The 144,179-nt window shown below is 38.4% G+C and overlaps 1 protein-coding gene across 1 annotated transcript; it reads left to right on the forward strand.

The window, feature by feature from the left end:
* The first annotated feature begins 3,924 nt into the window (after window positions 1-3,924).
* gfra2b (GDNF family receptor alpha 2b) lies at window positions 3,925-117,563 on the forward strand. Its single transcript, XM_056253247.1, has 9 exons — window positions 3,925-4,903; window positions 6,923-7,237; window positions 30,627-30,704; window positions 59,611-59,995; window positions 103,511-103,620; window positions 104,543-104,683; window positions 104,892-105,079; window positions 115,503-115,553; window positions 116,154-117,563. Exons 1-9 carry the CDS (start codon window positions 4,852-4,854, stop codon window positions 116,304-116,306), a joined length of 1,473 nt encoding a protein of 490 aa, XP_056109222.1. The 5' UTR covers window positions 3,925-4,851; the 3' UTR covers window positions 116,307-117,563.
* Window positions 117,564-144,179: the final 26,616 nt, after the last annotated feature.

Here is a 144,179-nt window from a genome sequence, read left to right on the forward strand (position 1 = left end):
CTTTTTGCATTCTTATCTATGACGTACAGACAAACAAAAGCAAGTCGCCTACAGCATGTAGATTTAATGACGCTCTCCATTTCAGCCGGAACTCAGATGAGGTTTTAGCAAAACACAATGAAGACATCATTAAAATACACTACATGGATTCAAATGACTCAACTCATTGAGAATCTCGCATTTTGAGCACATAGATTGGCTCAGTCCGCATAATCTACGATGGCAAAGATGGTGGCTCATGCCTTTGTGTGTGAAATATGAAAACGGGACATGATTATTGCATCAGATAATAGTGACCAAAACACGACCAGTTACTCTTTTTCAGGATAGCGGAATGATGAGACCACTATGCGTGCCAGTTTGATCCTGCAGAGCGAATGCTGATGGGGAGATTGAGAGACAAGCCAAAAAATATCAAATGCACATAAACGACAACAGCACAACAGCCTGCCGGGATAATGATATTCTATCCTCCTCTGCAGTAAAAGCCTGCCTCGTTCAGGCTTATTTGAATACCTCCATCAGTTTTACACAGAACATCGAGCTACTGTATATCATAAATATTGATAGGACTGGGAGACAACAAATCTGCAATCAGCATTTAGCTGTTAAAAAGCAGGAAATCCTACACTATCGCTTAAAGCACAAAACAGCCGTTTCCCATTAGAGTAAACTCATTCGAAGTGTTTTACAGACGCTTGCACTCAGGTGAGAGGAATACATGGGTATGCAGCGGCCCCTTTTAAGCACCATTGGAGCAAACAGAGCAGATAGGATGAAATGTACATTACTGATGACTGCATTAGATAACTACATCAAAACGTCTCGGCTTTGTTCAGGATTCTGAAGGACCTTGAAGGGTTCTGCGCAACGAGAAGCGAGACAATTATTTTCTTTCTCATAATGGGCTTGTCAAAGGCTGCTTTCTGCTCGCTAAGAGGGACCGTCGTCTTTTATGTCGACTGCCTGTTTCCTCTCTCTACTTTAAAAAGGCTTAGGGGGAAAACCTGCACGATGACATGTTGACAAAGTAGCCATGTTTCTCTTCCCTGACTGTCGATTTCAAAAAAGCTATAACTGTATCATTCCGAATTGCAGAGCAATGCAACCGATGACGGGGCAAATATCAAGCTACTTGAAGTGCATGAATATGCTTTTACCAGGCAGAAAAATGTCCTGTTAAAGCCAATTTCTCTTCTGAAACAAGCCATTTGCACATGTTAGTACTTACTTTAATTATTTATATTATTCAGAGCTATATTCAGTTTATACAGTTACAAGATTTTGTAAGAGGGACTATGAATGCAAAAAAAAACTTCTTTTTTGTTTCCAGAGGAAATTGGAGACGAATTAGCATGTACTTACTTGGAGTGATATATCTGATTAAGCTTTTGAATTTAATGCCTTTATGCTTCATACTAAACAGTTTGTTTATGACAGGCAATGTGCATTTACAGATTTACATTAAAAATGTATCTCTGTTTATATGGTTAATTAACTCAACTCATTTAGACACGCCATTATATAAATGGCATTTTCCTCTTGTTTTCATTTAGACATACAAATTTGTTCAAACATAAGCTAGAGTTTTCTTAGGTCAATGAATTAGTAACAAATAGACCAATCAACCATGAATAAATAAATAAATATATAGGGTCACTCTGAAGCGTGTCTACTTGAATGACATTTTTGAAGATTTTTTTTATTATTTCAAAGGTTTTGCATATATAATTGCTATTAGGGATTAGTTGCTATGTGTCACACTTTTGATTCCAAGATACACTCACCAGCCACTTTATAAGGTACACCTGTTCAACTAATCATGAACGCAAATAACTAATCAGCCAATCACATGGCGGCAACTCAATGCATTAAAAGTCCCCCTGTATTCTACAATTTATCCCTTAAAGGGACAATGTGTAGGAATTTCTCCCATCTAGCGGTGAAAATGTATTTTGCATTCAAACGAATTGTGCTCTCTATAGAGAATAGAGAGTCTCTCCGCAATGACGATAGATTGAAGCACGCGTTCGAGTGAAGACTGTGCGCGAGACACAATAGAACACTGTATCCGCGTCACTGATAGCAGCGGCAACAAGCTCATCAGCTTGATTTAAAAAGAACACATTTCAGTGCTAGAATGCCTATTATTTGACAAACGAATGAAATGAATGCCCTGCTAGTTAACTGAAGATGTTCTATTTATTTGTATTAGGTACATCCGCACCGCGAGTGGTTTCAAAAAGTAGTGGGGACAATATCGACCCTGGCAAAAACCCATATTGCTCCGCAACGTGTCAACAATGATGCTTTGGCCAGGTGGTATTTGTAGCATGGGGGGCGGGACGCTTTACATTCCAGAGAGCATTTGATTGGACAGAAGATGTGATGAGAAGTCCGCGGTGACGTCAAAAAAATCTGTGATCCATTTTAACGGAAGTGAGGGACTAAGTTTTGAATGCTTATATCTCCTAAATGCGAATTTTGTCATTGGTTTGGACCACACTTATTCATGACCTTAAGCCTATATTCATACTAAAAGCTAAAAAACTAAAATTTTGTTTTCATAGGGCCTTTAAAACTGCAGTGAACCAAAGACAGTCTCAAAAACGCAGTTTGAAATCACTGGTGTTTCTGACGTCACAAACTACCTTGTAACCACGTCAACGTGTGATCGTAAAACAAGTGGATCTCTGAGCTGGTGTGAGTGAGTGGAGGCGGAGCTAATTTGCATATTCATAGAACCATGTATACTAAATGAGGCAAGGGTGTAGATTTACATTCAAGCTAAGGCATGAAGATTTTTTTTTTCAAGGAAAACCGTTTAAATACATAATTTTGGTGATCAAAGATGAGTTTTAAGGGAATGTTTCCAGCACCTTGTTGAAGAATTAAGGCAGTTCTGAAGGAAAAAAAGGGTCCAACCTGATACAAGCAAGGTGTAGCTAATACACACACACATATATATATATATACACTGTATATATTTAACATAACTAGAACACGTGCAAAACCAAGCAATCTGTAAATGCAACCTGCTATGGTTTGCGTTTGTTTCTTTCTTGTTAATTTCATTATCATGCACAACTATTGTTTATTTTGTTAATTGTTTTGTTTGTATTTAAGCTTCTTTTTTTTTTCTTTTTTTTTTTGGTTCTCGTCAGGTTAACATGGTTGTTCTGTTTTTCAAGTATAGAGTTTTTGTTTTGAGTCATTGTTAATCAAATCTAGCTGATGCGAATCCTCCTCATCTCCTCAACATCACATGATATAGATATAGGTTAGTTGTCACATTAGAAACCTGCCAAATAATGTGTATTATAGCCTAAGGTTTTTAGCTTTTAAACACGTATGAAATAAGAACACTTCTTGAGACAGCAAAATGTTATACAAAAATATAATTGTTTTGGTGAACAAATACTTTATAATTATAATATAATTAAATATTATTTAATCAACACAATGTTACAACCTGCCCTAAAAATGTGATAACTTGCTTTAATCTGAGATGTATAGTGATTGTGGTTTGTATTGTCTTCATCCAAAATATGGTGATATTGTTATTTTAATGTTTAAACCCATAATATAAAACCCCCGCTCGAGAAAACACGTTTTTGTTATTCGATAATTTGCCCCTGTGACAAGTAGCCCCTGTCTCCATTACACTGCCACTACTTTAGCTCACATTACACACTAACCACTGGAAATGTAATTCGCAGCAAATCCCATTCTATATAATAGTGCTCACTTAAAAATGGCAAATTCTCCTCGATTAACTTATTTGGCTTAATATAATATTTAAATTGTTTTTTTTTTAAATGACAATTGTAAATGTGAGGGAAGTAGGCTAAGCTAATCCAATGATGGAGGAGGAGAAAAAATCCAAACAAGAGTGCCAACAAGTCATATTTGTGTAGTACAAGGTCGTCTCAGACATGATGTGCTGTGGTGCGTCGATGCCCTTGTGCACTCAGCCAGTGCGCAGCGGTCAGATTCATGCGGTGATATGTTTTCATTGCGTCCTCTCTGACGTGAAGAGCGACAGAGCCCCGAGGGTCGGAGATGTAACTTCAGTTTCGTAGGAGAAAGCGTTTGCATGCGCCACAGAAACCAGAAAATAAGTGGAACTGGAAGTGCCCTTTTTCCTGTTTGTTTTCTTCATTATCACCGACTCGGAAAAACTAAGGCAGTTCTAAAGCCACAGGCACGCTGGTGGACACATAAGGATTTTCTGATGAAAGTCAAGGTTGTCCAGCTTAGTCGAGGTTAACCAGCGAGGAAGATTCATTGCTTCTCACAGGAGTCCGGAGAGATTTTTAGTTCACGCAAACAACCAACTTCAGTTTGAACGTGCTTAAAACATGCGTTTGTACGATGCAGGAATGACCGGTCATACGACAGACAAAACCGACTTATTTGGCGTTCGAAGTTTTGTCGTTTGTATCATAACATCTATGAAATAAAAGTTTTTAAAGAGTATCTTACGTTTGTATAGTCAAGTGTTGTTCACATTTGGAAACGCGGACTAAAACGCTGGCTCGTGCTACCTTTTCTTCCCAAACAAGAGGAATGCTTCGACGCTCTTGTGGAAAGGATATGTTGAACAGTTTCATCAAATAAACGTCAATTAGTTTGTTTTTTTTACTCACTTACTTCTCAAAAGTCCCAAAAGGAAATATCCAAGTCCTGGAATTGTAAGGTTTAAACTAATTCTGACGCTTTTTTAACCAGCGACTGATTGTTGGAAATGAACCTGAGGTTTGAAAAGGACGTCCGTTAAATAACCGTTGGATCTGTCTGCGAACATTAACGGGATCTGGGATCGTAATAGGTACGAAACTGGTACTTCGAATGGGATCTATCATGATTTCACTGAATATTCTGAGCGTCCTGTTTTTACTGGGTAAGTACATCTAATGTTTCATAAATGACACAAGAGACAAAAAAGTAATAACCCGAGAGAATGAACGAATGATGAAAACCCACGCAGACATTTATCATATTGAGAGAGTGTAATATGGTTTAACTGCCTGAGTAAAGTAGGCATATGACGGTTTACAGTTTACAGAATAAACTCACTCTTCTTAATGCTGGCAGCCTTTTATACTTATAGTCTCATATAGGCTACAACATAGATCAGTCAGAGGAAAGATCAAAATTAAATTAACTGTGTAATACTAGAGAGGCTCTGCCATCCCGATAATGTTGCAACGCAATGCTTATATATTACGATGCAGAAACGCGTTTCCCAACTAGTAGATTGCTCGTTAACTTTGGGGCATTGTTACGGGAGCTGTCGGGTCCAAAGGCGCTGAACTAAGACCATGTCAAAACTTAATAGCGAAAATGAAAATAGTGAAAATGCTGACGCTGAAACACAAACGATTCTGATTTTATTTAAAGGTTGCTTCGGTAATACTTGTTTCGAATATAGGCTATTAATGTGAACTTTAGACATTAATAAAAGCTGTGCGAACGCTTGTTTGTTTATTTATTCACTTATTTGTTTGTCGGTTTATTTATTTACTTAACGTTATTTGTTTGTTGGTTCGTTTATTCATTTAGGCTATCTAATACATTTTTTTTGTTTGTTTTTTTGGTCCAGGGTTCATATTAGGATCGGGGAGTGGGGTCGGGATACATAGGCTAAATAAAAAGCACATAGCCTGAATACTTTTCAATGAAAAAAAAAGCAATCCCAAAATTACGTTTTTACCTGCCGCCAAATAATTATTTTTAAACATTTAATCGCGTTTGCTTGTAACCATAGCAACAGTACGCTGTTCAAGCACTTTCAGTTTGGATTGGTGGTCTACCAAACAGTACCCTGGAGAAATACAAATAGCCTACATAAATAGGCTATTGTACATAATTTATTAAACATTCATCTCAGCTATCTGTAACCAAAACAGCAATTCAAAAAATTGCGTTGAAGATAGGACCACAACACTTACGCAAAACGAACCTCATTGTGTCTCATTAATTATCATTAGTTGTATTTATGCTTTAAAGTAAGCCTACATAAAGCTGTGTCTTGTTGTCCGACCTCGTCGTATTACACATTATACTAGAATACATTACAGCTAAATTTAGGCCTAGCGTGTGGGATTCGCAGAGGTTGTAAATTATCCAAATATTTTTTTAGGTATGCATTTGTCTCTAATAACCTGTAAACGTTTTTTTCTTTTACGTGCTAATTAAATAATGATGCTTTTGGGGGGGAAAGCACAGAGATTGGCATGTACTGTGTGCGTGCTAAAGAGGAACTGTCCATGGTGCTGAACACACGGGAAGTGGAGGGGCAGAGAAAACCACTTATATAATAAAAACTTTTATACACCTAGGATTTTTTACATCTACATATTCAGGTTGCATTGTCATAAATTGTACATTTTAAATGTTTTCTTCTTAAATATAGACCTTATGTGCCAGCTAAACAAGTGTGCAGCCACTTAAAAAAAAAAAATATTGTGGTTCATTCTAAATCCGTAAGATCTTACCTTCATGCTGTGGAAATACAAACCGGAAAACAGAATATAATGAGCACAGCGCTGAACAGGGGCGGGGCTACATAGGGTCTATAGGACCCATCAAACTCATTTTCTTCAACAGACACACCCACATCACATGATTTCATAACAGCACATGGCAAAAGAGCAGAGTCATGCTTTTTTTTTTTTCTTTGAAAGTAAGATGGATTGTGTTTGACATGAGTCGACAGGAGTCGCTTTACTTAGGGTTTAATACTTTTCACTTGCAACCTCAAAGTCACTGTGGGGGAAAAATGGTTGGGACTCTATTTTCACGACAACTGAATAAATATGACTAGTTTTGTTATTTTCCAAATTAAGTCATTAAAAAACAAATAAATAAAAAACTTATTTCACACCACAGTCTAATAACGCCCATGCCCTTCCCACAGATGAGGTGGTACTTTCCATGGCCAGCCATTCTGCCTTGTCAGGGCTGGGAACTCATGGCTGGAGAGCCCCCATGGACTGCCTGAGGGCCAGTGAGTTGTGCAACCAAAACTCACAGTGCAGCTCACGCTTTCGCATCATGCGCCAGTGCCTGGTAGGTCGTGACAGGAGTACCATGCTGGCCAACAGGGAGTGTCAAGCCGCCCTTGAGGTGCTGCAGGACAGCCCCCTGTATGACTGCCGCTGCAAGAGGGGCATGAAGAGGGAGCTACAATGTCTGCAGAGCTACTGGAGTATTCATATGGGTCTCAATGAAGGTAAGTTTTTGATCCTAAAGTACTTTTCTATCCCATCCCACAGAGACAGCTATACATAAGCCATATTAGTAGGTTGATTTCTGTGAAAAGTGTGGCGCTGTTTGTTTAATGGGATACTCCACCTAAAAATGAAAATTCTGTCATCATTTACTCACCCTCAAGTTGTTGCAAACCTGTACGAGTTTCTTTCTTCTAACACAAAGGAAGATATTTTGAAGAACGATTGGAACTTTGGCACCATTGACTTCCATAGTATTTTTTTTTTCTACTATGGAAGTCAATGGTGCCAAACAACTGTTTGGTTCCAATCGTTCTTCAAAATATCTTCCTTTGTGTTCAGCAGAAGAAAGAAACTCATACAGGTTTGCAACAACTTGAGGGTGAATAAATGATGACAGAATTTTCATTTTTGGGTGGAGTATCCCTTTAAGCATCCCGATTGGCCCAAAACAATGGCTCAACCAATGGGGTGAGTTTGGGGGCTGGACTATCCCTTTGGTGACACACTTCGGCTTTAAAGGGACAGCTTACCAAAAATTTAACATTTGGTCATTTACTCACCCTCATGTCGTTCAAAACAGGGTTATCCTAGACTAAAACTACAACAATTAAAAACATTTTTTAAAATTAAAACAAATTTGAAATAAAACATAAATATTAGAATACAAACTTTAAGTTGTAAAAAAGTTACTAATTGGAAATAAAAACTAAAATGGAACTAAAACGAAAACGGAAAAAAATAAATAAACAGTAATATTTAAGAAATTACTTAAATATCAAAACACACAACAAAATTACAATTTTTTTAATTAAAACAAAAAATAAAAAAATAAACTAATTAAAAATATGAATAAAATATATTACAATATATAAACCGTGCTGAAATAACACTGCTGTGAAACACAAATGATGCTATTTTGAAGAATGTTTTTGTCCATACAATGAAAGTCAATGGGGTCCAAAAGAAAAGTTGGATCCCATTGACTTTCTCTTTATGAACTTCTTTTGTGTGCAGCAGAAGAAAGAAAATCATACAGGTTTACAATGGCATGAGAGTGAATAAATTATGCCCGGATTTTCATTTTGGGTGAACTGTACCTTTAAGTGACATTTGACGTTTAAAAAAATAGTGCATCAAATTGGTCATGGTAGAACCCTGTAAACAAATCACTATGAATTGCTCTTCCAAGTGCTGCATTATAGGTGATTTGTTTTTTTATTTGGCGCAAGGGAGAACTGTAGCGTAGATATAGGATGGCGTCGATGTGCGGAACTGACAATTAGCCAGATTTCACAGTAAGTCAACGCGTACCTGCTCTCTTTACAGTCAGTCCATCACGGAAGCATTCAGACTTCTGAGATGGCAGTTAGCGTTTGCCTTTGGGAGTGTTGGGGAATCATTATAGGATTTAAGCAGTGCAAATCGGCCTGAATTATAACCCATCTGCTTTGGCAGTTGCTGCGGGAGCCACAACAAATAGGGTCCTATTGATGCGAGTAATCAGAGAGCCTTTTAAAGCAACTGCCCCTCTCAAGTCTGGCATTTCAATGAGGCATTGTGGACTGCTGGGCCTGCTTACTGCCTGCTGAGGTAAGGAGGAAAATAAAATAAAAATCACACAGCTTCCTTTCATCAGAAGCTGTGTACAAACAGATTAGCTACTGCAGAAAGTTAATGCCATGCAAATGTGCCACATTCCAACCGTCACATTAGAGGAAACGGAGAATAATAAGTGATGCAACAGACATGTTAGCATAGATGAATGTGCTCATACAGAGTATTAACAATTAGCAAGAACTTGTTTGGGTGTTCCAGAAGTTTATACGCAATACTTACATAAATGCCCTCAGTTCCCAAACAAATAATTTTTTCTTTGGGATTTTCTCTATTGATGTCGCTCCAACACTTGAAAATGGCTGGACCCAGTTTCGTGTCCTACTTTGGACAGCACCAGCCCTCATTATGATGTTTTTTTTCTTCTTGTGACTTTGCTCTTCAATCTACTACAGCCATTTCATTGAGCTCTAGAAAATTACAAGTTGCTCTGAATCTGAACCCTGAGGAACCATGCAGCAATGATTGCACCTTGACAGAACTCAATCAAATCCACCGACGCTACACAATTGGCCCAACGAGCACACCCAATAATCACCCAAACTAAGAGTGGCCCCATCAAAGGTTCATCTTTCTGCCATTCTGGTTTGAATGGAATGGATTTTCTGTTTCTTTGGAAACAGGCCTTCATTAAACAAAACAAAACAGGTCAAATCTTGGTCACACTGCGTTAGGATGTAGAAAGAAAGAGTAGAAAAGAGGAACAGAAAGCATGGGCACAATATTTACTACCGGTAAAAATGTTGTCTCTTAAAGGGGTCATATAATGCCATTTTTGTACAAGCTAATATGATTCTTTAGGGTCTAAATTAAAACTTTGTAATATACTTTAATTAAAAATTCTCATTAGTATTGTAAGAAAACACTTATTTTACCTGGTCAAAAACAGCTCTGTTTTCAGCACGCCGTTTCAGTGCATATGACTTTAAATGATCATGAGCTGTGCTCACTCCGCCCCTCTGTTCTGTGCATACACCGTTTGTAACACATTGTTCAGTATAAACGTGGGATTATGAATTATATTGAGAACGTCGTACATAGAAAACATGCCGTAATGTACCCTGAGTGTAAACCTTAGCCGCATTCATCGTGAAGCGTGCAGCTAGCGATTTGCAAAGATATAAATATTAATATAAAGTTTAATAAAACGTTACACTCACTTCAGTTCTTCTGGAGATTCAGCAGGAACACGAATATCTGGTACCGATCCTTTATTCATGGCAGCTTCTTTCTTTATTCGAGCAGCTTCTTAGGAAATCCAGCTTTATACTGATCCTCGTTTATAAAGCAGTCTGCTGAGAAATGATTCGCGCAAACATGAGAGCATTGACGTTGCTCGTGGGGAATATTCCCTTCGAAAACAAACTCAGCCACTGCGTCTTCAGCGGTTCGGATTTGGGAACATTAAAATGACTGCTGTGTTCGTTATTACACCCAAGAACAGAACACCACAATCGCTTAGACGCCATTCTGCTCATAGACAGTGCTCCAGCATATCAACAATGACCGCGCCGGTCCGCGCAGACTATGATTGACAGCTCTCACGAGCGAGGGCGGGTCTGTGTTGAAACTCCTGTGCTGACTCCTGTCAATCAACAATCGTGGGAGGGGCGTCCGTTTTATTGACGTCACAAAAACGAACGGCTCAATTTGAGGCAGGGGAAAACATATAAGGAGATTAAAACAAAAACACTGGATGGATTTTTATCATTATATGATGGTTGTGTATATACAGGCACTGCCAACACACATTTCAGTACAATCAACTTGTAAAAGTGCATGTACCATTATATGACCCCTTTAAGAAGTCTCTTACACTCACCAAGGCTGCATTCATTTGATCAAAACCGTAAAACAGTAATATTGTGAAATGTTATTACAATTTAAAAGAACCTGTCTTTTAATATACTACAAAATGTAATGTATTCCTGTGATGGCAATGCTGAATAATAAGGATCACTACTTCAAACTTCAGTCACATGATCCTTCAGAAATCTTGATGCTAAAGAAAACATTTCTTACTATTATCAAGGATCATGTGACACTGATGACTGGAGTAATGATGGCAGCTGAACATTCATTTTTACCATCACAAGAATAAATTGCATTTTAAAATAGAAAACAGTCATTTTAAATTGTAATAGAATTTCGCAAAATTCCAGTTTTACTTTATTTATGATTAAATCAGCGAGAGTATGAAACTTTCAAAAACATTTAACATTTAGTGTTACATTTTTAATTCTAATCTTTTGACCGGTAGTGTTCACTCTTTTAAATAAAGGTTCCAAATGGACACGTGTTTTTTCAGCAATGCCATAGAAGACCCATTTTTGGTTCCCCAAATAACCTTTCAGTGAACAGTTCTTAAAAGAACCAATTTTTTTCTAAGCGTGAAGAATATTTTAATAATCTGAACAAGTTTTGCTAGAATAAAGAACCGTTTGTGCAATGGAATGGTTCCATGGATGTTAAATGTGGAACCATATGCCAATAAATAATCTTTATTTTCAAGAGCATAGGAGAGATACAGGAGCTGAAGTCATGGCGAGACCGTGAGACGTTTGAGGGTTTGCCAAAGAAATCAGGAAGCCAGAGTTCTCCCTAAAACGACTCAGCGCTCTGTTGGAGCATAACCCCTTTGCCTCTATCGCTCTTTTGCCAAGTCAAAGCCCTCGCAGCGTGGGCAATAGTCGGTCTGATCCATAACACAGACAGGCATGTTGTGGCATTCAGAAAATCACCAACAGACACTGCCAACTAGGATGCTTGCCGTCTGCTCCAGATTTAGAAACACAGGACTGGTTGTGCTTTACAATTTACATGAAGCTCTCCGTCTGAACTAAAATCTCCCATTGACCGGGATTTATGAAACCTGCTGGATTTGTGAGGCCAAACATCAGGTGGAGAGAGCAGAGCACTTAAACAAGATGGTGTAGCTGAAAACATTGTATTCTAAGCCATGGTGTCGTGGTGAGCCTAAAACAATATTTTTTACTTGTTAATGCAGATAACAAACTAAATATTTGCTATTTGGATTTGTTGAAGTACATTTTAGCTGGAGGAACACTAATGAATACATTAATAAGAAACATTTAGGTGATTATTTCAAAGCGTAATGATTGCTTTGTGCTAATGGAAAGATAATGGCTGTTATAATTATTCTAAATTATTTGATAATTATGCATATTTGTTCTTTTTATGGGAAAGCACTGCATTTTCGGTACTGCACTTTTTAATATAAAGTAAAAGAGTGAACAGTTGTTTCTGTCTGATAAAAACATTACTTTTGCCTAATATAATAATAATAATAATGATAATAAAACAGTTAGAACAGTAAATATACATATCTGTATTTGTATATGTACACCACGTGCATAAAAATACATTACGGTTTTAAGATAAAAAAAAGAAATAAAAATTTTATTTAGCAAGGATGCATTTAATTGAAGTAAAGACTTTTCCATTGTATTAAATACAAATCTATTTCACATAAATGCTGTTCTTTTGAACTTACTTTTCGCAATCCTAAAAAACTATTTCCAACATTCATATTAATAAGAAATATTTATTTAACATCAAATCAGCATATTAGACTGATTTCTGAAGGATCATGTGACACTGAAGACTGGAGTAAATTCAGTTATGCAAGGAATTAAATTACATATGGGAATAAATAACATAAATATGTTATTATATATACATAAAATATCTACAATTGTAACAATATTTCACAATATTACTGTTTTTACTGTATTTCTGATCAAATAAAAGTAGCATTAGTGAGGATAAGAGACTTCTTACTGACAATGTACATATCTGTATCTAAATATAAATTGCACTACATCATAGTTTGCAGTAAAGTAGGTTTCATAAGAGCACAGTGTAATACAGAATGTAATCTACACCAAACCTAGTTATTCCCCCATCTGGCTTGCTTTTTTGACAATTTTTTGCTTACATGCAGTTTGCCCGGATCTCTGTCATTGAATACTAGGGGCAATTATGTAATTACAGTCAAAATATGTGGCCTATGACCTCAGCCTGAGCCCATGCTAATTTTTATCATAGCTGTCCATGTTAATTAGGAGATTAAATTAGGAGACTAGACTTTAAATAAAACAGCTCAGAATGTCCCCTGGCATAGCCAAGTCTGCAAGTACATATGAAATACAAGACTCAAAATTAGACTTCATACAAGCCAATATAAGCAGAATAGCAGACTGTTACAATGTATAAATTCTACTTTGGAAGTATTTAGAAATATTTAGGATGAAAACTCAATCAAATAACTATATTTTACAGTAAAAATATAGATTATTATGGAAAAGGTTTTGAAAGAATTACAATTTCATTCATAGCGTTTATAGTTATCTATTTTCAAACTAGTGAGAATATGAACAGCTGTTCTTGTTACATTTATGTCATTGAATATGATGCGATGAACCCTGCTTTATGCTGTTATCACCTTTTCAGATCAGAAATACAGCAGATAATGGGCTAAAACATTACCTGTTATCACTACACTGACATACAAAAATAATACTAACGCAGCATTCATAATCCAATCAAATGCCCATTGATATAATCAAGTCCCACCCTACATTTTTTCCTCATTAAATATCCTGTGTCAGATTACTGAAGTAAATGGGTTCCTGTTAACTAAACATCCAGTCCCACATGCGTTCCATTAGTGTCTGCATTCACAAGTACTTCAGCTCATAATTACATTGGTAATCAAAATATTGACATTTTGTCATAATGTCCCAGTAAAGCACTAATTTTTGTAACATTCTCTGTGAATGATAATGATACATGAGCGACCCCGTTTCAGCAGTCAATAAGTCAACAAATAAATATATATATATATATATAAATAGGCCATCATTATGAATTTTCCAGCTTTACTTATGCTGATTCTGTAATTACATTCCTTCAGCTTATCAGAAGATTAGTATTAACCAAGCGGCGTTTTAGGAGCTAAATTGATTGAAGATAATTAGCAAAGTACGCCAGATAGTCCAGGATATCATTGCAATGGAGGTGCAGGTTTTAAACAGCATGCTTAATCAAATATCAGTGTAGTCCTGCCTCTCTCAAAGCTTTAATTAAACAAGCATGTTGATATGAGGATGGGAAAAGGGCAAAATTCATTAGCTATTGTGCACCTGACAAATCGTGAAGCAAAACTGGGCCCTCTGTTGCCAAGTCATTTGGTATTTGTGGATTAATGAATCTGCTTAGACTCCACAACAGATTTACTTTGTTCCATAGAGGCAATGTATCAGGCAATTGTTCTTTGTTTGCTAATTGCATCCTTTGATTCCCACCAGGCACAACATGGGGGAAACGTAAGCCCTACCTCCTCATGAAAATAAGATAATAACTGTCTCCAGACTCTTTGGAGATATTTTCATAATAAATCTTACCATAACAAACCATTTCTCATCGAGCCAACCTTGAGCATTTTACTTTGCATTGAATATTCATTTACTCACCCCTATGCAAAATTAAATGTGCAAAATGAAATAACTTTAAGTGTCAATTGTTGTGACCCTCAATACTTTACAAAACCATAAGACATGATAAAAACAACATAATAAAAGATTGTTGATCAAATGACAGGGAGGTAATAAATTGGGTGCTCGTCCGGGATTTGAAACGAGCATCCCTCGCACCCCAAAGCGAGAATCATACTTCAAGACCTAATTCAATTCAGCCATACGAAGCGTGACTTCTTTTACAAATTCATTTTTAAACAAAATTGTCATGAAAATGTTCCTCCTTGGACAAAGTTTCTCCTCATTTGCTGATATGAAAGTTTTGCTATGAGATTAAGTCTGAGTATGAAACTCACAAATGTTCTTCAGTATCAATCAGCCTTCGGAAGTTTAGTAAAGAGTTTTGTATGTTCAGTTATCCGAACATACTAAAATGTAAGTGCATACCGTACATTATGCTTGAATGCAAATGATTTTGCTTCGGCATTGCAAGTCATCCTTTATTTATTTGTTCAAGCAGGGAATGTGTGTGGTATAAATGATTTTAAAAGAAGCAAATTCAAAAGCATCCCCTAAAGCCCCCGTTTTGCACAGCATTGTTGTTGTTCTGATAACTGCTGACTGGTTTGGTTCATATCTGAGGGTGGCAAGAGAAAAGAAATGCAGTGACAGAGCCATGCTAAGCTAGACTGAACCAGTTCTGATAGTGATAATAATAGATCAGGCTCATATAAGCACAAACACTTAAACTCAACACCACAGAGACCCCACTTTGCTGTTTGTGACAGACACCCTTCTCTCACTGAATACACCCACCTGAGAATGTATAAGCTGGTTAGATTGTTTCAGTCCATAAATACGAGTCAGCCTAAATGTAACTGTCTTTTTTGCATAAAATCGAATCGCACTGAGCAGTAATTATTCATTGCAAGGTTTTAAAAGCTCGAAATGTTTTATTCAATCAGGTCCTGGTGCTTCTCAATAATGGATCTGACTAATGGATCCTTATTCTAAAAAATCGTAGCAGCGAAACTTTTTTTTTTTAAATGCCATGAGGGAGTATAATAGAATCGTGTTGCTTATAATAAGTTACAGCATCACACATGTATATTTTGAAAGTACATCACAAACTGCAGTTTACTTAAGAGCTTTTAATACACAGATGAGTTAGTGTAAGAACTGATGCACTAAATGTTCCAGAATACAAATATGGGACCACTTGACCATAAATGTCAGTAAGTCTCAACACATGTATAAAATAGTTACGCTCCTATTAATTTTGACTTTTCATCTATGCATCAGTATTTGTGAGATTTATTCCATAACATTTTCGAGGGAAATTGTTTTATTTTTTTCCTCTCATGAATTCATTTGAAATCAATTTAAAAAGGCATACATTTAATTATAATATTTATTGGCATTAATCAAATGTAATCAATTTAATCAAATCTATTAAATCAAAATAATTAAATAAAATATATTACAATTTCCTAAAAAAAAGATTTCAAAGTAAATCATTAATAGAAAATATATATGGAAAAAGAAACACATTTCTGGTCTGGTGTTGATGAAGGGGTTTTTGAGCCTTACGGATCAGGCTGTGGTTGGAGAAAACAGTTCTACACATCTTCACAGTTCAAGTTTTATGCGAGTGGAGGATAAATACAGCTGATGAGAGGATTTTTCAATGCCGTTACATCTCTGCCCCTATGAGGAGAAGACATAGGCTGTTAAAATCCAGAGATGGGGACAGTCTTTATCTGAAAGTCGTGCTCCCCGATTGAGTCTGAAATATGCCATTGAAGATGTTTCTCCAACAAAGGCCCCAGCTTACAAGAAGAAAGCACCAAGTGCATTTTTTACGGTGGAGAGGTTAATTAGAAATTATGCCAACTTTATTGTCTGAGGTAATTCAAATTGGTGGTACAAAGACAGTGCAAGTTTTAATCAAGTTGGGTAGCCTTTTTGATTCATGTCTGGTGACTTGTATCTATCCAAGCCAACTTAATATTCAGCTCGGTTACTATGAAAACCCACAGCCCTTGTTGAATCCTTTCTTTCCGTTGTAATGAACCTTTAATGCAATGGAAAGTTTCCGTGGATGTTAAAGTTCTCTTACGAGAGGTTCTCTCGTATTGCGTAAGTTTAGCTTACGCTACGGGAAAGATTCATCTTCTCGAGATATTGAAGCCAAAAAAGTTATCCTTAATTTTGTATTCATTGTCAACGCAGTGCAGCAGCTAGCAGACCTAGAGCAGGCCATCTCGCGTGCTCATTGGCTGCCCTGCGGGCAACTGCTGCAGCCTACCAGTGAGCCCGGCATGACGTCACGCCCAATGAAGTGCGCCCGCACCTTCATAGCGTCATAGCCTGCCAGAATGGGCGTGGCTTAGCGTATAAAAGTAGGGGCTGTAGGCTGACTTTCCTGATTTTTCGTCTCTTCAGCGAGCTCTTCGCATCGCTGGATCTGAGAGAAGCCACCACCGCCGTCGAACAGCGAACAGCCAGCTTAGGACAGCGCTGAGGAAGCCGGCCATCTTCGCCACCTTCAGCCATCCTTTCGAGCTACGCTATCCGGCGACGTATCCTTTTTACCTTGCAAAACCTATTCCTAAAAGAGCGCGAGTGTCTTTTTAAAGATGCCTCGCACTTCCTGCGGCTCGTGTAGGGCCCCGCTCAGTGTCGGAGACCGCCATGTAATCTGCGCTCTCTGCCTGGGCCTGGAGCCCTCTCGAGCTCTCTGCATGACCCGGACAGGCATCAACATACGCGACGTACTGGATGCGTGGTAAGAGCAGAAATTTTTATAAAGTTCTGCTCGACCAGCAAGCACGCGGCTAGCTCTCTTTACGCTACAAGAGAGCTACCCCGCCCTCGTGTCCCCGTTCGCACGTCATGCAGAGCCCTCTCGAGCTCTCTGCATGACCCAGTCGGGCATCATCTGTGTCACATGTAGGTCCCGTGCCCACATACAAATACTGTTCCCAGTTCTGCTCGACCAACGAGCACGCGGCTAGCTCTCTTTACGTTACAAGAGAGCTACCCCGCCCTCGTGTCCCCGTTCGCAGCGTCATGTAGAGCCCTGTCGAGCTCTCTGCATGACCCGGACGGGCTTGCGCGCCGCCGTCAAAATGTCTCGCCCTGTCAGTCCCCTTAGATAAGGCTACTGCAGCGGTGTATTTGGCAGCCAACGAGCCGGTAATGCAACCCGCTCGCCTGCATACATCCGCCGTTCTCGCGGCGACCCAGAGAAATCTCAAGTGAGTATAATGTCTGGTTATCCGGCTCACGCCGTTGGTGTCTTGAGTGTAGAAAAGGTGCCCACATCTCGGTGTTCACCCTTACTCACAAACACGATACCCCCCGTGTCTCCCGCAGAGCCCACTCTCATAAAGCTGGCAAATGCCGCTCGAGTGCTAGATGTAGGTAACGTGCCCACAACTCTGTGCTCACGCCTATTTTTCTGCCCGCTCTGTCACACGGCCAGAACAGCCTCATAAATGTCAGGTTAAGAATGTAAGTTACGTGCCCGCTCACGAGCGCTCACGCTTACTAACAGACACATCGCCTCCGAAAAGACGCGCGTGTCCCGCTGCGGCCAGACCGCCGTCAAAGTTTATTTCCCTGTCAGTCCCCTTCAAACAGGCTACTGCAGTGGTTCATTTAGCAGCCAACGAGCCGGTTTGTTCACCCTCTCGCTTGCACACAAACGCCGTTTTCACGGCGACCCAGAGAAATCTCAAAAAGAGTATAATGTCTGGTCCGGCTCACGCCGTCGGTGTTTTAAGTGTAGTGAAGGTGCCCACACCCCAGTGTTCACCCCTACACACAAGCACTTCAAATCTCGTGTCACTCACAGAGCACACTCTCATAAAGCGCAGAAAAGCCGCTCGAGTGTTGAATGTAAGAAATGTGTCCACAGGTCTGTGCCCACTATCTGCCCACTCTGTTACACGATCAAAAATGCAGGTTATGAATGTAAGTCTCATGCCCGCCAGAGTGTTCACGCTTACTAACACAAACCTCCCCCCAGGCGGCACCCGCGCGTTTAAGTGTCATCACAAAACGCAGGGCATTACGATCGGGGCGTCAAATACACTTGTAAGTCTCGTGCCCGCCCAAACGCGCTCACGCTTACAGGAAGCTTTTCCGCCCAGAGCACTGTTCGCGCGTCAAGCAGTGAAAAGAAAATGTTCCCCATCCCTTATGATTGGGACATCTCACATAAATCAGCCAGTTTCGGCTTTCAGCGAGCAGCCATTGCCCAGAACCGAGAGCGCGCGCGCTGCGCTTTCGGCTCCGGTTCAGTTTCACAAGCCCGCAAATGGCGGCGATCTGAACCCGGAACCCCCTGGCGGCTCACATAGCTGCGTGGGAAACTATCCCAGGGATTTCAGAATGGGTGCTGAGCACAATAAAGCAGGGCTATACACTTCAATTAATTCGCCGTCCCCCGCGCTTTCGAGCCCGGCCTGCGACGATAGTGAATGCGGAAGTAGCACACCTACTTCACGCAGAAATAGCAAAGCTGCTGTGCAAAGGGGCTATAGAAGAGGTATTTCAGCTGGGCCTACTGCGCATGCGCCCGCTCCAACGCTGGTTGAATGCTCGCGCGTCCCGCCGAGCTTGGGTTTCTGGCGGCCAGAAAATCAGAGTGACTCAGACCTGCATAGCGGCTCTGCAGCCCTGGTTAGTAGCCGACTGGTACCAGCAGGGAGTGATGATGGGAACCATCTCTTATCGGGAAGTCATTTCGACAGATGCGTCCAACTCGGGTTGGGGCGCACTGTTCGAGGGCAGACCGGTCTTCGGCCAGTGGTCAGACCAAGAGAAGTGTTTTCACATAAACTGTCTGGAAATGATAGCGGTCGAGAACGCGCTGAAGCGCTTCGTCCCGTTCATACAGGACCAACATGTTCTTGTCCACTCGGACAACATGTCTGTGGTATCCTATGTAAACCGTAAGGGCGGTGTCAGATCCAGAAATCTCTGCGGCGTATGTGCCTGGCCATTTGAACGACGGCCCAGACAAACTGTCCAGGGACAATGTTCCCCCAGGGGAATGGTCCCTGCACCCCCAAACAGTCCAGAAACTGTGGCGCCTGTTTGGCAGAGCGGAAGTCGACCTATTTGTGTCAAAAGACAACGCTCAATGCCCGATGTTCTTCTCGAAGGACGAGGACGCGCTGGCCCAGGTTTGGCCCAGTCTCCCGCTATATGCTTTCCCTCCGGTCTCTCTGTTACCACAGGTGATCAAGAGAATCAGGGAAACGCGCCACTCGGTGCTCCTCATAGCCCCGCGTTGGGAGAATCAGATTTGGTTCCCGGCACTAGCACGACTGTCACATACAGCTCTGTGGCCGATTCCGGTGAGGGCAGATCTCCTCTCTCAGGCTCGTGGTGCGATCTGGCATCCCCATCCAGAGCGCTGGTCTCTCCACGCATGGTTGATCAACGGGTACTCATTGCCCTGCCAGAAGGAGTGATAAACACGATCACGCAGTCTAGAGCTCCTTCCACGAGAAGGCTCTTCGCGTCTAAATGGTCGGTGTTCTCCGGATGGTGCACCGACAGAGGTCTGGACCCACGGACATGCGGGGTGGCCTATCTGCTCACCTTCCTACAAGAGCTGTTGGATAAGGGGAGGTCCCCATCCACGCTCAAAGTATACATGGCGGCCATGGCAGCGTTCGCAGAATCGGCGCACGGCCAGTCACTGGGAAGACATGAGTTGGTCATCCGCTTCCTTAGAGGAGCTAGAAGGATGAACCCGCCGCGCCCCCCGTCGGTTCCTATGTGGGATCTTTCATTGGTCCTCGAGGCCCTGAAAGCCTTTCCCTTTGAACCACTAGACTCCGTGGGGTTGAAATATCTATCACTGAAACCGTCTTTCTGACTGCACTGTCGTCAGTAAAACGTGTGGGGGACCTGCATGCGCTGTCTGTCAGCGCGTCGTGTCTTGAGTTCGGGCCGAATGACTAAAGTCATCCTCAGACCTAGACATGGCTATGCTCCTAAAGTGATGGGCACTCCATTCAAAGCGCAAGTTATTTCGCTGTCAGCTCTGCCAGCATCTGACAGCGAAAGTGATGTGAATCTCCTCTGCCCTGTCAGGGCGCTGAGATTTTACATTACGCGCTCCGCCTCCTTCAGGCGTTCAGAACAGCTTTTTGTTTCGTTTGGTGGGCGCACCAAGGGTCTCGCCTCCTCGAAACAGAGCCTGTCCAGATGGATAGTAGACGCTATAGCAGCTGCTTACGCGTCAAAAGGTCTGCAATGCCCTCTGGGCATCAGGCTCATTCCACGAGAGGCGTGGCCTCGTCATGGGCGTGGTCCAGTGGGATTTCTATCCATGACATACAGTATGTGTAGCGGTGGGCTGGGGCTCCCCGTCTACCTTTGTCAGGTTTTATAACCTAGAAGTTCCTGCCTTGCGGGCTAAACTTTTGTCAGTTGAAAGAGATGTGTATTCTGCCCAGATCTTCCTGCTCAGATCACTCTCACGTGACTCAGCTCTCCTGGTTGAGCTGCACTATGTAGGGTATGTGCCATGTGCCTATACAGACCGGCACCACTTATGGGGTTCCCCTGAAAGTTCGGGGTCTCATGGTGGATGCTTGGCGCACACGGCGTTGACAAAGTGTTCCCGTAGCGTAAGCTAAACTTACGCAATACGAGAGAACCTCTCATAAGAGAACGATACTCGGTTACTAACGTAACCTCGGTTCTCTCTAGAGAGGGAACGAGTATTGCGTAACCGGCCGTGCTCGCGCCACGAGCGACTTCGCTTCAGTCGACGAAAAACCAGGGAAGTCAGCCTACAGCCCCTACTTTTATACGCTAAGCCACGCCCATTCTGGCGGGCTGTGACGCTATGAAGGCGCGGGCGCCCTTCATTGGGCGTGACGTCACGCCGGGCTCACTGGTAGGCTGCAGCAGTTGCCCGCAGGGCAGCCAATGAGCACGCGAGATGGCCTGCTCTAGGTCTGCTAGCTGCTGCACTACGTTGACAATGAATACAAAATTAAGGATAATTTTTTTGGCTTCAATATCTCGAGAAGATTAATCATTCCCGTAGCGTAAGCTAAACTTACGCAATACTCGTTCCCTCTCTAGAGAGAACCGAGGTTAGGTTAGTAACCGAGTATCGTTTTTTCATAGAACAACCAATGCAAGTAAAGAACCTTTTTTTAAGAGTGTACGGAGTAGGGGTGGGCGGTATGACCAAAATTCTATTTCACGGTATGACTAATTTTATTTCACGGTAACGATATATTTCACGATATAGTTATTTATATATGTAGTTATTCTCGAAAAATCGACAAAAAGGGCTCTGTATAATAAATAAACCCAAATACTTTAGAAATGAAAAGTACTTCACATTGTTTTCTCTTTCTCTTATTTGGTAAATTATTTCTTTGGTAAACTATTTAAATAGCTAAATATAAACAAAACACACTCATCAACTTTTAGATGAACTGATCCCAACTGATTGATATTAAATACAACTCATAGGTGCAATTAAACTTTAAATAAAGTGTTTCTGAATTATTTTTCAATCTCATTTCCTTTTAATTTTGTAGGATAGTAATACTAGTTATGTTTAAATGTGTTCCCCGGTACATTTTTGCCATGTCTGCTTAGGCAACACGTTTTTAAGGGGCGTTTTTAAGGGGCTTGTTTTGCTCTTTTTGTGATATCTGGCAACCCGTCACCCTGCGCTTTAATCAATAGAAGTTCAGAAGTGACTAGAAGGAGAGCAGCAGTTTGAAAACCGAACAGCAGCTATTGTTAGTGTTGACAAAGTAGCCTAGTTTAAATGATACACACCTTGTAACTGCGTCATTATTTGACCATAGCCCGGTGAACACAGCGCTCCCTCAGTGCGTGCAGCACGCGCGCCTCTTCTGTATCAGTAAAATGCGATCGGTTAATTTGAGTGTCAAGTTGTGATCACGTATCGAATCAAAGGAAGATTTTATCAGCTGGTTCGGTGACCAATTGTTTGGAGTTAGAAATATATAACTCGCGATGCATATTTAGTAATTTTGCCTCAGATAGGCTACAGGATTATACATTCACTTTAACAAGCAGGTTGTTCATTACCACGGGCAGCAAACTGTTTGCGTGTTTAAAAACTATACATAAGAGACGGAAAGATAACTATACATTATTTAAGGTTATTTCAATTCGTTACGATATTGATATATTGTCACGACACACACACAGGGAAACAGTAGATCCAGTAGCAGTATGTTTATTGGGTAATCCATACACGTAATCCAGTCCAGGCAAGGGTCAAACACTGTATAAGCAATCCAAGAACAAAACAACAAGAACGAGAAACGAGCAGAACAAACCTCAGAAGTGTGGGGACATAAATGCAAGGACTCCGTGACACACACTGAAACAGACAGGGTTATATACACAGGGAATTGTTAATGATAATGTGGAAATGGCTGAGTACAATGATCAGTGATGAGAGACAGCTGAGTGCAATGAAAAGACAAGGATCATGGGGGATGTAGTTCAAGAGTGTGATGGACACCGTGGGGAAGGAGGACATCTAGTGGTGACCCAAGGAACATAAACCAGACACTGTGACATAACCCCCCCTCTACGGAGCGGCTACCAGACGCTCCAAGACGTGACAGACAAACAAGGTTCCAGGCGGGAGGTGGACTGGTGGAGGATCAGGGGGAGGGATGGGGGGCCAGGTCCATGGAGGGAAACGGGGACAGGGAGTGACAGTTCATCTGGCGGCCAGGGCGGAGACGACAGTCCCTCGAGTGGCCAGGGCGGAGACTTTCCCTCGGGCGGCCAGGGCGGAGACTTTCCCTCGGGCGGCCAGGGCGGAGACTTTCCCTCGGGCGGCCAGGGCGGAGACTTTCCCTCGGGCGGCCAGGGCGGAGACTTTCCCTCGGGCGGCCAGGGCGGAGACTTTCCCTCGGGCGGCCAGGGCGGAGACTTTCCCTTGGGCGGCCAGGGCGGAGACTTTCCTTCGGGCGGCCAGGGCGGAGCAGGCTGTGAAGACGGCCAGGGCGGAGACCTCCCCTCGGGCAGAGACGACAGTCCATCTGGCGGGCAGAGTGGAGACTTATCCTCGGGCGGCCAGGGCGAAGCAGACCCTTCGGGCGGCCACGGCGGAGAGGACCCTTCGGGCGACCCCGGCTCAGGAACAGCAACGGGCACAGGCTCAGGAACAGACACGGGCACCGGCTCAGGAACAGAAACGGGCACCGGCTCAGGAACAGACACGGGCACCGGCTCAGGAACCGACACGGGCACCGGCTCAGGAACCGACACGGGCACCGGCTCAGGAACAGACACGGGCACCGGCTCAGGAACAGACACGGGCACCGGCTCAGGAACAGACACGGGCACCGGCTCAGGAACAGACACGGGCACCGGCTCAGGAACAGACACGGGCACCGGCTCAGGAACAGACACGGGCACCGGCTCAGGAACAGACACCGGCTCCGGAACAGACACCGGCTCCGGCTCAGGAACAGACACTGGCTCAGGAACAGCGACAAGAACTGTAACAGTCACAAGAACAGACACAAACACAGAAACAAACACTGGCTCTGACGCTGGAACAGGCACTGGCTCTGGAACAGACATTGGCTCCAGCTCTGGAATAGGCACTGGCTCTGCCTCTGGCTCATGAACGGGCACTGGCTCTGCCTCCGGCTCTGGAACAGCAGACCTTGGCTCCGGCCCTGGAACAGACACTGGCTCTGGCCCTGGAACAGACACTGGCTCCGGCCCTGGAACAGACACTGGCTCCGGCCCTGGAACAGACACTGGCTCCGGCCCTGGAACAGACACTGGCTCCGGCCCCGGAACAGCAGACACGGGCATGTCCAGGATCCGAGACAGACGCTCCAGATAGTCCAGGTCCATGAAGGCAGACGGAACGTGAACAGTCTCTGACTGGGCAGACGTGACGTGAACAGTCTCTGGCTGGGCAGACGGAACGTGAACAGTCTCTGGCTGGGCAGACGTGAATTCTTTCCCCCTTTTCCGTCCGCGACGACGTGATGTTGGCTCTGTGCTGTCCCTCACTGGCCCAGGGTCAAAGGAGGGCCAGGGTGGAGAGTGGTGTTGAACTTCTCTACCACCTCCTCCTCCTCTGTGACCTCCCCGGGTCCCACGAAAGATGACTAGGCGGGTTCCTTCAAAATAATCTCTCCTCTCCCGCTCAGTGGCTGGGGAAGAGAACTTTGAAGACATACCGCTGGATCTAGGTGTGACGGAGTCCTTCTGTCACGACACACACACAGGGAAACAGTAGATCCAGTAGCAGTATGTTTATTGGGTAATCCATACACGTAATCCAGTCCAGGCAAGGGTCAAACACTGTATAAGCAATCCAAGAACAAAACAACAAGAACGAGAAACGAGCAGAACAAACCTCAGAAGTGTGGGGACATAAATGCAAGGACTCCGTGACACACACTGAAACAGACAGGGTTATATACACAGGGAATTGTTAATGATAATGTGGAAATGGCTGAGTACAATGATCAGTGATGAGAGACAGCTGAGTGCAATGAAAAGACAAGGATCATGGGGGATGTAGTTCAAGAGTGTGATGGACACCGTGGGGAAGGAGGACATCTAGTGGTGACCCAAGGAACATAAACCAGACACTGTGACATATATGAACTGTTGTCCAGCTTTCCCCGTTGCGAGCGTGCACTCCTCTAATCTGTAGCCTGGGTTCTGCACTGCTCTAGTTAACTGCTGCGCCTTTCCCCCCGAAAATATCACGTTAACAACAACAACCCTTTAGAAAATGTAATTCCTTTGTTGATCCTCTTGATCTGCTTTCTCCGTGTTTCTTTTTACAATTCTCTGTGTTTCAGTTATCGCGCACGTTGCACGCGAGTTAACCACGCCCACTTATTTGCATGTCGCAAAAAAATCTGTTACGGTTGACATTTTCTACCGCGGTAACGATATATACCGTCATACCACCCAGCCCTAGTACTGAGCAGTTCTCGATTTATAGGACTGTTCAAAACATCAAATGTAGTTATATTTTTAGGTCTGATGCCTTTGACGTCATAGCTTAGGACAGTAACCTAGGTTTGGGATCGTAAGAACTGACGGTTTTGCCGTCAGCCAATCATGGCATAATTTTAATGTGCCTACTAAGTAGATTTTGATGAATGAAGGCCGTTTTATCTCTTTATTCAATTCAATTTAGTGAATTTATTATAAACTCCTCATTAGTGCCATAAAAAGCAGAGTAAAATCCTAAAAGGTCATTGTGGCATCTGTTAGGAGTTAGTAAACAATAAAGCACACGAGACAAGAGTAGCGAACTTCATCCATCTTGTTCACTCATCACTTCCATTCTCTCACACATTACATCATTACACAACAGTTCAGACTTCCTTTACAAAATAGTAGTTACAATACAATTCAAGCATGAACACAACAGTCATTTCTACGGCAGTTTGGACATTTGAAATCTTTCCAGCATCCAAAAGCGAGTCTAATTTCGGTATCTTGGGAACGCTTTCCATCTGTTAAACTCTTCAAGTCACAGCATTTTTCACAGTGCAGTGGACAAAGTCAGCGGCAAGGACGATGTCAGTGTATGTTTGTGTTCTCTGCATTGTTAAATCTGCTTACTAGAGTAACTCCCGGCCAATAACTGCTCTTTTGCATTTATCATGTCAGCATCTGCTCTCTAATGCCCTGCTGAAAACTCTCCGAAGGATCAAGTTTTGAAGATTACACTCACCTAATTTATGCTAAATACATGCCTAGTACACTCCACAAATGTGACGGGGGGACAAATGCCTCTATCCCGAGATTTATGTGTCCACTTATTTTATGCTACAAGCAGTTCCCCTCTGGAACTTTTGCAATATTTTCCCCAAGCAGGCACTGCAGGGCTGGTATGGCAGAGATTAAGGCTGTTTGTGCAGGATTAACTCATTGAGGAACAGAACATAAAGGTGGCCACACAGCAGCAGAGCTGGAGGAGGATAGCAGAGAGCTACAGTGACACAGCAGATAAATTCTTGATCCAGGATGATCCCATAAAAGAATTCCCAGCCAGAGGTACATTTGGGGTGGACACAAAGACACTGCGTAGACCAAAAGGCCCTCTGAGCTCATTGGGCTGGGAATAGGGAAGCTCAGGCTGGGCTGATGATGTTAAGAACCATCATAGGGTGACGGTAGCACACATGGCTTCAGTGTGGAGCTAACCGGCACATGGCACCCAAACCTACCCAATGCATACCACCGAGTCATTATTTACATCTGGATCTCTGACTGTGACCTTCATCTTCATCTATCTTTGAAAAAATTAAAATTAAAATCTACTGGCAAACGGTAACTGACGGTAATGGTAACTGAAACTGTTTGGTTACCAAATTTTTTTTTTTATATCTTCTTTTACATTCTACAGCAGAAAGAAAGTTATACAAGCTTGGAATGGCATGAGGATGAGGAAATGATGACATAATTCACATTTCTAGGCGAACAACCTCTTTAATGATAGGCTATAATTAGGATTGGGACATGACTCAGGAAAGAAACTTTTTTTTTTTTCCATATGAGCATAATATCCATAAATGTGTTTGGAGAATTAGTGGTAACTGCCAACAAAAACTGGGGCCGGATTCACACAACATTCTTAAGAATACAATTCCTCTTAACTGCTAATTTCTTCTTATTTTCTAACCTAAGAACCTTTTATAAGAATGTTCTTATCTTTTTTCTTTAGCTCGTTCTTAAGACAGATTTCAAGTATTCATATTCCTGAAAAGAATGGCTCTCATTCACCAAGCATGTGTACGCACAAATGTGTGGGTGAAATCTGCGAATGTTTTCACAAACAAATGATGATTCACCAAGAACTTTCATATTGAAATGTATTCTTAATTTACGGCAAAAATGTAGGACCAACTGAAACCACACGTCCGCAAAAAGCACGTACACTGCAGCCTTATAATCATGTTAAAAAGTTATATCTCATCTTAAATATTGTTTAATTTCATCATAATATATATATTTATATTATATATATTTCATCTATATGCTTCATCATAAATATATATATTTATATATTTCATCATAAACAGTCAAAGAGTGAGAAAAGCTACGTTATAGCTTGCACGTGGCCGCTCATTAAGAATACTCCAAATTCACTTACATTAGAACAAGATTAAGAACAAATTCATGTGCATTAGCACGTGTTGTGAATTAGGCGGAGATTTTTTTGTGAGAAGTTCTCCTGTGCATACAAATACGAAATCCACACAATTATTATTGAATGAGACCCAATGTTCTTAAAAATCATTGTAAATACCTTCTTAAAGTTGGGATAACCTCCAACTTGTCTTAAATACGCAAAAGTTGGCCAATTATTGGTTTGTTTCAAATATTAAGCATTACCACATAACACTTGCTACATATACACATTACTGGTACAATGAATGTGGACGAGTACTCTGAAGAGACACAAATAAATAATTTGTGAGTATAGTCTACTTGAAGCGTTCACTCGAGCTAGAACTAGACACAGGACACATTCTCTCTGGAGAAAGTGCATGAAAGACTGATGTGCAAATGAATGGGTAGAAAGACTGCTGCATCTTGAGACAGGCTCTTTTAAAATAACTATTTTAACTTGACAGCGCATTAAAAATACGACTCTGAGTGATTAACTCCCGTCAAGCCAGTTCCAACAAAAATAGTCTGCACGAGTATTATGATATCTATGGTTACCTGCAGCAGTGGACAAAGTTTTTCAGCAGTTTTTCATTCGATGAGTCTTTAGCAATTTTCTTTTTCATTTTCTTCTTAAAGACCCCCTGTGGTGAAAATCAAGTTTTTAATGTTGTTTTTATGTCAATGTGGTGTTTTTAAGATGCTTTAAGACAAACCATATGCAAATTCATAAGTCAACACCATTGCTGAGTATGTTCTCCTTAAAATTGCAGTGATCTAAAGACAGTCTCAAAACATGGTATAAAATCGCAGGTGTTTTGGTGTGAGAGACCCGGGTTCGAATCCACTGTGAGACACCAATGTGTCCCTGAGCAAGACACTTAACCCCTAGTTGCTCCAGAGGCGTGCGACCTCTGAAATATAGCAATTGTAAGTCGCTTTGGATAAAAGCGTCAGCTAAATGAATAAATGTAAAAAATGTAAATGTATACGTCACAAACTACCTTGTAACCAATCACGTGACTGTGCCGGCGGGCTTTAGTAGTCATTAACTCTGTTCTGAAGTAGGGGACATAGAGTCTCAAGAGAAGCAAGGTTATCCCGGTTTATTTTTCTGTTGATATGAAAAACCGGGTACATTTAGCAATATAGCGGGTGAATGTATAGGATGTATTACGATGTTATGAAGAACTATATGCCTTTCTCCACTGACGTTCTGATTTGTTCAAAGTGTTTGTAAGGATACATATTTTTAGAAGGCAGCTGCCTGACTCTGAGATGGCACATGGGCACATGATTCATGTAACATTAGCAATAAATTGTTAGCTGTTGATAATGTAGTCAAGCCAAAGGCTAATCATATTAATTACTGTTATGTGTCCGACATTGTAGAGAGCGATGCATAAAAACACATTACCATTCTGATATATCGACTTGTAGACAAGCCTGTATAATTCGCTTTTCCACTTCTTCTTCTGAATCAGTTCCTGGTTCAAACATATATGGCTAAATTAAACCAGCCATTAAAGGAGTAGTTCACTTTTAAAAAAACTTTTGCTGATAATTTACTCACCCCCATGTCATCCAAGATGTCCATGTCTTTCTATCTTCAGTCGAAAAGAAATTAATGTTTTTGATGAAAACATTCCAGGATTTTTCTCCATATAATGGACTTCAATGGTAGCCAAACGGTTCAAGATCTAAATGACCGTTTCAGTTCAGCTTCAAAGGGCTTTAAACGATACCAGACGATGAATAAGGGTCTTATCTAGAGAAACAATCTGTCATTTCAAAAATAAATAAAAAAGTTAAAGTTTTATAGGCACAAATGCTCGCCTTGCGAACTCTCCTGTTCGAACTCGTATATCAAAATGAACGAATCTTTTTTCGAGTCATTGACTCGTTCATCAAAATGAACGAGTTCGAACAGGAGAGTTCGCAAGGCGAGCATTTGTGCCTATAAAACTTTAACTTTTTTATTTATTTTTGAAATGACCGATCGTTTCGCTAGATAAGACCCTTATTCATCGTCTGGTATCGTTTAAAGCCCTTTGAAGCTGCACTGAAACGGTCATTTAGACCTTGATCCGTTTGGTGCCCAGCAAAGTGCATTATATGGAGAAAAATCCTGGAATGTTTTCATCAAAAACATTAATTTCTTTTTGACTGAAGAAAGAAAGACATGGACATCTTGAATGACATGGGGGTGAGTAAATTATCAGCAAAAGTTTTTTTAAAAGTGAACTAATCCTTTAATGCAGCTATTGTGCAGTGTTTACTACAGTACAGTTGACCGAGTATTCATGGACCCACGTATACTAAATGAAGCAAGGGTGTAGAGTTACACAAGTTATTAAGGCATGAATAAAACAAAATTCACAAGAAAAAAACATTTAACTATGTCATTTTGGTGATCAAAGATGAGTTTTAAGGGATAAAATGATTAAGAAATGTTTTTGATATTTCTTAAGAAAATGTTTGAGAAGTTCTTCAAGAATTGCCCCTCTTAGAATTTAGCTTGAGAATTTTCTTAACTTCTTCCTTAAGAAGATTTTTGTGAATACAGCCCCTGGATCTCAAAGGAAAATGTCAAGGAGCTGGACAGCTGGAAGTCTTCATTTGAGAGCTTCCCATCAGTCTGTTGAAGGTCTAGTGTCACAGCTTTCATTGTTATATTGGCACCTCTACTGGGACCAGTTAGCAGATTTGTTGCACTTCTTTGTGGGCTACAGCTCAAGGCCCTGGATTAGAAAACAGCCGATTTTCTGGACACAGCCGATGGAATGCAACACCAGGGAGCTAATTTGTGATTGTTGGCCAATACAAATCTGGACAAAAGACTGCTGAGCTGTAATTGTTGAGAGAGAGTGTACTAGAATTTATAAGAGTCTAGCCATTTGAAAGTACAATTTTAAAGAATTAAGAATTTGTATCTATCCAATTCTTGCTAGATATAGATGTATTCCTAAAAATACCAATTAATTAACCTGTATGGTGTGTCCTAACAAGAATATTATATTCTTGTAAAGCCCAAATAATGTTAATATCTAATATTTCTATGCTTTTTATTATTTTCAAGGTGAAGAACTGTATGAGACCTCCCCATATGAACCAATGCATCTCTCTGATGAGTTTCGACTTGCATCCATTATTTCTGGTAAGTTAAGATATCTTATGAGCTTTTCAATGTTGTTCAGTGGTGAAAGAAAGCCCAGTTTCTCTGTTCAAGGTTAGCGCTGTCCTTTATGTTCATACACGTTCTCGGACTCTTTCTCAGACGATTTAACCCTCTGGGGTCCAAGGTGTTTTGGGCTCCTTGAGATGTTTTGACATGCTCTGACATTTCTGCTTTTTTCAGTTGCTTATAAACATATTAATGGCACAGGTGAAATTACACTCTATTTAGCACACACAGGACTACCATAATATGTGAGCAACATGTATGTACAAGTTTGTATTTTTGAGAGAATATTGTTTATGCGTGGTTATTGAAAAAACTAAAAAATAAAGTTTTTGAAATAAGGACACAAAAAACATACTAAATATGTGTCCACAAGATTTTTGACTAATGGACGTTGTCGCCTAGAGTTTTTGCTTCAAAATGATCTGAAAATCATCCTTCCTAATCATTCACATAAAACAATAGATTGTTTTAAATTGTGAAAAACATTTTTTTGTTTGCCAAGGCAATATGCGGATGGGCGGAACGGCCCAACCCCTATCATGAATAATTAAGTGGTTCTCAGACAGTGACCCTGCATAATAATGAGCCTTTCATTCAGGGGTGTCACACAAGAAAGAATGCAAGGACAATATATATATATATATATATATATATATATATTGTCATTGCATTCTTTCTTGTATATATATATATATACACACACACACACACACACACACATATATATATATATATATATATATATATACAAACAATCAAAATATAAATGAAAGCCAAAAGCACATTTTTGTCATACCTGGAAACAAATCCTGGTCAAATGCTATATGGGCCATTCTACAGAATTGGTTCAAAGTTACAGTTGGAAACATCTTGAAAAGAAAATAGTCTTTTTCCATAAATGTCTTATAAAGTTTTATTTTTTAAAGTAGACCAATACAATAAAAATAAACCAGTCGCATTTCAAGTCGTTCGCGAAATGACCGCCAGGTGGCGCAAAGGGACATTTATCAAAACGTAAGTGGGGCTAATGTCAATTAACAGTAAGGATGCAATTCCACAAGTTATGGTAATTTGCAAATAAGCCTACAACAAACATTTATTTTTAAACAAATATTTTTAAATATGCAACATGCACGTTTAAACAACAAACAATACAATCTGAACCAGCGCTCCTGTATTGAGACATGCAGCGCGTTTCAGTTACGATCCTGGTTCCAGTGGCCTTAATACATTCACGGCTTTTTAAAATGTCAAAAAGCGTTTTGAGATGGTTTTGAATGAAATATTGAAGTTTATTTTTAGGGTATTTTGGCACACCACGCCGAGTGGCTATGCATTATTCTAAAATCTGGCTTTATTCTGGCATGTTGAATTAGAGTTTGACAAACGCGGCGGCGCGTTCATTTGAATTTATTTTTCTCATAACAGCTAAAAGAACTTACTGCGTAATTGTTGGTCATATATAGATAAGATATCATCTTTTAAAACGGTAAAAGGTCTACTTTTATTCATGTAGGCTAAAGTAGGCCTACACTCACTGGCTAACGAGAAAACGTTTTCTCGCTCATGTGAGAAACAAATGTTTGGGCATCTCTCAGTGAGAAAATGCATAGCCGAGCGGTATCCCGATCAAACATGGTCTACTGTAAATTTTATATTTATTAATCTAGAGAGATTTGTCTAGCTCTAAAACTCTGTTACACCATACAGTTTTTGCTTATATTTATAAAATAAAATTACCATGCATTTCCATTTTACACTAAGGAACAATAGTATCCAACAGAACGACTTTGCATCTGTAATAATAGGCTACCAATCGTAATTTCAAAAGCAGTTCTGTTCTGTAAAAAAGTAATTTTATATATATAGCTAGCCTATATATAGGCTATATATATATATATATATATATATATTTTTTTTTATTAGGCCTATTATTATTATTTTTTGATTCCCTACAACCTAGAGTTTTTAAAAACATGGTTTTAAGTAAAGTGTGATTTGCCAGGGGGGACGGGGATTTCCTTCTGGTCTAAACATCCCTGCTTCTGCTGAATTATTTGAATCCCCACACCCCTCCCTCCACAGTAATCAATGCTATAGGCTACTTCACCAATAGACCATATCAAATATAAAATAGAGATATGCAACAGGCACGTTTAAACGACAAACAATAAAATCAAAACCAGCGTTTCAGTTGTTCATTAGTTCAAGTGGCCTTAATGCATGCACGGCTTTTAAAATTTCACAAAGCGTTTTGAGATTATTTTGAATGAAATATTGAAGTTTATAATTAAGTGTTTTGGCACACCACGCCGAGTGGCCCTATGCATTTTTCTAAAGTCGGGTTTTATTCTGGCATGGTGAGTTAGTGTTCGACAAACGCGGCGCGTTCATTTAGATTAATTTATTTTTCTCATTATTACAGCTAAAATAACTTAATAGGCGACTCCGTAATTTTTTGGTCATACAGATAAGAGTAGAGTAGCTTACATCGTTCAAAACTGTAAACTTGTATTCATATTAGGCTAACGACAAAAACAGTAGGCTATATCTGTCGTCTCTGTCTCCGGGAACTGCGCGTCACAAAAATGAACCGAAAGCCACTTCAGCTCAGTCACTATAAGAAATCGGCTATGTCTAAAGCCTTTAAATGTCTAAATATTCAGGCTAATAAATATTATCTGATTATGTAATCCATATGAAAACGAGAGGTACAGAGGATCTACTCAAACATACTTGTAAGCGCTTCCCAATGAGAAAATGACAAGGGTGAAAATCTCGCTCTAATTAAATGTAGGCTAAATCGCCCTGAATTAAAATGTAAAAACAGATCAAATAATGTATTTGTCGAAATGTTGCGATATTGTTTCATTTAAGTTCATAATTATTCTATACATGTTATTTAATTTAGCAGCATTCCCACGTAGCACCGTGGTTCGATATTTATTTGAATAATAAAAAATAAATAAAAAAACTTAATTCACAAATTGCATGCCTAAGGATCCAAAGATCCCTGTAGAATTTAATATTGAGTTGAACATTTTGTTCATGACAACAAATTAACATGCGTTTTTTCAGATTATATTTAGTTTTGCTTGGAAAAAGCTGGCCCAAGCCAGTTTTATTTCATCAATTATTGAAATAATGAAATATTTAGTAATAAACTTTTATGACAGAAATATCACTAGGCTACATGTAACTTAAATCATTTAATTCCTTCATTATCAACACTGTCTAGAATAGCGATTTAAGTGTGAATTGCGACTTCTCTTTGTGTTAAGTCAGCCTCAGACTCCGATAGCCGGTGGGGGGTTGGAGGGACAGTTCAGTGTATCGTGCGCGCAGGACAATAGGCCTGTTAATGTTCCTCTTTCATATGGAGAGTGTCGGATAACGCAGCAACATATACAGTATTATCAGCTGATGTGTTTTTACCCTGTCCCTGAAATGCTTAATTTAGAGAGAGACCCGGCGCGCGCAGCGAGGGAGACTAAATAGACTTGTTAAAAAGAAATTCAGCGCGAGAGAGGCAAAGAAAAACGCATGTTTTTAATTTAATTATGTTTCTTTGGACAATTTTCGTTTTGTACTGTTTTAATTGTTTAACATAGCTGTCATTTCTTTGGCAATACAAATTTAAAATGTCGTAAGAATAAGATTAGCCTAGTGTTTCTTATTTTGCATCGCAAAAGAAATAAACTCCAAACCCGATGCAACCCTGTTTTAAATTAAAAAAAAAACTGTCCCGACACTTTATTTAAACCTTGAAATGTTCGAACTTGGTTTCAAACTTAAGTAATTTTAGTGTTCTTTTACATTACACAATAATTTAGCAGACTAAAGACGAGCTTCTTCATTTTCATTTTCTGATGCAATCGGCTGACAATCTTCCTTCATCAGTTTTTGTCGTTTGTGCAGCGGCTGCGGTTCTAAAGGAATGTAGCAAATTTACGTTGTAATGATAATTAAACAAAACTCTTGACTTTAAATAAGTAAACAGTTAGCTATTTAAGCATCAAGGTGGTCAAATATAAACGCTGTCGGCCAACATCGGTTAACAACATATATGCCACATTGAGATTCGATCTCGGGTCGCTTGAAGCTCCTTGAAGCTCATGTTATTGCGTTGATCACTGAGCTACCGTCTGTACACTGTTAAAACTAATGTCTTATGCTCTTGTAAAGCCTCATTGATGTAGCCTAAATGTTTTATTGCAATGTTTTATGTTTTCATTATTTATTCAATTTCATTTCAGTAGCCTAATTTCAGTATTGTGATTATGAATTATTTTAACTACGTTTCACTTGTTGAATTCATCTGCTACCAGCTTTCAATCGCTCTAAATGAGCCGAAGATTACGCATTAGAGAGAATAAACGAACACTTTTCAGAGTCTATGATTGTAGCGCCTCTTAGCGGTAAAAGGCAGCAAATACACCCCACATTTTACCGCCGCGGTGGAACGGCTGATGTGGGCATTGTCATGGCTTGCCTCAACATTTGCGTTTGAATAGCGCGCGTCCTCCGTGGGCGTGTCAGATTAACGCGTAATGAAGTGTAATGAGCTGGGAAAAAAAATACTGAAATCACTCTCTTTTCATACAGATTACATAAACTGAGAATATTTGTTTTTTATATAAATTACTTCATTGAAAAGAAGAGAATTCAAGCTTCATAAAGAAAAATCTCTCGTGCCTGTATGACAAGTATTTGCAGAGTTATAGTTAATCTTAGGACGCGTTTCAGAATGGACTGCACTGACAGAGAGAACGCAGAACGCGCATCATGTTTATTTTTCTTTATTTGGCGAAAAGCACAACACTTTGTTTTTATTGTGAGGTTCCACAAAAAAAATACAAACTTAACAGGATCGAATGATGTATAACACTTATATGTAAGATCAAAATCAACAAAGTATTTTGAGTCTCTTTTGCACTGATAAGGAAAAAAGTGAGCTGGTATCGCCGGCAAGACCGCCGACCCCAGAGAGTTAAGTGTGATCAATTGATTTCTATAGACATTCAGTTTGCAGTGTGATGTTATATTAGCACAACCGGCATGATCAAAATCTCCAGTTTTATCCAGTCAACAGTGAAAAGAACGATTGCTTACATATCAGCGTGTCAGTGTCCATTGTCCACACTGTCAAGTCTTTTCTGGATCAAAATTGTGAATTTGAAATGATTGAAAAGGACTGTGACACTATAGCAAGGCTCAAGGATAGCTACTGTCTTTTAGTTAGCAAAAGTTAGATTTTTGTTCCTAACTCATATTGAAATATGTTCCGAACTCATATTATTGTCATAAATATAACATTTAAAATGGGGGGTAATGTATATCATGGCCACGAATTAAAAATTTGTTCCCACTAGGGCTGCACCATGTATCGAAAAATTATCATCATCGCGATAATGGTATATGCGATATCCGTATCGCAGAGAGGTGCGATAAATTAGCCTACTTTATTTAATTTCAGACATTCCAGGAAGTTCCGGGAGTCTCTCGCATATTGATAGCGGCTCCCTGATGCCCTCAAATTAGTTAAAATCTCCCGGAATCTAGAGCGAGCGAACAAGAGCGCGCATGCGAGACAGAACACGTATACTGTGCTCCAACCGTGTCGTGTAGTGCACTCACGGCAGTGAGGGAGAGAGCGAGAGACCTTGCGTGTGTGTGCCTCATAAGACAGAGAACATCCTGATTGGCCTGTACGTCTGAAATATGGCAATATTTTGGCTTCAATATAGAGAAGAAGTGTCACAAATGCAGGTACTGTGTAAGGGGCCGTTCACATATCGCGTCTAAAACGCCTGGAAAGTGCGGCCGCGCCGCTCTCCTTCTTTCCACAAGCACTTGCGTCTGTCGTTGCTATGCAACCATGAACTGCGCTGAGGGCTTTCCATGATGACGAGGAAGTATCAGCAAAGGATTCATTGATTTCTAGCCCTTGTATTAGCTTTACTTCTAGATATATTTATGGAGATGAGAAATAAAAACCCGCCCTGTACAGCTATGATCAGCTGTTTGGGCCGAGCTTTCGATGTTGTTACGGAAAGGCCGAAGCTGATTGTTGGTTTTTGTCTCATGACCTGCGGTGAGCTTGCGGCATTCTGAAAAGTTGAGATGTTCTCATCTCATTGCGGCATAGGCGGGCATGGAAAAATGTGCTTCCATTTTGAGCGCGCCTGCATTTGAAATAACGAATTTGCATGCGCAAAAAACGCGATATGTGAACATAAGTGACGGTGTCAATAAGTCGTGCGGAAAAATTGTGGCCACGTCGAGAGGAAACTAATCTTCACAGTCATCTCATCTGAAACGCACCCTCAGGGCTATGAAGACTTCAAAAAGTGTAAGCCCACATCTACCAAAACTGCTAACGAAATGCCACGTAACAATAACAGAGTCTCAAAGACAACCATTATTAAAATTTTGCAAGTGTAACTCCTTTTGAAAAAAAAAACTGAGATATTCTTCTGAAGATTAGAAGAATATATTTTAGCCTACCTGTTTATTTTAGTCTGATCATTACATATAAATGATTTTTTTAAAAAGCTTAATAAAAATAGCATTTCTCTAGGGAAATTTTATATCGCAAGAAATATCGTTATCGCGATACTCAACAACATCGCATATCGCATATTTTCCCAGTATCGTGCAGCCCTAATTCCCCACCACAACTTACATATACGTCGACACATTTTACTAATTTGTTCCTTAATTTTACGTAAATTATGCGCACAATATAATAATTAGTTCCCTCGTTTATAGTAAACATGGCCACAGTGTAAAAATTCGTTCCCTTGTTTTAGTTAAATCAAAATGAGGGAACAAATAAGTTCAATGTGGCCACAAATTACTAAAACGAGGGAACAAATAATAAGTAGTGTGACCAAATTCTTAATTCATGGCCACCATATATATATATACAGGTCCTTCTCAAAAAATTAGCATATTGTGATAAAGTTCATTATTTTCCATAATGTATATAATGTATAATGTAATGATACAAATTAAACGTTCATATATTTTAGATTCATTGCACACCAACTGAAATATTTCAGGTCTTTTATTGTTTTAATACTGATGATTTTGGCATACAGCTCATGAAAACCCCAAATTCCTGTCTAAAAAAATTAGCATATTTCATCCGACCAATAAAAGAAGTGTTTTTAATACAAAAAAACAAGTCTACCTTCAAATAATTATGTTCAGTTATGCACTCAATAGACAATACTTGGTCGGGAATCCTTTTGCAGAAATGACTGCTTCAATGCGGCGTGGCATGGAGGCAATCAGCCTGTGGCACTGCTGAGGTGTTATGGAGGCCCAGGATGCTTCGATAGCGGCCTTAAGCTCATCCAGAGTGTTGGGTCTTGCGTCTCTCAACTTTCTCTTCACAACATCCCACAGATTCTCTATGGGGTTCAGGTCAGGAGAGCTGGCAGGCCAATTGAGCACAGTAATACCATGGTCAGTAAACCATTTACCAGTGGTTTTGGCACTGTGAGCAGGTGCCAGGTCGTGCTGAAAAATGAAATCTTCATCTCCATAAAGCTTTTCAGCAGATGGAAGCATGAAGTGCTCCAAAATCTCCTGATAGCTAGCTGCATTGACCCTGCCCTTGATAAAACACAGTGCACCAACACCAGCAGCTGACATGGCACCCCAGACCATCACTGACTGTGGGTACTTGACACTGGACTTCAGGCATTTTGGCATTTCCTTCTCCCCAGTCTTCCTCCAGACTCTGGCACCTTGATTTCCGAATGACATGCAAAACTGAGCAACAGTCCAGTGCTGCTTCTCTGTAGCCCAGGTCATGCGCTTCTGCCGCTGTTTCTGGTTCAAAAGTGGCTTGACCTGGAGAATGCGGCACCTGTAGCCCATTTCCTGCACACGCCTGTGCACGGTGGCTCTGGATGTTTCTACTCCAGACTCAGTTCACTGCTTCCGCAGGTCCCCCAAGCTCTGGAATCGGTCCTTCTCCACAATCTTCCTCAGGGTCCGGTCACCTCTTCTCGTTGTGCAGCGTTTTTTGCCACACTTTTTCCTTCCCACAGACTTCCCACTGAGGTGCCTTTATACAGCACTCTAGGAACAGCCTATTTGTTCAAAAATTTCTTTCTGCCTTACCCTCTTGCTTGAGGGTGTCAATGATGGCCTTCTGGACAGCAGTCAGGTCGGCAGTCTTACCCATGATTGCGTTTTTGAGTAATGAAACAGGCTGGGAGTTTTTAAAAGCCTCAGGAATCTTTTACAGGTGTTTAGAGTTAATTAGTTGATTCAGATGATTAGGTTAATAGCTCCTTTAGAGACCCTTTTCATGATATGCAATTTTTTGGAGACAGGAATTTTGGGTTTTCATGAGCTGTATGCCAAAATCATCAGTATTAAAACAATAAAAGACCTGAAATATTACAGTTGGTCTGAATGAATCTAAAATATATGAAAGTTTAATTTTTATCATTACATTATGGAAAATAATGAACTTTATCACAGTATGCTAATTTTTTTAGAAGGACCTATATATATATATTCCATGTGCAGGACTCTAACTAAAACTGAAATAAATAAAAATTAAACCTAAAAAGCATTTTTTTTTTAAACTAGTAAAACGACTAAAGCACATTAAGAAATGACTAAAATAAATAATAAAATAATAAAATTAACATGAAAAATAAAAAATAAAAACCTAATTACAAAATAATGACGCTAAAACAACACTGCAGTGGTTGAACAACTGTCTTTCAAGTACATGAATGTGTTTAGGCATTAATTACAATGAAAAAATGCATAAATTAATTATTTGCAAGATTAATTATTTGTATTTAATTTTTGACAGCCACAGTATTTCTATTTATAGTCGTAATTTCTGTTTTATAGGTTTATTAAAGCTCCAGCCAGAACTTATTATACTGTAAATGACTCAATATGAAAGTCTCAAAATAAAACACTCCAAATCAGTTCAAAATCTCTACATAAACATGTTCTTTACTTCATAAAAAAATAAGGATAAATACTACCCAGTTTAACATGCTTTTGATTAAAGTGATCACTTTTCTTTAACAATAACATTCTTTATAAAAACATATTTCTAAGTAATTAAAAACACACACACAAACAGTATTCAAACACTTTCCGACAAACGGATGTATTCTTAGTAAGGAAAATTCTGTGCTATACAGTAATTACACAGCAGTCGCCATCTATCACTAAAGCACAGCCTCAATTCATCTTTAACAATGTAAATGGGACTATGTGTATTAGTCATGATGGCCATTCAAGAAGACCACCGACGAGAACGAAATTACTCTGTTTTAATCATAATTGCAGCCTTGAGAACGGGCATTGAATAGCAACTTCTATGATTCATACGTTTTACCTCTTTATTATTCATTGTCGCCTCCATATGGATTACATTTTCTTACAAACCAGCCACACGATGACATGCTGGGGCTGTTGGGATATGGTTTGTTGGGAGGCAGCAACCAGTTTAGGTGAAAAGGTAAACAGAGAATATAGAAAATAAAACGCATGCTGCAGTCTCGCTGATGGCTTTTTACAAAAGCTATCACCACACAGCCACTAAAAAAAAACCTATTTTTGTTTCCAAGTCCTTATGTGACTGTTTACGTTTCTCATATTTTCAATCACAGCAGAGGTAATCTGTAGCCTTATATAAGAGCGACTACGATGCCATCTGAAAAACCATCTCTGCGGGCTGCAGGTGCTTTAGAACCACATCCAGGCACATGATGGCAACATATGCAATCATATCGAGAATTATTTGGTATGTCAGAGACATTTAAGGTAGTAAATGCACTAGGAGGAAGTGTTATATTTTCATATGTTATAGGCAAGGACATATTTTGTGAGAAGTGTGGCAGTTTCAATTATTTCTGCAGAATTTGTCTTACACCTGTTTTGCTGTGCTGTCGTTTTATATTACCACACAATAAATGCACATGACCAAATGTAAATCTAAAACCTTGTTTCAGAGTTTCAGAGTCAATTATTTGAATACCTATACTATTTTGGGAGCTTCTTCGACAGTTAACATTTGTTTGATAAATATTCTGTGATGGAAATTACATTTTAAAGTGCCTCTATTTTACCTTTGATGCAGTGTGTACTATAGCTGTTTGCGAATGTAAATGGCTTGCAAAGTTTTAAAGATCAAACTGCACTACAAATAAAGTTATTTTATCCTAACACCCATGCATTCGAAAAGAGTCTCAGCTGTCGAAACGAGTCATCAGCAATTCCAGTCTCACTTCCTTTTACACACTTACCAATGTAACAAATGTGCATAATGTCAGCCTATGGTCTTCACTGGCTGCCGATGAACAACGTGTACTTAGACCCACCCTCAAACATTGAAATTGGAGGCCGGGAAAAGTTTGGTTTGTGTTGTCGACATGTTGAGAAGACGCTGTTTTCAGCGCTGTAAATACACTTTGTGAGCACTTCAAAAGGATGAGGACTCGCGCTCGAATTGATATGTAAAAACCGACGGCATCGTTCCCCTTCGTATCACTAGGCGCGTTTCCATTACAGATTTGCGCAAAACATTTGCGATTTTTTCTAAATGTCGACAAAAAACTATTGCGAAATGACGACGTTTCCATTAACCGATGTTATGCGACTAAAACTAAAATTTTTTCCTCTCACGATTAAGTCATTCCAAAAATCATGCCGACGGATGTTAATAGGTTTACGCATTTCCCAGCCACTGCACTGGCCATTATTATTAATCGAAGGAGACGTAGGCCTATATGTGTTATCCAAGCATTAAAGGAGAACTCCGGCGCAAAATGAACCTTTGGTCTAATAAAACATTGGTACCTAGTAGGGATGAGTCGCGATCTTCGAATAGTCGAATAGTCGAACTGCGTTCGAAATTCGATCATAAAATTGCTTATTCGAATATCGTTACATTTTCGCGCAATTCCAATGTGACATAATTGACGGCGCGCCTACTGTCACAGATCGCGCAGCAGGGTATTTTCCTGTCAGGGGACACAAGGTGCCACTAACATGAATGAAACCCCCTCCTGCGCGATCTAGGATACCAGTGTTTTATACATAGTGTAAACAATCAACAGAAGAAGAGCATTGTCGTGACCGTTAACTCTGCGCCCAGCAGAGGTGGATAGACTAACCTTTACTGTCTATGGTAGTAACCGTCTATGGTAGTAACAAAGTTGGCAACATTTACTTCACTACGTTGGGCGACGTTCCTCTCGTTACTTTATTTTAATGCAATACATCATGTTGTTAAATGCGTAGTTTATTCCAAGCGCGCTGTGTCTTTTTTATGGGCATGAGCGATGCTACATTCACAAATGAATCCCTCTTTTGAGTCGATTCTGTTCAAAGACTTCATCAAACAAGTTGGCAGATCTGTCTAAATCGGTTCGCGAATCAGTTTGAATGATCTGTTCAGTTCCTCGCGCAGTGAATCGTCTGAAGCGCTTTATTCACACTCGACACAGAGTCGTAACAGGAAGATTTAAGAGCATCAAGAGCGTTGGATGAAGTGGCCGTGGACCTACAGTACAGTCTAATGAAAGCAAATCTGCAAATGCATCATATTTTTGCCAGCGATGAAGATCTTTATTAGTTTAACATCTTCGTATGATGTCAGTGAATGAATGATTTCACAGGACGATACATTCTAGTTCATTTCATTCAGGTAATACATTTTACAACCAAACAGATTATTACTCGCCGATAGCACTACAAGTATGATGACATTATCCGTTTTTTGGACATATACATTAATTTTTAGGCTACATTAAATAAGCTACCATTGTCCACAGTTTATGAAATGAACACCCGCCATCCCGCGGTAATGTGTGTGTATTGCGCAGTGGCATCACACGAATAGTTTTGATTGAAACTAATTTGTTTAAAAAGTAGGCTTTTGCAGTAACAAGGCAAGTTTGCATAAAATCATTATGACATTATTATTTTTTATCTAAGGAGCATCTGGTTTGGCGATGCAAAAACGGACTGTCGTGCTTATTGTTTTTTTCTTCTATGTTAACTACCGGTATGTTTAAAAAAAAACGACGAAAACATGTTAATTGTTCGAATAATAAACAGTTTGTTTGATGACAAATCGCTAAAGATGAAATTGGCCTCCCTTTCTGTCATTGTGAGTGTGCGTTTTTTTTTTTTTTTTTTTTTAACGATAATCGACTTTTGCTCCTCGATTTTCGAATGTCATTTTTGGCAGAAATTCACATCCCTAGTACCTAGTCGTTCTCTGAGATTTGTTTTCATGATAATCGAATGTAAAGAGTTTTATCTCTAAAAACAGTTTAGCGTATAACGCTAGTAATGGGGGCATTTAATAAGTAAAAAGATATCGCTAGTTTATACCACTAACAAGGCTCAAAATAGCCCCACACGAACACAGTAACATAATGAGGGTCCCTACATGCAAAACGAAGCATTGAGAACTTTGTAAGTGTACAGACCGTTTAATAAGAAGATAAAGATAAAGACAGTCCACTTCGTGTATACAGACAGGAGCAATCTTTGGAAAACAGTCTCGATTAATCAAACCATATCTGTTGATTTCTTGAAAGCAATGGCCAATCAGAGGGGTTTAAGTTAGCACTGAACAAAAACTCTGGTGTTTTGAGTGGTGAGTGTATTCTGAGTTCTGCACACTCGTAAATCCTTTCATTATAACAAAGAAAGTGTAGACATAATGCAAATAAGAAATTCATTGTGCAGTCAGTTTCATTTATTATAACAGAACTTTGTCAGATCACAATGAGCTAAGAAGAGTGACATCTTTTTAGTTATTATAAAGGGAGCGCACTTCGCACACTTTCTGCCATGCCAAAGTATGCATTATTTCCTTTTCCTAAAATTAACAGTGGTTTGTGAACGTAAATAATTGTTAATAACAAAATAATTTATCAGGAGCATTTATGCTAGGGTGTGTAGGTTCGGTTGTGCAGTGACACTTGAAATTGAAACTATTACAAGGAAATGTATGCGTTTTTAAAGGGGAAGCACATCTCCTTAGCCTTACCCTGAAGTTGGTTCACCCTCCGCCTATGATTTGTACCCTAAGTTTTCACAAAGCTGTACCTTTTTTCCTGACAGTGTAGCTTCCATATATAATTTGATCTATCATAAATACACACACTTAAATAATATGTTCACACTTTTTGCAGCTTGATTGGAAAATAAGAGCTACAAAATTATTCTGTTCTATTTCTTCACACTCCATTGGTAAATATTAATAAGTATGCTAACTTCTCCAAATAAAAGGTAAAGGTGTTTTAAATTGTGTAACAATATTAATTATTTTCAGATAAAACATATGAAACAAAAACTACCTAATATAAATGACAATAAGCATGTGACAAAATTACTAAACTTAAACTAAAATGAAAACTGAAAATATAAAAATAAAAGCTAATTCAAATACTATAATACTATACATAATACTAAAATAAAAGTGACATGAAAAGGGTTGGTTTATTTCTCATTGTTTAGATGATCATAATTTTTAATATTATTACTAAATAAAATTATGTGATGTTTTTTTTAAATATATTTTAAGATTGAAAGATATAGAAGAAAATCCCAGTGAAATGTTTCTAAGACAATCTTAATGTGACTTTCATGTAACAAAAAGAAAAAAAAGGTGTTTGTTTTAATAAAAGTCAACCCCTGGGGCATAAATGTGCTTGTAATCGAAGAAACACTCATTTACAGGTTTGTGAAATCGAATCTGAACCCTCTAAATAGCTTTCTGCAAGAATAAAAAAAAGACTAAATAGATGGACCAACAAGCACAGTCAAGATGGTGTTTGTATTAATAATCTACTAAGTGACCTGAATACACAGGGCCGCACTGATCTTCAGATATTTGCATAATGCACATAGATTGTGCCTTACTTCTTAAATGCCTGTATATGGCGATACAAAACGCATGTAACACGTGAATAAGTACTCAAATTATTACTATACACTTAAACAACTGCCTTAAGGCTAGTCTATTCAGAAATGTTAGCCGCATTTGAAATTTTTTTCATATTTATTGCATTGATTTGCGTGCACTGTAAAAAATAAAATCTTTAAAAAACGGTCAATGACTGTCAGCTACAGCAGCAACAAAGTCAAATATCCTAATTTAAATTAAGTGCAAAAAACTTTTTCCTTAAATGTTTTTACAGAAAAACAATGTTATTTTACAGCTATTTCCTGAATTATTACGATCAAACACCTTCACTGTAAAAAAAACCCCATAAAAAACTCAAATGAGTGTCAGCAATGGCTGCCATACAACAACCGTAAAATGATTGTAAAATATTCTAAATTAAATAAAGTGCAAAGACTCTTACAGAAATCTTCATTAAACATTTTAACAGAAACAGTTTCTGTTTATATAACACATATATTTCCTGAATTTTTACTAACACATTCACTGTAAAAAGTGAATCTCTTGCAGTGAACAACATGCATGATTTACTGACTATACATCACTGCATCAGCAACTACACAGTTACTGTCTGTTAAATAAAGCAACGTGCAGCATAACATCAGTGTTTCTCTGCTCATCCTGGACTGAAGCACAGGCTCTACTCTCCAGCACAATGGTGACGCAAAAAACAGATAATACAGAAACACTTTAAATCCCAAAAGAATATTAAACATTAACAGATCTCTCAAGATCTCAGCATCTTCACTTATTACCAGAGGTGGGAGTAAGTCACTAAATGCAAGTCTCAAGTCAAGTCCAAGTCTTAACATTGCAAGTCAAAGTCAAGTCAAGTCATTCTGTTGTAAGGGTCAAGTCAAGTCATACTCTTTGTCAAGTCAAGTCAAGTCGCAACTTAGTCATCAAGTCATACCAAGTCGTACACAGGCTAGTTTTACACATTTTTTAACTCTGGGACTTTTATTACTGATTTAGACACAGAGGGCTGATGGGTTACAAAAATAAATAAATTAACTTGTGTGTAATAAATAAATTAGCATTAAGAAGCACTTCAAATGCTCTAAAATAAAAATAAATTAAATGAACACAAGTAAACAAGAATTAATAGGCCTACAACTTTTCCCATCTTGTAAAAAAATAATAAAAAGATATTGCATTCTAAATTAGTACTGTATGACAAAGTTTGTATGTTCTTACTCTAAACATGCAGGTGATTTGATCCCATAACACAAAATATTATATGGAAATTTTAAGAAAACAAATCTAATAATTTAAATGATTTAAACCCGACTATTTTTTTAATACGTGGGTCGTTATAACTGACGTTCTCAACTACTTTCTTTATTATACTTTCTCCCGCCCGCAACATTTATGTTTTGTCCCACTCCCGCCCGCAAAAATACTTTTTTTCTGTAGCCTACCTCCAAATACTTTTAAGTTAGCCTACGTGTCGCCACCATACACATAAGCATAAATGCTCCTGATAAATTATTTGTTATTAAAGCATTAACACAAACCACTGGACTGTTAGACATAAAAGCAAGCAGCTCCTGCGTGCATGGTTTTGACTGCGCGCCCTAATTCCTAAAAAGCTGACATCAGTTCATCGCGATCTCACACATCTCTGTTATTATCAATGAAGCTTTCATAATATATACACTTTGTTTGTTATAATTCGAGGATTTGCCAGCATACAGAATTCAGCACTGAACAAAAAGTCCGTTTTGAGCGGTGAGGGAAGTCTATCGTAAGTGCTTCTGATTGGCCATTGCGTTCCTAGAAATCAACACATATGTTTGTGATTGGCTACATCGCTCAACGCTGCAGACATGTTAGAAAACATCTGGCCTGTAAATCGTTTCTATTTTGTTTTAGTTGTTCTTATTGCTTTTCTGCAACAGATGAATAAAAATGTATTAGTTTTTATGTTTTATTCATAGATATTTCTAGTTTGCGGGAGTCCCGCAAATCGTTTTATTCTCCCTCAACCCGCACACACAGAGTACATTACCGCCCGCGCTCCCTCTTATGACGAATAAAAAATACACAATAATTGAATTTTTTTCTTCCCACAAGTCATTTCAAGTAAATAGGCACAAGTCCGAGTCAAGTCTAAAGTCACAAGGAGCAAGTCTAAAGTCAAGTCGAGTCTTTTCAGAGATCTAGTCAAGTAAGTCTCAAGTCCAGAAAATTGCAACTCGAGTCTGACTCGAGTCAAGTCATATGACTCGAGTCTCCCACCTCTGCTTATTACAATCCAGACTTTATTTCTTTCATACTAACCTTCTTATTGAGAATTAACAGAAGTTGATGTTTTATTGAAAATATAAAATAATAAAGTTTAAATAAAAAATCATTGTGGTGATCAGTGTTTGCTTTAGTTGGGCTCTTGACCCTTCGGTTCTTAACATTAATTTTTCTCTGACTGCTTTAACTGTGCGTTTCTGATACATATTTGTTATGGTAGGAATCCAAGAGAAACTCAGATCAAATTATGTTTGTTACTTTTTAGTGATGATAGTCATTATAGTGGCCTGATTTATTTATACCACTGGAAGTGTAATATCTGATTAGGTTGTTAAATATTAGTTGTTAATTTTGCATGCCAATACTGGTGCTGAAAATCCTGCAGTGCTGTGATACTCTGAAAGATTTTATGAAGTCATTATAGAGAAAATGTTTTAACAGTATCATATAGACTCACACAGACATCAATAATCAGCGTATGAACCACAACAATGGGGACAATAAAACAATTCGGATCAACTCTGAACTCGTCACAAAACAGCTTTGTTGATTGTCACCATTGTTGAGATTCATATATTGAATCTTGATGTCTCTATACTCCTAAAAAAACAGCCCTGTATAATATATATATATATATATATATATATATATATATTAAGATAGCAGATTGTCATAATACTGATGCCACAATATCATCATGTAAAAAATTGTGACATTAATCATACTCTATATATAACATTAAATTCTCTCTCTCTTAGCACTTTGAGATTTCTTTAGCACTTTGAGATTTCTTTGAAATGTAAAGTGCATTATAAATAAAATGTATTATTAAATTCTCTCTCTATATATATATTATGTAACCTCAGCTAATATATTCAGAGATTTGACTCGAAGTCATATCAGTGATTCAGGCCACCACATGATGACAATAACATCACCATAAAGTGACCAATATCGTCTGATGAGATTTTCTCCAGCATTTATTGCCAAAACAAATGTGTATCATAAACAGTTAAAGCAGCCAGGGGGAAAACTAATGTTAAGAATTCAAGGGTCATGAGCCCGACTAAAGCAAACACTGATCTCTATCATGGTGACATAAAATTTCTGTTAAAGTTTTTTGCACTATTTAAATTAGTACATTTTACTTTCATTTTATGGTTTTTGTTTGGCAGCCGTAGCTGTCAGTCATTTGACCATTTTTTTATGATTTTCTTTTTTCAATGAAGGTATTTGATCGTAATAATTCAGGAAATACACTGTGAAATAACAGTGTTTTTCAGTTTATTTAATTAAGGGTGTTTTACTTTAATGTTACAGGGGTTTTTTTGGGCTGCCAGTCAGTCGACCGTTTTATCATTTAACTGTTTTGTTACTGTTTAATTGCAGATTATATTTATAATTTTACATACATTTTTATGTATTTAAGAAAACAGAAAAATACTGTATGAGATTTACAGTAAATTTTTCACAAAAAAATGTGAATTACTGCAATTTGTCATTAATGTCACAATACCTAAAATAACAGCTGATTTTTTGTTTTACAGATATTATTTGTAATTTTACAGAGTTTTGAGTAGCCTACAATTTAAAATTAAAGAAAATGAACGTCAAAAAATCAGTTATTTTCTGTAAAAAAAAAAAAAATTTACAGTGTGTACTTCTCATTTTCAAGTGAAAATATACACAAATGTATGCTATTTGAGCAAATTGACATTAAAGGGGACCTATTATGCAAAATTCACTTTTACATGGTGTTTGAACATGAATGCCCAGTGTGTAATGGTAAATATCCACCCACTCCATGTTTATAATACCTACAGTATAAACCAGAAACAGTGTCTCAAAAAGAGCTTTTCCAATTTTCTTCCTAATGTGATGTCACAGTAGGGCAAGCCCCGCCCACGACTGGTGACAATCTCTACCCTATTAGCATAGATCCAGCCCTGAGCGAGCCGCACACAATTCGCCATGTTTATATCCTGACTCGAGCAATAGTGATAAAATGTCTAAAATGTGTGATAAAATACATAAGCAATATAACTGTTCTGTTGTTGGCTGTAATAATGAACAGTAGAGTATCCATGAACTCCTAGCATCTGAGCCACTGAAAGGGGGTGGGGCGCAGCAGCTCATTTGCATTTAAAGATACAAACTTGTGTTTTTGCTTCCACCCAAAAAAGGGCAATGGGCATGCTATAATAAATGATCAGTGGGGTATTTTGAGCTGAAACTTTTTTACAGACACATTCTGGGGACACCTAAGACTTATATTACATCTTGTAAAAAGGGACATAATAGGGCCCCTTTAAGAAAGCATCACCGACAACGTAAGATTGCAAAGAGAACTTTGGATTGTTGTATTATTACAACCCTCCCTGTCTGTGCTGACATGATTTTTGCTTGTTTTTAACATGTAGGCTAGTTAAAAAGCTTGTGGAGATGATATCAAAATACACAAGAGAACCAGCTGATTCAGAAGATACTAGATTTATGATCCCTAAATCAACTTATAAACAAAATTGTACATGTTTACACTCCCCCAAATGACTATGAACCAAATATGTTGCTTCAATCTACAGTGTAAAAGGTGATTCAAATGCAGATTTGCAAGATGCAGTCTAAAATCAGCAGATTTTCTCCACTCAGAGCTGAAGCCAAAACAACATCAAATATTTTTCTTCCATAAATCCCTTCCCTCTCTGGCGAAGCTCCCAGAAAGCTGGCTCTCCTTGAGGATTTGTTAGAGACCTCTTTCCCTTCGACATGAGATAAGATGAATATCAGGACCAAAACAACACACCTCCAAGAACACGTTCTGCTTCAAAAGCAAGACTGGAAAAACCACTCATAACATAAAAATAATCAGACATCTTGTTACATGGCTCTCCTGTTCATTTGTCAGTGAACAGATGACCGCTCACATCTGCTTGGTTCTTTAAACAGAAGAATTGCCATTGAACCCGGGTATGATAGATTCTCAAGACAGGAAGGGGAGATAAGAGGATAATAGAAAGGAACTTTTTTGAAGAAAAAAAAATAGCCACACTAGAGAGAGCAGTGCAACATTAAAGGATGTTTTCGATGAGTGTTTCCAATTGATTACTGTGGAACAGCCAGCTAAGATGGGAGTGATGTTGAAAGAGCGTTTATGCTCTGCAATTGCCAGCGGATTTGAAAGCAAGAAAGGGTTCTGAGGAGCATGGACAAATTTTTATTTTAGCCAGGTGCCGGATGCATGATAATCAGATTTTACTGAACTTTTATTTTTTTTATTTTTTTTTTTTTGTGAGGATGATGCATAATAGAAAAGACAGTTTCAGGTTAACCCTCTGGGGTCTAAGGTGTTTTTGGGGTCCTTGAGATGTTTTGACATACTCTGAAATTTGTGCTTTTTTCAGTTGCTTATAAACAAATTACTGGCAAAGGTGTAATTACACTCTATTTAGCACACACAGGGCTACCATAATATGTTATCAACATGTATGTACATGTTTGTATTTTTGAGAGAATATTGTTTATGCGTGGTTATTGAAAAAACAAAAACTTAAAGTTTCTGAAATAAGGCCACAAAACACATACTAAATATATGTCCACAAGACTTTTGACTAATGGATGTTGTCGCCTAGAGTTTTTTCTTCAAAATGATCTGAAAATCATCCTGCCTTATCATTCACATAAAACAATAGATTGGTTTAAATTTAAAAATGACACTTTTTGTTTGGAAAGGCAATATGCGCAGGGGTGTGACCTGCTGTGATTCACACCTGAGAAGACAATGGGCCCGCATAATGAGCGCATAATGGGGCTGCATACTAATGACCCTTTCATTCAGGTGTGTCACTGAGCCACAAGAATGCAATGACAATATATATATATATATATATATATATATATATATAGGCCTATATAATACAAAATTGGTTCACAGTTCCAATTATTTATTTATTTTTAAAATTGTGCTTGCAAATTGTATAATATCAAATGTAAACATTTCTAGTAATTGTGCAGTTAATTCTCATACTGTTTTTACAGAAAGTTTGGGAATATCCCAAATGTGTCACTAATAAAACACAATACAAATCATTTAAAGAGGAGGCTTATATTGAGCTTTTAAGATTTACCTAAGATTTATTTATATGTAGCCTACATATATTTTTGCTATTTTAATAAAAAGGTTACAATTACAACAACAATTAAAATTTTAACTATATTTCAAATGTAATCTTTCTTGTATACATTTTATCATACATATTTCACAGTTGCGAATTTATTAGTTTGAATATATAGCCTACAATCGAACAAACACTATAATAACATCTTAGCAAACAAGCTTATTTGATGTGGCAGTATTTCACAGTAAAAACGACATCTTGTCTTTCATATGTAACATATCGTTTTTATGATTAGGACATATAAATGTTAATTTGCAGTTTAATACGTTGCTTATACAAAAATATTTTATTTCAACATATTTCAGTCGATTTTTACTCATCTCAGTATTGGAATATAGTTAGGTAAAAGCTGTTCATTCATTCACACACAAAAATGCGATTCATATTCAAACAGTCTTATTGTTTACAGACACTATTTCATATCGCGATTAGAACAAAGCACTTGAAAATAAAGAATGTAGGCCTACCTATTCCTCAGCTGGATCCGTTGCTCCTCCAAATGAAACTACCTGCACTTCTGAGGTAATTTTTTCCAGGATTGTTATTAAGATAGTATAGTATTATTCCTCACAGCGTTGTAAATATGAGTCTCTTTCGGTGGGTTATCCAGCTGATGTGTGGGCGTGGATCGCCTCAGAGCATTTGTGTTTGAATAGAGCGCGCGCTCCGTGGGCGTGGTCAAATTAACTTTAATGACCTGAGAGGAGAACGACTATCATCTCTCTCTTTTCGTACAGATTACATAAAATGAGAAAATTTGTTTTTTATATAAATTACTTCATTTAAAAGAAGATAATTCAGGCTTCATGCCTGTGTGCCTGTATACCTGTTTGACTGAGTATTTGCAGAGTTACAGTTCATTTTTCGGACGCGTTTCAGAATGGACTTCACTGACATACAGAACGCAGAACACGCATCATGTTTATTTTTCTTTATTAGGCAAAAAGCACAACACTTTGTTTTTATTGTGAGGTTCCACAAAAAAAATACAAACTTAACAGGATCGAATGATGTACAACACTTATATGTAAGATCAAAATCAACAGAGTAATTTGAGTCTCTTTTGCACTGATAAGGAAAAAAGTGAGCTGGTATCGCCGGCGAGACCGCCGACCCCAGAGGGTTAACAGAAAATAATAAACTTAAAGTATTCCAAATATTTAATCAAAACAAAAATACTTTAAGAGACTTTAAGAAAATACAATAAAATTCACCAAAGGAAAGGAAGAGCATGAGTGTTGCCAAATCAATAAACTAAAAACAAAACACCTCTAACTATAACCTTTAAATCTAACCTAGCTTAATCAAAAGAAAAATCACAAAGAAACATCTTCAGCTTGCTACACGCACACCTTAACTTACCTCCACAATGTATGTCACGTGACATTCTAACCATGCTTTTTTTTGTAGGCTATGATATAGGCCTTAGTGGTCCCTCGTACTGTATCTGAAATCCTTTTCCCAAAATTCAGCCTTGGTACAGAGTTATAGCCACTACAAGCCAGTCCCACAATGAGCTTTCCTTCAGACGTACCGTTTCGGTGTCTGTAGCTTTAAATGCTAATGATGAGGAGAAAGGCGGGGCAAGGTGTAGGGCGGGTGTGGCCTTGACCATCTTGCGGCAACGGTACCATGCATGTTTACATTGGATATATTGCAATGGCACGCACACACGCAGTCGTTCAAGCATTTCAGTTTGACCCATAATCTGATCCGGATGGAGAAGCAACGGATGAAGGAGAAGCAACGGATGAAGAAGTTGCAACTCAGCGGCTCCAGCAGGACATCTCCGAATGGTTAGTTTAAAATATTATGTCTGGATACGGTACTTTATTCGGATGGTTTACGTATGCTGTTAGTTATTATCATGTAGCTAACGCTAGCCTACTGTTGCCTTTTCATGTTGCTCTGATTTGCCATCGTTTTAAAGCTGTATTAACATTTATATCAGTAATATTTGTAGTTTAGAGAAGACTGTAACGTTAATGTGGCTTATTTTTTTTATGACAAAGTTCTCCATGTCCTCGTATATTGAAGTCATGTTACACATAACCAATGATTCACGGATATCACGCGCGCCCTATCACCGACAGGATAACGGTTATCCGAATAACAAAGAAGTGAACAACACTCACGTTACAGTGTGTGCATTCACACACATGCTTGATGCTATCTACCTTTAGATTAGCGACAGTAACTCGGCTGTTAGCTGCTTAGCTAATGTTACAGCCACATTCTACCTGTAACAAGCTAGGTAACCATAAACAGTAAAGCAACACAATTATTTGTCAATAGTTGACTTACTTGTCCGAGGTTTGTAGCTGAGTCAAAGGCAGTTGGTACTGATCCAGACTTTATTTTCAGACGTTCAGCAAGCCCAAATCTGTATTGACCCAAGTTGAAGAAACAGTCGTAGGTGAAATGTTTGTTGTGTCGGCGCATTTCCAGAGAAAATGAAATTAATCCACTGGTTCCTCTGGGGCTTGGATGAAGGAACTAAAAAAATACTCCTGTGTTCATTATTTTGTACATTTTATTATTGAGCAACGGCCGTGCTTCGCTCGTTCACACGCCATGATGTCTCTCGAGTAAAAACTTAAATCGCGTTCGTACTTCCTAACTAATTTTCTCATGGGCGGGTCAAATTCTCTGGGCGGGAAAAGCAGAGAAAGGGAAGGTAATCTTTCACTGTATGACGTCATACGGGGAAGATTCAAGATCAGCCCGTCTGAGCTTTCATTTTCTCAAAGGCGGAGAAAGATAGCCAAAGCTCGGTTTACACCGATTGAAATTTCTAGACACAGGCTAGGGGATCTCATATTAATGTTAAAAAAAAACAGAAAGGGAAAATTTCATGTAATGAGACCTTTAACCCAACACAAGTGAGCACAAGGTCACGGGCAGACATAGATATACATAATAAAAATTCAAAGTCAACATGATTAGGAAATCTAAGGAAGTCTATAAGAGCTGGAGGATATCCGTTAGCGTTCCGTTTTTCCTATAGGCAGTTGCTCTGTCATTAGGTTAAGCGGGAAGTATTTAGTCACGATTTTTTTCAATGGCTGTCAATGCAAGAATTGCTTCTTTTTTTTTTTTTTACAGAAATGAATGCTTTGACTCAGTAAGAATGCATTAAATTAAAAGAGCATTTCACCCGTGTGAACATTAATCTTTATTGAAAGTGGGCCATATATGTAGTCGAAATGTAAAATAAATTTTGAATTTGGTGCCTTCTTGACCGAGGAAAGACAGAAAGTAACTTTAGGACGCATTTGTATGAAAGACAACAACTCCCACAATCCACCACATTGCACAGCTCCGCAAGCCACTCCCACTTATCCAGAACACTGCCTATGAGGTATCCGCCTATCAGAGAAATCACTCTTCCGTCTACAAGGCTAGCTAGCACCAGAGCTTGAAATTCATTTCACGCAAAATTTCTAGTTAGATGGCAAACTCATTAGTAAATTATTCCTCGTTTGTGTTTCTTTCGAAATGGTGAATTATTGCATGATACCGGGATGTGCAGTCAGAACATATGCGGTGCGAAACTAGGATGGTTCACAACACAAACGTCCGTGTCCTCGTCTGATTCAGAGATTTCGTCCAGGAGAAATTGGCATCATTAAAATTCTTTGCAGCAGACGGACTCTATCTCTGTGTCCGTAGGCGAACAGTGAGAGCACAGGCACCACCAGTCCGGGCCAGTCCGGGCTCCTCGTCCGCGACAGGCAGCCGCCTCATGTTCCTCCATCAGCCTCAGCTGCTCTTCGCTATATTGCGGCTTGTAAAAGTAGCCACGAACAATGATTCGAGCATCAGACTTTCGAAATCCTCTTCTTCCATATCATATTGAGTACATTTCGCCATTGTCGTAACTTTACATCTGGCTCCACAGCGCCTGTTAGCTTAGCTTCCAAACAAGATGGAGGATATTGCTTTTAGTTTCAGAAAGTGAGGTCCCACCCACTGATCTGTAATAGGTCTGTAGCGTGAGTGGGTCCCACCCCCTGGGAAAATAAGGAACGAGTGTTTATAGTCTCAACCCCTCTACCAAGATATGGGACTTCCTGCTGAGAAAGACGCAAAATGACGATTTTTACATCATTATAAGCAGGAACTGCAACACTGAAATCCTTATTTCTCCGGTCTCCGGGAAAAATGAAGGAATAATGAACGACCATTCAAAAATATAACTGGGTTTCTAACGATACAAAGCTTAAAGCAAATGGGTGAAGTGTCCCTTTAATTAAAAGAGACAGTAAATACATTTATAATATCACAATTTAGGGCTGGGCCATATGGCCAAAAAAATTATCACAATAACATTTTTCATATCCGTCGATTTTGATAATTATCACGAAAATTTTAAAATCTTTATTTCTTTCAAGTTTTAAGGCATTTTTGCTGTTTTTGAAGTTGTAGAAAACAGACCATTAATTGTGGTTTTAAACTAATATTTATTGTCAGAACATGACAAAGACTTCACTTTTTTATGCATTCTTTACACTTTTCCAGGCATTCTTCCTTAAAGGTGCATTGCGCACCTCTCTGAGTTTTTGCAGAACTATGCCCCCTCTGGCGACAAGCGAAACTGCCTTACTGTCTTTGTCTTGCGTGGAGTTTGCGTTGGGGTTTATGAACTACAAGCCGGTCTCTTTAAATCCATCTTCTACTTTTGTCGAAAGTTGACTGAAGTTTTGTCACTCGAGTTGTCTTCGCTAATACGGAGAATGGCGGCGAATACACAAACCTGCCAGACATAGCCAGGGGAGCGTGAACGCGCATGACGTCACGCCCAGTCTCACGTTCCGGCCCGAATCCCTCTTATTTATTTTACTGTACAGGATTATAGAGGCAATCGCAGTGATCAGAGAAGGGCTCATTCAGCCCATCAGGCAATTGTTTAAGCCTACGTGTGACGTTTACATTTACATTTACATTTAGCTGACGCTTTTATCCAAAGCGACTTACAATTGCTATATTTCAGAGGTCGCACGCCTCTGGAGCAATTAGGGGTTAAGTGTCTTGCTCAGGGACACATTGATGTCTCACAGTGGATTCGAACCCAGGTCTCTCACACCAAAGGCATGTTTCTTATCCACTGCGCCACACCACCGCCACAACCTAGAAGCTTTGCGTAGTTTCACTACGTGAAATATCACGGCCGAACAGAGAAGGAAATGATTAGTTGAATAAAGTCGTTATTTTTGTTTGTTTTTTGCGCACAAAAAGTATTCTCGTCGCTTGATAAACGTAAGATTGAGCCACTGTAGTCACTCGGACTATTTTAACGAAGTCTTTCATAACTTTTGGGCCGGTCAGTTTCGATCCCTTAAGAAGCCTATAGAGGAGTGATCCAGCTCTCAGATTTAATCAAAAATATCTTAATTTGTGTTGCGAAGATGAACGAAAGTCTTACGGGGTTGGAACAACATGAGGGTGAGTAATTACTGACAGAATTTTCATTTTTGGGTGAACTAACCCTTTAAGACTAATTTAATATGTTTAACATTGTGAAATTTCTTTAAGCCAGGTTTACCGCATTCATTCAAGCTATTTTAAAAGACTGGAATGGCAGACTGTGATGCGCTTCCACAGTTATCAACTTCACAAATCTAGTGATGTTTTCTTTAATCATTTAGCACTCCTGCGTGAGTGTTTCTAATGCAATGGCTGACGGCAAACATTCTGCCTTTTTGACTGCTGTAATCAGCCCTCTTTTGGAATTCCGTGGAAACACTATCATGGATTTTTTTGTTTTGTTATTGGAGCAAATTGGAATACAAAAATTAGGAGATGAGCACTAGGCTGCTGCAGGTTAGTAGGAAAATATATAATTCAGAATGCATATTTGGAAAATAAAATATTTAATTTCAGCAGGTTCAATATAATTCATGTTAACACAGAGCACATGATTCACTGTTTTAATACACTCACAGCCTTAAAACATATAATAATCTCCATTCTCACGAGTAACTGTCTGTGGTGTGCTGAACACTGCTATTGGAAACATCTGAGCCGTAATTAGTAGAAAGCAGAAGTAGTTGTTGTGCAAGTAGTCCATTATATATTCTGAAGCCAAAAAAGTTTAAGGAACATAAATATTAGAGACATGATATCAAAACATAACATTTCAAGTTTAATTAGAACTACTTGATCATTTTTAGTAATGTAAAAGCAGGCTTTTTAATAAATGCAGTCATTGTCTAAGGACCTGTAGGGGTTTCTAAAGCAGAAGAGAGTTTGTGAGTCTGGCAAGAGAGCAAGGATGTTTTTGCCAGAGAGGTAATCAGTGGACAGGTACACTTTCCACTTACATGACCTTGTGAGAAGCGAGGCCTCGGCGAGATCTGTTTTGAAGCCCCTGTCCGATTCCCTCAGCTTTAATAAAACATGTGCGAGCACGCAGCAAGAAAACGCTTTGAGTCGCGGATACTGTAAAAACCTTGTCTGTCAGAGAGATAACAGGGTAGCTCTGGCGTAGTGCTAATTGGCCATTGCGTTCCTATATGCAAAGAATATTTATCACTTCTGACAGGGCTTGAGAACATTTCTCTTTTTTTCCACTTGAACAGTTTTGCCCTTTGCAAACTATGAGCTTTATCAGTGCATTTGAAGATGCACAGTGTGATAATGAGTTTTGGAAACATGAGGAAATGTTAGCCAGTGTTCCTTTGGGGTATGATGTTTAAAACTGCTTAACATGTACACACTGGTTGACACACACACTCATTACAGATAAAGGGGGACTCTGGGAGCCAAAATGTTGTAGCCTATTTGAATGAATTTCTATTTGACCAAGCTATGAAATATTTCCCATGCTTTGCTCTGTTTAACAGCAACATTATGCAATTGTGTTACAGCATACATGGTATTTGTATCTCCATCCCTGTCACTTTGGCGTTATTCTGCATCATATGAATAGGACAAGTGGATTGCCCATGAACAAAAAAATACAAAAACATATTTAATACACATATTTAAACATAACTAATACACTGGTTGCACTGTATGTTATTGTTTCACTAAAAAGAATCAGCTCATAAGAGTTAAACATTTCCCTTTGTTTGGAAATTGGACTACACTGTCATGCTCTATATTGATTCACAAAAAAAGGGGGTCTTAAGAGTCATTTGGTCAGGAATCTTTCAGCACTGATTGCGCTGAGTGTTTCTGAATCACGAAAAAGAACAGAATATAATAATAAATAAATAAAATAATTTGTTACATTTACTGTATATAACGCTTTTTCTGGGTACTCAAAGCGCTTTACATGGAAGGGGGGGATCTCCTCAAATATATATAGTTCAAAGTATTCATGGTTTCAGGAATCAGACTACACTGGTCACCCTGTATGTAATTTATATTTACCAAAAAGAAGTGGGTCTTAAGAATCAGACTACACTGGATGTACAAGCAGTTTTTAAATCACTAATAAGAACAGGTTCAAAAGAGTCATTCATTTATTCATTGTTATTAATTCACTAAAATGAATCAGCTCATAAAGTTCACTTGTTTGAAAATCGGACTGCATGGTCATGCTGTATATGTTACCGATTCGCACCAAGAAATCAGTTAAAAAAATATTTAATTCAGGAATCGGAGTACACTGCAGATTTCGTGCTGTAAACCACATAAACAAAATGCAGTTATGACAGTTATGGTCCAGTTATGACATTTTGATTAAACAGTACAAAGTAAAAAAAAACAAAAAACATTTTTGGTATTTTTTAAAGATGCAACTGACAGTCAGAATTGAATGTAAAAGAGCATTCACATCAGCTTTAAAACAGCCGAAACTGAGTCAAAAGCACTAAAATAAAAAGGTAGATAATCCTGGGTAAATGTTTCCTTAAACTGTAGATGATTAAATATTGCCAGTGTGGCATGATTCTCATCCTGGAGCATGACAATGACAAAGCCATCTCAATAAGATTTCAAAAATCAGAAAAGACTATCTTCTAAATGACAAGCAAGAGCTATTTCACACTGAACCACCCAAGACTTCTAACAATGGCTTATCCAGCAGTTCTCATTGGGTAAAATCTAATTAAACATGCTTCAAAGGAACAAAAGCCTGACTACCATGAAGCCGCCTGTGCACGTTGAAATGAAAAACGCTATTAGAGCACATGTAAGCTCTTATCAAAGAGTCAGAAAAGGTCATAATATGTTATGGTTTTCAAACAGAGATGTGAAAAGAGGCTAATTTGGAGGACACGTGCACAGCTAGGGTCATATTTAATACATGCGCTTGTCTTGATTATTTTCATGTATGTGCCTTGCAAAATACCTTTATTAGAAGAATACATGTGGCACATGTCATGTGCACGGACATTTGCAGGTCCAAAAGCAGAAGCAACCTGACAGTATGTTGCCTGAGTAGAATATCTAAATGTGTATTTTCACTTGAATCTGGTTTGTCTCTGTTTAGCCAAGCATGCTGACCCTCACTGTTTCCCTCTATCTGTGCCGACAGCCATGGACTCTGCTTCTGCAAAAGGGAATATGTGTTCTGACACAGGCAAGCCCTGCAACCCATGCCTGGATGCCACCAAGGCCTGCAACCTCAACGACACCTGCAAGAAACAACGCACTGCACTCATGGCCACCTGCAACCCTGCAACTCCCATTCAGCAAACTCACGAAACCTGCAACCGAAAACGCTGCCACAGAGGTCTGCGGCAGTTCTTCGACCGCGTACAAACGGAATTCAGCTACCCGTTACTCTTCTGCTCCTGTCGGGATAAAGCGTGTGCTGAACGTCGCCGGCAAACCATCATGCCTGCGTGTTCATATGAAGAGAAGACAAAACCCAACTGCCTTGAGCTAAGGAGGACCTGCCGTTCAGATCCGCTCTGCAGGTAAGGTTATCCCGTCCGGGTCACGGCACCAGAAACGCAACAAATTTCACTAGGGCTTCAACCAAACCATTTTGATAATCGATTAAACGTGTGCATACTCCATAAACTCGGAAGTTTTAAAGTCCCAATGAAATCAAAAATGATTTATTTTTTTGGCTTTTAGTATGAATATGTTAACATTAAGGTTATCTATAAGCTAGTGTGCTCCAAAACCATGACAAAATTCGCATTTAAAAAGATATAAGCTTTCAAAAACCAATATGCATCGATTCTGATGACATCACTCTGCACTTCAGCTTCTCATCAGATTTTCTGTCCAATCAAATGCTCTCTAGAATCTGAAGCGCCCTGCCCCTAACCAGCCATGGCTCGTCTGTATGGGCTATTCATCCAAAACATAGACCTCTATAAGAACTAAATCAATAATAAATTGTATGTGTTCAGCATTCTGCAACAACTATTTTGGGATTTTTCTTAGGACTGCCCTCTATTAGTCAACTAACCTTTAGTCGAATAGAAGAGGTTTGGTCAACCAAAATTGTATTAGTCATTTAGTCGCAGATACTGAACTCCTCAGGATGTGGCGAAATCACAATAACAACAAAACGTTGTGCTTTTGTAAAATAATGGTGCTTTCTGTCTATTCGGTCTCAGTGATCATGAGCGTGTCATAGAAACTAAACGAAACTCAGCGCAACTTGCCTCACAGACATGAGAAATATATCTACACTCTAAAAAATAACCCAACCTTAACCACGCCGCTGGGTCACTATAGGACAGAACACGCGCTGGGTTGGTTTGACCCAAGTGCTGGGTTTTTCCATTTAACCCATATCGTTGGGTCATTCATTTGACCCAACCAGTGGGTGAAATTGACCATCTTGCTGGGTTAAGTCTTACTCATGTGCTGGGTTATTTCCTGTATCATTGCCTTATTAAAATTAGTGACAAATATTTTTTATATTACCATACTAATGTAAAATAATGATTGTCTCTGTAATACAATAAACCAGAGAGGCCACTGTATGTGTGATTTCAATCATTTATTTTATTTTTTTACATTTTTAATACATCTCTTTAATATTTTTTTGTAAACAATTATTACAATTATACAATGTATACTCATTCTAAGGTAAAAAAACATAACGGTTCATTAAGTAAGGTCTTTATACACCACTGAAAACATAGTTATGTATATGATATTGCATTTCTGTTAACAGATCCTCCTAAATACAGTATTACACAATGCACCTTTAAAAGTCAATAAGAAACTAATTTGAACTCTTATACGATTATGATTTCATTTATTAAGATGTGTTGATTTATTAAGAATAGCTACAAACATTTACAATGCGAGTAAATATCACAGGGTTTTCCTCAAATTTGACAGAGGACGATTCTTTTCCATTAATTTGATACACTGCTTCGTGCATTTAACATGAAAAACAAAATAAAACTTTGAAACAAAGATCACCATCCTCTAGCAAAGACTCGGTCGCGATGACGTGGCCTGGAACAATGGCAACGGTCTGACGTGTCCCCCTCGTCGCATCCCTGATGCTCCAATCATTTTGTAAATATTCATCCATGTTGGTCCCCAACTGTTGATTACACACAATCACTTAGAGTGTTGCAATATAACTGACATGCAAGTTTTTTGTGAAAGGATTTATATTTTTTTTATTGCAAACATTACCAAATATGGCCAAATGTGAAAAACAAACAAAATGTATATTTACACATCTAAATAGACAATTAGCAGTCTAAAATAGTCTGGGATTCAGGATAAGACAAAAACACGATTTGGAAAATGGATTCATGATGTACTCGGCTCGCTCATTATAAACATTTTGTAAATTTTGAACACAAAAAAAGTTATGGACTGCAGCTTTAAAAATTTAAAAAAATCTATTTAAAAAAAATGCAATTTTATGTTGCAAACAGAGATTGCACCTTTAAATATTCTAAACCTAAATTAATTTCATAGTTATCAAGCATATCAAACTTACAGGTTGCATGTCAAGGACCTCTGAGCCTCTGTGGTGGGTCTGAAGCCCTTTCCTCCTCTCCTGTAACGTTAGATGGATGGGGGAAGCAGCGTTTGCAAGACCTTCAAAGCCAGCAGCTAAACAATATGAGCATAATACATAAAGTTGCATTAACATTTAAATAGTATGCTGTATATAACAATTCATATTTCTAAAGTAGCATTTCTGACTTTTCTGCCCTGGTGTTTAAAATGGCGCTGTTGTGACAATAGCAAAAACTATTTATTGGCCTCAAACATCGCGCACATGTGCACTTGATCCATGACCACTGTCTTAGTAGTACTAAATTATTCTTAGTAGGCCTACCTCAGGTCCTAACAACTTATAATGGGTTCAGGGCGAGAACATGCTTAATATGAAATCGATTTATTTCTCATTGCCTCAGTCGCCGTTTGTAAAGATTGCACGTCAGACGTCATACAGTTATTATTTGATTTTTTTGGGTAAAAACGATCCTGGTTCCGACATAGACATTACAGAAGAAACACGCAGACTGTGCTGGAACTTCCCCCCGTCGTTTCTTCTGACGAGAATTTCTTAAATGTGCCAGCAGACTTTAGTTTCCACACAGACTAGACTTTTTTCCCGCAGTTTTTACGTACGAGCCCTATAGGGACATAAACATACTGCGCGTGCACGGGTTCATTCAAAACGCTTTCCTCAATTACTAAACGTCCACAATAAATACGATATTTACGTGATGAAATTACAATTTAAACTACACATTTCATTAAGGCTGCTGATATAGCTGGTTTACAACGTGGCATTTTGTCAAAAAAATCTAACCGGCTAGCTGTTACTAATGTTTTACAGAATAAATACGTTATAGCCTACCCCTCGCACTTCCATATCAAAGACTGTGCTGAACAGTGAAATTATTAATGTTAAAAATATTGGTAAACATATTAACTTACCATAAAACACTGCCTGCTCCGACCTCCGAGTGAAGTCCTCCTCGAGTCAGAAGTGAAGAATCCAGAAAGTTCCGCAAAGAATAAACCGGTTGCTGGGTCAAAATAACCCAACCAGCTGTTTATTTGTGAATTACCCCCTTACAACTCATTTGACCCAGCATGAGCAACCCAATAATGTGTTTACAGTGCCCCAAACAACCCAGCATTTTGACCCAGCACAATCAACCCAACAATTTGTTTACAGAAACAACCCAGCATTTTTTTGAGTGTATAGAAAGCTTGAAATGTCTACTTTTGAATGGACAAATTCAAATGGAAAATAAATATTTTCAGATTATGTAATTCATATGAAACATGCGTATAGGCGCGTCCACTAGCTACTGCGGAGATGACGAGTCAGCATCATCGGCTTAATCTCTGCAGCCGAAAAAACAGAAAACATTACCAATAAATTAAAATGTCTCCTTTTTTTCACGACACATTCATAATTATTACATTTGCAAGTGCACTGTGGCAATCTTTATGCATGCGTTTAAGCGCTGATTAGGTATGTGTTTCACGACACATTCATAATTATTACATTTGCAAGTGCACTGTGGCAATCTTTATGCATGCGTTTAAGCGCTGATTAGGTATGTGTTTTTTAAAGGCAGTTAAAGGCTCATTATTTTTATTTATGGCTTAATAATATAAACGCGCGATTAGTCGACTAATTGCTTAAATGAACGACTTCTAGTCGACTAGAAAAATATTTAGTCGAAGCCAGCCCTAGTTTTTCTGTACTATTTTTAGTCGTAACGTGACCAGGATGTATTAAAATTTAGCGCATGGCTTCGGCAGGCATGTATTATGATACTAATAGACATTACTTTCTTTTCCTCAAAGGAACTCCTCCACAACTTGTAATATTCTAAAACAACATTCAATGAGTGCTACTTTAAGGCAATTCTATGTGTGTGTCGTGACTCGTGTATGTCAATCAACATTAGACACTAGACCTCTGCCAAAAGTGTTATATAAAGTAATATAAAGCTTTCAAAATGTGTATCATAAACTAGCGCTAAGACCCAGAATCTGCCATATCTAAATTTCCTGCCAGGTATCGCTACTGCCCCCTACACTATACATAGACACTAGGGGTGGAACGGTACATGTATTCGTATCGAACCGAAACGGTACGGGCGCCACGGTTCGGTGCACGAATTTACACGGAGAATACACGGTATAAAAATAAATAAAACTCGCGTGCAAATTAATTAATGTAATGCGGAACTACTGTTAGATACGCGGGTCAGAGACTATTTATATAGAGACATGCCACTTCCTCAATCCTCAATACAACTATATAGGGAAAACCTGTAACGTCAAAGATGGCGGTTGTATGCATATGTCCCGCCCCTCCCGCTGGAAAGCCAATCGTCTGCTTTTAACAGTCAAGCCGGGAAACATTTAAGCCTATCGTCTGGTTCCACTGACGCATGCGCACAGTTGAGGTTTGCGACAGCGGAGACGATTTGGCGACAGCGAGTTGTTTTGTGCCATGGTGTTGTGTGCAAGATCAGATGGAATCCACATGGAAGAGGGTGATAACAACGCGAAAACACCGGACTACCAAGGTAGTTGTGGCGAGCAGGCCGAGGACGAGGGACGTGAGAGAGCTGCGTGAGGCCGGTGGCGTGATTACTGATGAGCGGCACCTGCGCGACGCATCGTCTCGTATCTCTCACGGAGGAGCGGAGGCATAAAAGGTGGAGCGACGACATGGAGATCGAGAGAGGAACAGGCCTGATTTTATGTTGTGTTTTGTTTCTGTTTTGTGTGGCCAGCAGCTCATCCGGGGCTGCTGGCATACTTCCATTTTTGGATTTGTTTATTTATTAAAATGGTTGAATGTTCGCCGGTTCCTGCCTCCTTCTTTCCATAACATCTGAACCTTGTTACAGTAGTTAAAGCATTTTATATCGACCACAAATATGTTACCTTACATTCTAAGTATGTGCTGTAGAGCACGACACCGGCATTCTGGATAGAGACGTAAATAAAGTTGGTGTCGTGAACCCTTGCGCATGCGTAGTAAAAGTATAACCTGTGGGGAAAAAGGTGTTTTAAACCTTCTTTTGGGGCAAAGTCATCAAACTTTTTCAGCGATTTTTATCATATTTTACTGCTGTTTCTATACATGCAGTTTTTATGTCCCGATGACCAGTGAAAGTGCAGTTCTGACTCTCTGCCCATTCATTTAGATAGGAGCCTGGTCTTGTTAGTCGGAAATAGCTGCCCGGAGGCGTTGCCAAGATGGCGGCCGAGTGGCATGACTTGCCTAAAAGGACTTTGACGCGGGTTCTTTAGGGACACATAATCTGTAGCATCGGCTTAGCTCTGAACGCGCGTTCACTTCAAACATTGGCTTTATACGCGCGTCCTATTCGCTTTGGACTAGCGTTGAACTAGACGCGAATTTGACGCTCTATTCGCGTTTGGTGTGACCGTGACCGCATAATGAACAGGCAGCGATGTCAAGATTGCAATGCTGGAGTGTGTGTGTGAGAGAGAGAGAGAGAGAGAGAGAGAGAGAGAGAGAGAGAGAGAGAGAGAGAGAGAGAGAGAGAGAGAGAGAGAGAGAGAGAGAGAGAGAGAGAGAGAGAGAGAGAGAGAGAGAGAGAGAGAGAGAGAGAGAGAGAGAGAGAGAGGCGCGCGGAGCGCGATCGAACTGTGTGTGTGTGAGAGAGAGAGAGAGAGAGAGAGAGAGAGAGAGAGAGAGGCGCGCGGGGCGCGATCGAACTGTCTGTGTGTGTGAGAGAGAGAGAGAGAGAGAGAGAGAGAGAGAGAGAGGCGCGCGATCGAACAGTGGAAACATAAAAAACATACTCCGTCATTTTGTTCAGATCATTAAACCTGCAAAGTGTTTACTTATATTTGTGTACACTCGCAATAAAACACAACATTGTGCTTTTGTCACACTGTAAACTCTTGTCAAACTGTAACCTACAACTGTCACCCAACCAAAATCACACACACACACACACTGTTTTAAAAGCAAAACATATTTATCCAACTCCATTTCAAAACAGTCTGTGGGTCCCATCTTTTGGACATTCGTCATATTGCATTGGTTTCCATTTCTTGTCCTCGGAGCACTAATCTTACACATTCTACATTGATTAAAAAAAGAAAATCGAATGTGATTTTAATGGTAGTATTATTTTATACAGAAATCAATTATTTATAATTCAGAAGAGAATAATGTTACATTGTCAATTAATAATGTTAATTAAAATTAAGGAAAACAAATATATTGATCTAAATTATAGCAAAATAATTTTAAATTAATTCAGGTACAATTACCAAACATATCGCAAGGTCTTTTTGTCTTTTTATTAATTTAATTAATAAACTAATTATATAAAACTATTGTCAGTGCACTACAAATAAACTGGTTCTATGTCTTTCTTAAAAAAACGTATTTAAAAAATACAATGCCTTCTGCATTTTTGTTTTGCTTTTCCCTCCATTATACCGAAATCGTACCGAACCGTGATGTCTGAACCGAGGTATGAACCGAACCGTGACTTCTGTGTACCGTTCCACCCCTAATAGACACTGAAGCTGTGGCTGAAATCGGTCACTTTTTCACACAATTACTATTTTCTATATGGTAAATGACACATTGTGCACTATATAGGGGACAGGGAATGATTCAGACAGTGTAAATATGCTTTATATTGGGGTGAATCGAGTCTGGTCTTGCGTTGTCACGCGAACTGCCGCAGCACACACACAGTTTTCTTCGGTCAAGAGTCACGATAGCACAGAGTGGATCATGTGCGCGAGACGGCACAGACCACAAAACGAATCTGACCCATTTGAATTCTACACAAAATGCCTTATTTTAAAGTGACATTAAGGAGATTATGAGGAGAAAGAGTTAGAGAGACTCAGCATTAGAAACAGCACTGATGAGTAGAAGAGATAACACCGGTGCCATGCCCCAACATAACTTAAACATTTTTTAAACTACACTTCCTCAGCATAATTATGTGCACTGTTTTGCTTTAGTGACAGTTTCACATTAAATCTAAAGGAGGAATCTATTAGACTGGCATAAGAGCTTTGGAGGAGCTCAACGGCTCTGGGCGAGCTGTGATATAAACGAAAACGCTATTGGATACCATGGACCAAATTTTCGTCTCATCTAGGGAACCAATCACAGAACGGGGAGGGAGCAGCAAGACGATGACGACGTCTATGCGACACACCGAAGCAGTTTTTTTATACCTATGGATCCAACATGGCAGCAGACGCGAAGTTACCTTTCGATGCAGCCTTACGACCGTTTCACACCGCAAGCGTGAGCGGCACTTGAGCAGCGCGTCAGCGTAACTAACTTACATCGTCTCTGCAACTGCAGACGCGCGAGAGTATTCACACTGGAAGCGTTTGTACAGTGTCACAGCAGCGGCTCCAAAGCTACATATATAAGCGAGCAATTCTTTACAAAGACAACTATACATTTGTTTTTAGAAGTTGGTCATTTATAACATTGATAGTCTTGAAAGTTTGTAATGGGGAGGTGTAGGCTACAACATTCGCATATAAATGTTAAACAACAAAACAACCCAGAAAATGGCTCCAATCTATTAGTTTCAGTCATATGTTTGATATGTTTACAAGACTGCAACTCCACGGATAAAAAACAAAACACACAAATAAACCACACACTCGGGTTTGATTTGGGTTGTGCTAGCCTATGTAGCTGTCTGTGTGTTACTTAAACTAAAAGAACGTTTATATATAATATTTTCTGGCTAGTTTACTTTAGTTTTTTTTTATATATATATAATACACAACTTTCACCCAAACTGAATAATTAAAAACAAGTTTTTACCGGGTAGCCTAAATACTCTATAAATATTTTTGAGTCTTTATTTTATTTTATTTGCCTACTCAAGTTCTTGTTAAAACTCACTAGACATGCTTATTATGTGCATTTTGGGCACTTTTTGTGTGAAATCATATTTATTTTTGTCCATCAAAAGTGTGCTTTCACTTTAATTTAGCGTGAGCAGAGTAGCAAAAACAGATTCGACGCCGAAACCCCCGCTTCACCGCTGCTCACGCGCCGCTCCTGCTCGGCGCTCACGCACTGCTCCTGCTCCTGGTGTGAATGCACTCATTGCTTAACATGCACGGTGAAAAAAATACGCGCCGCTCACGCATGTGGTGTGAAACGGCCGTTAGATACACGCCATCGTGTACACATAAATCTCTGACCCATCGTCTTCTTCCTCGTCTAATTTCTTTCGCTCTACATACGTCATCTGGTATAATTGAAACGATTGGCTATGAGCTACGTACAGGCGCATTTGATAGACATTCATAGCACCCAATAAACGGCTCTGAGCATTCGTAAACCACGCCTAAAATACGAGAAAATGAACATGTGGTTCCCAGACCCAAGTTTCAATGAGCCTTGGGTCTGACGTTAGCCAGGCCAGAAACCCTGAGGTATTTTGTGAAAAGTGCAAAGACCTACTTATTGAGTAGCAGTTGAACGGACAGCAGAAACCGAAAAGAGGTTGGACCAGTAGGTGATTCATATACTGAACACAGATTACAAACATTGGATCAGCAGGAGATCCATATGCTCAAAAACAATGTAGAGATTGAATCAGTAGGTGGTCAAAAAGCAATTCACTACAGATGTAACTGATATGTAATCTATATAGCCAAGGACACACAACCTATTAGAAGCATACTATTGACCCAAACACTCATGCTGACAGACAGCCCGTAGCAGCACTGCATTGACTATAACATTTGATCAGTATACAGTGTATCCAAGCATGCAATGTCTTGACCCTGTCTTATCCCATAATGTCTTAATGTCAGAAGAACAAAAATCATTGACCGATCACACAACCAGTGAACACTTGTAGTCTATTACTAACATTTAGAATAGATGTTTTATTGAGTGGGGAGTGTTAATTAACCTAGTATGGTGAACTACGAGAAAATCGATTGGCTGTGTGTCAAATGAGCCTTTCTCTTTAAAGCCTGCACCTCTCCCCAGTTCATGCGTCATTCATCAACACTCACCCGGGACTACAAGAGATTGCCTGAACACAAACCTGTCTTTGAAAGGCATTGAAAGAAAAAGCCACTCTAGAATCTTCTTGCTCATACTTAAAAAAGAAGTTAGGGGTCACAAACTTTATTAAACTGAATTGCAAGACTGGAGATTGTATTAAATGAAATGCAACACTAGCCACATTTACATGGACACTTTTTGTTTCAATTGGAATGACAATGAGCACACAAGAAGCAAGCACTTGTGGGACAACGCTGTCATGCACCACTTCACAGACGATGAGTCGAAAGAGAATTGTTGATGGAACCTACAGTCATTTATTATATTCAACAACAACATCAGCTTGTGTGTCATTCATCATTACGCCATTTCAACGTCATCACACATGCACAAAACTTTCCAGTTTCGGTTTTCAATCTTGTCAAAAGTCGAATGGATTAGAAAAAGTTTATCCCACCCTTCTCAACCTGATCGGTTAAGGCATTTTTACTCCGATTTAGGTGTTTACATGGAGCATTTTCGTTCGGATTGGACTTTTAAACAGATTGTAATAGGAAAACAATGCTCCATGTAAACACACTTTCTGTTGTGAATGAAATGGCCTTTATTTCTTTATAAAACACTATGGTTTTATTCCTGTTATAAAGTACTTTTGGACCGACTAACTTTTAAAACAAATGAATGTGCTTGTAGTGTAAAGGTGAAGCATGTCATATTTAAAGCTAAAGCTAGCCATTGCTTGAGTTATAACTTAAATGAGGATATCAACTTAAAAGTAATGTTGATAACTATATTTCGATAGTTTCATATAGATTTCTGTAATTTATCAAACAGGATGCATGTTTTGGAGTGACTCACCAAATCTAAAACTAATGCTACAAAACAGTATCAAATCCCCATTTCAAACTTTAAAACCATCCCAGCGTATTCCAGTCAATCATCATCACAGTCAAACGTAAACTGAACAAGATTGCTCTATGACTCACCCAGACAATTTCACCATATTGGAAATTACATCAAATGGCACATGCAATCAGAGTTGTTTGACCTGTCTCGAATTTACAAGTTGGATATTCAATAAATCTAAGGACGTGTATAACACAGCATTAATGTTTATAAAATTGTTTCCCCAACAGACATGATGTCACTTCCTGGTTGATGATGTCATTGGGAAAGTTGATTTCACTTAAAGGGATATTACAAAAAAAAAATAACAGGATGAAAAGTGATATTGAATACATCACCTATTAAACAATTGTGTAAAAAAAAAAAAAAAAAAAAAAATCGGGTATTGTTCATTTGGGAGTCAAACTCGTGTTGTTCGCGGTCAAAAGTGACCAAACACCTGAAATGTATATATATATATATTTTCAGTGTACTATATTCTTGTAATGCTGTGTTGTAACCTCTAGATTCTTGTATAGCTCCATATAAAAACGCTTATAAATTATCTAGTTGTTTTTAGACAAAAATACTTATTTTTATTAAGTTGTGGATTTAGATTTAAATGGTTTAGACATTCTCAAAGACTACTTTTTGTCACGGTTTAGATATTTTTTTGTTGAAATGTTGATTTGAAGTGTCAGTTTTTGCATTATTTTTTACTATAGTCAAACCTGAACAGAGAAATACGATGAAATACCGATGAAGTTTCTTCCCCAAGTATGAGCTCCATATTTTCACTATATCATACTATACAATATGTGCCATAAAAGCCTGATCATACAGTATGCTAGAAAACGTAAAACATGTTTTATGATTAAAGTTTTTTCAAAACTTTTTTTTATTTTGTCTAAAGCGTCAATAAACTGTTATGTTAAAAATTGATTATTTCATATTTCAGGCATTACAGGGTTAAATAACTTATATTTTATTTTCTTACAATACAATTCATATGATAATAATAATATTTAATAACAATGTAGTATTTTATCCAATTTTTAAAAGACATTGGTGGGAGCATAAAAATGTACTGCATTATAGGAATAACCAATATATAAAACAAACCAACAGGAAACAACGGGGTGAGGGAAATGTGTGCAAGCATGACATTTTATCCATCCTGAATTTAACAAGCTTGCTGCATCCTTAACTCCGGCTCTTATTACACGAATGGCCATTGGGCTCCAGACCCTTTGTCCTCAAACACTGTATGATGTGTGAACTGAGAGAAAAGTGAGGGCCCCCGCCAGGCCAACCTGAGGTCTTTGGCTGCCCTTTCTATCCGTCATAGCCTCCAGAAATCACCTTGGCTTTTCCATAGCAGGAGACTGGAGGACATCCAACAACAGAACTGACTCAGTGAAGTGGCCAGGCTGAGAGATACAGTAAACAGAAACACTCATATGTATTGTTATCCCTGACTTGAATAACTTCCAGAGACCCTGCCATTCATTTTGTCCTCTGTAAAGGGCATTTAGTTTGTAATCTTAAAGAGGACATGGGATCTATCTGTCTGTCTGTCTGTCTGTCTGTCCATCCATCTACCTGTCTGTCTGTCTATTTATGTCATCTACCTACCTACCTACCTACCAACCTTATTGCTTACTTACCAAAATATAGTTTGTTTTCAAATCAGGATATTATTTTACAAGAAAGATATTGTTTGTTGTCCTGTTTGTTTATATAATTTTAAGGTAACACTTTATTTTGCAGTGTCCTTGTTACACGTTGCATGTAGTTATTGTAGTAATAACTATAAAATAAGCATAATTACATGCAACTAACCCTAAACCAAACCCTAATCCTAACTCTATAGTAAGTACATCTAGTTAATTATTAATACTCAGTACTTAAATGCATAATTACACTAAAATAAAGTGTCACCAATTTTAATATATTTTTTTTCTGGGTATCAGAAGGATAAAATATCCTTATGTTCACAAGTAAATGTGAAGAAGAACAATCATTTGATTTTGGTAGATATGTAATCTAGCAAAAGATGGTGATACAATTCTAAATTAACAGTAAGTATTTACAAAAATGTTATATTTATTTGAATGTTTAATGGTGCATTGTGATACATTTCAAATACTTCTTTGAAGCTTTTTTGATTCCATACCTGAACACAAATAAGATTTATCTGAGCTTTTGTCAGTGTCCAAAACCATTTTGAATAAGCTACCATACAGATGAAGCTTTGGCTTAAGCTTAAATGTTGAAAAAGCCAGTCGTAGACTCTTATTTGAGTCAGGTGACATGGATATTAGATTCAGTGTGCCTGCAGGAGTTGTGTAAATGATTCATGGTCTTATTGCTTAGACTTCATGGTCATGGTCCTGAATCTCGCTGGACCACCGGACTTCTTAGAAGATGCTTATTTAACCACACAAGCGTAAGAATATGCACACGCAGGAAGTAAATCACATTAAAAGTAGGTACAAAGTTTAGAGTTTAAATGCCAGTCATAATGCTTCGCTTTCATTTTAACTTTTTACTTTAACATGTTATTGCCATGTAAACCCAGCAAGAATGTGTATTATTGATCAGTGTCATGGAATAATTAAGTCACACTTTTTGTGACAGTGATTCATAGATTTGTGTTGATATAGTTCGATTGCTCCCCCCTCCCCTTGCTCCCAGTGGATTGTGTTCACATTATATTATTTGGGTCTGAATTGTGGTGCGTTTGCATCATCAAAGTTGTTTACCCCGTTTCTTGGTAACGACGACACAGGTGGAAGGTGGCAAAGTGCATAGCGTTGCTCAACTCACTTTTATATTTTTGTTTTTGAACCTTGTTGTTATCTAAGCATCAGCACATAACTCCACTTGCGTATATATGCCACGAATGTGCTGCAAATGCTCTAAAGAATGAAGGAGTCCATTTCTACTGAAGGCAAACAGAAATGTGATATACAACACAGTTTTGTCGAATCATACACATTCAATAACAGCAGCGAATCATACGCGTTTATATCAGCAACAAACAGTACCAGACCCAGACCACCCTTTTACGGTTCACAGGTCCGCAGCCGAGTTCGGACGACAGCGTCTGACGTCAATCGAACCCGGGTACACACAAAAAGTGCTAGTGTGAAAGTGTGTTTACACTTGGCAGGTGTGGTTCGAATAAAACGAACTCTGGTGCATTGCTCTGTTAGAGCGGTTCATTTGAATAAGCGTGAACGCTGCCATCTGAGCCCTGGTGCGCACCAAACAAGCGGGCAGAGACCGCTGAAAAGATGGGTCTCGGTCCACTTTCAAACAAACTCTGTTGTGGTTTGACTGAAAAATTAGCGTAACGCAGACCAAACATGTACACAAACCAAAAACAGGACATGATGCCACAGGATTCGATCCTAAAAAGGACAGAATGCTCAAGCATTTGCCCATCACAGTTCGGTACAGGCATCTGAACCGCGTCTCATTGTAGCAGATCTTCATTTATGACTTTACATTTTATAAGCTCTTTGTGAGTTTTTAGCTTCATCATATACCGTCATATGTATGTACTCACATACAGCAAGCGCATTTAGCCCAGCACACAGCATTGCTTTGGATGTTCAGCAAGTTCCGTCGCAAAATACACGTCATAAAAGCCGGGCGGGTTTTCTTGGTATCTTTAGGTTCGGTGTTAAAAATGACGGTGTGAACGCTAAGTGAACCAGGATTAAATGTATCATTTTCTTTTTTGGCGCGGGCCAAAAGAACCAAGAGAACTGAACTACAAGTGTGAACACACTATTGTGTCAGAAAAATGTCAGAAAGGACATGCTAAAGTTTTTTGTTATTTATTTAGTTATTTGATAGGGACAATGCACATTAACAGCTGAAGAAGAACCATGTCCAAATGAAGTGTAAAAAGAAAGAGAAGCGCCTTAAAATTCCATGCCTGAAATATTTGGCCTTTATACTTTGCTTGTCTGAATGTGTGCTGTTTATCGTTTGTGGATATCCATGCTGGACTGAGGCCAGAGTATGAAGAGGACTGGAACCCAAACCATCTGTTCCTAAATCATCAGTGATGAAAACTCCAATTAGGAAATGACTGGGCAACAATGATATGCTGCTGAAGAATTAAACATATTTTTCATCTTAAAGGTACACTCAGTAATTTTGTGAAAGTTAAAAAAGTTTTGCACTTAAAAATAATTGATGAAAGAATAGAAATTTACTCTTACACTCTCAGACACATTAGTCTTCTAAAAAAAGTTAATTCTGCATGGAGCAGGTCACCCACTTATTGGCTCCGCCATTTCTACGTCATTTGACCAGCCTTGCAATGGACTAAGTTACTTTTACTAATAACAACAAAAATAATACTTTACTTTATATACTGTAGTTTTTAGCCAGTGCAGAGAGAACCAAGTCTAAACAAAGCAAACATAATTCAGATGCAACATAATGATGTCCGTAATGGTTTGGGTCAGCATATATCCAATCCTCCAGACAGTTGAGACAGAATGAATAACAAAACGAACAGCTTTGCAGCAAGGCACCAGTGATAAGTAAACAAACTTCATCATCCAGGCCACTAGGTGTCAATATAAAGACCAAAATCACTGGGCAAAGCCGGTGTCATGACAAATTGGGTCCTCCCTCGAAATTGTGTCTAACTAATAAACATTAATGGTCATTATAACAGTTCAAAAAGCATTTATAATAACATGATTTTGTAGGAATTGTAATCAGGCGCTAAAGAGAGTACCTATTAAAAGTAATTTGAGCCAATGGGATCACTTGGGGTCCTAACTGAGACCCGATTTTAAGGGAGGACTGATTTGTCACCACACCAGCGGACATTTTGTCAGAACCTCTAGTAAAATGCGTTATTTTATTTAGTTGTCTGTTCAGAATCGTGGAGAATCATGATCTCTATTTGAAAAACAAAACAAAAAAATCTTGATTTTCAGTTTAACCAGAATCGTGCAACTCTAGCATTCATTTGAGAGATGCAGCTGACTAAATCGTTTTGACAATCAGTTGTTTCAAAGAGTTGTTGAAAGAGAAATTAAAAACCAAACCCCATAATTATTTTTCTGTAGCCCTTGTTCATCATCTGCAAGTCACCACTGCTCTCACTAATTCTAGTTAGAGAATGAATGGATGATTTCTGCACATAATGTTTGGCAACGAGAGAGTGACATCCGTTTAGAGATGTCCCTGAATGACATAGCGGGCTGATGATGTCTCCTGAGGGCAGCGGGTAACGTTAATGCTGATGATGAAGGTTTAACACTCCAGCCCTGCAAACCTGTTACCAGGGGCATTCATTTACACATATCTATTCTGCTTCCTTGAGCCAGCCAGAATGTAATTAACAATGTAAATCATCAGCTCCACTGAGGGATTCGTTCATTTAGACAAGCACCGTTATTATGTTCCTGGTTTAATAGCAAAACAAGGCAGTCCGTGTTCATCTTTCCTGCTTTGCCATTCAAAAAAACTCAAACCAGATCATATAACCTCATTTTGTGATCTAAAAATATACTTCATGTATCAACCAAAATAAAGGAGATGTTTGTAATTTTTTTATGTTAAAATGTTCTTCTATCCTAGCCATTTGTGGAAAACAACAACAACAAGTAATCTGTAAATTGGTTCCCACAAATAAATAAATAAATTCATGTGTTTTTAACATTGCTCTCTTTGAGTTTGACCCAGCCACAGCTCAACCAATAGCATGAGTTTGGGGGCGGGGTTATCTGTTTGGGTGACCAATAGCAGATGGGGGAGTGTTTTTTGGGAACATGTCTGAAAACAATCATTGTTTTACTTTTGGTGGTTTACAAATGACACACTCCACCTTTAAAGGTGAACTAAGTAACTTTTTTACCTTAACTGAACAGCTTTGGAGTCATTGTAATGTTTATATTACTGATTTCGTGTTGAATGGTGGTCGTCTCGCACCCCCCTGGTGCCTGTGAGCCGCAAAACCACCCTTGCAACTTTGGGCCGGTTAACCCTCTGGGGACCAGAAACGCGCCGGCGCGTTTTGCTCGTTTTTTTTCACATAGCAGAAAAATAGACTTAAAGTACTACCATCATTTCTGTTCATATAGAGTTAAGAAATATGAGAAAATAATCTGTTAAATGTCTACTTTTTTATGTGCCCACATACAATCGAAATAAAATATTGTGCTTTTGTAAAATAAAGAAAATAAACAGCGTTCAGCGTTCTGCCTCTCGGTCACCGTTTTTTCTGGAGCACGTCTCTAATCTTCAACACAACTCAGCTAATACTATTCACCCAGCCATAAGCAATATATCTTTTAAATCATTTGAGTTTGTACTTTTAAATGATCCGATTCAAAACTAAAATTATTATTCTCCGTTTATGTCATCTATATAAAAAGAGAGACGTGTCAGCCCGTCTCATTATCGTTCTCTCAGCTGATTATCTCTGGTAATGTGACACGCCCACGGAGAGCACGCGCTATTCAAACGCAAATATGTGAAGCAACACATTGAGACGCGTTAACGCCCATAAACTCTGAAAACACACATTATTTTTTAGTCAGATTAATCTACTGTCGTCTTCCGCGGCTATATGAGGAACAATCCTGGGACATTTACCACTGGGTTTATTTTCACTTCGAGGATGAACAGATTCAGCTGTTTTTTGCAAGTGCTTTGTTCTAATCGCGATATAGAATAACGTATAGTGTCTGTAAACGGAAAAATAGCATACTGTTAAATGTGAATCATGTTTGTGTGTGTGTGTGTGTGTGTGTGTGTGTGTGTGTGTGTGTGTGTGTGTGTGTGTGTGAATGAATGAATGAATGAACGCACAGATACGCACTGTTACAGACTAAATAACAGACAACATTTCGTTGACTCGTTTTGGATAAGGTTTTTACTCTAAAATAGACATCAAATAAGCTTTTTTTAGGAGTTTCTGCTCATATGTTAAATATATAGTATGTTTTGTCAATAAACTAATCAACTAAGATGTTATAGTGTTTGTTCAAGCTATATCAAAATAATGAATCCTCAACTTTGAAATATGTATGATCAAACTAAGACATTTATGGAGAAAGACAATTTTCTTTTCAAGATGTTTCCAACTCTAACTTTGAACTTTGAACTGAAATAAAACCATGTCTATATGGTGAAGGGTGTGTGATAGAAGTGTCCAGACGTATGCACCCTGTATTTTCCTTATATAAATCCAAACAATCTAAAAGCCATTCTTTTTTCAATCTCCTCATTCTTTGTTCAAGGCTCCTGTAATGATAGGGCCTGATAGCACCTAATAGGGCCATTATGGGAGGGTCTTTGTCTTTCTCAGGTGTGGAATGCCACACATATTAATGAGAGATCAAGCCTCCTGCATAAAGCTTTCTCAAACAAAACACGTCATTAAAAATGTAAAAGACTTTATTGACTTATCTGAATGAGTAGTCAGGATGATTCTCACATAGTTTTGGAGCAAATATTCTAGGCTATGTGATACAATTTTCAAAAGTCTTGTGAAGAAATAATCAATATGTGTTTTGTGGTCTTATTTCAGCAACTTTCATCTTTATTTTTTTCAATAACCACGCATAAACATTATTCTATTAAAAATACAAACATGTACATACATGTTGCTCAGATCTCATGGTAGCCAAGTTTGTGCTATATAGAGTGAATTTACACCTTTGCCATTAACATGTTTATAAATAACTGAAAAAAGCACAAATGTCAGTGCATGTCAAAACATCCCAAGGGCCCCAAAAACACTCTGGTCCCCAGAGAGTTAAAGGGGCCATACCTTATTTCCACTCGTTACAGCGTCCATCCTACTGAACAGGTACCGGTGTACAGGGGGAGGGGATCCGGCCGTGAGTGTGAGCCATCTCTGCGTGAGTGCTATTCACGACAGTACAAGTACTCCACAGCGACTCTAGGGGTCGCTGTTTGAGAAAAACGGAATTCTTACTGAGTGCTGCTTTAACTGGTTTTATTCAAATCAAATAAATTATTGTTAATAAATAGCGCTAAATACATTGGATTCCAGGACTGAAAATATTTAAGGGTCAGATGCAGTAGAAAGAGCTCCTTAAAGTAACACTATGTAGTTTTTCAACCTTCATAATATATTTCCAAGACCCTTGTGACGGTACATCGACTTACAATAGGTTAAATGACACATCTGCCATAGCCTGATGTGGTCTGTATCGCTTTTACTTGCACTATGTAACTTCGGGTTTCGGGTAGTAACCGGAGCACAAAAAGAACTACAAAATTCGACTGCTTTACGGCATACGTCACTTCCCCCACCACTTCCTCAAATTGTCTGTGGCCATTGTTGATTCCAAGGCCGGTGCTGGATAAACAGCGAGCGTGCGCGTGCGACAGTAGGCTGCGGTAGGCTAAATTATTTAGGACAGCGGTAATGGACAATTCCGCTTCCAACCTGTAGGGTGACCGCAGAGGAAAAGTTCCTTGGAGTTGCTTTAAGGTAAAAACTGCACATTCACTTTTTTCAAGTGTATTTTCTGTCACGTCAACAAACTTTACATATCCGCTTCAGGACATGGCCGTCTAAGTTCAAGGGGTTGAATCATGATGGTAGACTGATAGAATATTCATGATCTCTGCATAGAACTTGAAGTAAGTGAGGTAACATGCTGAATTCACATGAAACTTTTTCTTCAGTGGACTTAAAATGACTTAAACAGATGTTAGTTTTAAAATCATGTTGTTTTAAAAAGTAAAATTGTGGCAAGATATATATATATATATATATTTTTTTTTCAAATATGTGTGTGGGGGTGTTTAAAAAGAAAAAACTTTCAAACTTTCCAAAATAAAATTTCTATAGATTTATTATAGTCAGTATAATTTAAAAAAAAAATGTTTTAAATCTGTTCGAAATCTGCAATGGCAGTTATTCACGGAATTATTAACTCTACGCGAGTTGTACTTCGACACTGTACAGCGCGGATGAACACAATGTTTGAGGAGAGTGTGCAGTTGTCAGTCACCGCGCCGGTGTCGATACTGGCATTCAAAATCACAGATTATTCTCTTTGGAAGTAGGGCTGGGCGATAAAACGATAACGATAATTATCGCGATATAATTTTTCTCGATAAAACGATACCAAGAGGTCGATAAATGTTCGATAATGTTTATGCGCCAAAAGCGGAACGAAACTCATTTGAACCTCGCGCGCTCACGGACTGTTTATCCGCTCGGCTCAAAGTCCAAACGGCAGCGCGAGCTCACTAGAGCAGATGCGTTTACTCTGATCGTCTCGCTCACGAGATCCAGTGAGAAGTGCTAGAGTTCAGCGAAGAACACAAATGTTTAAAGGCAGATGAAACAGCGCTGACAAACAGGAGAAACACTGCGCGCAACGATACAGTCAGAATCTGAATTGATACTGAATCCATTTAGCCTACCATGGATTTACTGTAAGGTTAGCCTAATATTAACTGCACCATGAAATGTGGGATACATATGGAATTGTATAATATTATTAATGTAGACAATGTATTAAATGTCTAATGGAATATAATTATAGTATTTAATAATGTATTTAACTGTTAGGCTACTGTTTTTCATACAAATACCATAGAAACCATAAAGTTACATTTTGCCATGATAGTGAGGTACTAATTTATAACGTTAGGCTATGCCTGGTTTTATCTGTGGTTATCATGATCTAAATGCATGATACTGGATGACCAATGGTTAATTTTAATAAAAGTCAAACAGTCAGAATATTACATTTTACCAAATAAAAATGTGGTTGTTAATTTTTTTTTTTTAACAGATGTTACTGTTTTTGTTAATGAACATAAATTTAACAGAGTAGTATTAGCTTGAGTTAGGATGCCGATTTACTGTCAACTCACTGTCAAATATGCATTTCGAGACAAAACATATAATTTGAATATTGCAGGCTGCACTGCAAACTGCTGAAGAAATATTTTTCTATTCAGATATTAATTTTGTTAAGGAAAAATGACAAATGTTTGAATGTTCTACCTCAGATTTGTGAAATGTTCACCTGTTTGTCAAGTGTTTGTCATGATATGTTCTGACAATAAAGAGTTAAAACCACAATTAACGCTCTGGTTTATACAACTTTCACTTAGGAGCAAAAATCTGCCTTTAAACTTGAAAGAAATAAAGATTTGACATTTATCGTGATAATTATCGATATCGACTGATATAAAAAAAAAAATATCGTGATAATTTTTTTGGGCCATATCGCCCAGCCCTATTTGGAAGTATGACCAACATAATAATTTTCACTGGAAAATGTCCTCTGAACAAGTAAGTAACATCCACTTTTGTTCTGGTTCTGACATTGCAGTAAATCGAGCTGATTAAATGTAAATATCGCTTATCATATCACGCAAAACCGTGCAAATTATACTTTGTTCTCACATTGTTAATGTTAACAACGTCAGCATTGCGTGACTACATGTAATGTCCTTCTGATATTATCCTTGTTTTCGCATGGGTCCGGTTGCAGTCTATTTTTTTTCTGTAGCCACTCCGAAGTCCGAAGTCTTTTGCATTTGACAACGGGTAAATCTGAATCGTTTGAACCTTTCTGGATCCGCCATCAAATTGATAAGTTTAATTATATCAAGTGCTGTGAGAAAAGGCTATAAATCTCCACCTCCAGCATCCACACTCGCAATATAGCCTACTAGCCGAAACTCCTTCTTTATGTGTACAGATGTGACGTAATGACGCAAAGACATGCTCGAATCTCCCGCGGAAATACACCAGTACCACTGGAATTAAAAACATTATTACAGGCTTACCACTTTGAATCGAGCTAAGGCAAGCAGAGTTTTGAACAATGGCTGGTTATGCATTTTCTCAAATATGTATTTTGGATCATTTTTAACCCCAAAAAGCTACAGACTGCAGCTTTAAAATACAGTAAAAACAGTAATATTGTGAAAAATTGCAAAATTTCAAATAACTAACTATTTTAATATTTAAAAATAATTTTCAGCATCCTTATTCCAGTCTTTAGTGTCACATGATCCTTCAGAAATCATTCTAAAATGCGTACTTGCTGCAAGAAACATTATTATCAATGTTAAAAACAGATGCTTAATATTTTTGTGGATATTGTGAATTTTTTTTCAGAATTATTTGATGAATAGAAAGTTCAAAATTGTTTTTAACATTATACATATATATATATATATATATATATATATATATATATATATATATTATAAATAGTAAAATATTATATATTAATTGCCACAATATTTAACATTACTACTCTTATCCATCAAGGATACGCTTATACAGTGTCCCATTTTGTGCAGTCTTTGTGTGTCATTATGTGTATTTGACAGTGTATCTCACTTCTCACTTCATATTATTTAAACTGACGGTGTTACAACTGACCCCATGTAACAACCCTCCAAAGTCTCCGCTAGTTGCACTATGTAAACAAGGTCTTATACTTCAGCTCTGGAAATTAAAGCTATGATGTAGTTGAGAATTAACATAATTAAATAATATCTTTGAACTGCTATTGCCGTAATTCAGGAGCACTTCAGTTCGCCCTTTCAGAGCCGTCCACTTTGGATTGCGTCTCATCAGCATGCGCCGCTCCTTGTGTGCTGATTTTACACACCTTGCTGCTTTTGCCTTTTTTTTTCTTTTTTATTTGCTGTGAGTCACGGTGGCGGTTATCTAGAGATAAAGCTTGGGGTGAAAATACAGCACAAAAAGCATCAGAGGAACATCCATTTCCATGTCAATATAGCAGAGTAGAAAGGATGACCTTTTCGGCCAGTGCCCATGAGAACGAAGCAGATAACATTCTTTGTTCCGGGAGGTAAACACCCTGCAGGCAACACCTATGGACCCCACAGTAAGAATGGTTCAGTTAATATTCACACCGTAGCGGAGTTGGTGAGTCAGGGGTTCATAGTGCTGCAAAGGAGGATTCACTATTAATCAGGGTCTTTGGGGGAGGGCGCCAAGCCTGAGATCTCCATCTCGCTCGCGTTATTTGAGGGAAGGCTGTGTCGTGCTTTTATTCAGAGTTTATGTGTGTGCAAAGTGCTCGGGGAGAGAGTTCATACTCAAGAATAAGTACTAATGTGACCCCCTGCCCACCTCAGGTCTAGTGCTTGGAGCAATCTGTTTCTGAATGCACATAACCCCCTAGGAAGAGGCTGTTTGAGGCAGATTGCTCGAGTTGGTGAAATACCACATGGAGTCGAGGAGAAAATGGCCTTCAATTGGAACCCCACTAGACACTAGTTAGGCCTGACAGAATGTATCTCATATTACACATTCACTGCTGCGTATTGTTTCTGTCTTGGATATTAGAGCACCGATGATAGTGGATGCCGCGGCGGCAATAAATAGCTGCGAGAATAAATCTTCCCTTATAGCTTGATCAAAAGACGTTTGACTCTTGGAGCACCTTGTAGAGAGGAAGTACAGACGGCGGTTATTTGAGTGGATGATAATCCATGCTTTCTATAGCGTCATGTACCGTAATTCTGCTTTATAAATATAGATGGACTAGTTGGGTTATTCAGGCATGCATCTAAATCCTATTCAGTCAAATGTGCTAAAAATGTTTTGGGCCTCTTAAATTCTATAATTAGGTGTTCAAGCACGAAGTGCTGAAAACCTATTGTATTTGTACTGATTTTTAGGTGTTCAAGCACGAAGTGCTGAAAACCTATTGTATTTGTACTGATTTTTATTATTATTATTATTATTATTATTATTATTATTCTTCTGCCGTAAAACGCATCGTGCAGAACAAACCGTAAGGGCTGGAGCTCTGAAACTTTGTCAGATGGTAGTACAAAAATCGAGGAGAGCCTCAGAAAGTATGACCCCGATTGGCCTATAGGTGGCGCCACAGCAATCAATTGCGCGAAACTGCTCATAACTCCTAAACCGTATGTCGTAGACTCAAGTGTCTTATATCATTGGAAAGCTGGAGGCCTGACGTAAAAAACGTACATCTCCGATTTCATTTCCGGTATGCAAATTTTTCCGCCATTTTGAATTTTGTCAAAAACCTACTTTTGCGAACTAGTCCCTGGTTTTTCGCCCGATCAAAACCAAACAAATGCATACATGTTGTCTGAAGTCTGAATATCAATAATCATTGAAAAAAAGTTGAATTTTCGATTCACGGTCGCTAGGGGGAGTAAAATGATCGTTGTGGGAGGAGCCTATTTTACTAAAATGGCTATAACTCGAGAAGTAAATGAGATATCTTCACCAATCTCAAGAGACATGTGTATGAGGACAGTCTGAGGTCACAGTAAAAAAACCGCGTCGATCTAACACTAGGTGGCGCTATAACATTAAATAAACATAAAAAGGGCTATGACCACCTGACCGTTAGTCCGATTGACTTGAAAATTGGTATGCAGTGTCTTGGTCCAAGGTGCCATGAATGTGTATGAGGAAATTGGCATAACTCAAAAAACATGGCCGCCATCGGCCAATGAATTTGAGCACCTATTAGACAAGGTTAACGGAGGCCAATCGGAACGAAACTCGATGGGCATGTTTGACTCATGGCCCAAGAGGTCTGTAAGAGTTTTGAAAGAAATTGGCCACTAGTTGGCGCTAACAAGTTTTATGGCTCTGTAATCAGGTGGTGTTGCACACATCCCCAAAATATGCATATCATTTGATAGATCTCCTCAGGCTGAACAACTTTGCCTCTAGAACCATTGATGTCAATCAAATCGTTCATTAAATATTCACGAATATGTTAAAAACCTACTTTTGCGAACTAGTCCCTGGATTTTCGCCCGATCAGAACCAGACCAGTCTAGGGCAATTCTCTGGACTCTCTAGATCAATAATCATTGAAAAAAAGTTGAACTTTTGCATTTTTCGTATGGCTATAACAGGGTCATTTAGAAAAGGGGCGTGTCAAATACACACAAAAGCCTATAAATCATAAATAAAAACTCAGAACTTGACAAAAATTGAAGAGCATATGTGTCATACCATGGTGAAGAAGCATGCAAAGTTTCATGGAGATCGGACAATAGGTGGCGCTATAACTGTTAAAAAGCTTTAAAACCATGCATTTCCTATGGTAAATTGCCTGTATTGGCTGTAAATGGCCTTTTCCATCTATGATCGTAAAATCTTAATGTTTAAAACCGGTGCAGTACAATTCTCTGGACTCTCTACATCAATAATTATCAGAAAAGGTTGAACTTCTTCATTTGAATGGCTATAATAGTGTAAATTGGATGGCTGTAACATTTTGGATGGCTATAACAGCCAATAAGTGGTATTTTACTGCCCCCTGCTGTCCTTTCATCATACTACTCCCTAATATTGTTATATATAATTGAAATGTAGACTTTATTAAATCATTATTTTAACATTTACAATCACATTTTGTCCAAATTCAGGTAACACTTTATAATAACTGCATGCTATTAATCATTTGTTAAGCATGAGTAAACAGTTATTTCATCATTTATAAAGCATTAATAGACATTAATAAGCAGTTTATAAATACAGCTATAAACGCTATTTTTCTTGATTTATAAGCATATCTATAATGCGTTTAATAATTGTATTTTCATACTTTGTTAATGATCAATTAATAATTTCTAAATGAAGTATAGCATTATTTACAAACAAGAGTTGTCAGTCATTCATAAGATCACTTAGAAAGTGTAAGTAAATGTAGTAAATACAGGTAGTTATAAAGCATTTAGTAGTGGTCAGTTAACTATGTTTGTGAGCTCATCTAAAGTGAGGACTATTCATGCCTTGTAAAGCATTTATAAAGGAGATTTGAAGGCGCATCAATCTTCTAAACAGTAAAATGTAACAAACACAACACAGTGATACAGAACATAGAAATATTTAACAGCCTTTAAATATCCTTTATAAATGCTTTATAAGGCATGAATAGTCCTCACTTTAGATGAGCTCACAAACATAGTTAACTGACCACTACTAAATGCTTTATAACTACCCGAATTAACCCTGAATTACAGCATAAATACATGTTAATAAAGCATTTATTAACACACTAAGTAACCATAACTATATGTCTGAATAATAAGATGTATGAATGTACATTTAAATAGTTTATTAATCATTTACTTACACGTTCTAAGTAATCTTATGAACCACTGAAAACTCTTAAATAACTGGTTTATAAAAAATGCAATTATTCATTTAGAAATAATAAATTGATCATTAATAAAGGATGAAAATACAATTATTAAATAAACTATAGATATGCTTGTAAATCAAGAAGAAAGCATTTATAGCTGTATTTATAAACTGCTTATTAATGTCTATTAATGATTTATGAATGATGAATTAACTGTTTACTAATGCTTAACTAATGATTATTAGCGTGTAGTTATTATAAAGTGTTACCCAAATTCATCTATTGGAGTATTATGGACTGCATTTATTTATTTTATTTATTACTATTTACAATTTGTGTCACAGGAAGGCTAAAATACGAAAGTATAACGTTGGGCCACGCCCCCCAAGTACAAATTCACTCATAACTCGAAAACAGAAAGTCTCTGCTGCACGCTAGGTAAGGTTCTCTCGGGGTTCTTGATCCAAATCTATCGTCGCGGGGCTCGGGAACGCCCCCCGCGACGAATTCTTAGTTAATGTTAACTAATGTAGTTAACATAACAATACTCCTTCAGCATTTGTTAATCTTTGTTAATGTTAATTTCAACATTTACAAATACTTTATTAAAATCTTGTTAACATTAGTTAATGCACTGTGAACTAACATGAACTAACAATGAACAGCTGGATTTGTATTAACTAATGTTAACAAAGATGAACAAAAACAGTAACAAATGTATTGCTCATGGTTCATGTTGATTAATACATTAACTACTGTTTAATAAATGAACCTTATTGTAAAGTGTTACCGACATTTTTAATCTTTTTTATCAGCTTTCAGCATTGGCTAACAAACAAACGCTTAAAGCTATTTTTTTATTAGTTTTAATATAGTTTTATATTATTACATCACAAAGAAATATGTTAAATGCATGCTTATACACCATTAAAAGAGATTTTCACAATAACATATCCCGTGTGTGTGTGTGTAAGCATATGTCTACATTTGAATGCAAAAGCACTTGTGTGACCAGCAGAGGGCAGTAGAAGACCACTTATTGGCTCACTTTCATTTTGACACACTTGATTAGGGATGGGAATTGATAAGAATTTAACAATTCCGATTCCATTATCGATATTGCTTATCGATTCGATTCCTTATCGATTCTCTTATCGATTCTCTTATCGATTCTCATTGGGTGAGGGAATAAGTACAAATTTGTTTGTTTGTATTAACTTATTGAACTTATAACTTATTTTGTTTGTTAATTATTATTAACTCGCTGACACAGCACAGAGTATTAGGGGTGTGAACCTACAATGGTCTCACGGTTCGGTTATCGATTCAGTTCAATTTGATATCTCGATGCATTACATGCACTGCATCCTCAATTTTACTTCAAAAGTGATGTGTGTGTGCGTGTGCGTGTTCACCCGTTCGTGAAGTCGCAGTGACAGAAACAGTGACATTCCAGTTTAAGTTGTGTGTGCGCGCGCGCGTCTCATATGAGTATGTGCCTGGAGAGTTTTGCGCATCTCGTGTGTGTAGAGTTTGCATGTATGCGTGAGCGACTTTAGGTGTGTCGTTGTGCATTTCATATGTATTTGTTTGAGCATTCAGCAGTATACATGTATGTTTGACTACTTAGTATACGTGTATATGCAAGTGTTTCATATTTGTGTGCGTGAATGAAGTTTGATTTAAGCCCTAGACGGCACCTCATATATTGTCGTCTTTTCGCGTGAAATATAACCAAACAAGCGCTTCTGCCTCGATGTTATGTTTGATGCGTGAATCAAAATAACGCAGCTCGTGTGTGACGTCATGACACATTTGCAACGAGCGGAACCGATAAGCGGAATCGTTAAGCAGGCATACTAACGGTTCCAGGGAATTGGTTAACTGGGCACCGGTTCTGAAGAAGAAACATGGTAAATCATTAGCTCCGTCCCAATGTGCATACTACGCCCTAAATAGTATTGAAAATTACTAATGTCACATACTATTTAGGATGGATAGTATGCACATTGGGACGCAGCTATTGTAAACAATACTATTACATGGTGTATCATGGCAAATCATGCTATAATCCTGCGGTAAATCATTCTACAGGGTATACGCGGGTCCTTAAAAAGTCTTAAAAAGTCTTAAATTAGATTTTAAAAATGTATAGCCTTAAAAAGTCTTAAAAAGTCTTATTTTGACTTATGAAAGGTCTTAAATTTTCAATGGCAATTTGAGTTAGACATATCTAAATGTTTTCCAAATTAAAACTATCTAATTAGCGTACTTTTTTATTTACTATTCGTTCTTTGTGGATTTGCTCGTTCACGTGACATTTCGCGTCACATTCGCGCCAGCATTACGTCTGTCTCCTGCACGCGAAACAGCAGGAGAGGAGAAGAAAGCTGGTTAATTTCAGTTCAATTGTAAGTTCATTCTTTATGTGCGTAGTGGTGTGCGATGTGTATTGTCTATTATGATATTGTAATCATTGTTTTACTTTAACGTTAACTATGTACGAGGGCGCACTGCGAGCTGACATCGCATTTGTCTCTCATGCTTGCTTTCACTGCGTGATGTGTCAGTGCAGTTATAGGTATGTTCTCTAATACGTATAAAGTTTTTGTATTTTATATATCATATGTTGTTATCATAAAATATTACATCAGCAAGAGGGCTGTTTTCCCGTGCACAAAATATGATATTTATTTTATAACAGTTAAATTAACATTGTTACATTTTATAAACAATATTGTCAATATTGTTTGTTTTCCCTTTATTTCGCTGACGAGAATTTCAAAATGAAACCGTAGCAGAGACTCAATGCAAAAGACAGCGATGATTTCTTGACTGAAATCCGCGTTTTGAACGAATCATTTTAACGATTCAATGAACAATCACTTGCAGTTCCTGAATGAATCAGCCGTTTGAACAAATCGTTTGTATGAATGACTCCCTGAGACAGTGACTTGCCGCCACCTACTGGCGGGTTTAGTTTCACATTTAAAGTGTAATTAAAATGTTACAATTAGAAATCAGTTCATATTTAAATATTGAATTAAGAATTGAAAGAATTGAATATATCATAGCTTTATTTATGCAATTGTAAATGGAGTATAAATATATTAATGCCAGTTCTGATGCTGCTTCTGTGTCTCCTCTGCACTGCAAAGATGGATTTTGATTTAATGATTTAATATAACTGGTAACAGTGGTATTGTGTTATTATTCTAATATAATTTAATTTGAATGTTAGAATTTGACATAAAAGGTGATGCATACCTCTAAGTAAAAAAAAAAAAAAAAGTCCATATATGGGTGAAAATGCCCCTGGAACTCAATTTAAGGTTGCAAATATTGCCCTTTAATAAAAAAATGTTAATTCCTTTCACTGCTGTGAACTGACCACTGCATAGAATATGAAAAATATGAATATCTTCGTGAGTCAGCTGTCAACAACAGGCCTAAACCAGCCATGGTACCAGTACACAAACACAATCAGTAAAATATCATCTAATTATCATCAACAAAACTTTGAAAATATTGAGACATTTTTTTTTAAATATTGCGCACCCCTAATGTAAGGTATTAATTTTGATTTCTTCAGGTCTTAAAAAGGTCTTAAAAAGCCTTAAATTTGACTTTAAAGGTGAACTAATTAACTTTTTTACCTTAACCGAACAGCTTTGGAGTCATTGTAATGTTTATATTACTGATTTCGTGTTGAATGGTGGTCGTCTCGCACCCCCCTGGTGCCTGTGAGCCGCAAAACCACCCTTGCAACTTTGGGCCGGCGAGCCGCCGCCCTGAGTGTTGGGAAGTATCGTGTGATATCAGGTCTCGCGAGGTAACAAATTGCTTTACGGCAAAAAAACAGATCTGATAAAATTCTGGTAAAATGAGCATCAAACAGAAATAACCTGGCGCCGTATACATGTGGTGTTGGGCGCGCGCAGCTCTTAAAGGGGCCATACCTTATTTCCACTCGTTACAGCGTCCATCCCACTGAACAGGTACCGGTGTACAGGGGGAGGGGATCCGGCCGTGAGTGCGAGCCATCTCTGCGTGAGTGCTATTCACGACAGTACAAGTACTCCACAGCGACTCTAGGGGTCGCTGTTTGACAAAAACGGAATTCTTACTGAGCGCTGCTTTAAGAAGTGTGCAGATACCCTGTTCTAAAATGTGGTATATCATGGTAAATCATCCTATAACATGGTAAATCATGCTAGAATCATATTAAATCATACTAGAATATGTTCAATTGTGGTAAATCATGAACTTTTGCATTTTTCGTATGGCTATAACAGAGTCATTTAGAAAAGGGGTGTGTCAAATACACACAAAAGCCTATAAATCATAAATAAAAACTCAGAACTTCACAAAAATTGGTGAGCATATGTGTCATAACATGGTGAAGAAGCATGCAAAGTTTCATGGAGATCGGACCATAGTTGGCGCTATAACTATCAAAAAGCTTTAAAACCATACATTTCCTATGGTAAATTGCCTGTATTGGCTGTAAATGCTGATCTCTTAAATGAATGCTCAGATCTTCTTTTAAAAAGGTCAAGAACATGTTTAATATCACTCTGAACGGCATTGAAAAATTTCAGACAAATCAGACAAAATTTGCCTCTATAATTAATTGTCACAGGAAGCCTCAAAACGAAATTAAACATTGGGCCACGCCCCCCAAGTACAAATACACTCATAACTCGAAAACGGAAAGTCTGATGGTAAGGTCCTCTCGGGGATCTTGATCCAAATCTATCGTCGCGGGGCTTGGGAGCGCCCCCCCGCGGATCGCTAATCTGTGAGAACCCCAACTTGAAACGGCTGTAACTCTTGATCCAGACCATCTAGATCCTTGTTGGAAAGGGCCCGTCCTCATCTAGCTTCGATTCGAGTTTGGTGCGATTTGGCCTGGGCATTCCCGAGATATAAGCCCACAAAGATATGCATTTAAACGGACATTACTCCCGCCCCCAATCACCCAGCAACACCGGGATGGTCTTGATCAACAGAGCTCCTCTAACACTATCTAAGTTCTGAGTTTCAGATTTTTTCACTTTCTCCTTCCCAAGATATAAGTAAAAAAAAAAAAAACGAATTTCCCGTCATTCATTTCAACCGTTTATGTAGGCTGTAAAACCGCTGTTGTCCACTAGAGGGAGCAACAGCATTAGACATTTTTAATCTTTTTAACCAGTTTTCAGCAATGGCTAACAAACAAATGCTTAAAGATATTTATTATGTTGGAAATAATATTTATAATAAATAATATAATATTAAGTAATGATTTATTAGAAAGTTTAATATTTTTACATCACAAATAAATATCTGAAATGCTTAAGGACCACAAAAAGAGATTTTCACAATATCATAACCCAAAATTGTGTGTGTGTGTGTGTGTGTGTGTGTGTGTGTGTGTGTGTGTGTAAGCATGCACAATGGAATTCACATTGAAAGACTGGTTTGCTTTAGTGCACAATACTGATTAAACCAAGTAGTTCAAAATAAAAGTGGTACTATAGCAATAAGTGGTCTTCTACTACCCTCTGCTGGACATTATACTTATTAATAGTCTTTTCACATGTGCTTTTGCATTCATATATTTAGACACTAAAAAATAACCTTATGTGACAATTACTATAATAACACAATCATATTTTGTCTTTCAATTCACTTTACTGTTCTGAAGCTTCACATAATTGCTAGCAACGTGGTAAATCATGGTAAATCACGATAGAAACATGGTAAATCACAGTAAATAATATTATTACATGGTGTATCATGGTAAATCATGCTAGCAATGTGATTAATCATGGTAAAGCATGTTACAATCCTGGTAAATCATCCTATAACATGGTAAATCAAGGTAAACTAAGACAAATCAAGGTAAACTATGATAAAGCATGCTAGAATCATATTACATCATAGGCTACTAGAATGTGTTCAATTGTGGTAAATCATGCAAGAACAGGGTAAACCATGGTGAATCATACTAGAACTCGGTATATCATAGTAAACTATGGTAAATCATACTGTAACATAGTAAATCATTAACAATCACACTGAAATGTTGTATATCATGGCAAATCATGCTAAAACATGGTCTATTCCATCTATGATGTCAGTGGTTAAATGCTTGCTACATAAACCTTAATGTCTTTTGATGCTTTTGAGCTTAACTGTCTTAACTGTCTTAACTGTCTTAAATGCTTGAACACCGCTAAATGCTGCTAGCAGCTTTAATTAGGTGTTCAAGCACGAAGTGCTGAAAACCTATTGTTTTTGTACTGATTTTTATTATTATTATTATTATTATTATTATTATTCTGCCGTAAAACGCATCGTGCAGACCAAACCGTAAGAGCTAGAGACTTGATATTTGGGATTAAGGTAGCACAGAAATCGAGGAGAGGTTGAGAGAGTATGAGCCCGATTGGCCCATAGGTGGCGCTACAGCAACCAATTGCGCAAAACTGCTCATAACTCCTAGACCGTAAGTCGTAGACTCAAGTGTCTTATATCAGTGGAAAGCTGGTCACCTGACGAAAAAAACGTATATCTCCGATTTCATTTCCGCCATGATAGATTTTCCGCCATTTTGAATTTTGTCAAAAAACTACTTTTGCGAACTAGTCCCTGGTTTTTCGCCCGATCGGAACCAAACCAGTGCAGAAATGTTCTCTGGAGTCTGAATATCAATAATTATCAAAAAAAAAGTTGAAATTTCGATTTCCGGTTGCTAGGGGGCGCAAAATGAACGTTGTGGGAGGAGCCTATTTTACTAAAATGGCTATAACTCAAGAAGTAAATGAGATATCTTCACCAAACTTGGTCCACATATATATGAGTTAAATCTGAGGTCACAGTAAAAAAACCGCGTCGATCTAACACTAGGTGGCGCTATAACATTAAAAAAACATAAAAGGGGGTGTGGCCACCTGACCGTTAGTCCGATTGACTTGAAAATTGGTATGCAGTGTCTTGGTCCAAGGTGGCATGTATGTGTAAAAGGATATTGGCGTATCTCAAAAAACATGGCCGCCATCGGCCAATGAAGTTTGAGCACCTGTGAGACGAGGTTAACGGAGGCCAATCGGAACGAAACTCTATGGGCATGTTCGACTCATGGCCCAAGAGGTCTGTAAGAGTTTTGAAAGAAATCGGCCACTAGTTGGCGCTAACGAGTTTTACGGCTCTGTAATCACGTGGTGTTGCATACATCCCCACAATATGCATATTATTTGATAGATCTCCTCATGCTGAACAACTTTGCCTCTAGAACCATTGCTGTCAATCAAACCGTTCATTAAATATTCACGAATATGTTAAAAACCTACTTTTGCGAACTAGTCCCTGGTTTTTCGCCCGATCGGAACCAGGCCAGTCTAGGACAATTCTCTGGACTCTCTAGATCAATAATTATCGAAAAAAAGTTGAACTTTGCCCTTTGCTTCGCTATAACAGGGTCATTTATAAAAGGGGTGTGTCAAAACACACTAAAAAGCCTATAAATCATAAATAAAAACTCAGAACTTCACAAAAATTGATGAGCATATATGTCATACCATGGTGAAGTAGCATGCAAAGTTTCATGGAGATCGGACAATAGGTGGCGCTATAACTGTTGAAAAGCTTTAAAACCATGTATTTCCTATGGTAAATTGCCTGTATTGGCTGTAAATGGTCTTTTCCATCTATTATCGTATAATTTTCATATCTTAATGTTTAAAACCAGTGCATTACAATTATCTGGACTCTCTAGATCAATAATTATCAGAAAAGGTATAATTACTTCATTTGGATGGCTATAATAGAGTGTAAATCGGATGGCTATAACAGCTTGGATAGCTATAACAGCCAATAAGTGGTATTTTACTGCCCCCTGCTGTCATTTCATCATACTACTCTCTAATATTTTTATATATAATTGATATTTAGACTTTATTAAATCATTTTAACATTTACAATCACATTTTGTCAAAATTCATCTAGTGCTCTGTACTCTCTAAAACAATAATTATAGAAAAATGTATAACTTCTTCATTTGTATGACTATAATAGGGTCAATTCAATATGTAACCTTGACCGAAAGGCAATATCTTTTCAATAAATGCTCATAGCTTCTTAAAAAAAGGTCAAGAACAGCTATAACTGCTTTAAAAAAGGCTAACAGCCAATAAGTGGTATTTTACTGCCCCCTGCTGTTTAAAAAAGTCATTTTGTCACACTACTCAACTATAAGTAATATTTAGACTTTATAAATTCACTATTTTAACATTTACAATAACATTTAGTCAAAAATCGTCTATTGAAGTGACAATTGAGTCACATTGGCTCCTGAAGTTCCAAATGTCTCTATCTACATCAGAATGAGCGTGTGTAGATTAAATGATATGAAAAACATGGCCTATTGTATAAGTAGGCTGTAATAGCACTGTTGTCCACTAGATGGAGCAGCAGCATTAGATATTTTTAATCTTTTTTTATCAGCTTTCAGCATTGGCTAACAAACAAATGCTCAAAGCATTTTCTTTATTTAGTTTTATATTATTACATTGCAAAGAAATATGTGAAATGCTCATATACCATTAAAACAGATTTTCACAATAACATATCCCTAAAATGTGTGTGTGTGTGTGTGTGTGTGTGTGTGTGTGTGTGTGTGTGTGTGTGTGTGTGTGTGTGTGTGTGTGTGTGTGTGTAAGCATGCATTATGGAGTTAACATGAAAAAAATGGTTTGCTTCAGTGGAGAATACTGGAGAAAAAAAGTAGTTGAAAATGAAAGTGAGCCAATAAGTGGTCTTCTACTGCCCTCTGCTGGCCACTCTTCTTATTAATAGTCTTTTTTTGTATATAGACACTATAAAATCACTTATATAACAATTACTATTATAACACATTCATATTTTGTCAGAGTTTATCACTTCAATTGTTCTTATGCTTCATATAATTGCTGTCAACGTGGTAAATAATGATAAATAACGCCAGAAACATGGTAAATCATAGTAAAAAAGGTAAATCATGCTAGAATCCTGGTAAATTATTCTAGAATGTGCTATATCATGGTAAATCATCATATAACATGGTATATCAAGGTAAACTATGGAAAATCATGTTAGATTCATGGTAAATCATACTGGAACATGGTAAATCATGAAAAATCACACTGAAATGTAGTATATCATGGTAAATCATGCTTGCTACATAAAACTTAATGTATTTTGATGCTTTTGTGCTTAACGGCCTGAAAGGCCTTAACTGCTTGAACACCGCTAAAATGCTGCTTGCAGCTTTAATTATTATTATTATTATTATTCTGCCGTAAAACGCGTCGTGCAGACCAAACCGTAAGTGCTAGAGACTTCATATTTGGGATTAAGGTAGCACAGAATTCGAGGAGAGGTTGAGAGAGTATGAGCCCGATTGGCCCATAGGTGGCGCTATAGCAACAAAAACGCGAAAGTGATCATAACTCCTAGACCCTATGTCGTAGACTCAAGTGTCTTATATCATTGGAAAGCTGGACTCTTGACTTAAAAAACGTATATCTCCGATTTCATTTCCGGTATGCAAATTTTTCCGCTATTTCCGGTTTTGTCCAAAACCTACTTTTGCGAACTAGTCCCTGGTTTTTCGCCCGATCGGAACCAAACCAGTGCATAAATGTTCTCTGGAGTCTGAATATCAATAATTATCAAAAAAAAGTTGAAATTTCGATTTCCGTTTGCTAGGGGGCGCAAAATGAACGTTGTGGGAGGAGCCTATTTTACTAAAACGTCTATAACTCAAGAAGTAAATGAGATATCTTCACCAAACTTGACACACTTGTGTATTAGGACAGTTTGGGGTCACAGTAAAAAAACCGCGTCGATCTAACACTAGGTGGCGCTATAACATTAAAAAAACATAAAAGGGGGTGTGGCCACCTGACTGTTTGTCCGATTGACTTGAAAATTGGTATGCAGTGTCTTGGTCCAAGGCCCCATGAATGTCTATGAGGACATTGGCGTATCTCAAAAAACATGGCCGCCATCGGCCAATGAAGTTTGAGCACCTGTGAGACGAGGTTAACGGAGGCCAATCAGAACGAAACTCTATGGGCATGTTCGACTCATGGCCCAAGAGGTCTGTAAGAGTTTTGAAAGAAATCGGCCACTAGTTGGCGCTAACGAGTTTTACGGCTCTGTAATCACGTGGTGTTGCACACATCCCCACAATATGCATATCATTTGATAGATCTCCTCATGTTGAACAACTTTGCCTCTAGAACCATTGCTGTCAATCAAACCGTTCATTAAATATTCACGAATATGTTAAAAACCTACTTTTGCAAACTAGTCCCTGGTTTTTCGCCCGATTGGAACCAGACCAGTCTAGGACAATTCTCTGGACACTCTAGATCAATAATTATTGAAAAAAAGTTGAACTTTGCCCTTTGCTTCGCTATAACAGGGTCGTTTATAAAAGGGGTGTGTCAAAACACACTCAAAAGCCTATAAATCATAAATAAAAACTCAGAACTTCACAAAAATTGATGAGCATATGTGTCATACCATGGTGAAGAAGCATGCAAAGTTTCATGGAGATCGGACAATAGGTGGCGCTATAACTGTTGAAAAGCTTTAAAACCATGTATTTCCTATGGTAAATTGCCTTTATTGGCTGTAAATGGTCTTTTCCATCTATGATCGTATAATTTTCATATCTTAATGTTTAAAACCAGTGCAGTACAATTATCTGGACTCTCTAGATCAATAATTATCAGAAAAGGTATAATTACTTCATTTGGATGGCTATAATAGAGTGTAAATCGGATGGCTATGACAGCTATAACAGCTTGGATGGCTATAACAGCCAAAAAGTGGTATTTTACTGCCCCCTGCTGTCATTTCATCATACTACTCTCTAATATTTTTATATATAATTGATATTTAGACTTTATTAAATCATTATTTTAACATTTACAATCACATTTTGTCAAAATTCATCTATTGCTCTGTACTCTCTAGAACAATAATTATACAAAAATGTATAACTTCTTCATTTGTATGACTATAATAGGGTCAATTCAATATGTAACCTTGACCGAAAGGCAATATCTTTTCAATAAATGCTCATAGCTTCTTAAAAAAAGGTCAAGAACAGCTATAACTGCTTGAAAAAAGGCTAACAACCAATAAGTGGTATTTTACTGCCCCCTGCTGTTTAAAAAGTCATTTTGTCACACTACGCAACTATAAGTAATATTTAGACTTTATAAATTCACTATTTTAACATTTACAATAACATTTAGTCAAAAATCGTCTATTGAAGTGACAATTGAGTCACATTGGCTCCTGAAGTTCCAAATGTCTCTATCTACATCAGAATGAGAGTGTGTAGATTAAATTATATGAAAAACATGGCCTATTGTATAAGTAGGCTGTAATAGCACTGTTGTCCACTAGATGGAGCAGCAGCATTAGATATTTTTAATCTTTTTTATCAGCTTTCAGCATTGGCTAACAAACAAATGCTCAAAGCATTTTCTTTATTTAGTTTTATATTATTACATTGCAAAGAAATATGTGAAATGCTCATATACCATTAAAACAGATTTTCACAATACCATATCCCAAAAATGTGTGTGTGTGTGTGTGTGTGTGTGTGTGTGTGTGTGTGTGTGTGTGTGTGTGTGTGTGTGTGTGTGTGTGTGTGTGTGTGTAAGCATGCATTATGGAGTTAACATGAAAAAAATGGTTTGCTTCAGTGGAGAATACTGGAGAAACAAAGTAGTTGAAAATGAAAGTGAGCCAATAAGTGGTCTTCTACTGCCCTCTGCTGGCCACTCTTCTTATTAATAGTCTTTTTTTGTATATAGACACTATAAAATCACTTATATAACAATTACTATTATAACACATTCATATTTTGTCAGAGTTTATCACTTCAATTGTTCTTATGCTTCATATAATTGCTGTCAACGTGATAAATCATGGTAAATAACGCCAGAAACATGGTAAATCATAGTAAAAAAGGTAAATCATGCTAGAATCCTGGTAAATTATTCTAGAATGTGCTATATCATTGTAAATCATCATATAACATGGTATATCAAGGTAAACTATGGAAAATCATGTTAGATTCATGGTAAATCATACTGGAACATGGTAAATCATGAAAAATCACACTGAAATGTAGTATATCATGGTAAATCATGCTTGCTACATAAAACTTAATGTCTTTTCATGCTTTTGTGCTTAACGGCCTGAAAGGCCTTAACTGCTTGAACGCCGCTAAAATGCTGCTTGCAGCTTTAATTATTATTATTATTATTATTTTCCCCTAAAACGCATCGTGCAGCCCAAACCGTAAGTGCTGGAGCTCTGAAACTTTGTCAGATGGTAGTACAAAAATCGAGGAGAGGTTCAGAGAGTATGACCCCGATTGGCCTATAGGTGGCGCTACAGCAATCAATTGCGCGTAACGGCTCATAACTCCTAAACCGTAAGGCGTAGACTCAAGTGTCTTATATCATTGGAAAGCTGGACTCTTAACTTAAAAAACGTATATCTCCGATTTCATTTCCGCCATGATAGATTTTCCGCCATTTTGAATTTTGTTGAAAAACTACTTTTGCGAACTAGTCCCTGGTTTTTTGCCCGATCGGAACCAAACCAGTGTAGAAATGTTCTCTGGAGTCTGAATATCAATAATTATTAAAAAAAAGTTGAAATTTCGATTTCTGGTTGCTAGGGGGCGCAAAATGAACGTTGTGGGAGGAGCCTATTTTACAAAAATGGCTATAACTCAAGAACGAAATGAGATATCTTCACCAAACTTGACACACATGTGTATGAGGACAGTGTGGGGTCACAGTAAAAAAACCGCGTCGATCTAACACTAGGTGGCGCTATAACATTAAAAAAACATAAAAGGGGGTGTGGCCACCTGACCGTTAGTCCGATTTACCTGAAAATTGGTATGCAGTGTCTTGGTCCAAGGCCCCATGATTGTCTATGAGGACATTGGCGTATCTCAAAAAACATGGCCGCCATCGGCCAATGAAGTTTGAGCACCTGTGAGACGAGGTTAACGGAGGCCAATCGGAACGAAACTCAATGGGCATGTTCGACTCATGGCCCAAGAGGTCTGTAAGAGTTTTGAAAGAAATCGGCCACTAGTTGGCGCTAACGAGTTTTACGGCTCTGTAATCACGTGGTGTTGCACACATCCCCACAAAATGCATATCATTTGATATATCTCCTCATGATGAACAACTTTGCCTCTAGAACCATTGCTGTCAATCAAACCGTTCATTAAATATTCACGAATATGTTAAAAACCTACTTTTGCGAACTAGTCCCTGGTTTTTCGCCCGATTGGAACCAGACCAGTCTAGGACAATTCTCTGGACTCTCTAGATCAATAATTATTGAAAAAAAGTTGAAATTTGCCATTTGGTTCATTATAACAGGATCATTTATAAAAAGGGGCGTGTCAAAACACACTCAAAAGCCTATAAATCATAAATAAAAACTCAGAACTTCACAAAAATTGATGAGCATATGTGTCATACCATGGTGAAGAAGCATGCAAAGTTTCATGGAGATCGGACAATAGGTGGCGCTATAACTGTTGAAAAGCTTTAAAACCATACATTTCCTATGGTAAATTGCCTGTATTGGCTGTAAATGGTCTTTTCCATCTATGATCGTATAATTTTCATATCTTAATGTTTAAAACCAGTGCAGTACAATTATCTGGACTCTCTAGATCAATAATTATCAGAAAAGGTATAATTACTTCATTTGGATGGCTATAATAGAGTGTAAATCGGATGGCTATAACAGCTATAACAGCTTGGATGGCTATAACAGCCAAAAAGTGGTATTTTACTGCCCCCTGCTGTCATTTCATCATACTACTCTCTAATATTTTTATATATAATTGATATTTAGACTTTATTAAATCATTATTTTAACATTTACAATCACATTTTGTCAAAATTCATCTATTGCTCTGTACTCTCTAGAACAATAATTATAGGAAAATGTATAACTTCTTCATTTGGATGACTATAATAGGGTCACTTCAATATGTAGCCTTGAGCGAAAGCCAATATCTTTTCAATAAATGCTCATAGCTTCTTAAAAAAAGGTCAAGAACAGCTATAACAGCTTGAAAAAGGCTAACAGCCAATAAGTGGTATTTTACTGCCCCCTGCTGTTTAAAAAAAGTCATTTTGTCACACTACTCAACTATAATTAATATTTAGACTTTATAAATTCACTATTTTAACATTTACAATAACATTTAGTCAAAAATCATCTATTGAAGTGACAATTGAGTCACATTGGATCCTGAAGTTCCAAATGTCTCTATCTACATCAGAATGAGCGTGTGTAGATTAAATGATATGAAAAACATGGCCTATTGTATAAGTAGGCTGTAATAGCACTGTTGTCCACTAGATGGAGCAGCAGCATTAGACATTTTTAATCTTTTTTTATCAGCTTTCAGCATTGGCTAACAAACAAATGCTTAAAGCATTTTCTTTAATTAGTTTTATATTATTACATTGCAAAGAAATATGTGAAATGCTCATATACCATTAAAACTGATTTTCACAATAACATATCCCAAAAATGTGTGTGTGTGTGTGTGTGTGTGTGTGTGTGTGTGTAAGCGTGCATTATGGAGTTAACATGAAAAAAATGGTTTGCTTCAGTGGAGAATACTGGAGAAACAAAGTAGTTGAAAATGAAAGTGAGCCAATAAGTGGTCTTCTACTGCCCTCTGCTGGCCACTCTTCTTATTAATAGTCTTTTTTTGTATATAGACACTATAAAATCACTTATATAACAATTACTATTATAACACATTCATATTTTGTCAGAGTTTATCACTTCAATTGTTCTTATGCTTCATATAATTGCTATCAACGTGGTAAATCATGGTAAATAATGCCAGAAACATGGTAAATCATAGTAAAAAAGGTAAATCATGCTAGAATCCTGGTAAATTATTCTACAATGTGCTATATCATGGTAAATCATCATATAACATGGTATATCAAGGTAAACTATGGAAAATCATGTTAGATTCATGGTAAATCATACTGGAACATGGTAAATCATGAAAAATCACACTGAAATGTAGTATATCATGGTAAATCATGCTTGCTACATAAAACTTAATGTCTTTTGATGCTTTTGTGCTTAACGGCCTTAAAGGCCTTAACTGCTTGAACACCGCTAAATGCTGCTAGCAGCTTTAATTATTATTATTATTATTATTATTATTATTATTATTCTTCTGCCGTAAAACGCATCGTGCAGAACAAACCGTAAGTGCTGGAGCTCTGAAACTTTGTCAGATGGTAGTACAAAAATCGAGGAGAGCCTCAGAAAGTATGACCCCGATTGGCCTATAGGTGGCGCTACAGCAATCAATTGCGCGAAACTGCTCATAACTCTTAAACCGTATGTCGTAGACTCAAGTGTCTTATATCATTGGAAAGCTGGAGGCCTGAAGAACAAAACGTATATCTCCGATTTCATTTCCGGTATGCAAATTTTTCCGCCATTTTGAATTTTGTCAAAAACCTACTTTTGCGAACTAGTCCCTGGTTTTTCGCCCGATCAAAACCAGACAAATGCATACATGTTCTCTGGAGTCTGAATATCAATAATCATTGAAAAAAGTTGAATTTTCGATTCACGGTTGCTAGGGGGAGTAAAATGTTCGTTGTGGGAGGAGCCTATTTTACTAAAATGGCTATAACTCGAGAAGTAAATGAGATATCTTCACCAAACTTGGAACACATGTGTATGAGTTCAATCTGAGGTCACAGTAAAAAAATCGCGTCGACCTAACACTAGGTGGCGCTATAGCACACAAAAAACCTAAATGGGGCTATGACCACCTGACCGTTAGTCAGATTGACTTAAAAATTGGTATGCAGTGTCTTGGTCCAAGGTGCCATGTATGTGTATGAGGAAATTGGCGTAACTCAAAAAACATGGCCGCCATCGGCCAATGAATTTGAGCACCTATTAGACGAGGTTAACGGAGGCCAATCGGAACGAAACTCGATGGGCATGTTTGCCTCATGGCCCAAGAGGTCTGTAAGAGTTTTGAAAGAAATTGGCCACTAGTTGGCGCTAACAAGTTTTACGGCTCTGTAATCAGGTGGTGTTGCACACATCCCAAAAATATGCATATCATTTGATAGATCTCCTCAGGCTGAACAACTTTGCCTCTAGAACCATTGCTGTCAATCAAATCGTTCATTAAATATTCACGAATATGTTAAAAACCTACTTTTGCGAACTAGTCCCTGGATTTTCGCCCGATCGGAACCAGACCAGTCTAGGACAATTCTCTGGACTCTCTAGATCAATAATCATTGAAAAAAAGTTGAACTTTTGCATTTTATGTATGGTTATAACAGGGTCATTTAGAAAAGGGGCGTGTCAAATACACACAAAAGCCTATAAATAATAAATAAAAACTCAGAACTAAACAAAAATTGGTGAGCATATTTGTCATAACATGGTGAAGAAGCATGCAAAGTTTCATGGAGATCGGACCATACTTGGCGCTATAACTGTCAAAAAGCTTTAAAACCATACATTTCCTATGGTAAATTGCCTGTATTGGCTTTAAATGCTGATCTCTTGAATGAATGCTCAGATCTTCTTTAAAAAAGGTCAAGAACATGACGTAATATCACTCTGTACGGCATTGAAAAATTTCAGACAAATCAGACAAAATTTGCCTCTATAATTAATTGTCACAGGAAGCCTCAAAACGAAAGTAAAACATTGGGCCACGCCCCCCCAAGTACAAATTCACTCATAACTCGAAAACGGAAAGTCTCTGCCCGCTCAAATTTTGATGGTAAGGTCCTCTCGGGGATCTTGATCCAAATCTATCGTCGCGGGGCTCGGGAGCGCCCCCCCCCCCCCGCGGATCGCTAATCTGTGATAACCCCAACTTGAAACGGCTATAACTCTTGATCCAGACCATCTAGATCCTTGTGGAAGAGCTTGTTGGAAAGGGCCCGTCCTCATCTCGCTTCGATTCGAGTTTGGTGCGATTTGACCCAGGCATTGCCGAGATATAAGCCCACAAAGATATGCATTTAAACTGACATTACTCCCGCCCCCAATCACCCAGCAACACCGGGATGGTCTTGTTCAACAGAGCTCCTCTAACACTATCTAAGTTCTGAGTTTCAGATTTTTACACTTTCTCGTTCCCGAGATATAAGTAAAAAAAAAACGAATTTCCCGTCATTCATTTCAACCGTTTATGTAGGCTGTAAAACCGCTGTTGTCCACTAGAGGGAGCAACAGCATTAGACATTTTTAATCTTTTTAACCAGTTTTCAGCAATGGCTAACAAACAAATGCTTAAAGATATTTATTATGTTGGAAATAATATTTATAATAAATAATATAATATTAAATAATGATTTATTAGAAAGTTTAATATTTTTACATCACAAATAAATATCTGAAATGCTTAAGGACCACAAAAAGAGATTTTCACAATATCATAACCCAAAATTGTGTGTGTGTGTGTGTGTGTGTGAGAGCATGCATAATGGAATTCACATTGAAAGACTGGTTTGCTTTAGTGCACAATACTGATTAAACCAAGTAGTTCAAAATAAAAGTGGTACTATAGCAATAAGTGGTCTTCTACTACCCTCTGTTGGACATTATACTTATTAATAGTCTTTTCACATGTGCTTTTGCATTCATATATTTAGACACTAAAAAATAACCTTATGTGACAAAATACTATAATAACACAATCATATTTTGTCTTTCAATTCACTTTACTGTTCTGAAGCTTCACATAATTGCTAGCAACGTGGTAAATCATGGTAAATCACGATAGAAACATGGTAAATCACAGTAAATAATATTATTACATGGTGTATCATGGTAAATCATGCTAGCAATGTGATTAATCATGGTAAAGCATGATACAATCCTAGTAAATCATCATTACATGGTAAATCAAGGTAAACTTAAGACAAATCAAGGTAAACTATGATAAAGCATGCTAGAATCATATTACATCATAGGCTACTAGAATGTGTTCAATTGTGGTAAATCATGCAAGAACAGGGTAAACCATGGTGAATCATACTAGAACTCGGTATATCATAGTAAACTATGGTAAATCATACTGTAACATAGTAAATCATTAACAATCACACTGAAATGTTGTATATCATGGCAAATCATGCTAAAACATGGTCTATTCCATCTATGATGTCAGTGGTTAAATGCTTGCTACATAAACCTTAATGTCTTTTGATGCTTTTGAGTTGAACTGTCTTAACTGTCTTAACTGTCTTAAATGCTTGAACACCGCTAAATGCTGCTAGCAGCTTTAATTTGTTTTGTTTTTGGACTAGATCCAGGCTGGCAGACTTCCACATGAATTGCCAGACGACACCGCATTCAATAACAAGCTGTCCTAATGATAACTACCACGGTTGTCTGGTGTCCTACGTTGGACTCATTGGTGAGTGGTTATGGAAAAAATATAATAGCAATAATAAGAATTTGGAACTGCATTTTAATGAACTGAGTGTTTGGAACATGTATTTTGTCTTCCTTGGCTGTTTTAATTAGTGATGCATCAGGAATTTTACTTTTAAGAAAGATTATAAAGAACAGGAGAACTGATGAAGGCTGGGGGTATTCAAACAAGGGGTGTGTGTGTGTGTGTGTGTGTGTGTGTGTGTGTGTGTGTGTGTGTGTGTGTGTGTGTGTGTGTGTGTGTGTGTGTGTGTGTGTGTGTGTGTGTGTGTGTGTGTGTGTGTGTGTGTGTGTGTGTGTGTGTGTGTGTGTGTGTGTGTGCTTGTTTTCCTATCCCGGTGGGGACTTCAACCTGAATGCACACTGACTCATGGGACCTTGTGACACCGTGGGGACCTAAATTGAGGTCCCCATGAGGAGACAAGCCTATAAATCATACAGAATGAGTTTTTTTTATGTAAAAATGCAGAAAGTGTTCTGTGATGGGTAGGTTTAGGGGTAGGGTTACTGTAAGGGGATATAATATACAGTTTGTACAGGATAAAAATCATTACGTCTATAGAGAGTCCCCACAAAGATAGTAAACCAGACGTGTGTGTGTGTGTGGCAATTTTCAAAAAATAATCTAAAATAATTACTAGGTCTAGAGTGTAAATTAGGACTGCAAACCTTTAGAGAATTTTTTTAATTGCATCCTTTTAGCCTTTTATCTGGAATAAATCCTGGAGGGTTAAAAAACCAGGGTCATGCTGTGAACAAATGTATCTCTAGAAGAGAGCAGACCAACAACCTCTGGTCATTATACTGAGCCAAACAGCACATTATACTCCAGATAGCGAGACCTATAAACCAGCATGCTCCCATCTCATGAATATTTATGAGAATCTCTACCCTTGGCCTTACAGGATCAGATGTGACTCCAAACTACGTGGATGCCAGCCACACCAACATCACCATTTCCCCTTGGTGTGGCTGTCGAGGCAGTGGAAATCACGAAGCTGAGTGCGAGACCTTCCTCCGAGACTTCAGAGAGAACACTTGCCTGAGTGAGTGGAGATCAAATCTCACCCAACCTCACAACTCATGTTCTGAACAGCCATCCTTATGGGCTTAACCTAAATGGCATATCAATGAGAAATGCTATGTCTTATGGGCATGTGATCTCTTTTGCAGAGGGTCTGTTTTTTTCTACATGAAAGTGTCATGCCTTTTATATGCATGATTTCACATGTGTGCGTTTGTTTCGGTGTGCAGGAAACGCTATCCAGGCATTTGGTTATGGCACGGATGCGGGTCTAGTTCCCATTACAGAGTCTCAGTCGGCAGTCCCATCAGTACAGACCAATCTGCAGCCGGCTATCATCACCAAACATGTCATCAACTCCAATGATGTCAAGCAAATAGACAGTGCATGTGTTTACTCCACATGCGCTAACCTTCAGGTAGGTCTGAAAACGTTGTTGTCAATTGCATTGTGTTATGTTATTACCCAGTGATTCCAAGGCTAAAAATTAAGGAATTTAACCCTTGTGCTGCATTAGGGACATTTTTGGTCTTTTGCAGTTTAATTTCTTTGACCATTTTGGCTGTTTTAATGCAAATGGTATGTAATTTGGCAAAATTGTGACTTTTTAGATAAATGTAAAAAAAAATTATCCCATTTTGCAAAATATGTATAACACACTCTGTGTAGAACAAATAGTAACACTCAGCACCATAATGGACAAAAATGTCCCATTGAAACCCATTAAAACGTCGTTTAAAGCCGGGGCCATCATTAACACACGAATCATGATTTATGTTGAAACATCCTTTCATTTTGAAGCAAAAGCATTATATTTGCATTATATAGTGTATTCCACCAGATGACGTCACTACATAGGTATTACCTATGGGTGGAAATGCATGTTATTTTCCTGGTTTCCACTAGGGGCACTATTGACTGTTATGAAGCATTTGAATGGCTCAATGATCTAAAATTGTTTCTGAGTGTGGATGTCTGAGAGCAATGTGTGTCTGCGTTGAAGAAAGTGTGTGTGTGTGTAGGGCCTAAATATAATACATGGTGTTTAGGCGAGTGACAAATCACAATATCCTGAAGGTCATATTTTACCCTTTCTGTCTACTCTCTCTCTCTCTCTCTCTGTGTGTGTGTGTGTGTGTCAGTGGTGTATGATGTGTGTGTAGGCGTGTGCGTGTGTGTGTGTGTGTGTGTGTGTGTGTGTGTGTGTGTGTGTGCATTTAACAAGAGAATGCGCTTCTCACTGCATTGTTTTCTTTCGGTTTGATTCATGCGTATTTTACGCACAGACATGAACCTTTGACACAGCTTTGTTTTTTTTTAGCAGTCTATGTTTCAAAATTAATTGATAATTTCTCACATACGTAGAGGCACAAACACAGCCATGCAGTCAGTCCTTAGACAATAATAACACCTTTAATCTTGCGGCAACACAAAGATGTAGCTGCGAGGAATCCAAAACAAAGTCTGCCTTTGTTTTGGATTAGACTAGTTGAGAAATCATACAAGTGCGGTTGATGCAAAAGTTATAAAGCTGTGCACATCTTTGGTGCGGCAATTTCAAACTGAGCAGAAAATTCAGAGGCAAGTGGGTCTGCAGACACCCATGACAAGAGGAGGAGGGGGTGCAGTTTCTGCCCTAACAAAAAAAGAAAAATCTCCACCACCTCCTCAAAATGTGGCATTTACATCTGTAAGGAGTATGCATTGCAATTCTGCAGCTCCTGCAAATGAGCTGAAGAATGATTTTGTTTTGAAGTTTTGATATGTTTTAATAATAATAATAATAATTCATTACATTTTATATAGAGCTTTTCTAGGCACTCAAAGCGCTTTACATAGAAGGGCGAATCTCCTCAACCACCACCAATGTGCAGCTCCACCTGGATGATGCGACGGCAGCCATACTGCAAATTTGGCCAGGATGCCGGGGTTACACCCCTACTCCGAAAGACATCCTGGGATTTTTTGTGACCACAGAGAGTCAGGACCTCGGTTTAACGTCTCATCCGAAGGACAGTGCTCTTTGACAGTATAGTGTCCCACTATGTTAGGACTAGGGTTGGGTACCGAAACTCGGTGCCAATAGGGAACCGGTTCCGACGTAAACGGTAGTAACCAGACCGAATAAGAACGAAAATTTCGGTGCCTGATTTCGGTGCCTAACTTCATTAGGCACACACACACACACACACACACACACACACACACACACAAGGTCTCTCGCTCTCTCGCTCTCTCGCTCTCTCTCTCTCCGCCGTGCGTGTGCTACACAGTTTGGAGCACAGTTTCTTCTGTCTCGCATGCGCGCTCTTTCTCGCTAGGTTTGGCTGCATTTCACGTGTAAAATTACGCGTCAGAACGCCCTCTGGGTGTGCCGATAGTCTGAATCCCATATAGAATCAAGCCAATTCATTGGCTGATGGCGCGGGCGCCGCCTCGACGCACTTACGTCGTCATATTATGTTGTCGCGCGCGCGCCATCTGCTCCTCAGATTTCTCTGCCGAAAAAGGAAGCTGGTCGGCAGCGCAAGGAGCTTGGCAGCGTCCCGTTCCCTATTGAGAGATATGTTACACCAGTAACCAGCAGAGATGGGGACTCGAGTTTGAGACTCGGACTCGAGTGCGACTTAAGTCCCACACACAGTGACTTCAGACTCGACTTGAGACTCGTCCTCGAAAGACTTCAGACTCGACTCGGACTCGAGCTGCGGGACTCGTGAACAATGTTTATTTTTAGGAAACGTCTGATGAGCTCGCTGTTACCCCCCTCCCTCCGTTACCTATAACCTGCCTACGTAACCACGTACTACGTGGCCTATTGCTGGCAGCGCGCGCGCGACCATGAGAGGATAACAAACAAAAAGTTCGACTGCACCGGCCGCTGCTGTGCCATTCATCGTTAGCTTTAGGTTCAAAAACTTCAAACAAGACGCGCTCAAAAGAAGCGCTCAATGCAAATTATGCAGTATCACGATAAAAGATTCTGGCTCAACTACATCTAATTTTATCAGGCGTCTGAAAACGCACCCTGATAGGTGAGTAAACATGTTTAGCTCAGCATTGACCATCTACCGTTAGCTTGCTTATTGCTTTAGCTACCTAACGTTACGGGAGGTTAACTCCGATTGTCTTCCTTATGAAATATGAATGAGCGATTGTTTAATTGCCAAACTTGTGGTGGTCGATTAACGTAATGTTAATCATTTACGTGCCGCTGGCTGCCCGTTGTCTACAAACAGGTTACAGGATTATTGTTGTTTATGTAACGTTACAGTTTCATTTAGTTATAACGTTACACTGGTTTGAGAGTCTGGGATGTGTTGACTTACAGTATAACGTTAAGCTATGATTAGTTGCATAGGCAGTGCAGCCAGAAGAAGCCAGAAATGTTTTGTGGCCCATACCTAGTGAGTGTGTTAAGAGAAGAGAAGGTTAACCAGTCTGATCTCACCCTTTGGATTTTTTTATTTCTAAACATTTTGTTCTTAACAAGTTAACGTTACATGCCATAAGTTGGTCAGTTGCTTCACATTTACACTAAAGATTTTGAGCATTTGAATGTTTTGGAAGTGCACTGTAGTGTTAATTTCATTTGGACGCAATAGTTTATTTGCATTTAGCTACACTGATATTTTGCACTAAATAGGAGTGTGTCAATTTTAGTGTTGTGAGTTATATCATTTTCTATATTTGGTCTTATGTCTTGGAATGTTCAAGCTACAAGGCAAAATAAAGAAATTAACTAGGTCCTAAAAGTAAAGCATTCTTGGTGTTTTTGTCATGTTGCAATAGCCTGTTTACACTGCTTATATACCAAAATCAAAGCTGATACTGTATGCTAATAGATAAAGGAGTCATAATAACATATGGTACCACTTTATTTTGATAGTCCACTTTATACATTCGACTAACTATAAGTAACTTTGCAGCTGCATGTCAACTAACTCTCATTAGAGTATTAGTAGGCTTAATATCTGCTAATTATGTATTATAATATCTTATTTTGTTGGTTCCCCAACAGATATTCTACTGACTATAAGTAACTTGGCAACTACAAGTCAACTTGTTCTCCAAACCCGAACCCACATCATAACCTGACAGTCTACTAATACTCTAATGAGAGTTAGTTGACATGTAGTTGAAAATGTACATGGTTAGTAGAATGTCTAAAGTGGACTATCGAAATAAAGTGTAACCTAACATATTACATGCTTCGAATTCCTTATATAAAGTTATGCAGTGTTCTAAGCAACCTGGATGGGTCGCTGTACGTGATGCAACACTTATAACCACAAGAGACTTGAGACTTGACTTGGACTCTAGCTCAAAGACTTGAGACTTGACTTGGACTTTAGCTCAGAGACTTGAGACTTGACTTGGACTCTAGCTCAGAGACTTGAGACTTGACTTGGACTCTAGCTCAGAGACTTGTGAGCATCTCTGGTAACCAGAGATGTTCTCTTTCATAGGTTCACTCAACGCTGCGTAGCTTAGAAGCAGTGGATTTGTAGGCTGCTGTATCACGTGCCGTTTAAACTGACGCGCTACAGCGATCTGTCACATTTCAAAGAGCCAAAACGTTATTTATTGTGTGAATCTCGTAAAAATATTGACAGAATCTGACAGCTGTGGATTTGTTCCATATCAAAAGTAACCTTCTCTGTCTTGTCTGTCAGTGTCCTCTTTGTCCGCGATTTTTCTGTGTGAAAAGGGTCATTTGCGTGAGTCTCACGGTCAATGCGTGAGAGTTGGCAGCTCTGCCTGCTAGTAATCTCTATTAATCTCCAGTAGTATTACATTGTTTGATACAATATTGTTTCATTTGATATTATGTAAATATGAATTTTTATTTTATATTGGTTTTATTATTACCATATGTTACTTGTATTTACAGTATATTGTTTAAAGATTTAAGTTAATATTGTGTCCAGTTTGGCCCTGTAAATTAAAGGGTATTATTTTTTGATAAAGTGTGTGCGGTTTCATTTTCTTAAGTACCGATTTAAGAACCGTTTAAGCACCGGAACCGTTTAAAAAATACCGAGTAGGTAATGGAATCGGATAAAACCCAAACGATACCCAACCCTAGTTAGGACCCACACAGAGCACAAGGAGAGCACCCCCTGCTGGCCTCACTAATTTTATATTTATAGAATTAAATTGTTTATAGAAAAAATAAAAATTCATGTTCATGGTGATCTTGTAGTTTTTCTTTCTTTCTATAGCAAATTTTGATGTGTGGTGAGAGAGAGACAGGCACAGGTTATAATCACCTAGTAGAAATCAGGAAAATGTTTGCAGTACTACAGATGTTTGCAGTATGTCAATTATATGACAAATTATGGTACCAACTGGTGGAAAACAGTAAAAAGTAAATATTTTACCCCAAGGCTTGGTAATGACAGGGTATTTGAATAGAAATTATGATTTTATGATATTATGACAGTGGGTTCAAAAATGGATATTTGAATGGGTTCAAATAGGACCAAATTTGTCCTTAACGCGCTATGTGTGATTTTTTTCCAAAATCTTACATATCACAAAAAAATAAAAATGCACCAAAAATAATGTTGCTGCTAATCTTTGACATATTCAAGACTATGATAATCCAAAGTCAAGGTTTTCACTTTGCATTTAGTATATGGAAAATAATTGCATTTTTGTGTTTTTTCCTCTTATACAAATTGATGGTATCGCCACCAAAACTGGTATTTAAAGGGTTAAAATCCTGAAATTAAATAAATATTTGGTAGTTATGATGAGGACTGATGCTGGTTAAAAGATTTAACTCAGTAAAAGTGGAAAATAATATATAATATTTTAGGTAATGTTTAATATGTGGCCATTTTTGTCCCTTAACGCACTAAGAGGGATTTTTTTTTTTAAATCTGACATAACACAAAATCTTTAAATGCACCAGAAATAATGTTGCCGCTAATCTTTGACATATTCAAGACTGTGATAATCCAAAGCTAAAGTTTTCTCTTTGCATTTAGTGTATGGAAAATAATTACATTTTTGTGTTTTTTCCTCTTATACAAATTGATGGTATCGCCACCAAAACTGGTATTTAAAGGGTTAAAATCCTGAAATTAAATAAATATTTGGTAGTTATGATGAGGACTGATGCTGGTTAAAAGATTTAACTCAGTAAAAGTGGAAAATAATAATAATATATAATATTTTAGGCAATGTTTAATATGTGGCCATTTTTGTCCCTTAACGCGCTAAGAGGGATTTTTTTTTAAAAATCTGACATAACACAAAATCTTTAAATGCACCAGAAATAATGTTGCCCCTAATCTTTGACATATTCAAGACTGTGATAATCCAAAGCTAAAGTTTTCTCTTTCCATTTAGTGTATGGAAAATAATTAAATTTTTGTGTTTTTTCCTCTTATACAAATTGATGGTATCGCCACCAAAACTGGTATTTAAAGGGTTAAAATCCTGAAATTAAATAAATATTTGGTAGTTATGATGAGGACTGATGCTGGTTAAAAGATTTAACTTGGTAAAAGTGGAAAATAATAATAATATATAATATTTTAGGCAATGTTTAATATGTGGCCATTTTTGTCCATTAATGCACTCAACGGCGTAAAAAATCTAATGCAGCACAAGGGTTAAAGGTTGTGTGCAGTTTTTGATTCTAAAATACTTATAAGCTATTTGTAGGTTTATTTCACTACAAAACTGTAAACTGTTGTGCTGAGGTGTTTTCAACACTGGTTTTGTTTGTTTGAGAATCCCGACCAGCCTAGCACAGCAACAGCTCAACCAATGGTGTGGGTTTGGGGCGGGGCTATCTGATTGTCTAGCCAATTACAGACAGCGGGAGTGTTCAGGAAATTATTATTATTGCCAATTTTGGTTATAAAGTTCCCAAGTCTACGGTTTTACCACGGAATTGGGATACTTTTAAAACTGTATTTACTCTACCCAATTTAGGGTCTACCAATGATACAACCATGCTAGATTATATTTTTGTGAGGGGCACTGGTGTAAAGATGTACTATATGACATGGACCAAAGAGAAAGTAGCATCAGAACAAGATCTTAAAATTGTAAATAGTTTATTTTCAAATAGCTAAAAAATAAAGGAGTATCACCTACACCAAAAGATTTTGTTCACCAGCTGTCAGTCTTAAGGTAATGTGAAGAGTACAGTGATTTTTAGTGATTATGAAGTATTTTATGTATTTCAATATGTATTTTAGGTATGTCAGTAGCATAGTTTGAGTTTCGGCATTTGAGCTAGTTTAATTGGTCATTGGGCTAGTTGGCTAATGTGTTGTTGTTATTATTATGCTTAGGCCATGTGTCCACCAAAGTGTTTTTAGCTAGCTCTTCTGAAAACGCTTAGCTGGGGGCGCTTGAGAGCTCTTCTACGGCACAGCGGTTTATTTTTTTCAGTTGAGGGTCTGTGGTTATCATGATACGGAATATCCACTGAAGTGTTACTAGTATCTGATTTTGTAGATTGTTTGTTTCTGAATATAAAAATGTTGACATGTAAAGTACTTGCTCTGGCTCTTGTTTAATGATTTTTGTTCCATTGTTGTGCTTGTTGTCATCTGTTGTCGTTGTACAAGCAGGATGTGACAATTGGTCGGTGTGGTATTTGTACCCCCCTCCTTCACTTTGATTGGACGGCTGGGAAAAAGTGACATGCAGCCCTCAGCATAGAATAGACGTTCAGTGCTTCATTGAAAAAATACACTGGCCATAGGAAAAATGCTTTGGTGGACACACAGCCTTATGCTAGTAGTATAGAAATCACGCAGTTTGCTTTTGCTTCCCTCAGCCTTTGCTTTTTGCATTTTTAGTCAGCGTAATGGGCAGTAGTGCTTGTATTTATGCCCATGCAGGGGAAAAAAAAGCCTCCATTCAATTAGGATAGTCCTGTGAGTGTCACATACTGACATTAAAATTCCTCTGAATGTCAAGATTAGTGCTAAAACCTGCTTTGTGTATGTACAAAATCAAAACACAGAAATTCCATTAAACCCTGCTTAAATATATAGGCCAAAGATTGGGGACACCAACTATACAATCATTATAAAGCAGAATTCCACTTTTTCCCTGTTTTACCTGAATATATGCAGAGTGTCTAGTGGAAGGTAAAACAATTTTGTATAATTCAATATGTAGGTGAATAATTCATAAACTAAGAGCATTTGTCAGCTCATGCAGTCCCATTCGGCATGGCTGTCCACACCAACGAGGTCTGTAATTCCTTGAGAAAGTTGTCTGCCATGGCATAATGCACATGCTCATGAAATATTGAGCCTTGATGCTAGGATGTAAGATTAAGGTTTGAATCTGGCCCATGTCATGTCCATATCCCATTTTACCCTTCTCTCTTCTCTAGATGTTATGTTGATTGTCGCATTGATCTAAAGGATGTTAATATGATTTCGCTTGCATACAGGAAGCTATGTAACCCTATGCAAATGAGTGATGTCATCAAAACACTTATTTGTCAGCTAATCCAAGTTTGAAAGGGGCTGCATTATAGAGATATGGCTTTGTGTGACCACTTCCATCATATCGTGCCTTGCAGTTCTGTCCTAAGTCCTGAGGATTCAGTTATAAGCCCCTGGGTACTGAAGAAAATGACTGTACTCTCTCATCCATGCTGAAACAAATTATGAAAACTCCACAGACAGAAATATCATGTAGTCACACAGGAAATAACTCTTTTAATTTATGTCTCTGGCAATTGTCATAGGAGGCCACAGTCAATCTGTGAAAAGTGGTATCTGACATTGGTGCTCATATCTGCTCGATTACTTGGCGCGTTCACAAGTATGTTGAACTTGTGCTTTTAGTAAAAAATGTGCGAGTATGGAATGTGTTGATTGAATATGCAACTGTACTCAAGAATGTCAAGACTGTGATTATTTGTGTCTCTCATTGAAAAACTCCAGCTTTTCGTAAAAACAAGGGGAAAACACACATCCATTTCCATAATGGTTGAATTTGCATTTTATATCATGATATTAGTTTGTGATGAACACAAAGTCCAATTTGGATATTTTAGGGTGGATATTGTAAGGCATAAAACGTTTTGCAGACAACAGATTTACTGTTTCAAGATCGATTTACTTAATACTTGTTCTGTCAGAATCTCTTTTCAAATGCTATTCCAACCTTGGCAACTTTTTATTTAGAAAAAGAGAATTGGTATAGTTGCATAGAAAGTATGCATGTTTGTGCTGAATAGAATGACAATAGGTGCCTTCATAAATACAGGCTTTCCATAAATTGAACTGTATTTTTTTGTGTTTAGAGGTCATGCATGAACAGGACCAATTGTCAGTATATAGAAAAGCATTTGAAAAAACATGATTATCTACACTGAAGAAAGAAACGTCATCAAATTGTGCAGATGCAGAAACAAAAGAGCTGCTTTCTATCCGAACAGATAAATAAATTAGTTGACAGAGTACTGGAATTGTTTGAGATTCTATATGACAAAATACCCAGCCTCCTTTGGGAACAAGATACTGCTGTATACAAAAGACCAAAAGCACATGACGTGAGTTTAACGGCATGTTGTTGCTTATATTGTTACACAAGAGTAGATCAAGAGCACAAGTGCCTGGATACACTGGATTACAGGTGGTGGTTGAATATTATGCAGGTTTTGCGAAAGAAATAGTGGCCGCAAAATGGCTCCAGATGTTAAGTGAATTCGCCATGGAATGTTTACAGATGGGCACAAAAGGAAATTCATGTTTTCTGAGATTAATCCATTTCTCGATGTAGCCTGGGATTTGACTGTGGTGTTAAATAGGGCACTGAAACTATCAGTTATTAATCTTGCTTATTAATCTCACCACGCCTATTAAAGTTCTGCTTGGGTTTCTGTTTGTTTGCTTTTTTTCAACAGTGTTGTTAATCCTCTGAAGTCAGTGTTTTATCTTAAAAAGTAACTTTATTCATTGATTTCATGCTCTTTCTTTCTTTCTTTCTTTCTTTCTTTCTTTCTTTCTTTCTTTCTTTCTTTCTTTCTTTCTTTCTTTCTTTCTTTCTCAAGCTCTAAAAACGGCTTGTTTCTTGTGGGAAAAGCAATTCAAAGAATCAATCAAGCAAACCATTTTGCGATTTTTCCATTAAGCTTAATTATGGGTTTGCAGTTGTTGTTTTTTCTCACAAAGACAGGAGATGTTACGTTTATGATTGTCTTGTAGTTAACGAACTAACTAGCTGAGAAGTTCTTGAACATGTTAAGTGCACGACTGTTTCCAATATCCAATGCATTTATTCTGCCTCATGGCATGTAAAAAACCCACCTGCTAAAAACACCTTGATATGAGTGACATTTCGCACAGAAGTGACACTTACAAAGTGAATCCTTCTAACAAGATTGGTCACATAATTTCCATCTTCACAATCAACTGATTTCTGAATATTTAAAGGGAACGTTTGAAATGTCTTCACCCCCATCTGTCATTGGTCAACCAAACAGATAGTCCCACCTGTAACTCGCGTTATTGGTTGAGACGGTGTTGTTATATTGAGCTTGTTGAGATGCTCAAACATTATGATTTCACAGCGCCACAGTGTTTACTTTTCAGGGGAATCAAATAGCTTACTCACAGTCTCTCTCTATTAAGCCAGGATAGAAGTATTGTAACATCCAAAAATGACACAATTTACTTTAACATCCCTATTACACCGTTCCACTACAGCTTAGAGTATGTCTTGGGTAATTATGTTGGTTCATGATGGGTTGATGGATGTTGGGCAGCCAGACACAATCATCATTGACCAGTGCTGTATTGAGGTAATGGATGCAATTCTAAGAATATTAATTATTTCTATTTTCACAGGACAGTGAGCAGAAATGTTCTCCTTCTAACAGTTTTGATTGTGCTGACGAGGTAAGAAATAAGAAATGTAATAAATCATAACATCATTTTGTTGTTCCTACTTTGTTCTACCTACGTATTTTGGGTAAATTATCAAATGGACATTTATTTATTTTTAAATGGAAATCATATTATTTTTATCACAATCATAACTAAGTGACCATAATTTCATTTTCTTTCATTTTGTCATGATGCTGCACTTCTAACATGAAAAAATGGAAATGTATTGCATATATTCCTTTTTTCTTTCTCTCAATTAACATTTCTTGGCAATTTGGTTGCACTTTCCAGCTTCTAGTCTTGTAATATCTCTTTAACTAAATAAGGCATAACTTTAATGGCATCATGCTGCAGGATGTGAATTCATTCAGGAAAAACAACAACAGCAAGTCATTGTCACTGTATAAATAATGAAGTTAAAATAAATAAAGTTTAAATACCTGCATATTTCTGAATGTCTCCTCTATGCTTTTATAGAAATACCTCTTAAATTACAGCACAAACCAATGAATTTTTTAAACGTTACTGAGTACATAAAGGAACAGGAATTACCCGTAATCTGAATACTTGAACAAAGCATATAACCAAAAAAAGCTTGTAATATTTCTACAGAATGTGGTGAACCCCAATATGGAGGGATCCATTGACTCGGTGGGCTCTCACCAGGCTGACAACAACAGAGCCAGACATTCATCTGTGACTTCAATCAGTGTTTCTGCCGCCACACTGACACTGGCCTTTGCACTGGTCAATCAGGTTCTGTAAACACAACCTGACTCTACAACACCAGGAAGCATCTGAAGGATTCTTCTGACCTCAATCAAAGAACTTCTCTAAACTGACATTGATCTTTCTCTCTCTCTCTTAGTGTGTGTGTATGTGTGTATCACACGCCATCTTTAAAAACCAGTCGAAACAAAAAACAACAAATCCCTAAAAGGAGCTTCAAAAAGACTAAATACCACTGCCCCCATCCAAGAGAAAGGGAGGAACCACCAGCGTTGTTGAGAAGCTGACAGGGAACACAGAGAACTTCTATAATCTTCTTCTCTTGCCAGGAGAAAAGTAGCCCACTATGTTCTCTCATATTATGATGGACAGATGATTGAGGACATGCTGTAAATTGCAGCCGGGCGATCATGTGACCCATTGATGAACTCTCTCTGTATATTTACCTAGAGATATAAAGTAACCATTATAAAAACATCACTATTCGCTATCCCCCGCGCACATCAGTACAAAATTGCTCACTGCCTTGATCATTACCAAATAATTGTATGTAAATGTTTCTTTTGTTCAAAGAAAAAAAATATATATTGATGAAATCTCAATTTGTGCTCTTTTTAATTTCTCAAATTCGTTTACAGCGAACTACAAGGATTCATCAGCGACACATTTGGAACAAACAATTTGGCTAGACTTGGTCCATACTGCCCTGTGTAAAATGTGTATAATGATGTTTGTAAGTATATGAGATTCTTTGAGAAAATGTCAAGCTTTTTTTTCCTGTTTTATCTCTAAAGAACCTTTAGCATGTGCTGGAAAGCCGAGAGACGTGGGGAACATGAAAAAAGGTGGAGAGCCACGTGAAACGTATCACCATGGAGAGCCGTCAGTGCCAATGATGTTCGTCTTAGGCTGTTATTATGTGTAATCATTTCTTTCTTGCCAAAAGACTTGGATTATATTCAAAGAAAAGTGCTCCAGGGAGAGTGGAACAAAAGATCCATTTGCGGAGAGGGTCAATTGTTGGTGTATTTTATAGTGTGCAATCTATCGTGTGGCCTTACTTTTTTGTCTTTGCTCTGTTCCTCTCTCTTATGTAATGGTTTCAGACCATACCACTTGCAGATTTGCCACCAAGTCCGACTGAGATGATTTTAGACGTTCAAAAATAGCAGCTCCTATGACTCAAAAACGTCTTGGTTTATTTGTGATGCTTTAAAATTGAGGCAAGATGGAGGCTCAAGAATGTGTCAGAAATATTTGTTTAAATCTGAATAAAAACATCCTAGTAATGTCTCGAAGAGTCATGACTGTAGCATTTATTGTAGAATTAAGGTAGGTCAGAGTGATTATATGGAATACGTTTTGAAAAGCTTTGTTTAACCTAAAATTACATATTTAAAGTCAACATGAAATGAGAATTGACCCCGTTTAACATTATTCTAAAGAGAGAGAAAAATCCAACCAACTTGCTTTTCGTCTGAAAGTATTTTTCTAGTGATGTCACTAAGACCATGTGCACATGAGTTCACACTTACATATAATTTAATATAGTATACAATGTGTGTATTTGGCGTGCTGTCCGAGAAGAGGGCTCTGAGCTTGGAATTTGGCCCGAACCCAGAGCACTCTCCCCCCAATCCCTGGCTGGGATAGGAATAATCGAGAGTGAGGAGTTGGGGTGGAGGAGGGATGCTGGAAACAGCGTTGTGGAACGGAGGTAATTCGGCTCTTTATATAAGCCTCCTCTGGCTCTGATTGGGTAGATTATGTGAACGTGCTCGTCCCGAACATTGTTAATAAAATATCATATAGAGTTCAACAGTTCCTGCCGACTTTTTCAATTGCCTTTATTCTGGCAGTATTTTTTCCATAAGCAGTTTTAAAAAGTATTTGTTGGTTAAAAGTGCTGTATGTAATTTTTATTTGTTGTAAAAAAGCATAAAACTAATAATATATTTGCCGAGATTTAGGACACTCAATTATTCTACTTTGAAATGTGCATTCCGTGTCGGAATGTCTGTTTTTGTTTTGGTATGTGTGATCCAGCTCACTGCCAATTTAACCAATAATATTTCGACACCACAGATTCCCAGTTGGTGGAAAATACAGCGTATTGCAGCCATGGAAGCCAGAAAACGAACTGGGTCAGGGATCGCGGATTCTATCTGTCCTAAAAAGCCTCTGCAATAAAAATATTACAAATGTTGCAAATTAGCTAATCAACTTTCAGTGTAAGGCTAGTCGCTTTCCATTGTCAATTGCATTCATTCCTGTTGCGTGTCCTCAATCTGGCAAGGATGGGGCGGGGGGAAACAACCCTCTCCAACATTTTGAATTATGACTGCCAATATTACATACTACACCTTTAAATGCCATGAACCAAACCAGCTATGAGGTGAATCACAACAAACTTTGATTTGAAACAAAAAAAAGTGGTCCAAAATTGTCCAAAAAGACAAAGGTACAAGATGGCTTTAATAAGGAAAAGAACTAAAATCCCATGGAGTATTATGATTAGAGGAGATTTTGCTGCTGAATCATAGGTAATGTAGATTTTAACCAGGAATTTCACTGTTAATTATAATAATAATAAAAAAAAGTTACAATAATCCACGCTGATGGCTTCAACAAAAACATAGATCATTGATTAACAACCTTGTAGCTTACAATAGGTCTGTATTTAACCATTCTTGTAAAAAATCAATTCATTTATGGAGAAAATAAATGGGATTGTGTTGGATCATTTTAACCCATAGCAACCTTGCATTCATTATGGCTCCATTCTGGTATGTAATGCCTACTTTTCACAATCCAAACAAGTCCTAACCAGCCTTTTTTTCCCCTTTGAACATCCAGTTTTACTTTAAAATACATCACATTAATGTGGCAAAATGGGTTGCATTTCACATTCACTTTAAATGTTTTTTTTGTTTTTTTTTAAAGACTGTCGCTCTGTAAAAACAGCTGTAAAAAACAACAAAAAAAAAAACCCACCACTGCCCCCCAGAAATCTGCTCAAGGTCTGATGATAATCCTTGGCAGTTATGAATGGAATCAACACACAAACACATGGGTGTTGTCACCGCGAGATGTTTGCTGCCAAAGTGCTTGCCAGCTGTAGCAATTCAGCTGCTTTTATTATTGTATGATGCTTTGGCTTATCTGCTGCTGGAGCAAAATGGGGTATTTTTCTTCTCTAAGATCATTAATGCATTTTAACATACTAATTTGTCATTTAGCTTACACTTTTAGCCAAAGTGACACAAATGCTCGACCAACAAATGCTCGACCAACACATTGCAGCCACACTGTCCAGTTAACAACATGTGTTCACTGAGAATGCAACAATGAATTATTATTGAGACAGTCGCTCTGGGGTTGAATGGGGGTTAAATGTCTTGTTCAAGAGCACAATTTTGACATTTCAAGTTACCAGCCCAGACTTCAACCACTAGGACTGCATATCCACCAACTTAAGTATAATATATACCCATGAGATGCTGCACATATTTATCTATTTCCTGTTTGCCATCTTGATGTCCTTCATCAGTGAGTTTCCATCTGCTCCACTTCCTCCATCATCCAGCCATCACATGTCTATCTCTCTTCACTAATTTGTCTCAAAACATGACAGCTAATTAATATGTTCTATAGGCCCACATCTGCTGTTCAACTACAAGGGGAGTTTAGAACTAGATCCTTATGCCAGTAAAACTATATAATCTTTTTCCATTTAAGACCCTTTTCATTACACATTAACAACAATTTTTGACCCCCCACTGTATGTAATCAACAGAATAAATATTTAAAGATTAACCATTAAACTCAGATCGATTCATACCGTCTTACTCTTATGACTTGAATACACATTTTTAACAGTCCAGTCTAAGGAAAATGAAAACTAATAATGCTTTTCCTTAACTTCCTGTGCAAATCTGCCTTCCATCGGTTGTAATCACATAAGCATGCAGGTATGTGTGCACTCATCCATTTAGTTTCCATTCAGCCATAAGGACTGGGTGGATCAGTTACTGATTCATGACAAAAATTGTAGTTAGTAGGCTACCATCCATTACATTACATATTCAAGGTAATATAATCAGACTACTTTTGGATTACTTTTAGATTATTTTTGACCTAACTCGTTTATCAAATTGATGCGAGTACAATGATCTTGTACCATATTGATATAAAAATAGAGAGAAAGAAAATATATAATTTTTTTCTTATCAACAACATGAAGTGCATTATATATTACATTACGTCAGAATTTTTCAGACTGGGGTTCGTGATGGAACTGCAGGAGTTTGTGAATTTAATGAAAAGCTATTAAATCAGGCGAAGAACCATATTTGGTAACTTAATCGATACTTCACAATGGCGTTTACATGCCTTTCCGTGAGCTCGTATATATGCACATGGATTTCTCCCAGCCAACCAACGGACCTCAGAATACGTTACAGATAGTGACACCCAGGTGACACCACGGCATCTGACCAATCAGCCCTGAGCATTTCAAACTTAAGCGTTATTCTGGAATTTGTGAAGTAACACTTACGGATTTATGCCTCTACCTACTCCCACAAATATGGAAATAGCATCGAAACGAACAATGGTAAGTTATGAAACTCACACATTATATGGTTGAATAGTTGTGTTAAATGATGAGATGGATGTTGTTTGCGTAGGATTTCTAGAAATTAGTGAACGTTGTGGCATGAAAAATGGTATGATAATATATGGTATCATAGTTCAGGTAAGACTAGCGCAAGTGACAGGATGTCCATTTTTAGACATATGCCCGATGCGTAGTAGCTAAAGGTATTTTTATTTTTTTTACAAATAATGTATTATAACATAGGACAATAGTGCATTGAATGTTGCCACAGGTTTGTATAACATTATACCGTGATCCAGTGGGAAAATTAATCTATTTATTGAAATGATCAAGCCATAAATAGTGAAATATGTGTCATTTTGGTCAGTTTTATGACTTTTGATATATTGATATATAGCCATTTATTGAAATTATCAAGCCATAAATAGTGAAATGTTTAACTTATAAAGTTTTTATTATTATTATGATTATTACTACTAACCCAGTTTATATTATTATGGCATATATTGGTGATTATTTTTTTCATGTGAGCCTTAGTTATTACTGCAAAAATAAGTGGTAACACCAGTACTTAGTGCTATTTTTCACTTATTATATATTTACAATTTATATGTCAATATTCTTTGTTTTGCATTTTTCTTATGCAATAGATGTCAGCCTCATGATTGCCTGGATCATGTACAGGCGGGACAACAAGGCTCTTGCTGTGGATGGCCTGTCGTTAAAGACATTCCGGATCCAGGTGTTCAGGAGTTGCAACAGCCAGAGGACAGTCATGTCTCGCCCCCGAAGGAGCTCATCATTTCAATGCGCCCCCAGCACCTCTGCTGATGTCCCCAAGCCTGTCCAGGGACACCACAGCCACACCCCAGATGCTTCTGAGCGGTTTGACATGTCCCTGTTCCATGCCCCTGTCTACACCAGGGGTCTCCAACCCAGCAGACTTCAGGTCCAACCCTGTTCCAACACACCTGCCTGTAATTATCAAACAACCCTGAACAGCTTGATTAGCTGGTCCAGGTGTGTTTGATTGGGGTTGGAGCTGAAATCTGCAGGACTGTAGCTCTCCAGGAGCAGGGTTGGAGACCACTGGTCTACACCAACCGCCAGACCTGCATGTACTGCAGCAGGAAGGGGAACATATTGAGGTTAATGGTCTGTAGGGTCTGTAAGGACCACCTGTGCCTCAATGCTGATCGCAACTGCTTTATCAAGTACCATGAAGCAGTTGCCGAAGTGATTGTACTGGAATTGTGACACGTGAAAAAGAAAAAGTTTTCCTAAATATTCTATTAAATTTAGCATGTGTTTTAATATTTTTTAAATTATATTTTATGTGTCTTATATTTTGTATATATCCACTTAGTTTGTCGAAGAAGTGACTTTGACACATGAAAAAGAAGAAATGTTCCTAAATAAAATAAATGTTCCTAAATGAATATTCTATGAAGTTTATATGTTTTATGTATTTATTTATATTTCATATATGAATACATACAGTATATGATTAAAATGAAGAGTATGTCATCAACTCCTACCAAATCTTGAACAATGATGTAGCATACATCTTGAACTGTTAGGTAAAAAAACATGCAGAATTGTCCACTTGACATTAAAAAAAAGAGACAGTAAATTATAGATGTGTCAACTCAGCATGAAGTTCCTAAGTGCTCATTATAAGTGTTGACTCTTGAGTCTCCCTTAAAGTTCACCTAAAATTAAAATTATGTCGTTTACTCACTCTTATGTCGTCTAAAAACATTATGACTTTCTTCTGTGAAACATAAAATAACTTTTTTTAATATTTCATACATCAAGTTAATGGTCACCAAGTTTGGTTACCGACGTTCTTCGAAATATTTTCAAATTCTGTTCCAGACTGGCCTTTAGTCTGGTGTTTGGTGAGACAAACAGCCTGATTCTTTGGCATCAACCAACTGTCCAGATTTTGTCTTAATCTACTCAGTCATGAAAAGACGAAAGTATAAGAATGAGTACTTGACGGCTTTAATGAGGAAATAACCACAATCCCATGAAGTATTGTGAACGACATAATCTAAAATAAAAACGATGGATAAATATAAAACATTTTTGATTTTGTTTATAAAAACAATATACAGTATTTTACGTTAATTGCAGTATACACATACATACAGCTATGCTGAAACGGGCTGCCAAGGCTGCCGAGCTCGAGTGGAATCCTACACCGTGTCTCGCTCAATCTCGGTTGAAGGATTGTTGGGATCTCGGCAAGCCACCTCCTCTTTGCGTGCAATGGCGCTGGTACAGGTCTATCAGGCCAGCGCACTCGTGGATATGCACGAGGGTAGCCCAGAATGTGCGCTTGTAGGTGAGCACCACACTGCATCCGGCCTCGCCCTCCGGGGCACGAGTGTTGTGGCGTGCACGATCGGCCTGGCGATGTCCACCTTAGTGGTTCAGGGGCGCCATCGTTGGCTCAGCCTTGTTGACATGGCGGATGTGGACAAGGTTCGGTTCCTGGTCTTCCCAATTACCCAGGTTGGGCTGGTCGGCGACGCGGCGGAGAACTGCGCCCAACAGTTCTCTGCCACCCAAACGCAGACGGAAGCCATCTGGCACATCCTGCCCCAGCGGCCCACTGCTGCCTTCCCCCCGCCGCCGGTGGCAGTCCCTCCGTCTGCTCATCGCCGAGGGCGTTCCCCTGCCGCCGCTCCCGCTGGGCCTCCGCAGCAACCTCCAGCCAGGCCTCAGCATGGAGCCAGCCACAGTAAGGACGCCCAGCCCGCTCCAGGCGCTGCCAAGCCAGGCGGCAAGCGACAGCGAAAGCATTGCTGAGTGGGCCGCTCAGGGATGGAGGACATCCCTTGGAAATGGATGGAAGACATCCCTTGGAAGGGGTGGAGAACATCCCTTGGGGTGGAAGAGCATCTCTTGGAGTTGGTAGATCCCTACGGCGATCCCGTATGTGTATTCTTCTGCGGTACGGCTCCCTGCGGTGAGCCTGTGTCGTCCCTCCCCCCGTCATAGGCTGGAGCCACCCTAGTGACATTCCATATGTTGTACTGCCCGGTCTTCCGCCCAGTCCATATGTGTATTCTCCATGTTACCTCCCTTCGGGCAGGATTTAGATTCCGCAGCATCCCTTCCTTCCATTGACAGGGTAGATTTCCCAGTGGTCCTGTGGAACAGCAGTGACTTCCCTGGCCCCCTGTCCCTTCTCCGCCTCAATAATGCAGGGGGAGGCTTTTGTCTAGGCACTGGAAGGTGGCAGCACTAGTGGCGTTTTCATGAGGATCCCGATCAGTCGACACCTCGAACGTGAGCGACTGAAAGGGAATGTCTCGGTTACGTATGTAACCCTCGTTCCCTGAAGGAAGGAACGGAGACGTAGTCCGTTGCCACTATTGCTGGACCACCGCTGACTCCAAGTTACGCTTGGCTCCTCAGCGAAAAAGCAACTAGTGCGTGCATCCACTTCCGTATTTATACCCGCGCCGCGGGGGCGGAGTGTGTGTTACAAATCACGTACGCCAATTCCATTGGCTCGTTTCAATAGTACTCAAGATGACTTGCTCCCTGGCGTGATCCCGATCAGTCGACACGTCTCCGTTTCCTACTTCAGGGAACGAGGGTTACATACGTAACCAAGACGTTTTTTTGGCGTGATTTGCTTGACACAATCCTCTGATTGGTGGAGATTTCGCGGCAGGATCATCAGTAATGTAGTTTTTCACCAGGAAATCCGCTGATGAAAAAAAAAGCTGAAATAGTGCAGGCTGATGGCTTCAACAAGGTTGTTTAACCTTGTAGGTCTGTATTTAATGATTATCATTAAAAAATCTATTTCCTTACGGATAAAATGAATGGGATTTTTACTTCCTGAACCCAAAAGATTGAGTAACTTAAGTAACTTAATTCACTTGATCAGATTATAGAAGTGTTCCATAAAAAACAATACCACACTAGCAATTTGCTGATATTCTATACAATACTCTTGCTAAAGTATTTTACTGATATTATACAAAAGAATATGTGAAAAATAAATGAAAACCATTTGCTTAGGTTACTTTCACTTAAATGTTGATATCTATTTAGAGATGCAAAATTATTCATTTAGCACATGCTACACACTGTTGTAAGGGAAAACTCAAGTTTGCCTCATATTGCTAAGCAACTAGAATACAGGGATTATAGTAATTGTCTAATCCATGCAGTAGCACCATCCTGAAAACCTGAGGGAGTTCAGACAGACAAAAGTGGCTGATTAGAGAATATACACTGAGGCCAAGATATGGTGTCAACTATATTGCCAGATTTTGAGGCTACTGACATGGGCAGCTCTGGGGAAAATTAAGTTGTCATTTTCAAAACATTTTACATTTTGGAATCTGTTTTTACGAGTTGATCCATCATAAAAAAATCACATAGATTTCTTGGCCATACGATGCTGCCTTGTAAAATGTTTAGGCAGTGAGGCATCTCACTATCCAGCTGACAGGAAACGTTCTCAGAACTTTGGCTAATGTTCTGGCTAGGTTCTCTTAAAGTTATGATAAAAAATGTCTTCCAGTAACATTAATAATAGAATATTCGATCAAAGTTATTTGGTCTTTTAAAATTCCCAAAATGTTAACATTATCTATGAATCATTCTGAAATGTTTTAGTTCGTCTAACCTTTTTTTTAAATGTTACTACTTGTTTCAGAATGTTCGAGAACATTCAAAAGTAACGTTACTATAATGTTTGCAGAATGATAAAATGGAACGTTTCTTTAACATTCACATAACATTTATAAAACATTATAAAGAATGTTAAAAAATAATGTTTTATAACAAAGTGAACATTAGCAAAACTTTCTTAGAACATATTTTAGTTAGTGTGGCAGAGCTGTACTCTGGCTTTTGGTCAAAATTGCGGCATATTTCAATGAAAGCACCCCATTTAAATAACTGTGTGAACATTTCTGTCACTTTTAAATTGGAGTCCCTGAGTGCTGAATTCTTGAACAATATTATATTAGGTGCTCTATTATGGAGACGTGAAACATGCGTGCAGATAATAAAGCTGATACAAAAAGGTGACATTGAGGAAGAACTCAATAGGTTGGAAATTACCCAGCTCAGTGGGCAGATGGGCTTTTGACAGAAATATTGAGCCCCAGCAGGCTGAAATGGGTGGACCAGAATAGGCAAAAGAGCAGCAAATGTAGAAAATCAAATCAACAGCTGACAGGTTTGTCGTCCCCAGGGAAGGACAACATACACAAGCACTAGAGCAAACATTATCGTTGCAGGTGGGAGGAAAAAACTAAAATAGTCCATGATAGAGATATGCTGTCTGCATGACAAAGATATGCACATTGCTCTGACAGGTCAGTAAAAGCTCGTTTCTAGTAGTGCACTGGACGACCAAAGGTGCCTTCGGGGATGACGGCAGTAATTATCATCATGGCACGACAACGTTTTATAGTGGAGATGGAAATGTCAAGAAAGATCTCTATACAAAAAAAGGGTCTCAACCTTTGACTAGCGGCAACGGCTGCTTCACAGCAATCTTCACAAGAGGAAGTATCGACTGAAAGACTAAAAAAAGGACTGACTTGAGGGCAAGAGAGGTTTGATTTACCCGCTAAATTCCAGAGGATAAAAAACTGAATCCCCATGAACTGAGACTGACTAAAACATGATATATGTGTCTTGACCCACATGAAGCATTGGCAGTATAGCAGCTATGCTCTGATTGGTCGTTAGAGATTGTATACACGTCATAGTGAATAAGAGGGTATGACAAACACTTAAGCTATACTGAAACACACATTTTAGGTGGTGCGGACTTGATTTCTCACTGTGAAAATGTCTAATAGGTTATGCTGAGTCATTAGGCTCTTTAGCGCGAAATGGATGTTGAGAAAATGAGACGAGAAAGAGGCCCTTACGGTAGGCTATATGTAGAAAAATGTAATTGCCATTACAGAAAGTGTGTGATCTCACAGTTCTTTGAGGCACCTTTAATTAGCGAACTGACACATACCTCGTTATTATTTTTTTCTTTTCATTTATTCTGTTAACTTATATTATAGTGATTCTCAGCTGATTTGCTTAAGATTTTACTTGGGGAATAAGTGGCAACCAAACAGAATCCCAAAATATTTAAACATACAAACAGCAAACAATGTTCTTAGAATAAAACCCTGAAATCTGGTAATGAGCTGCATGCCAATTTAAGCATAGTCTATAAAAACATATATTTAGTACCAGGGCTGGGTATCGTAACAAAATTTTCGATACCGATACCTTGACTTCGATACCGGTTCCTGAACGATACTTTTTTCGATACCAATTTTATGTAACCAGTTTTAACAATATAACATGACCTAATTTTTATTTGTATTTTTTCAGTTTGTTGACTTTTTTACACTCATATTTTGAGTATGTAAAAAAGCACCAATGGTAAAGTTTTTTATGTTTCCTAATCATTTAAAGGAGTCATAATGTAGTATTAACTTTGATACCCACGCTCTATTATAGTCATTTCATGCCCTTCTAAAAAAGAAAAATTGGAAAAAAATAAACACAGAGCTCGTTTGACCCTTATTTCTAAATGCATTATTGTCTCGCGAGATCTGATGCGAGGTTTTGCCTGTCGTGGACGGTCATTTTAATAATGCAAATGAGGGGCGCGTTGATTGGTGGCAGGATGGAGGGGGCTTGACACCGCAGGTAACTTCAGTATATCATTCCAAAAAGAGATCATGGCGCAAGTTGTTAATGAACCCGACCTGGCCGCGACCTACGGGATTCAACCGTATATGTTTGAGCCAGACTCTGAACCAGAGCTGGAAACGGAAGAGGAACAACAGTCAATTGAAGGACGCATACATCAACATGTCTCTGAATGGTAAAGACAATTTTTTTGACTGAGACATACATTAACATCAGTAACGAGATAAAACGTTTTTTGCTATTTTCTCCCACATAAGTTTACTTTTAATTTAATGTAGATTACATTAACGGAGATGTAGTCTACTTTATTTTCAGCTTACAGTGGTTGAGATTAACGTTTGCTATAATGTGTTGTTTTTGCCTTTTTTGACGTTGTGGTTTTTTAGATATTTAATCATTTTCATCTGCAGACATGTAACGTTATGTTTTTCTTTATGTTTATTAATTCTTGACTGTTTTTTAAATGTATCTATCCTTATCACATACATTAACCGCATTAGTAGTTAGCTGCTGTTTGTTACACAAATTATAGTAATGGAAACACAGTCTTACCGTTTCAAATTCAGGTCCATGATTGTTGGAATGGCACCTTTTTCCAAACGTAGCTTCGATGTCAACTTCGCCTGATATTGCCCCAAATTTGTAAAAGATTCTTTTGTGAAATGTTTAGCGCAGACACCTAACGTTGAGCAAGTTGAGATGGTTGTTGGAACAGCGTCATTAAAAATAAGTTTCATCCACTTGTCCCTTGTAGTTTGGTCAGTTTTGGGTAAAGAAAAAACATTAGAATGTGGATTATGACAGTCAACCACAGAGCAACTCACGTGTGCACTACGTTTCTGCATCTTTCTTGACTGAATATGATGGGGAGAGGGGCAGGGCGGGCCTCCTCTGCGGTGTCCATATATGGTATATCCGGCCCCGTCTTGACGTCAAGTCGGGGGAGAAATTGAAATCTCGTATTTGAGTGCGCGTGCACGTTGGCTAGTTTAAGAACCCTGGGGTAAACAAACGCTTCACTTTTGAATATCGGCATCCCGGCCAATGTATAATCGTTAGTCAATCATAACATACATTGATTCTCATGGAAAAGTGAAAATTGCACATTATGACTCCTTTAACAACATGTATACTTTACTTCAATGAGCTCATTGTTTCTGCCTTAATGCATTGTGTAACAATGAAACTGAATGAAAATGAATTGAAATGCATTTCACACACAGGGAGAGAGGCACAGAAAGGCACCGGAGGGAAGCGGTGAAAGAAGAGAACTTGTGGTATGTTTATTCCTCACAAAGTCTGGAGAACCCCAAGCCAGCGGCATCAAGGATCCCGGAGGAGATATGAGTGGAGGCTTAATTCACAGGGAGGTTTTGTGGATTGCAGTGTCTAGTGTGGAAACAAGCACGTTTGAAGTTTTGAGTGTGTTGCTGATTGCACGAGTGTGGGAAATTCTAAATTCTACTTCCACTCGTAGTCCCAGCTGTCATTGACCCTCTGCTGTTCAGTCTCTGTCGCCAGGAATGAAGAATCACTGAGTCGGTGAGCGAATGGGAAGCTATGAGCTGTTACTGACCCTCTGATGTTCAGAGCTGGAGGAACTATTGAGCCGGTGAGCAAAGGAGAAGCTATGAGCTGTTACTGACCCTCTGATGTTCAGAGCTGGAGGAAGCATTGAGCCGGTGAGCGAATGAGAAGCTATGAGCTGTTACTGACCCTCTGATGTTCAGAGCTGGAGGAACCATTGAGCCGGTGAGCGAATGTGAAGCTATGAGCTGTTACTGACCCTCTGATTTTCAGAGCTGGAGGAACCATTGAGCCGGTGAGCGAAGGAGAAGCTATGAGCTGTTACTGACCCTCTGATGTTCAGAGCTGGAGGAACCATTGAGCCGGTGAGCGAATGTGAAGCTATGAGCTGTTACTGACCCTCTGATTTTCAGAGCTGGAGGAACCATTGAGCCGGTGAGCGAAGGAGAAGCTATGAGCTGTTACTGACCCTCTGATTTTCAGAGCTGGATGAAACCATTGAGCCGGTGAGCGAATGTGAAGCTATGAGCTGTTGCTGACCCTCTGATTTTCAGAGCTGGAGGAACCATTGAGCCGGTGAGCGAAGGAGAAGCTATGAGCTGTTACTGACCCTCTGATGTTCAGAGCTGGAGGAACCATTGAGCCGGTGAGCGAATGAGAAGCTATGAGCCGCTACTGATCCTCTGCTGTTCAGTCTCTGTTGCCAGGAACGAAGAATCACTGAGCCGGTGAGCGAAGGAGAAGCTATGAGCTGTTACTGACCCTCTGATGTTCAGAGCTGGAGGAAGCATTGAGCCGGTGAGCGAATGAGAAGCTATGAGCTGTTACTGACCCTCTGATGTTCAGAGCTGGAGGAACCATTGAGCCGGTGAGCGAATGTGAAGCTATGAGCTGTTACTGACCCTCTGATTTTCAGAGCTGGAGGAACCATTGAGACGGTGAGCGAAGGAGAACTTATGAGCTGTTACTGACCCTCTGATGTTCAGAGCTGGAGGAACCATTGAGCCGGTGAGCGAATGTGAAGCTATGAGCTGTTACTGACCCTCTGATTTTCAGAGCTGGAGGAACCATTGAGCCGGTGAGCGAAGGAGAAGCTATGAGCTGTTACTGACCCTCTGATTTTCAGAGCTGGAGGAACCATTGAGCCGGTGAGCGAATGTGAAGCTATGAGCTGTTGCTGACCCTCTGATTTTCAGAGCTGGAGGAACCATTGAGCCGGTGAGCGAAGGAGAAGCTATGAGCTGTTACTGACCCTCTGATGTTCAGAGCTGGAGGAACCATTGAGCCGGTGAGCGAATGAGAAGCTATGAGCCGCTACTGATCCTCTGCTGTTCAGTCTCTGTTGCCAGGAACGAAGAATCACTGAGCCGGTGAGCGAAGGAGAAGCTATGAGCTGTTACTGACCCTCTGATGTTCAGAGCTGGAGGAACCATTGAGCCGGTGAGCGAAGGAGAAGCTTAGAGCCGCTACTGATCCTCTGCTGTTCAGTCTCTGTTGCCAGGAATGAAGAATCACTGAGCCGGTGAGCGAATGTGAATCTATGAGCTGTTATTGACACTCTGCTGTTCAGTCTCTGTCGCCAGGAATGAAGAATCACTGAGCCGGTGAGCGAATGAGAAGCTTAGAGCTGTTACTGATCTTCTCCCTTTCGAATTACCCCCGTCATCGGAGGATTTTTGTGCCAGAGGCTAAAGACTACAGCCAGTGTTCCGCATGTTTTCACCACGCCCATATGGGGCGGGATCTCACTCACAGAATGTAAAGATAGTGTCAGCCATCTTTCTGTAGAAGCTAAGCTAACATGCTCTTGCCTCTTGGTCTGTGTAGAAAGTTTGTATAGTAGGCTAATCACAATGGCGGAAGGTAGTTTTGAAGTTGAAATGGCAGAAGGGGATTTCGAAGATCTGTTGCGAGAATCTGATGCTCGCAGCTATCTGTACGAGCCGCAATACAGCGATGAACAGTTGCGGGAGATGGAGGAACAAGAGGCGGCTGGAGCGAGACCTGAGCCAGGCCAGACTCGAGCTGGGGCGGACTGGAGGTGTCAGTGCTCTCGCTGTGCGCCTATGGAAACAGATATAGAGTCCTATTGCTGTCGCGAATCTCAGCGATGCCATTTTCTTCTGAACAAGATCGCTGAATCTGCAGAGCTTTGAGTGTAAAAGTGTTAATATTAATTATTTTTTTAATTAAAAGTTGTAACTCACATTGGTTGTGGTTCTTTTTATAAACCTTTAGTGTTACTAGAGTATGGATTAGCCTAGATAATGTATTAGCTTAGAGAAATAGTGATTTCAATTGGAGGAAAACAGTTCATATGCAGAGCTACTAAGCTACTCCGTTGACATGGTCCTGCCTTGCATCATATTTTTTATGTGTAAGTCTAAGTTGTGTTATATACATTAGGCTAGTACATCCCGGTACAACGCAATTTAGCACCATTTCGATGGAAATTTATCAAATAACAAAGCAAGCAAGTATCAAAGCAAGCCTAGTTGTATCCATTTTTCGGATTCTGCCGCCTGTAACCGGTAGGCGTGGTTTGGGAGTAGCCTCCTAGGGCAGCAAAGCAAGTGCATTCTGGGAGTTGTTGTCTTTCAGCCACATGAGTAAAAAATCAATTTTCTGCCTTTTCTCAGTCTAGAATGCTTCAATTTCAAAAATAATTTCACATTTCTAGTATATGCTGGCCATTGCTTGAATATGCTTGTGTGTCATCTTTGCTTGTTTTTTCATTTGTGATATTATTGTCATTCGATTCAGCTATAAAAAAGAAACATATAAGCCTGGCGCGTTTAATAAACCTCCTCCACAGTCTGTTTCAAGCGTCGGTCCCAAAATGTGTCTGAAAAGTATGATAATAGGGCCTTCTCCTAATGTTTGTTTCCTTTGGTTACTCATTTAGTGATCGATATAACCCCCTAATCTTGTTATAGTTGTAAAATATTAGTTACTATGACTGTCGTGCTTGTGCAATCGAGATGATCATGATAACTTTGTGGGTGAGCGTAGTCTTCCACGTAAAACAGAGCTGAAACATTGACGCGTTAAAACACACATTACTACTAAAACACATTCACCATGGATTACCATAATAACACATTGCTTTCACTTACCCTCGGCTTGCAGGTACAGCAGTTTCCGCCATCGTTGTTGCCTGGGTTACTGTCGTGTACGTAAGTGTGGGGTGGGGCTATCAAATTAGGGGCGAGATCGTTTTGAGATAAGGGCGTGTTTGTTTTGGTGATTTCATATATCAACATTGGCCAAAAGTGTTTTTCAAAAACTACTGATCCCACCTTTAATATACCCAACTTTACAGCAGAACTTTTTTTACAGCCTGGTACAAAAGGTGGTTTTGGTCTATATAGCTAATTTGGCCCTTCATGACAACTGTGACAGGTGTGCATTTTTTTTTTATAACTCATCCGTTTAAATTATATTAAGCCTTAAAGTTCTGTACAATTAAAGGGTTAGTTCGCCCATTTAAGACATGAAGTTGTATGCAATCCTTACCAGCACTATAGTGCATACTAGTGATGGGCGGGCCGACTCGTAACCCGCGGACCCCGCCCCGCGGGTCGGGTTGGGGCGGGTAAAGAAATTGTCACTTTATTTGCGGGGCGGGTCATTATTATTGTTTTTTTTAATCCATGTATGTTGCATGCAATTTCCAGCCTATATTAAATATTTGGTAATATATATTTTCATATTTTATTAGGTTATTTGATAAGGTTACAATACGAATGCCGTAGTAACCTAACTTGCATGAGGGTCCATAAACCTTTGGCGTCACGTGACACGTCACGAAAGCGGCGCGCCAAGCAGCTCCGCAGCTCCCGCCGCCAGCCACGACAACAACAACAACAACGGAGAAATAAAAGTGAAGATGGAAGACGAGGTGCGGGAGAAATTGAGGTCGGGAATTTACCTGATTGAAAAGAAAAATAAGGTTGCTAAATCTAATGTTTGGGAGCTGTTCTCAGAAATAGTTGCAGCAGGAGACAACAGTAGCTAGATCGGCTACCTGAAGTGCAACTCGTGTGAAAAATATACAAACAGTAGCGCCACAAAACGGGCACTTCCAGCATGTCAAGACATATTTGTGGGGGGTCTAAGAAATAAAAAATGGTTTAGCCTATTAGATGAATACAAACGCTGCTTTGTAAATGTTGAAAATGTTTAAGTATCATATGACCTGATTTATGATTCATATTCATAATCGTCTCTTGTTGCCAGTTTACAGGCCGATGTTTCCAAGCACTTTCAGGCTGAAATAAAGGCTGTTTTCATTTACATTACAATGCCTAGTAGTATGTCTATTTAACGGTCGCGGGTGCGGGTTGTAAAAATAGATACAGTGGTGCGGTGCGGGCTGGGGCGGGCCAAATCATTTCATAAAAGCGGGACCCGCGGGTTGGAAAAAAAGCCGACCCGCGCATCACTAGTGCATACACACTGACCCACTCTGTTGTCACCTCCCTGGTCAGAGTTCTGGCCGCTGGAAGTTTTTCAATGAAGTACTCCCGGTTATTTTCCGGGGTCACAAAACTGTGCGTTTTTACGTGAAAAAATGATTTGCGTTTCAAAGCTTGATTAATTTACCACACAAAAAACACGCCGGTCAAAATTCATACCTCAGTTTTAATCGGCATTATTTTCTATCCATCAATCCGCGCTGCTGTCAACGTCAACAGTGCGCACGGTCCGATCAGCTGTTGATAGCGCGACTCGCTGACAACATGTCTGACTGCGAAACTTCTGATGATGAAACCAATTTTAGCACAATGTCAGACGGATCAGATGATGAAAGTAATTTTAGCACAACAACAATGTTATTGATTGCAACACCAAACCTCAATTGTGTGTGTGTTCAATCAAATAGTTTTCTCAGCAAATTGTACCCTATAGGCTGTACTGTTTTTATATTAGACATCTTTTCACGTGTTTTATAATGGAGTCTAAACATCAGCTTGTTTACCGTACAGTTTAGACATGGGATCATAAAGTTAGTAAATAATTTTAATTTTCCTTTTCTCCTTGGTTGGGGATGTAATCGTCTTCGCTGAAGTGAGCACTACACACACGAAAATCCTTTATTCTGGATATTTTAGCTCCCGCAGAGTAGCCGATTGCAACCAGCCAAAGCTGTCTCATAGTTATATTCGTAACAGGAAAACGATGGAATCTGAACTTTGATCCCAGCACATCCTTGTGGTCCACAGCCTGGGAATTTACAAGTTCGCACCATTGTTAATTTAATACTTTTTACGTCGTTGTCAATCGATTGTGTAAACACTAACAGCTGATCGGAACGTGCGCACTGTTGACGTTGACAGCAGCGCGGATTGATAGAAATGGATAGAAAATAGTGCCGATTAAAACTGAGGTATGAATTTTGACCGGCGTGTTTTTTGTGTGGTAAATTAATCAAGCTTTGAAACGCAAATCATTTTTTCACGTAAAAACGCACAGTTTTGTGACCCCGGAAAATAACCGGGAGTACTTCATTGAAAAACTTCCAGCGGCCAGAACTCTGACCAGGGAGGTGACTACAGAGTGGGTCAGTGTGTATGCACTATAGTGCTGGTAAGGATTGCATACAACTTCATGTCTTAAATGGGCGAACTAACCCTTTAAGGGCGTGGGCACTTGAGTGACAGGTGGATTGCCGCTGCTGTCACTACAAGCCGTTTGTCTGCTGTCTGTAAGCCGTCAAGTCAGCTCAGCTAACCCCGCCTCTTTGCCAAAATTCGGTTATCCGGGAGTGCCATTCCCAGGAGTTTCCACCCACTTTAGGCTTCAAAAATGCTCTTCAGAAACCTACGAGTGATGTCACGTCACGGACACTACGTCCATATTTTCTTTACAGTCTATGGCTAAAAGTTGATTTCGAGTTCATCTGCGGCTGGATTTAACCGATTGTCGAGAATTGGCGCTTGCAGTCATGTGATGTGTTCCAAATCGCCCCCATATCTTTAAATAGGGCACTATTTGAGGGAACAGCAATTTGTAGTGGTGTTAGAAACCACAGTGGATGTTATCGTATGCAGTCATTTAATTGTTGGTTCTATTTATGATGTTCTCCATTCTGACAAAGCCTGCTTGTCTGCTGAAACGTCAGAAATAATAAAAATACTTAAGTGAGTGTGAAGTTATACTGTATTTACAAAGTTCTTGTACCTCAAAAATGATGTGTTTGCTTTAGCTATTGCTCTATTTAATGCACTCATGCAATCCCATAATGCACCGCAACAACAAGTGTACAACCGATACAACCACACAACGGCTAGAGAATACCCATAGTGCACTGTGAGGGTCGTGCTGAATGAACTCCCGCGTCTGACCAGAAGATGGCGCCCGCAGCTGAAACATCCATCCATCCATTTTACAAACCGCTGGACCAGTGTGTACAGCATAATATCATACAGGTATAAATTAATTTTTAATAGATTAATAAATGTTTAATCAAGGTTTATCTATAGTTTCCATGACAGAGTTCAAGATAAATCTTTTCATTTTACTGGAGTAGCCAGTAAGCAGTTTCAAACCCAGACAGCAACATAGTGTTGGCCCAGATCCGGCCCACATACCCGTGGATTCCACATGGCCCAGATGCGGGCCGGATCTGGGCCGAAACCATGTTGCTGTGCGTGCGTATATATATGCGCATATATATGTATTTTTTCTTTCAATAAACTTGTAACCACTATAATATATGCATTTTTAAAAAGTTTTGATTCTCATACAAAAGAGAAAAACACAAATATTGTTCTCTCTCATTATGCTTCTAGTCTGTAATGTGTTCAGCACAGAGTCAATGACATGGCAGATACTGTGATCGTGGAGGGTGACTTTGTAAAGCCAATTAATGGCCGAGTATTTGATCAGAGCTTTAACCGTCATTCATTACTCCCATACTGCTCTCCTAACCCTTCCATTAATTAGCTTTTATTAATGTGAGCAGTCAGGGGACTGTTCAGCCCCCAGGGCTAAAGCATTTAGAGCAATCAGCAGCCATGAATGTGAATGATGCAGAGTCGAGATGAATAATTTACAAAGTACGCGTAAGGACAAGATCATTCTTGGCCTGGCTCACCTGCAGAAAAAAGGTTTTGTCATGCCAACACTGATGCTGGGACAAAATAATCCTCAAATGGAGTTAACCAGATTTCAATGTCTGCATCTCAGATGTCAGTCAGTGAACATTTGTGTGCTCATAAGCAGCCGTTACCAAAAGGGTCCTTTCTCAGATACAGTGCTGCTAGAACATGTTGAGCTTATTAGGATTAACACTGAAATAGTGGGAAAAAAAGTTAGGTGTAATTGGATGTTCATACAACAAGTTCTTCGTGTACTTTAAAGTGCACTTTTAATTAAGTGCACAGTATTTTGGTATTGGCCAAAAGTGTTTTTCAAAAACTACTGATCCCACCTTTAATATGCCCAACTTTAAGCAGAATTGATCTTTTTACAGCCTGGTACAAAAAGTGGTTTTGGTCTATAGCTAATTTGGCCCTTCATGACAACTGTGAGAGGGGTGCATTTTTTTATAACTCGTCTGTTTAAATTATATCAAGCCTTAAATTTCTGTATAATTAAGGGTGTGGCCAACTGAGTGACAGGTGGTGAGAAGGACCAAAAGCGTCCTTTCTCGGATACAGTGCTGCTAGAACATGTTGAGCTTATTGGGATTAACACTGAAATGGGGGGGGGGGGGGGGGGGGGTAGGTGTAATTAGATGTTCATACAACAAGTTATTAATGTACTTTATATAGTGCACTTTTAATTAAGTTCACAGTATTTTGGTATTCATGAAAACATTTTAGACAATGAAATTAAGAGTAGGCCCACTTTTGAACACCAGTCATAACACTATAGCCTTATTAAAGCTTCATTTTACAGGGGGTAGGTCATCTCATGAGGGCCGCCTTGTTGAGATCACGACACATACACAATTGAACAAATCATGGCTGACTGCAAATATTAATTGCATCAATAACTGTAGACATCCACACCACTAGGTGTCAGTAAGCCCAAGATGACTTTCACATCTACCAGTCTGGCATAGTAAACAAAAAATACTAACACTGTGGCTGAATCGCCCCCTAAAACCTCATTCACTATTCCCTACGTTAGTCCACTAATACTGTTCACTTGAAGGAGTGAATGAAAAGGAGTGAAAATTCGGACAGCCGTTGAGCGTACATTGGTTGTACACTCGTTATTTCGGTGTATTGTGGGATTGAATGAGTGCAATCAATAACGTCCACTATAGGGGGTGATTTCTGATTCAGCCTGTGTCGTTGCAATGACTTAAAATCAATAATACAGTAGATTTTATTTAAGTAGTATCAACCTTAAAAGAATATTATGTGCTTCAGATCGTTTTCCATTTCATGCAGGACCATATTTTGGAAACGAAATGAATTGGGCTACATGAACACTCATGAGACAAAAACACTTGTGAAATATCATGGCAATGGTAAGATTTTGGGTAGAGAAACACATGCTTCCTGACATCACAAAACAATGAGTTTCAAATAAATGAGACAAAACAAAACCATATTAATTATACATGCCCCAGTGCATGCTAGGAATGGGAACTACAAAGCACCTTACAATACACTTACTACAAGAGCAATCTGGTATTAAATGTTTTGCACAAAGGTAACAGCTTGTGGATCACCCCATCTAAGGTTCAAACCTATAACTTGCCAACTCAGATATTTAACCATTATTCGCCAATACAGTGCTCAGAAATACAAAAAGCATGCAAAGAACTCTATTATAGTTTATTATAATATACTAAGCTGTGGATCACATTGGTCATCTGGAAAGCCATCATCCTTATCTTTTCCAGACACTACCTCAATTAAGAAGCCTTTAGCATGTTGTTGTCAATGAAGGAGAGCACTTGACCTTGCTGTCAACATTAATTAGGCTTGATGTGTTTGACACACTGTGTATACATCTCAAATTATCATGTTACAGTCTGATATAACCTTTAGTCAGCCTCAGAAATCCCGACACAGCTTTGCACTGGCTCAATAAGAGCTGCCAGGTAATGAGTTACCCAGTTAGACACCGACAGCTGCTCCCATCTGACCGGAGCCGAGACGAGACGAGACGAGGGAACAGAAAGGTGTCCGAGAGGGTGATAAAAAGAGATGAGGTGCACCGGCAGAGAGGACGATGAAAGGAGAACTTTAAAAAAACACAATTATAGGTACAACTTGTCTAGAGAGGAGAGTAGCACAATGGTTATTGTAGTGCCATTGAGCTGTTGCCTTCCTAGATTAAATTAGCATGGCTACGTTGGAAATTATTTATTTGAGCGAGCGCTCAAGCTGACCCTTTTTAACCTTGCTGGAGTTTAATTAAATTAAATCAGCCATATAATTGTTCTTTTAAGCTTCCAATAACTTTAGGGGAGTGAGTTTTGAAAGTTCACCTAAATCATGTAGGTCAAAAAGAATCATTTGCGATCACGGCCAAAATATATTGCGCAAACGTCTGTGTTTGTGTGCTGCATTCACACTGTGATTCAGAATAGGATGGAAAACAACCTGTATGAAGTCACTTACAGAATCATGTTGACAACAGAAGTTGAAACAAAAGTGATTTCCTCTCATTTGGATTGTTCATACCATGCATACATTTTTATTCCCATAATGATTTAATATATTGGCCAAAACATTAAACTATTACAAATATTGATTCTAGTGTTGCCTTTTTGTCTCATATAACAAGAAAACCAAACATTTACAATGATTCATTTCCATGTTTTTTAATTATCCATAATATCTATATTTCTCAAAGGAATCATTTTAATTCCTAATGAAATTAGGTTTCTCCTGTGTCCTTAATATCAACATTAATTTTTATCCTGATACTCTTTTGTAAAATTCCTCTAACAAAAGTGGGACAACAAAAGCACCTAAGCCAGTATGTATTAGCAAAAACGTGCCACTACCTATCCAAAAATATGCAGTACAAACCTCAAAACATTTTACTATGTGCATGATTTATAAAGTAAAATATTCTGACGTTTACTTCAGATAACCAACTTCATATGCGTGGCTGTTCTGGCGTAGTAAACTTACTTTGTAACTCACCTGGTACAGCATTGCACTTGAGATGTGGAGAGCTTGGGTAGCGAGTCCTGCAAAACAAAAGCACAAACCCTTGTTGAAGCAAGATGGTTATGTATTTGATTTTGATATTTTGATTTGAGAATGTTTAAATATTTGTACTGGAAAACAAGACAAAAATACTGAGCAAGAAATCATTTCTGCAGAGCAAATATCCAGATGATGCACTTATTTAAAAAAAAAAAAGTGTAGAACGTCGGACACTTCATGCACCCACCTGCCACAGCTTTAATTGTACATTGGTGGGGGAGGGGGAGGATCTATCAGAATCTGATGTTTATTGAATAAAAATGAATTCAAAACAATATAGAATTATTAATTATACATTAGCCAGTAGAGTGCAGAGGCCTACGTCATTTGAACTAATGTGTCAAATTGTGCAAGCAATGTATAATTTTGCAGAAATGCACCACGCACGTGTATTTCCAATAAGCCTGGGTTGAATTTCTTACTTGCAGAGTTCAAAAAGTATCATAAGTTACTCATTTACCTTTATTCCCAGTAAGATAATAGTAGAAGCTAAGATTTGTTTGCCAGGCTTTGTAATCATGAAATGGTCAGTCATACCAAAAATTGGCTGAGGGTTATCAGACCCTTTGTTATACTACCGTATAGTCAAAGAAAGCTCACAAAAGCCCACAATGAGTTAAATTGTTAATCTTTGTATTAGAAAATGACACAGTGTACATGTTCAACAATCTAGTTAAATATGTGCAGACCACATACTGTTATGGTATAAATGATCAGAACACCATGTCTTCTCTTAACAAGGCCTGCATCTAATGGTTTTCATCAGAGCCAGACAGAGTACTTGAAATAACCCTCTCATGTTGAAAGAAAGGTTCACAGCTTTTTTTCTCCTCTGTGTATCTCAGAGATCATTTTCACAGATAATGAGATTTGTTAACTTGGGAGATCAATAGAAAAGCCAGACTGTTTCCGCTTCTGCATGGAAAGAGTTTTGACCTAAACAGTGAAACCTTTAAAGACAATTTGTCATTATGCACAGAACAAATGTGCATATAGCAGTAGCATGTGGTGGTCTTCTGAAATGGCGAGGTAAGCTTTCTGATTTTGGGATATTTTGGGTAGATATTTTCTTTAATATTTCAATGAATTTATTTTGACCTTAGTAAAATGACAAATTAATTAAAGCTATCAATTATTTTAGCAAAACATTCTCTCACCTTTCCTCACATATATATATATATATTTTTTTTTTTCTTTTCTTTCTTGCAAGTGGCTCCTGGTATTTGGGGGCCCTTGGCATCAAAATGTTTGTAAACTCATCCAGCGTTTTTCATATTCAATTTGTTTTTTGCACCGTCATTTATTTTGTCATCTGAAATTTTGGAGGAGACACTGCCTTCCTTGCCTCCTTAGAGAAAATACCTCTGGTATGTACGTCAAAATAATAATACAATCCAAAAACCAATAAGAATATGCTATTATCTTTATCTCAAAAGCTACGCACCACTCAAAAGTTGATAGAAAATAAATTCAAATATCAGAAAACATTCAATAGCATTTTTTGACAATGTGGCGGTTGGCTGGACCCTACTGATAGACTCATAAAAATAAAGGTTAAAAAAGGGAGTTTTCACAGTGATGCCATTGAAGAACATTTTGGGTTCCCCTAAAGAACCTTTCAGTGAACAGTTCTTAAAAAAATTTGTTGTTGTTGTTGTTATTGTGAATAACAATTAAATAATCTAAAGAACCTTTTCCCCCACTATAAATAATCTTTTGTGCGATGAAAAAGCTCCATGAATCTTAAAGGTTCTTCATGGGACCATCAATGCCAATGAGAACTATCTGTTTTACCAGCATAGCATTCCCCCAGTGTCAAACCATTCCCCTTCTCAGGGAACCAAGGTTACATTTGTAATCTGAGATGATTTCTGCCCCTTACCTCCATTTTGCCCTTAATTAAGTCTTGTAAACAGTTTACTTATGTAACCAGATTATTGGTTAAGGCTACATGTAAACCGGGATAGTGGGTTATTTCACTAAGATGATTTTTGTGAGTTATCAGCATATTGATGTGCATGTAAACGTGCTCACTGTTTCAGAATGAGACATCCGGAAATCAAGAGTATACAGTGAAGTTAAATGTGGTGCAGAGTTTTAAGGAAACCTGAGGAAGGCTTCTCTTCACGTTAACAAAAAACAGGGCAGAGAAGCAGTGTATTTAGATGTACCAGACCAGACCAATGCTTATACATCTGTTTGAAAATAATTTTTTACAAATATTTTAATAGTAATAATATAACTATTTCATTGCAATGTCAAAAACATTAATCTAGACAACTGCTGTAGGAGAAATGTTCTGACTTTAGTGCACTTCATATGATGTAGAGCTGCATTTCAAACCCCGCTTCACGTCTTTAAAGGTTTAATAGAGCTAACATTTATTGTACAATAGCTTAATACTGAAATATTTAGAACAAGCTAATTTTTTTTTACCATTTTGAACCTCGGTGGTATTTCTTCACAGGGCTCCTCTGAATTAGCAAAGCACCACTGTAAAATCATTTGAGCTGCAACATGGCAAAAACTTTCTGCCCTAAATCTTCAAATGAATCTCTTTCTAATGAGGCTCATATAATATTATTAGTGATTGAGTGTTCACAGACACAAACTATGCAAGACTTCAATCCTAGATAAAAGTTGTGGTCAAATAAATCATTGCTTGATTTGCATATTACCAAAGTCTTTATATACAGAAAGACAGTGTATTCGTATCACTATGAATGGGAGAAAGTGCAACGCACAATTTGGCGATACTAAATAGGAGCCAATCGCCGTTTGGAAAAGTCATCGTGTCACTGCAGCTGTCGTTAGAAGCTCAGTCAGATGCGCGCTTCCACTGTGCATGCACTTAGCTTGGTCCAAGCTGAAAATAGCAGGGTTTTTTTGTCATGATTCGAGCATTTAGAAACAAAATGTATGAGACCTGTTGTCAGATTTCATTGGTGATTTCAAATATGAAATTTAATCATAAGCTTGGCGAATAGTTTTGGAGAATTTAATGTTTCCCCATTCAAAGAGATAGAAGCTGCACTTGCAGAGGCGTTTCAAAGATGGCCGCCAAGTTAAATGACTTGCCTTAAAGGGACTTTGATATTACAGTACAACACAGATACATAAAAGGCCATTTGGGCTTGTACTACAGTACACAATTGTCTGTGTGGTTAACAGGCCAACATAACATAAAGAGACAAATCACATATCATCAAAAGGCTGTATTTTCTGACTTAAAGGAATAATTCACTTAAAAAATGAAAATTATCTCAGTAACCAAACAGTTGATGGACATCACTGACTTCCATATAATTTTTTTTCCTATATGGAAGTCAATGGGGTCCAACTGTCTGTTTACCGACATTCTTCAAAATATCTTCCTTTGTGTTCAGCAGAAGAAAGAAATTCATTGAGTTTAAAACAACTTGAGGGTGAGTAAATGACGACAGAATTAAAAAAATTAAGTGAACTATTCCTTTAACATAATATAGGCTGAATTTTGGGAAAATGTAGAAAATTAGACATTGTGAAGAAAAGATATACTTTAGCCACATCATGATTTATGATGGTTTGTGTGGGTATATGTGTTCAAACAAGATATATTTGTGCTATTAAATAAATCTGTAATTGTAACATCATTAACGTTAGTTAAAGTCTAGTTTTATTGACTTGATGGATTCTGTACAGTAAATGTAAGATACACAATCAAGATAATAATTTAAAGTTATTTTAATTTGTTTTTAATTAAAGTAATTATATGGCTAAAGCTCAACAGTTTTAGTAGAATTTACATGTTTGGTTACTCCCCCTGTCTGTTGGGGGAGCATCAAAATAAAGTTGATATTAGCTGATATTAAGCAGACAGTCCACTAATACTCTGACTGGTAGGTGACATGTACAGTAGTTACAAAGTTGCTTATATTAAGTAGAATGTCTTAAGTTGACTATTGAAATGAAGTTTTACCGCAAGGTTAAAGGTGCCCTATGTAAAAATTGAGGTAAAATTATCCAAAAAATGAGCTACACGCATCAAAAGAATGAGAAGAAATAAGTGCAATGATGTCATTAAAAAATTGACAAGTTATAGTGCTGCCGAGATATAAACCTAAATTAGCATGCTAAATTACTAGCGCCGGCCCGACGGGTGTCGTAATACCAGTTTCGGCCATGGGAGGCGGTATGCGGGCAACATACATAACCACCAGCCAAACTGCAGTACACGAATAACTCGCACGGCTTGTGGGCGTACTTGAACCATAGACTGTAAAAAATAGACTTGAACCTGATGTCAATCGCGTCTATATGAGACCGGCCTTTATAATTTAGTGTTGAGATGTTGTTCATTGAGTCTCTAATCTCTAAAAATCTCCAAATGAACTGCGGTCTTACTATCGTGTCAATTGATTTGATTAGTATGCGCGAGGGAGAGAGAGAGCAGGAGGACTGCGCTCGTGTTGTTTGAAGACGTGAGAGTGCGCGCGCGCGCGGCCGGGGCGCTCTCTCTCTCTGCTCGTTATAAGCCCTGTCAAGCGCAGCAGTCATTATATTCTACATCACTCACCGATCAAAATAGGCTTTGGCGGGACAAAGCGGACGATTTGACGGTTTTAGAAGATTAACAACCCGAAACAAAAAAACAGACTAGAGTAGGCCAACTTTCTGGAGGTATACTGCCCCCATCTGGTATGGAATATGTGGAGTATGAATTTATTTTTTGGCAGACATTCCACATGGCACCTTTAAACGACAATGAAGCCTTTAATATTTTTTATTTAATAAAATGATATAAAGTTAATGTCAAATGTATTTAATGAGAACAAAGTAATCCGAAAGTAATCTGTAGCATGCATTAAATTGAATCCAATCCAACAAATTAAAAAT

This window comes from Rhinichthys klamathensis, unplaced genomic scaffold, assembly GCF_029890125.1.
Source record: "Rhinichthys klamathensis goyatoka isolate OS25496 unplaced genomic scaffold, OSU_Roscu_1.1 h1tg000104l_1, whole genome shotgun sequence".
Lineage (NCBI taxonomy): Eukaryota > Metazoa > Chordata > Actinopteri > Cypriniformes > Leuciscidae > Rhinichthys > Rhinichthys klamathensis.

Excerpts from the sequence above, each read along its gene's own strand:
- gfra2b (XM_056253247.1), top strand. The coding sequence starts at position 4,852 with ATGGGATCTATCATGATTTCACTGAATATTCTGAGCGTCCTGTTTTTA. Across the intron at positions 4,904-6,922 it reads GAGCGTCCTGTTTTTACTGG|ATGAGGTGGTACTTTCCATG; the intron begins GTAAGTACATCT and ends CCCTTCCCACAG. Across the intron at positions 30,705-59,610 it reads ACTTGCATCCATTATTTCTG|CCATGGACTCTGCTTCTGCA; the intron begins GTAAGTTAAGAT and ends CTGTGCCGACAG.